The sequence below is a fragment of the Hippichthys cyanospilos genome, chromosome 2, assembly GCF_059441005.1.
Source record: "Hippichthys cyanospilos isolate Australia breed blue-spotted pipefish chromosome 2, RoL_Hcya_1.0, whole genome shotgun sequence".
NCBI lineage: Eukaryota > Metazoa > Chordata > Actinopteri > Syngnathiformes > Syngnathidae > Hippichthys > Hippichthys cyanospilos.
The window spans coordinates 22,465,642-22,579,487 of record NC_142370.1 but is presented as its reverse complement, the minus strand read 5'-3'; the positions used below and the strand labels follow the sequence as shown (position 1 = coordinate 22,579,487).

The 113,846-nt window shown below is 39.6% G+C and overlaps 2 protein-coding genes across 3 annotated transcripts; both read left to right on the top strand.

The window, feature by feature from the left end:
- The first annotated feature begins 3,451 nt into the window (after positions 1 to 3,451).
- Positions 3,452 to 46,245, top strand: LOC148427862 (rho GTPase-activating protein 6-like). Its single transcript, XM_088408816.1, has 14 exons — positions 3,452 to 4,054; positions 35,193 to 35,352; positions 36,608 to 36,679; positions 38,340 to 38,488; positions 39,185 to 39,313; positions 39,399 to 39,594; positions 39,693 to 39,748; positions 40,468 to 40,618; positions 40,708 to 40,856; positions 40,985 to 41,164; positions 41,775 to 41,866; positions 41,936 to 42,156; positions 42,254 to 42,337; positions 43,687 to 46,245. The coding sequence occupies exons 1-14, from the start codon at positions 3,581 to 3,583 to the stop codon at positions 44,190 to 44,192; spliced, it is 2,619 nt and encodes an 872-aa protein (XP_088264942.1). The 5' UTR covers positions 3,452 to 3,580; the 3' UTR covers positions 44,193 to 46,245.
- Positions 46,246 to 56,460: 10,215 nt separating this feature from the next.
- Positions 56,461 to 83,698, top strand: LOC148427861 (E3 ubiquitin-protein ligase MID1-like). Of its 2 annotated transcripts, none has more exons than XM_088407375.1 (10): positions 56,461 to 56,589; positions 68,941 to 69,734; positions 75,175 to 75,270; positions 78,316 to 78,423; positions 79,724 to 79,872; positions 80,178 to 80,305; positions 80,468 to 80,611; positions 80,961 to 81,122; positions 81,340 to 81,547; positions 82,279 to 83,698. In XM_088407375.1, the coding sequence occupies exons 2-10, from the start codon at positions 69,009 to 69,011 to the stop codon at positions 82,625 to 82,627; spliced, it is 2,070 nt and encodes a 689-aa protein (XP_088263501.1). In that variant the 5' UTR covers positions 56,461 to 56,589; positions 68,941 to 69,008; the 3' UTR covers positions 82,628 to 83,698. The 2 variants fall into 2 exon arrangements, with proteins under 2 accessions (XP_088263501.1, XP_088263500.1); XM_088407374.1 differs by lacking the exon at positions 56,461 to 56,589 and adding an exon at positions 62,676 to 62,915.
- Positions 83,699 to 113,846: the final 30,148 nt, after the last annotated feature.

Sequence of the window (113,846 nt, the reverse complement as noted above, 5' to 3'; positions counted from 1 at the left end):
ATACAAAGGAAAAATGACATTTACCTTAGGGGCGACGTGATTTGAGCTGGTGGTGGGTGGAGGCGGAGGGAAGCAGAGACGAACCTGCAGAATTTTTTTTTTTTTCTTAAACAAGAACTTTTCTGAAACGAGAACATATCACCGGCGATTTCCTTCTCTTTAATCCATAATAGAAGAAACCTCTCCATTTTGTTGTTGACCGAGGTCCGTCCCCTGGCAAGAAAAGTCTTGCCCTTAGAAGATTGCCGAGCGGTTACGGCCATACTCCCTAGCAAGTTTAACTATGCGTACGCCTCCTTCGTATTTTTTAACCTCTCCTGCTTCGTTTCTATTGTCATCATCCTCTTACTCCTTCCTTTACCGCCACTTGCAATTTTAGAAACCATGTCTAACAGATAAAGTTTGCAAAGTCTTCACAACACACCGACCAGCTGTGCCATCAAGCTAGATGAAGGCGTTCAGCCAATAGCATATCAGCATGTGACTGTGACTGAGACCGTGACTGTGACCTTAATCGATCAATAGCATATCGGCATCTCCGTGACTGAGACCGTGACTGTGACCTTAATCGACCAATAGCATATCGGCATCTCCGTGACTGAGACCGTGACTGAGACCATGACTGTGACCTTATTAGACCAATAGCATATCGACGTTTCCGTGACATGCGAGAATAGATATTTTTGTTGAAGCAGCAATGCGAAAAAAATAGTGCGGACACACTGACCGGCATGTCGGATTGTTCGTAAGACGAAAGGTTTGTGCGTAAGAGGGGGACTAAAACGCCGCGGTCCATGTGCGTAAGTTGAAAAATACGTAAAACAGGGAGTTCGTAAACCGGGGGCCCACTGTATTTTTAATTGTAATGTACTATTCTGTTCATAGCAGTTGTAGCCAGACTAATGTGAAAAGTTTATTGTACATATAGTCACTTGGGGTCTTTCCTTCCTTTTAGATGAGCAATTAGCATGCTTAAAGACTCCTTGTTTGCATTTGAAGGTGTGAATTGTAGTCTGTGAAATGTAGAATAGTACGTTTATTTGTCACAATGGAGGATAGGCTCCACATCACGCAGCTCGTTGCTGCTGCTGCACATAGTCTTGACAGACTTGACAGATATACAACATGTAACATGTATCAATTTATCTATTCAGTTCTACTTCTAACTGTGTTTGAGCTGTGAGACGTTTGAATAATACCAACAGCACAAGGATCACATGCAAACTCTACACATGTAATCAGAGCTAATGAGATTTAACCCAGTTTTATTGCATTTATTCAATTGTTATAAACATGAAATTGGCAAAATACAAGAGACACATTCAGGTGTGATGTAGTGCAAGCAATTTCACCTCAATGCACAATATTGTTCAGGTCCCCTCTTTAAACGACGTTTTAACAAATGGAACTAGGCAGCAAGCCGCAAGAGTGCTCTTTCAGGTTCCAAAAGTAGGCCCATAAAAAATGACATTGCCTTTGTTTTTAACTTTTGACCCAAATTCAAAATTTTTTAGACTTTTTTTGACCAATGCAACATTTTACTGACCCAAGGGCAGAAAAGCATATCTGTGCAGCCGTAGCGAATCACTCATTGAACTTTAAGTGGTTTCAGACTGCGGCTCTACAATTGTATAACCAAATATGGTGTGTATATAACACTCAGCAGAACTGGCTTGAAGGGCAGCCCCAATTATTTATTTTTTTGACACAGGGCATGCCTGATGGAGTTTTACACTCTTTTGACCATTTTGTATTTAGTGTTTTCTATACAAGGCCCTCATTGAGGACTAGAATATCCTCAAAAGCAGATTAAACACACACATTGGACTCTAAGCATTGTAGTTGGCAAACTATTATATTGTAAGACCAAAAGATTGTCAATATTATTTTAAAGCTTTTTATTATTTCCATGTTTGTTTACAAAAGTCATTCACTCCCCCAAACAATTCTTATGTATTTATTTTGTTTCTTTTTAGATTTCCATACATATTAATTCATTGTACACGATAATATTTTTGTTAAAAATTTCAAGACTTACTGTAAAAGAGGGTCTAAAAATGGCTGGTATTGAATGAGTTAAGTGGTTTTGGCTGTTTTAACACAGTCCTCCCTCTCTTTCGGACAGTTTTTAGACGGGTTAAATCTATTGCAGCTGTTATCAGTTTCACATTCTCGTGTGTGTGCGTGTGTGTGCGTGTCTGCAGGGGGAGTGCAATGCAGCTTCATACACTCCATAGTAAGGTCAACCAGCCTACCCACAGCCCTTGCAGTCTATTTGCTTTTTTCCTATACTTTAACCATCTTGCATTGTCCAAAACACATACACCACATTAACTCATGCTTGACTCACGAAACAAACCCTGACATGCCACCAGTTATACCCTCCCTTCCATGGAGCTAATTATTGGACTCCTCCAGTTGGGAGGGAGGGAGATAGAGGGAGAGAGGGAGAGAGAGAGGGGATGGAGCGAGGGAGAGAGAGGGGAGGGAGAGAGAAGAAAAAAATAGGGCTTGGCAATATAGTCCGAAAAAATAATGTTTGATTTAAAATTTGATTTGTTTTCTCTTATTCTTCAAAGAAATACAGTAATCAAAGAAAACTCAACTCTCTTGAAAAAAAAACATTGCAACTTGTATCACTTGATGAAGTATTCAATGACAATAAGTGTTCTTCTCTAGTCTATATATATATATATATATATATATATATATATATATATATATATATATATATATATATATATATATATATATATATATATATATATATATATATATATATATATATATATATATATATATATATATATATATATATATATATATATATATATATATATATATATATATATATCACTACTGTAATGTATTACTTTTTATGGTGACGAGGTAATGTAGTAGATTGCACACAAAAAAACAGTATTGTACTTGTTACAAATGAGAGTAAAGTAACGCATTACATTGAATGTGTCATGATCTGTCTGTTGTCCCACACCGCCTCAAACCGCCATGTCTCACCGTGACGGCATGCATTTTTAGCCTGAAAGTGGTGTTCCCCCCCGCACCCCTAATTCACCAAAACACCGCGAGATCGGAGTCCGGGGCAAAATGTTGCCCCGAAAAGTCCGGGGCAAAATGTTAACTTGCTGATCTACAACAGCTGTTATCAAAAAACATTAAATTTGTAAAGCATTCTTTGCTTGCTGTGATGTGAACATAACGGATATAATGTACTCGAATTGACATTGACATAATTGGGCTCCTCCTTCTAAATTGTGGGCAGGTCTCGTGTGGCAAAATGGAGCGGGATATTTACATAGCACCACATCTGGCCTCACAACACTCCGGCCCACTGAGCATGTGCCCCGCATTTCCGACGGCCAGTCCAGCAGCTTGGGTTTTCACAACAGCTAGGGCAAGACAACATGAGCTCGCGGTACTTGCACGTTAGTTGGAAACAAATGGGGCATCATCAGGCTCCTGCTCGGTTCACCTCCTGGAACGTTGTTTTTTAACTTCACTGTTGTGGAGATTGAGGAAAACTCATTGAGCACAGTACGTCCCCCTGAAAAAGGGAGCCATGTCTGCGGCGCAGGGACTTTTGAACAGCGTCTTCTCCGGCTCCTCTGCGACATCGAAGGCTATCACCAAACAGAGGCTACGGCAAACCAGAAGTCTGGATTCCGCTATCATTAGACAATGCGGCACCGGACCCGAAAGTGCAAGTGGGGCGCAGTCACTAGGATCAACAGTCCTGGACGCAGGTGCGTCCTCTAAACAGTTTACGCGCACCAAGACTTCGCTCAAAGAGCTTATTGCGCCATCTATCTCCTCTCCCTCCATACCTCTGGACGTGTCCCCGTCAACCAACTATCACTTCGACTACGAGGAAGTAAAGCGTTCCAAACGGAACACGACCGGGGATTTTCTCTCTGTGCGAGTCTCCGGGTTCACGCCGTCCGCCAGTACCGGCGCGCTCTTCTCGCCTCGGCGGTGGCTCCAGAAGAGGACACAGCCGCCGAGCTCGCATGCTGACGTCGCGTGGAAGCCTGCGGTAATTAACTTTCTCCAATAAACTACCAAATCCAATGCTCTGTACAGACCAGGATGATTTTTATATTCATTATGCGAAGGCTATCACAATTCTACTCTAACTGAACTCTGCTAACTTTGCAATCAATCTGGGAGGAGAGTCGCCAGCACTTAAGTAGGCATTTGTGTTGTTTTAAAGTTATGCATTTTAATAAGTTGAATGAGGACTCTGGGCTAAAAAAGCACACATTAAAAAGCCGAGTTCAAAAACTGTAGTCTTATCTCATCTCAGAGCAAAACACACTGCTCAAATTACCTTCACAACTCTTCGCAAATGTTGCTGGAATGCGGTGCTGATGGGCAGAACTAAATCTACGGTATAACTGAGAATATTTGAGAATTGTTTGGATGAGAAAATTGCAAGAGAATGCCAGTATCAATGAATCAGATTTTGATGTGGTCAGTGGTGGGCCCTCAGGGCCAGCAAGGCCTTCTCTGCTGGCCTAACATAATCTCTCTCTCTCTCTCTCTCTCTCGCTCTCTCTCTCTCTCTCTCTCTATATATATATATATATATATATATATATATATATATATATATATATATATATATGGCCCCCCGTGTTACAACGTCCCTGACTTACGTACGTCACAGTTCTACGACATCCCTGCCCGTTTTACTGCATTTTTCCTGCTATATGACAAAAACAACTGTCATGACTCAAGGAGTTGGCTGTATTTGTGTTGTTTTGTCACCCTCTTCAGGCGTTTTTAGGTAATTGCTTATATTTTTTGGTCCTGTCAAACTGCCTACGCTGCAACGCGTCACTCTGACGCTGGTCTGCTATTGGTCTGCATCATGACTCCCTAAAAAACTGGTCTGCTATTGGTCAGCGAAAATGGCGGCATGCTACGGACTAGATTGCGTCTGAGTGCTTCAAATAACCATTCATTATGCATTTTATTACTTAATTCCTAGCCTAGGCTAGGCTACCCTCACTAGGAAATATGGCCATATCAAACTCGTCACATAAAGATAAATAAATCCTTTCTATTTTTTCTATTTATGATGGTTTTTATTTGTATACATGCATATTATATATATATATATATATATATATATATATATATATATATATATATATATATATATATATATATATATATATATATATATATATATATATATATGTATATATGTAGCACTTATTATACTATTCTGACATTTTTTCATAGGAGGAGAGGTAAACGTCAACCAAGTCATTGAAATCTTCTTGAGAAAAAAAAAAGGTTTTTGTGTTGAAATAAGTGTTTTGGAGAATAGCCGTTTTGACGTGTGCAAGAATTTCATTAATTTTTTTCATTGTCAATATGTTTTTGTAATTTTATTTCACTTATATTCAATCAATGGATATCTCATATCGTGTGTAGTAATAAGTTTAAATTGCTGATGCGGGTTTATTGATTTTTAAATGCTCCAAAAAATAACGTGTAGTACATGATTAAGATGATGTAATGCCCAGTAATGCGTTCGTGTGATTTTTCCAGCCGTGGTGTCAGACTAGGTAGGACATCATTAAAGGCCTAAGTGTGAAATGCACGGACCGCCACTGGTTGTAGTTATATTTTAAGAATTACAATAAAGGATCAAAGAAAGCCCTTACAACAGTTTTTTTTTAATCAAATATTTTCATTTGATTATTTTACATACATTCTAAAATTTTACTTGTTACTATCTGTTTGTTATCAGCGCTGTAGAAAATAGTTGTTGAAAAAGACAAGGCAAGTACTGATAAGCAGGTATCGGCTTAAGTATCGGTATCAGACTTGCTTTGGTAGCCAAATATCAGCTGCTTTTTGGGAGCACTTTTATAATCACAGACTAGTACTTACAAATGAGAAAAATGGAGAATTGTCTCTTGGAGGAGCCATTTTGTGTCTCAAAAGCAGTAGTGTTATAGGTACAAGTTATTATGTTTGATTACTTAAAGTGGTATTGGACATGTACACAAAATATTCTGGCATCTGCAACTGGAAACAGCAGTTGACTTGACCAAGGGCACGAGGAGCAGAAGGGTTTGTGGGGGGGGGGGGGGGGGGGGGGGGGGGGGGGTTGGGGTACTCTCACAATGTCATAGAATTAAAACATTCTCTGAGGTGAGCCTCATAATCTCTTTTGATGATTTTGAGGATTAATTAATTCTACCTAAAGGTGCATTCAAGGGCGCAAACATCTTTTTCACCCAGTGATGCACTCATATAGAGGATTGGGATTCAAGTAGGCTGAAATTGAATGAGGCTTAGTAGGAAATCTTTACCTAAACATACTTTGGATACTTATTTTTAGCAGGAGGGCTTTATCGGGTGCATAGTTGGCACAAGTCCACACGCACTAGTGGGAAGGTATGATTGGTTTCCCATTCTTGTTGATTTGATGTTTTTTTCCCTCTTTGTGGCTTTGTAGTGTGTACAAGTGTGTGTGTGTGTTGGGAAGGTCTTCAACAACTTGCTTCTCACGCTTGAGAGGGGGCGCTGGGTCAAAAACCATGCAGCCCTTGAAAAACTCATACTGCTTCCTGTTCCAGGGAAGTTCTCAACAGCTCTGCTCTTGACACTTTTACTGTCCCTCTCTTGATGCCGTTGTGATGGTATCACTTTGTGTTTTCCACTGCCAAATCTCAGTTTTAGTCTATGAGGCCCGTGATTAATTGCAAACCAGCTCAGCTGTAGGGATAGGTGGCTGTCATGAATTCAATGTGGTAAATGAACAGATGGGTGGATGGATGACTGATGAATGTCATCAGAAAAAAGAAAATAAAACAATATAATGGCCCAAGAACTTGAAACATTTGCTGGAAACATAAAAACCCTCTCAAATGTCAACCAAAATGCCAATGGTGTTTTGCAAGTGGGCTCCCCGAGGTTTTCAATGTTTATTGGCAAAACATACAAGGTGAAAAGATGTTGAAATAGTTAATCTGAGTCTCTTATTGTTGTTTTTGGGGCTTAAAAAGGTTGAAAATCAAGTTATTAACACATTGTTCAAGTGCTGGAATGTTTGATCTTGTGTGAATGCAGATGTTTGGGAGAGTTCTTCAGCTTTTGTTAAATAGCTGTAAGGCCAAGTTGGGAGCGTTGGGTGCACATGCTGTTTAAAACATTTGATTTCAATTAAGAACAAATTACGGTGAAAAGACTGCAGGAGTGCATAGCTAGTCTTGAGCTTGAGCGCATACTTGATTTTTTTGTTGTGTTGCTCAACAAGTCCCTACCTAAAATTTAAGTTATGAGGTTGTTTTCCAGGCACATAAATTCACAAGATCAAACAGAGTGAAGATGCCCCGTTCCATGTGGTACCATTCATAGAAATATGAATGAGCACTGTCTGATTTTGTTTGGCTCACAATCTACATTTTTTTTCAGCCACAGTTGTCAACCTGTTTAGATTTACAAGTGCTCCACAAATCCATTAATATAAACGCATGATAAATTGCTGATCTTTTTTTTATGTTTCTAAAATGTTTCAGTGATCACAGGCTGTATTTAACAGACTTCTCTGGTAGAGATATAGAGCAGGTCTACTTTGGCTCTTGTTTGATTCTTGTGTTTATTAAGCTTAATTTGCATCTCGTAACCAGCATGTCTATCCCCTATTAGTAACCAGAAAGTGGGTAGTAATAATTATAGCTGCATTTGTTTTCTTTTCTCTCACTATGTGTCCTTATTTATTTATTTTTGTTAATTTGCTGTCGTTGAGCTTTCAGTTAAGGTTTCTTATGTTTAGATAATACATACAGGTAAATGACGTGATGGACCATTTATTATAAGTGAGTAATATATCAAATTAAATTGACTGCTTGAAATATTGAAATATGTCCATTTCTAGAGTATAGCTTAATAGAAAGCCCACTGGCTAACATTAATGCTGGAGAATTGTGCCATATTGTGTAATTGACTAGCGGTTTCTTGGCGCCTCCTAGACAACAGCATGCCGCTGGCGTGGAATGTGATATCGTTATCTCTTCCTTGACAGTGTGAGTCGGCATTGTTTCATGGAAGATGAAAATACGCTGATTTGTTTTATGTATGTATGTACGGTATGTATGTATGTACATATTTATTTATTTATTTAGTTTTAATTTACAAAATTGATTCTGGGACTTTTAATATTGATTCTGAATTGCAGTAAATCTTGATTCTTTTGTGAATCCGTTTTTGGTACACGTCTCATTATGAACTTTATCCTGCGAGAATGATGTGATTTTAGTTGCTATTTAGTAGCTATGGCTTATTGCCATTCTTATGTATTTATTACCTTGATGTATCAATTCACACATTTGCTGTGGTTCTTTGGTTTGCTCCTGTTTGTTGTTTGCATGTTCTCCCTATGCCAAAGTGTGCCCAAGTCATCCGGTTTCCTCCAAAAACATGCGTGGTCGGCATACGTGTACTCTAAAATCGTCTAGGGGAGTTAGTTACAGTAGAACTCTTCTACAGTGAAATCAAATTTGCAGGCAGAAATTTTTCACAACAGGGAATTTTTCACTAGAGCAAATCTATGTCTTGGACGTAAACATAAAAAACGTGTAGTGCACTCTACAATCTGATTGAAGTTAAAAACAAAACCATCCAACATTTAAAAAAAAAGAAATAAGAAAGAAATTTCCAAATCTACAATAAGCATACATTTTCAAACTTACATCAATTTCTTGCATAATGTCTTTCACTTTGCTCCATCCATCTTTCATCTTTCTTCAAGTGTTGGTTAGGTTTAACGTCTGCACAGCTGCACGCCGAACAGGCTTTGCGCAACGCGTTTCTTCCGGAATTTTTTTACAACCAGAAAACATGGCGGCCGAACTATTGCAAATAGAATTTTGCCAGTAAAAACACCTTTATAATTTGTCTGTCCTGGAATACCGTGACATAAATACCGTGAACAAATCCTGGCGAGCACCCCGTTGGCGAGAGATGAGGAATCTGTTTAGAACATTTGAATCAACTAGGATTCTCTACCTCTGTTATAGAGTAGTGTTGTTTGTATGCTGTAGAACCAATTTACTGCCACCTATGGTATGGGAGAATATCATCTGACTGCGGGGGAAAGCCGCTACGAGTATACAGTGCTGAAAAACATGTGCCGGCGCGTCAAGTATAACCCAAGCTAGACTTTTCCTGCAGGCTTTTTTTCGCACAACACAAATGCAGGAAAAAAGAAAACAAAAACATTTTGCATTATGCAACAGGAGGATTTTTCCTTGTATGAGGACTTAAGAAATCGGAAAAGGCTTTAATGCATGGATTTTTTTTCACAATGGGGGATTTTTTAGCACATGGAGGTTTTGTTGTAGAGAAGTTTTACTGTTGTTAGTTAGTTAGTTAGTCAGTATGAATTTTGTGTCTTTAGTTAGTATGAGTGTCTTTGTGTCCTGTGAGTGGCTGGCAACTAGTTCAGTGTGTACCCAGCCTACTGCCCGAAGACAGCTGGGATAGGCTCTGATATTCCCTCGACCCCCACGAGGATAAATGGTTAGGGAAATGGATAGAGGGATGGATGTCAGTAAAGTGACAGTGTATAAGATGTAGAGCGTTTTTCATTACAGACAGCAGGAGGTGATGCAGGCGCTGCATTTACCATTGCCCATAGCTATAATAAACATGGCCGCCTCCTGAGAAGTCCCACCCCCCATGTAATATAACGGAATGAAAACTAGACCTATGATTATATTTCAAACACTCTGTTGGTCTTTAACAACACATCCATTTGCAAGTTTTTGAAATTTACAATCATTTCATTTATTCCTTTTGAATGAAAAACAGTCTCAATCTTACACACTGTCCCCTCAAGGGTTGATGCATAACAGGATTTAAGTCGTGGGTTCTTAGTGACTTGTTGTTCGAATATGAACTCAAGTCAACCTAACAAGCTGTCATGTCAAGCTTGGAAATGCTTTACAAGCCCATTAAGTTTTCAAATTCCAGTCCAGTTTCCACCTTTCACATTTAGATTCACAGTCTCATTTTTGAAGAATATACAGAACGTTGTGGAAAAGAATGTTGATGGAGAGGATTGCACTCAACCAAGCGTAATTCAAGTCTCAGCCACACTAGATGCTCTATAACCAGACTCGTGTTCACAAGGGTCTAGATGAGCCATTGGAGATTTGTCTGGCAGCATCCCAGCATGGGTGATCTCATGTCTCCTTTGGGATGTTTTCTCAACAATGAGGGGAAAGAGCACTGCTTGGAATACAAGACGGGCGCAAAGTAAACATTAATATCCGCTGACAGAATCTGTCTGTTGTCGATTAAAGCTCCCCTCCAGCAAGTGGGCAGTCGTGTTGGGTTTCATCATTAATGGATCAGGCAGTGATCTAATAGTTTGCTTTTTTTAGAGTTTTGGAGGCCAAAAGTGTACATGCCTTGTCCCTTTGAGCATGTATGTACATTGACCCGATTTTTAAGTGTGGGTGATTATGGGTCAGAGGAATGACTTTGCAAACACATGCAGATTCTGTAATCTTTTTCCGCGTCATGAACACAAAAAGTCTTATCCAACGGAGTGACGTTACGCTTCCAAACACAATACATACAGTCTGTGTAGTTTCCTCCTTGGAACATCAAAGAACATTCCCAGATGAAAAATGAATAGCAAAATATGTCTAAGAATAGTGTAAGGTCACCTACGCAGGATTCAATGCGTGCAGAAATTACTGAGCACTGAAAACTTACTCTGGTACTCTATTATACTCCTGTCCCCTTCGGTATATATGCTTGGATATTCATCATAATGGAATTCCAGGTCAAAGCGTCAAGCAGGAGTGCCATGGCCTACTAACAGAGGGAGCCCTTCAAGACGATACACTGCGGGTCCTAATGCCTTGTATTTCCACCTTTGTGTCTTTGTACGTATTTGTCTAGAGCGGTGTTAGCACGTCTACCTCACAGTTCAGGAACCCTTGTTCAAATCCACTTCGCTCCGGCCTTCCTGTGCATAGTTTGCTTGTTCTCCCCCAGCCCACGCAGGTTCTCTCCGGGCACCTTGGCCCTCCTGCTCCACTCCAAAAACATGCATGGTGGGCGTATTGGACATACTAAATTGTCCTTGGGTGTGATTGGGTGCGTGAATGGTTGTTAGAGTCTGTGTGCCCTGCAATTGGCTGTCAATCACTTCTGGATATCGCTCGCCTAACTGCCCGAAATCAGCTGGGATAGGCGCCAGCAAGCCTGCGGCTAATGTAAGGATAAGCGGCTATAGAAAATGGATTGATTGGTGTATTTGTTCAACTATCAGGCTCATAGTGAAGCAAAGTGAAATAAACCCATGGACATTACCTCCCCCTCTTGTGAATCTGCCAAACAGTGAGAGAAAGCAAAACAGAGTGAGGCAGTCAGCAGCTATAAATAGAAAAAGTCTGTTCTGCAAAGAGTTTGAACCCAGAAGTTCAATAAGTGAGTTTTTTTTTGTTTTTTTTGAGTAGGTTGCACGTGTGTTTATTCAAGTCGGTACATGCTTTGCCGTCACAAGGAAACTGCTCTCAAAATAACATCTGATTGTTAGGCAGCTCGATTTAGCTTTTTCACTTTAGCTCGTTACTTGCACATCATTGCCATCTAGTGGAATCTTCCTTGCAACAAAAAAAAACAGCTCAACTCAAGGTCATCCCAACATATTCGTCAGAAAACGTTGCTTACTTTCCAAATCACGAAATCCTTTTTCTTCCTGTGGCATATTATACAATGCAACAGTATAATTGGCTGGATTTTCAAAAGTTTCTTTGTTATTTTGAGCCTTATATTATTATTTCATCTGACGATGTATAAACAAGCATGAATCAACGATTCACGGTAATATAAAGACGTAGTAAATCTGCAACATTAGATCGATTCACAGTATTGATCATTTATTTGACCGCTTCGAGTTACATTGGCATTTTAAGGACCGCAACTCATTTATTATGAAAGGCATGGCTATAATGAAATGTAACCAGGGAACTATGACCAGTAGAGGACGCCAGACAGCTTTTAAGCAATCTTGCATGAGCTGCGCAAACCGTGCCGGGGTTCATGTCCAAACGTCTGCATCTGGACACAAGTAGAGGCACACGCATTGCAAATGATGAATCATGTTGAAAATATGGCTAGAGTGCTGTGTGTCCAGTTACTGCTGTGTCATACATGAACATGTGCAAGGTCCTTCTTTGTCCCAAGTATTTGACACAAAAACATCTCAGAGCTGTCCTGTTTTTGCCAAATAAATCTGGATAACAACATCGGAATTAAAGAAACAAATGATTTGAATTTAGCTTTTGAAACGGTTTTCCTTAACTTGGACATTTGCTCTGATCTATGCAATTGGCATGAGAAGGTTAGAGGTTTCTTCTGTCACTTGTAAACAGTAAACAATCACAACAATTACATCTTCACCCTTCACTCATTTTAGGTGTTCCTAGTCTGGACTCCGAAATACATAGATAATTGTGAAATCTAATATTATTGAAAGTGATGCTTAATGATTCTGTGATGACTTATCACACGCTCAATAAGGACAATATATTTATTGTAACTGAAGATTTGCATACAAAATTATTAGACCAAATCCTCATAGATCTCCATCGGCAGCTCACCTGTGACCCTAATGAGGACAAGCATTAGAGAAAGTATATAACTATGCCCCCCCCCCAAAAAAAAAAAAAAAAAAATCTCATGTGACGTGAGGGAGGAAAACATCCCTGCACTGTGTAGCATCTGCTACTGTAGGCTGTGAGGGTTGTTCTGTTGCCACAGCAACAACTCAGTGATGTAAACACTGGCTGTAGGAGGAACAAATAATGTGTCCTTCTCCAAAGAACAGTTTACATGATGAAAAGGCTCTGACGCAGTTTTTGCAAATTGTCGGCAATGGAAAAAAAATGAGACCGTATTCGGTGACTGTGGCTTTATCTGCTAAACTGTGTCAAAGATATTTCAAGGTACAAAGCATAGCATCCTCTGTCGTGAGCATCTGCCATACATGACCTGTGTTTTTTAGAGCACAATGTTGTGTACGAAGGAGATTGAAAAGCTAAACAAGGAACACATTTAGATTACACTTCCTAGCAATAAGGACACGAGTATGAGGGAAAAAACTATAACCTGTAGCTCTTGTACATTCCGTTTCTCTATAATTGTGCAACGGAGGTCAGGATCATCTTTCGAAACCAAACTAAAGACCTTGATATTGGAAGGACTCCTTGAAAAAAAATAGTCCGTGTCTCTTTAAGATTACCGTAACCAATGAAAATGAAATGAAAGTGGGTCTCACTGTTTTCTGGATGCACTGTATCATCAGATGGAAAGAAGATCACATACAGACATTCCTTGTACTTGATTAAAATGACCCAACTTGTGCATAGGGAGCCTGGATGTACGATTGTGTATGTGCATGTGTGTTTTTGCTGCATGGTGGGGACCAAATTCCAGGTTTTACTGTCTTTGTGGGGACCTCTTGCACTTATAAGGACCATTTTGGTTGACCCCACAAGTACAGAGGGTCAAGAATTGCACTTTGAGAATAGATTTGAATAGGACTTAGGACAGTAGGAAAAACCCTTGTTTGTGGGTGTGCATGTGTACGTGTGTGTATGATATGAGGCGGTGGGAGTGTCAACTGAGGAGTCAAGCATGGATTCCAGCTGCATTCCAAAGAGGAAATACATCAGATGGATTTGTCAACACTTTCCTTTCTTTCTTTCTTTTTCTCTTCCTTCCTTCCTTCCTTCCTTCCTTCCTTCCTTCCTTCCTTCCTTCCTTCCTTCCTTCCTTTCTTCCTTCCTTCCTTCCTTTGTTCCTTCCTTCCTTCCTACCTTCCTTCCTTCCTTCCTTCCTTCCTTCCTCCCTCCCTCCCTCCCTTCCTTCCTTCCTTCCTTCCTTCCTTCCTTCCTTCCTTCCTTCCTTCCTTCCTTCCTTCCTTCCTTCCTTCCTTCCTTCCTTCCTCCCTTCCTTCCTTCCTTCCTTCTTTCAAACACACCTGTTTTGTCTGCTAGCTGAGGACTATATTTAAATGTGCTTTCAAGCCAGGCACATCTTAGAGCCACTTTAAAAAAACAAAACAAACAAAAAAAAAGTTCAGCTCAGGCTGGGTGATTATGAGTGAAAGTTAGGTGGGTACACAAATGCGCGAAGTGAAGCATGCTTCGTTACACATCGGTGATTTCTGTCACACATGCATATCTGCGTTATATCTGAGTTATGTTCACCCCGGACTATATGGCTTTGTGAGTCACATTATCTGCTGTGAGCATGAAGAGCATTCCTCGAAAGTCAGTGCGTTTACAATGCAGAATAAATATTTGAACTGAAAAAAGGAATTCAGGTTTCACATGCTTAACACATACATGGCCCTTTGTAGACCTAAAGACAAAAACACAATTAACTTTGCTGTAGAGGTTCACAAGACTATACACAACACACTCGCATTACATCATGCAGTGGGCATCTTATTTGGTTGTTCACTCTACATCCCACGGGTGCCTGCAGTGGCTGTTTCTCTAGCTTCAGAGCACTTAACAGGCGAATAAAAGTTTGAATGCAAAGCCTTAGGGAAGTGATGGGCAAAAATGATCTTTCAGAGATGCACAACATTTGAGCGGATATGCAAAATACATGCTCTTAATATATTTACATTTTCGTGATATGATTCCCAATGCATAGAGGAGCAGTAGGTTGAAATAATGTGTTTCCTCACATTTTACATTGATCTAATTTACTTGACATGAGTACACTCATCATCGAGTGCATTTTGACTACATGGTATGGTGCACATTAAACACATTAAACAAACTTATCATGGCATGAAATCCCATGCATGTATTTCGATGACAACAAAACATCAAAAGGAATATTTTTGAATTCTAAAGAAAACCGTATACAATCCCTTCCAAAAGTATTAGAACATCAAAATTTTTTCCTGGTGACTGAAAGCATTTGTATGAACGACACAAGAAAGCATTTCAGCTTTTCTTTCCAAATATACACATCTGGATCTGAGCAAATGGGAAGCTACAAGAAGCTGGAAAATGAATCAGAGCCATTGCACAAACATTGTCTAAAGCCAGTACAGCCATTTTGAATTCCAGAAGAATGGAAAAATCACTGGTGTCCTAAATAACAGGTGGAGAACAGGTAGATGAAGGGAAGCAACAGCAGTCGATGACAGAAACATTATGAGAGCTGTAAAGAAGGCTTCAAAACAACTGTTAGTGACATCAGCAACAAGCCCCAGAGGGCAAGTAGACTTACTTAAAAAAAAAAAAAAGCACATAGGCAATAATAGAGTCTGCAAGCTGCTCATTAGCCAGAAAAATAGGAGGGAAAGGATGGAGTCTGGATACAACAGAGACAATCCTCAAGATGTTGACGTCAAAGCGTCATATTTTTGAGACGCACGAATCTTCATTGTCGAATATTCTATGTTGGTAGCATCAAAATAAAACTAGAATCATGTGTTGTATGAATAACAATAAAAAAAGGACTGGCATAGCCTTCATTATGCGGCGTGATGATCCAAACATAGTGAGTGATCATCTCACTGATCATAAGAAGTGCAAGGCTTTAGAGGCCAAGTCAAACTCCAGCCTTAAAACCTTCAGCTCATACAGTTTTCCTGCAAATGTGGAAACTTAATGTAGCAATCTTCAAAATAAAAAATGATTGAAAAAGGTTGCAGTGAAAGCATCACAAAGAAGAATGCAAAAAGGTATTGTCAATTGGCCGCATCACTGATACCATTTCTGTAATTTAGTTATGTACCTCTTTCAGTGCAGAGCATTATTCGAAAAGGCAACCCGATTTCGAGCATTTAAACTCATCTTTCCACTGCCAACAATAAATATATTGTGTGCTAAGACTAGGTAAACATGGGTGGTACCATATGAAAGATTGGATTACATTGCCCAGAAAAAGAAAGTGAGATTCTACCCTATTCCGTTCCTTAGTAATCACTAGGAATTGGACAATATCTGATTCAGACGGTATGATATCCTTGAGCAAAAATAATACGGTATCACGGGATCGAAATTACAGCTCCAAAACGCGATATATTGTCAATCGGGTTATCAAATCAAATTTATTTGTATAGCCCTCTCAAAGCGCTTCACAGGTGAAAAATAAATCACAGATAGGATCACACAGAACATACAAATACATCCAAATACACAACGGCATTCCAATCAGTTCCAATTAGTTATTTGCCGTTGTGACTTGTTGTGACTGGTATGTTCCCTGATGTCTTAGTTGCTATGCAGTTTCTATGGTTGTTTGTTTTATTATGTCAAATTATATTTATGTTTGAAAGCATTTTTGTGCTAGTTTTCTCAGTCGCACATTGTCAGAGTTGTCAAGCTTTCAAGCTATCATCTCAAACTGTCCATAGTTGTGGTTACCTGTTTATTTCCGTACAGTTTTCAGGTACTTGTTTCACAGGCCCAGTTTCTGAGGTTTGCTGTGGTTAATTTGGATTTTTGCGAATAAGAACTTTGTACTTTACACTTCTGTTTCTGGGTCCAAATTTTCCTCCTCACGTCACACCTTTGTTTTCCTGGCAAATCCTTTTTCTTTATTACCACACTTGTATTACAAAAGGTCAAAATTCTGTAATACCGCTTTGCATTTGTTATCCAGGCATTCACTTACATGACTATCACGTCAAAGTTGGCGGAACAATTAGTAATGTATAAATACACAATATTATGACATACAAGTATTCAAATTGTTGTTTGAGAGCCATAAAAGGAAATTGATTTATCAATGTACTGTATGTCTTTCTATCCAATACTGTATAAGGGAGGGATCATACATATTTCCTCTTAAACACTTGAACGCAATATATGCACACATGCACCCACTCACACACACACACACACACACACACACGCACATTCCCCAATTGTGAGGTCATCCATCGGAGCTTTGTCAATGTCTGTTTCACTGTGAGTGCGTTTATGTGCTCCCACTATTTTTCCCCGCCATTACCCTCTTTATACATTACGGTGGTTAACTCGTGCAGTTTTGCAATTTGAACTATGATTTTGAAGGTAGACATTGAACTACTGTCCCCAATTTAGTTGAACCCTATGGTTTTTTAATAGCTTTTTTATTTACGCTTTGCTGTTGGGGCGTGGAAAATAATAACATTCGTGTTTATAGCAGTCCCATACGAGATCCTCCCATGTACAGTTCTGAAGTTTGTTTCATGACCATCCACGCCATAGTACTCCCTAGGAGGGAGGAAAGTTTGTCCCGTGTGGCACAACACTGGTAAAGGCCTCCACAGTGCGCTTGGAACATTTTTTAGACTTTTTTTAGTCTTTTTTTGAAGTCTCTCTGTTGCCCAGTGCAGCATCTTCATGCAATTCATATGGCATACTTTCCACTCCAATTGTAATATCATGCGCCATCCAGGCGTTCAGCCTTCAGAAGGTCGTCATCCCGCAACATACGGTAGCGTTTTGCAACTCAGTCTGGACCTGTGTATGAAAGAGTTGTCAAAGCGTATGACAAAAAGGGGCTGAATCCGACACCACATATGGGATGCATGTCCAGACTTCACATGCCTCCCTTTCCTTCTTCCCTCACATGCAGCTTCGGAGTCACGTTGGAAACGCCAATTTAGGAGCTCCGCCCACTGAAGTATGAAACAACAGCCTTCTGCCTTGCAAATGAACTTTAGTGACTTAAGGCAAACATGAAAAAAAAACCTGTAAATTTCCTCTTGATCATCCTCAAGAATGTCTGACTTCACTTTGTCTAGACGATGCCTATTTATTAACTTTTTGTTTTTCTGAAGACTAAGGCATCTTGATTACCATTCTTTCAGTTGAGTTTCACAACAATAGAAGCAAAAGTACATCGACATGTGATGCGTTTCTCCCATGGGTAATCACAACTCATCATGAAATAAAGTGATTGGTCAAATGGAGGCCACAAGTGCATGCTAAATCAAGAGCATTCGGGGTTTATCACGTTACCATCTTGTTTGTTCAGGCTGCTTGATTGTTTTACAGTTGCTCTCAGTGTTTTATCTCTTATCTGTAGTGTAAAGAAACCATTCTGCTCCAAACGTCTTGGCATTCTTTAAATGGCTGTGGTACTATCTGATAAGGAGGAATTTGGCATCACTTCTTTATCAAATGCTGAACGGGCGCTTTTCCATTTTGAAGTTCCCCGTAGCCCCAGTGTCCTAAATGCAATGTCTCCATTTGCTCCTCTCATTCTGTTTTTACAAGCTTTAGCAGCCTGCAGGGGCTTTTGACAGATTGCCCAACATCGGTTCCACATCAACAATTGCATGAACTATGCAATGTGCTACCCCCCCTTCGGTCTTCCAGTTGTCTGCTTCTCAGGACTTTTCTAACAGCCTATTTAAAACAAAGCTCTTCTAACTAAACGAAATAATTATTTAACAACAACAAAAACAAAACATAGATGTTCTCTGGATGTATAATATAATAATTTTGTGTTTTTTTTTGTCGTTATTTAAAAAAGTACAATGTTGTAAATCAATATTTAAGTCATCGACATTCAGAAGTATTGATGTAATTATTCGTTAAACAAAATGTTCATCAAATCAGAAAGTTTTGTAATTCTTTTGTACTGTAATTCTCTTGTCCAGGTTGGGATTTTCTGTCAGTTTTATGACATTGATGATGCTTTATAATCTGCTTTATTATCTAATGACTTTCACTTAACACATCTACATTGTCAAAACATTGTCTAAACATGTTATTTTGAATTTCATGACATCTTGATGTGCTTGACCATTTCAATTCAAAGTTTCAAAGCTATTGACTGGGTAACAAGCAGCCAAAGAACTTTTTTTTTGTTTGCCAGATTCCCGCCCCTTCGTCAGTGTCAGAATGCGCTAATCAGTGTGACACAGTGAACGTAAGGTGGCTGCCCTACAAAATAAAAGCAAGTCGCTTAATTTTACAATGCCTGTTACGGTATTCGATCTGCCAATATATTGTAACACACACTCAATTCTTGTGTTTTTAAATTCAATCTGATGATTTTTAGTAACCCTGGCCGAGTTATTATAGGCCTTAGCATTAGTTATAAAATATATGTAATTGATATGTCGAGTAGCCTATATTTAGTCCGCAATTGTATTACAGTATTTGGGCTAGCTCAAAAATGTAAAAGATACATTTTTCTGTATTGTTTTGTGCAGGTGAAACTACTAGAACCACTGCAATAATAACACTAATTATAGTTAAACACATTTTTTTATTTGCGGGGGCATTTCCCTCACAGGTGATAGTAGTGTGCAATACAGTATAGAAATTACAGTACTTAATAGTAAACCATATGGAAAGCTTATGTTGTCCTGTGCAGCAGGTTGATGAGAGGGACGGCGTAAAACGCATTTTGATTGCTTTTAATTTGAAAGAACGAAGCGGAAGTTTTTTTTCAACAACAATAGCTTAAAGCCAGTTTCTGCCTTTTCTGGTTCCCTTCAGCGTGTTATGTTCATCAGCGCACATTGAGCGCGCAGTATGGATCCGTCACGCACCAGCGCAGGATGGCGTCTTGGATTCTGACAGTGATACATACATCGACACGAGTCTATTCGGCGCCATAGAGTAGAGGAGACAAGAAAGTCCAAAAATGCTCCGTGTTGTTGCAGAGAGTAGATAAGCGTAGACTCTTCTTACGCTCGTATCGGACGCACGCTCATTTATTCGGACTTAATACTTGGATGCAAGATCCCGCCTGTTCCTCATACATTTCAGAATTTTTCTCGGTGTATATTTGTCCTGGGTAATGGGAGACGCCGTGTTCCTCGACAGGCAAAATTCCTACCTCGTAAGTCTGACCATGATTTATTCTTATGAGTTTGCCGGACTCGTGGGGTTGTGTTGTGCCAAGAGCTTGCGTGTATGTAGTATGACTTTTTATACATTCTATAGTGACAGATAATGGAAACAAACTTGTGTAAAGTCAAATACAGTGTGTGGCGTTTACATGACTTACACGAGACTGCGCGTCTTTTCTTGCAGTTTCAAACGATACAACTTTGCTCTAAAATGGTCCTCAGGGTTTTGTTTTTGGTTTGTGACAAGGTGAGGGCAAAACAGACAACATATGGGCCAAGGCCAATGAGATCATTTGAAAAGCGCAGAGAAGCGACAGGTTGCTTGCGCAGCTGCTTGGTGTCATTACAACGTGGGAATGAACTCCTGCTACACTCACTACACTACACCACACCACTACGCTGGGGGATGGGGTGGGGGCAGAAGAGGTACAGTTATCCTGGGGTGTGTTATCAAAAAAAAATAAAAATAAAATAAATATATATATATATATATATATATATATATATATATATATATATATATATATATATATATATATATATATATATATATATATATATGTGTACAGTGATCCCGCCTACTTCGCTGATAATGGGGGGTGTCAACCCCCCACGAAGTCTGAAACCCGTGATGTAGGGTATCAGTTTAGATTTCTATGTACGCCGCAATATAGCCGCAGTAACCATAAACAATCCTATTTTTTTTGTATATTTTGCATATTTTATTTCCTTTCTCCTATCATTTAACATTACATTATCCTTGTTAACATTATTGTATATTCATTAAATAACTAATATTACTTTGTTGAGAATTTGTTCTCAGAACTAGTTATCTACACCAAGACTCCGGTGAGAGAGTACGCAAGTCATCACGTTGAACTTCACATTTATTTTGGCTCATGTATGGTGTATCATGTAGTATCTGTTGAATAATAAATCAACAACAATGTTAAAGTCAGTCAACTAACATATAAACACTTGCCGAACTTTAATCTATGAATTTACTGTATTTTTAGCCGACATTAGCGGGTTAGCAACAACTAACAACAACTACTAACTATAAAGTGCAACTTCTACACAAACAAACACATAAACAGAATAAACACTCATCGCTTACTATAGGCAGTAGCGTGCATTATCAACATAAATGATAATAAACTATATATATGCGCTTATGTTGTCATTCACTACGTCACCGTAACAAGCTGAATGACGCACAGAGAACGTAAAACAGGAAACGCGACGCGACCCAACAAACTAAAAGCATGCATTTCAAAATAAGATAAGAAACATCACGAACTCTAACGCTAGTGCAGCACATTAGTATTATTGTCAGCCACTGACATTTACCATTCTAGTGATTCCATTTATGTACTCATCTGATTCAAATTTGGTGCAAAAAGGCCATTAGAATCAGCAAGCCCAGAAGAAAGTGCTTTTGTGTGATAGCAAGATAAAGATTCCTGCATAGTATGGCAGTAAATAAGCTGCAACAGGGACCGATAAATATTTTGGATTGTAGTTTACCGGAGCGAAGTGGTCTGGAAGCCAGAGAATGTGCGTGGGATGATGCGTAGCAGCACCTCATGATTTCCAGTCTGTAACTGTTAATCCCTGGCCGTGATGCGGCAGCCTGTGCATTGCTCAGAAGGGTGTGATCTTTTTAAGGGAACTGGGTGCTGTGTTAGTCCTTTTGGTGAAATTTTTGATTAAGCACATTTGTTTATATCATGGCTGCAGTGGGTACACCATCAAATGTTTTGGTATCGGCGTATCCTACTGAAAGTTCTATCAAAAGATCTTGAATTTGAAGGAAAAAAAAATTATGGTTTTGCTGAGATGACAGGAAAAAAAAGATTAATTAATGGTTGGTTTCTTTTTTTAACATAAATGTAATTTTTACTCTGCAGAACATTATTTTCCTTTTTTTTAGAAACATTAGTAAGATTTTAGATACATCTCTTCATGGATTTTGGCCTTTGAGACAAAGCCTTTGAGACAAAGAGACGCCAGAACTTCAGTAGAATTTTTACCATGATAAACAGCACATTTGAGTAAGGCTTATTTGTCAAAAAGGTTTCAGTGCTCTCAGCTCTCATCATCAATCAGTCATTTTCATTTGTTTTGAGCAGTCTTTGGAAAGTAATGTGATACCTGGTTGCAGTTCCGTAAAGTTTAGTCTACTTTCAACCAACATATTGTTGTATGGTTAGGGTTAATCATCATTTATATTAATATTTTGATTATTTTCTCGATGACTCGACTAATCTGCTTTTATCTTTTATCATGTATACATTTCATCCTTTTATTACAAAATGTGTGTTTCTTTGTTGTTGTTTTTTTTTTTTTTTGAACCAGACTCAACAAAACCAGTTTTTTTAGGATTTGGTTGCTTGTTTCATTTGTAGAAGGTTAGACAATTAGCAAAACTGTTAACTTGTGTTTTTTTTTTTTTTGGATAAAACACAATGATAACATGTCTTATTTTATACAAGACTAAAGAAATTTGAGATTATTTACTGTCAAGATACTGAGACTGAAAGTTTGGACATTTTTTTTTCAATTAATTTACTGCAAAAATAATTATTAATACGGTAATCAATTAGTTGTCATCGCACCATGAGTCAGGTGCATCAAAGTGCCCTTGATCTACCTACATGGCTAAGCCGTTTGTCAAATTCCCAAACTTGCCAAGTCTAGCCAGTGTTACTTTCCTCAGCATTGTGTTGTGGTTGGACAGAAGATTGGGTCAAACTGGGTCTCACAGCGTTGTTTATCATTGTGGAGAAATGGCAAGTGAGCACGGTGTGCTGCAGACGCCCTCGCTAGCTCAAAAGTACACTCCAAAAAATGCAAGCTAATAATCAGCATTAGCGATACTAACTTAGTCACCCAATGGACAATGGCTCCACTGCAAAATGATCCCAGACCTACACAAGCTATCCCCACATCATAGTATTCCCTCCATTGTTTTTGTTTCATAGGGATCGAACCCCACGAAAAGTGAAATTTGAAATCTTAATCAAGTTTTATTGCTTCAATTGTTGACAATATCAGATGAGCATAATGTAAACAACTAAGCTCATCCACGTCAAAAGCGAGAGTGGCCGCTGAGGCATGTGCACGCTCTGGACATCACCACGCAATACTCCATGATGGCATGCACCCTGGCTCATGTCAGAAAAAAAAACCCTTTTTTAATTCTAAAACGTAACAACCGTAAGGGTACTGTAACCTGTTGCACGAATAACGCTTGCACCGGCGCAAAGATCACGCCGGTTTTCACGCACAAGCGCACTTGCACTGTCTATGAATTAACCGAAGACCCCATTGAATCAGAAGCACATGGATAATAATAAACCTGCATGCCTATGAGCTAAACAAATGAAGCCCATGATTTAAGTCAGCATTTGTGCTCATTGTGGCGTGTTGCTAAGTGCGTCCAAAAACGGCATTGACTTGAAAAATGCTATTTGCACTGCTGCAATGCAGAAGGTGTCCACACTGGTTCACCACCAAGCCAACAACCGAGATGCTAAAATGCATATTATAAGCCTTAAGATAAGATAACATCCATTAAATGCAGGAATATTATTATGATTGTATTCCTGCATGAGAATCATACAGATGTAAATATGGATCATATTCAAAGGAACTAATAAATAACTGAAGAACAGAACACGACAATTGTGAAGCATCAGTCACATGAGCCATGTGGTGTCTCCTTGTTACACAATAACAGAAAAGAAAAGCATTAAAGCAGAAGTTAAAAACAATTCTCAGCAGTAATATGTTCCATGTGCCTGTGCCGATCTAAAACAGTATTCTGATTCACATTGAGTTTGTGGATGTCAAGATACTGTATATCATTTTGCATTCTTGACGTTCGCGAGGCCAGCTTGTGAGCACTTGGATGTGAATTTGTGTCAAAAGTTTTGAGATCCATTGTAAATGTCTTTTTAAAGAGATATGTGGGTCAAAAATTATTCAATTATGGGTCAAAAAAGACCAAACCAATATTTTCAATTTGATCATATTTTCCTGTTTTATACATACTAATTCCGTTTGCGAGGTTTTTCGAAGTTGTTTGAAGCTAAACAAAACAGAAAGTTAGGTCAAACCCATACAAATGTTAATTCTGTCCTTTTTTTTGACCAATAATTGGGTTACTTTTTACCCAAGTGTTTTTTGAGTATATTTAGCAATTTTTTGCTGGACAAAAGTTAAGGTTTTGCCTCTAATCATGGTAATTTGATAAATATTGCAAGGGTAAAATGGATACCTTTCAAACCAAATTTTCCTCTCTCTGACAACTGAAAATGACATCACATGTTCTCATAGCTAGTGTATTGACCAGCCACAACATCTGTTGTCTGGGTTAGGTCAAGTGACATTCGCAATCTGATTCAGGATTGATCGTAATCTGAGCCCTGTAGTGTCATTTTCAGTCAAAAGCAAGTAGACAATTGTGTTTTTAGATATTAATTTTAGACTAAAAACATGAATTTGTCAGATTAACTATAGAGAAAATATGAACTTTTTAATGCACGAAAAGGGCAGATAAGTTTAGTACTTTTAATGTATTTTATTGTGCCGCGTTTTCTTTTTTTCCAAGGCTCAAACTTTGCTCCCTTTCAATAGCCTTTATAGGTAGCCGCCAATCTTGGCATTTTATCATGCTATTTAGTTTGCTTTTTTCTGTGGAATGAAGGAAATACTGCAACGCTGAAAGTGGGACATGTTGCGGCAAACACAAATCTAAGAGAAGATTGATCACCGAACTTCATTTATGCATCTTGGACTCCTGTATCATTTTGCATCTGTCTTTAGTCAGCAGCCACAAAAACAAAATGTCTTCTCTTCCTGTAGTATTTAGAAGCCCCCATGTTCTTCCTCATGCAGCCCGTGTTGGTTTTTTTTTTTTTTTTTGGTCACACTTTGACGTCACCCATGTCATTTTGCTGTGGCTTGTCTCCAACTTGATGGCGCTGAACTCGCTTTTCCCCATGCACCAAATAATAGTACGTGCCTGTCGTCTCTCTGCATGCTGATGTGTTTATTTTAGTACGCGGCCGCTCCCAGGGCAAACAGCCCTGGCAACAAAAAAGGGCTCTCCTGTCTTTAGTGAAAGGAGGTCAAATACTTCATTTTCCCTTTGTTGTCAAATTAATAAATATGTGTCTATGTCAGCAGCCAAGCATGTGTCCTCTTAGTCATTTGCGCTGTGTGTGTATTTACACTGATCACAAGTTTTCTGAAACATAGTTTGACCTGGACAGAGGAGCCAGCCAGCAGACATGACGGTAAGATAGCTCGTGCCCTGAATGTCTTTTCCTCGCCTGATAAATGGGACTATTTTCAAAGCAGGAGCAGAAATGAGGACCTATACGGAATATTATGTCAAACTACTTGCGGTATATTTATTGCCTGGTACTTCAAGGCATTACTGCTGTGGCGCAACTGCATAACACTTAAGGGTGGGCGTTTCGGAGTGCCTCTTGGCGTTCCACAGTTGTCACCACTAGCTCGTCATGACAACACCGCCCATCTCCCGTTTTCCTCAGCAGAACCTGTTGCATGGGGGTGCAGTGCTTGCTTTATTATCAACAACCCAAAACAAGTCCAACCTCCTTGGGAGTTGTCTTTTTATGGAGTTAAAGGAAGGCGGCAGGAAGAACGAAATCCAGCAGGGACGCACAGAGGAGAACGTTCTTCAGAGGATTTGCATGTTAAACTCTTACCCCGGTTAGAGAAATATTGTGTGTTCCAGTTTCAGCAGAGGCTGTTGGTCAGGAGAGATAGAAACAGATTACCCACATTTCCTGCAGTCAGACATGCTTTGTTGCTTTATTACCTGTAGGAGCCTCACATTGTTCAACTGATTCCTTTGCCTTTCATACAAAGCGACACATACATGCACGCTTTGTGCAGCCAGAGTAGAAATTGATCGTGGCATTCCGTGGAAGAATCCCAGCTTGGGGTTTAAATGCTATTGCCAAACTGACCTGAGCAGCCCAGCCAAACCCAAATTTGCCTCAGCTGTTAAATGGCAGAGTATTGTCTTTCCACATACGGCACAATTTAAAGAATCAAACTGAGTGCATATGAATTCAAAAGTGTCTTCAGGGGTATGCAAAAAAAAAAAAAAAAACTTCCCACAAATTCCACATTCAATAACTCCCAGGTTTTCTTTGTGTGAGAAATTTCCATCAAGTCTTGCAACGCAAAAAGGGCAGGCGTCACGGATCATCTGCCTAACTGCTTCAATGTGTTTTCGGACCAAAGGTCATGGAGCAGAATGTTCCTCTTTGCTTATGCGCATCTGAAGACCTAACATTGTGGTCTTAATTATGTGAATAGAAATATTGTTTTCATAATTCCGCTGCTGCATGAGAGTCACATTTTGGCTACCCGCTGCATTCTTGCAGCGGAATGCATCTTTTCACTTGCACAGACAGCGTCACTCACCATATTCAACCCTACCAAAATTCTCTGTTCAACTGGAGTATGGCATTTTGCGAACACAATTTAGTCTAAATCTGAGAGAATAAACTGCATTTTAATAGCAGTTAATAACCGTTGAACAGTAACTGTTTAATTTTCAAATCTATCATTTTTGATAATCGGTCATTTCGAGACCTAATTTAGAATGATGGGACTCCTTGGAATTTCTACCTCTTAACTGTATGATATAGTTTCTGTAGCCAAGGTATATATTCTGTTGAATTTAAATAGAACATTTGCAAACATTTGATTTCCCTGAGTGAAAAAAAAAACAATAATTTTTGTCCTTTTACATCCATCAGACCAAATCAATAACTGAATATTATTTTGTTTTGCATTTTCTTTACTACCAATTTTTTAAATCAACACATGGAAATTAAAACTTTCTTTTTTTTTTTTTTTTTATAAAATCAGTCATGGATCAATTGATCAAAAAAAATACACAAATCAGTTGATCATTAAAATAAACATACAGTATTTTCAGCCATACAATGCAGTAATAAACCCATTTCAACCACTCAGTCAAGACAATTCTATTAATGAGGCTCTATTATTGATTTTTCAATCATTTTTCATGAGGTACTGAAATATTATGCGTAGATGAAATGTGTGCAACGTCACATGTTTAGAGAGTATTTTCACATGACCAGAGCTGTTTACTTTGTGGTTGCACTTCGAGAGAAAGATGGCCGCCTTAAAGCTCCCAAACAAAAAGTTCGTAAAGTATGCTAAAACAAACATAAGATTTTTCACGCACATGATCTTTAAGATGATATATGCATTTGCACTTACTCAAATTGGTTTGGTGTGTTTTCACAATGAGTAATTACATTGTTGTGACCGGTCATAAAACACACGTTTTCATCAACTATTTAAATTAAAAAAAATAAAATTTGGATGGTTTCATGTTCAGGAAAAAATTCTTCTTTAATGGGCTAAATAGTAAAAGAGAAAATAAATGTAATATTAGAGATAAAAAAAACAAATGCTTAGTATTCCCAAATTGTGAAGTCAAAGGCAGCATCTGCTATGACGCACATTGCAATACATTATTATATGTATATTCTGAATTTGTCAAAGCGATCCAGATGACAAAAGAGTACTACATTTGACCTGTTTGAGGCTATTTCATTTGAAATGTGCCAGTTTGTGGAATGGTGACAGTGCAAATATATAAACTAGATGGAGTGAGACAAGAAAAATAAGTGACATTTCCTGTTGCATATTTGCATGGCGGGCAAATAGGTGTTGTGTCTGCATGTGTGTGTGTGTGTTTATGTCAATGTGTGTACGTGTGGGTGACCCAAGAGTTCAAGAGGCCATTGCCTAAGACTGGATTAGCTGCTCTCAAGGCTTCCAATGGAATGTAAGGACCCACAGTGCCTGTGCGCACACGAGCATGCACACATTTTTTTTTTTTTTTTGGTCTTCATTCAGACACTCATTATTAACCTAGGAATTTATAACGGTCTATTAACGCTCCTTGCTTTTGAGAGAACACTTATAACAAAAAAAGCAATGTGTTGAGATGTTCTTATGTATTTATTAATAGATTTAACAATATGCTCCCAATTCCGCCTGTTTTAAAGGGTAACTATAGCAATGCTCATTTTCCTTTAGGAAATCAATAAAAGATTAGCACATGTACACACACACACACATACACACACACCCACACACATATCACTGGGCATTCGCGGGTGTGGTGAGGTCTGCAGGAAGTTACACTTGGCTAAAACTTCCTGCACTGTACCACAAAGTTTGTACTATTTATACTTACTCCTCAGTTTCATGTTACACATCCATGTAAAAGTATGGAGGATAACAAAAGGTGGCCCAGAAAACTGTTAGACTCCTTAATTAATGAGTTCTTGTTTGTCATTTGCAACATGCTGGCAAAGGGACCTTTGATTCCTGGGTTCCATGCAAGAATGCGCGAATTGAAGCAATGATCATGAAGCAGCGTGCCCAGTTGAGCCTGAAGATCAATGTCCCATTCATTCTGTTCGAACAGTGATTTGAAATAGTCAGCAAAGTTCCAAAGGAGCTTGTTTTGTGCTCGAGAAAAAGAACAGGTGCGAAAATAAATGTTTGTGGTGATCAGCTTCACGATACGGTATGCTTTTACCATGAAAGGGAAATTGGCTTTGTCGTGTTCATATCCAAAGGTAGTGGCTGCCAGCCCATTAAGTGCGAATGGGATTAAACAATCAAGTAGATTTTGGTTTGAAAGTTGTTTTCTTAAGTGACTGCACATCAGTTAAAACACTTGTATTTTGATAATATGGATAGATTTTAAATGCCATTAATTGATTAAAATGACTGTGATCACACAAAGGGGGATTCAAATTACACACCGCTGTATACATTTGGCGATATTGTGTACCTTTCTACCAAGTGAACTGTTCACCCAGAAAAATCGCTTTTGGTTGATGGCCAGTAACACCTGTGAGTATGCTGAAATGACCCAGAGTTTTTTCACCTGAAATATGACATGACTCTTTCTTCTGACTTGTGGCAAGTCAAGCTTTAGATCATCTCCAAAATGTCTTTGCTTTGAATTAGGCAATATGTTGTGATAACCTTTGTTGGCTTTTCCAAAGTGATTATATGGGTGAAAACGTTTTCTGCATTGACATTGCTTTGCATGATTGGTTGCACTTGCCTTACAGATGCTCTTTCAAAAGATTTAAAATCCATCCTTCCATTTTCTATAGCTGCTTATCCTCATTAGGGTCGCTGGCTTGCTGGTACCTATCCAAGCTGTACTCGGGAAGTAGGTGGGGGGAAAACCCGCTCTCTTTCAATTCTTTCATTGGTTGTTGTCACGCTGGGAGTCAATCACGTGTCTTATAGGAGTGCCCGTGATGTAATTGACTGGTAGCCTCGCCAGCCTTGTCCAAACTATCGACTGTTGACTACAGTCTACAGTCTAGTCTAGCACTAGCGAAGACATCCTTTTCTCGAAGCTGGTATTTTAGGCTGGTTGCGCTTTGATGTTACAGCAGTTCATCAGAGCAATAAGTGCATACAGCACATACATACATGCACATACATATATATACACTGTGTATATATATATATATATATATATATATATATATATATATATATATATATATATATATATATATATATATATATATATATATATGTACACACACACACACACACACACACACACACACACACACAGTACACATCATGGAGCTGAAGCAAAGGCATTTTTCTGATGTTAAGAGATGCTGTCATGCAACCACAGCTCAGTTTTAACACTGTCATTTGGGCGAATGGGCCAGTGTGCTATAATCCCACAACTCTATAACTACAGCACAGGATTAACAAGAAATTGATTTGGGCGGGAGGCGAGAGATGGGGCACCCATGCGGAAAATAGAGTCTTAAAGAGACTTTTCTCTGATCCTGCTGTGCAAAATGGATACGGTGGATGAAGATCAGAGAGGGGAACTGCAGGGGAATGTGATTTACTTTTGTTGGCTCATGTTCCTGCCACTGTAGTGAAATATAAACTAAAAAATCCTTAATAAGATTACTTTAAGCTTTAAATCAGTAGAAAAAAAAACTGCCACTGAACTATTTTGGCTGGAAAGCGCAAAACAAAAATAACAAATGTGAAACACTTTTACACTGCACGAAAAAAAAAAATACTTCATAACACACATTAACAAAATCAGAAACAAACGTACTCAGAAAACAAAACTATTAAACAGATTTACATTAAAAAATAACAAAAGCCAAAACCGTTATATTTCAGAAAACAAACTTACCTTTCAGAAAACAAATCACCATTGATATTTAAATTAAAGTCTGTCATAGTTTACGACTGTTCAGCTGTTAAATGCCTGTTTTCATATGTCACAATCGAAATGCTGATATATCCATACACCCTCCAATGTAAGACAATTGAAGCACTTTAATAAAGCTTTGTGAAATTCCGGGAAGAGTTCATTATTTTGGGGAACGAGGGGCTGGCAGTGTTTCAATCAAAAGACAATGCCCTGAAACCTATGTACAATGGCTCAAAATATCGCAATCTCAGATCAGTGTAAACATTGTATTAGTATATAAATAATAATAAAAAATGAATGAGTACACCTAAACCTGTATCCTTTTTAACTTAACAGTTACTTTAACAGTCAATTTTAACAGTCTGGACTATAGGGCACACTGGTATATAAGCCACAGCAGCAAAATATGAGCAAATAAATTATTTTTGTCACTGATAAGCCACACTGGACTATAAACCGCAGGTAATACCATCAGATCTTCACGCAAAAAGCTGGTATATATTACTTTTTTTTTTGTAATTGTCTGCCAACAGCAACGTCCTCTCTATAACAGACTGAGCATGCCTGCATATTTAGTCCCAACATATTTACAGAAAATGGATATTTGTTAGTTAAATAGCAGTTCAAAATTGAAATCATTACTTCAATAGCATCTTTTTTTTGTCTCCCTTTGTTTCATAGTTTATTTTAGTGAACACAACACATTCTACATAATTCATCTACAATCATAAATACATAAATAAAATCACATATACTTTGTATTGTATATAAAATTTACACGTCACAAATTTACCCGTTTTGTACATTCTCTTATTAAAATTAGACATGTATATTTTTTTAATAATGTACTTTTTTAACTCTTTTTCAGCACAGCCATTGATTCACATACAAAAACAAAACAACACAACAAAAAAACAACAATAACAACAACAACAACAAAAACATAGATAAGACGCACTAGACTATAAGCCGCAGGGCTCAAAACATGAAGAAAAAATTGCGGCTTGTAGTCCGAAAAATAAGGTAATCTTCACACGACAAAAACTAAGTCTTTTCCCTGAGGTCATCCGCTCCCACGGGCATCACCTCGAGTCGTCGGCACAGTACATGCGCAGACACTTTGTTTCGCTGATTAGTGTTAGCCCTACCATTAGTGCCACAGTTCGCAGCTACACCTCATTAATAAATGAGAATAGAGTGGGGCATGCCTACGAATCAATGTCACGCATGCAACCCAAAGTGAAACAGTCCAAGCCCTGAACCACTTTTCAAGCGTCGTGCCACCCTCAATCTGTATGTGGGTGTGAGTTTCACCTTGCGCATTGGGCAGAGGGAATGACCGTTTTTCGGGTTTGAAAAAGAGCTGCTATGTGCTTTTTATGAATCAAACAATAATTTGACTTTGTAATTATTGTCACAGGCCTAATGTTTGGTTCTGTAACATGGATCACCCAACATTCCCTCAAACCGAATGGAGAACAGCCTTAAAACGCTGGAAAAACCTATTAATCTTCTGAATTGGACAGGTACATGTACACACAGGCCTTAAGCGCATGAACATAGGCCTATGATATGCACGCACGAGAAGAGTGCTGGCTGATGAGTTCAGATGGTCAGTAATTGCAAGCAGATGTGAACGTTGAGATGTTTGTCGTGGAGAGGAAAATCTATAAGATGCATAATCTACAAAAGACACATGCACAAAGAAGACAAACAGATTTTTCCTCTTCAACGTTGGGAGACAAACTCTTCTCAGGGGTCATTTCAAGGCAGTGGAAACACAAAATGAAAGCTGATCAAAAGCCTAAATAGAAAGAATTCCTCCAGCGGTCTGTTGGTATCTGTTTTCATAGTAAGGACTCCTCTTTTGGACCCCTTGTACCTGCCTGGAATATCGCAGCACATGTTGTACCTAATTGTGTGTAAGGCTGGCCAGAACGACTGGTATGATTTTACCAGATGTGCATGTGTGTTTTTCCTAAATTTGATCTAAATTTGATTTGTTGTATCTCACAGTGCACAAATAAGCGTTAATCATTATGAACAGCACCTCACTGACACTCTTAAAGTTGTGTTCTTCTCGAAAGAAGCAGAATGATGGCTTTAATCATTCTGTCTTCTTGCCGGAAGAGCTAGTAAGAGGTAATGACTTGTGTGCCAAAGTACGAGCAAGGGCTGGTAATTTACATGCCGCTTGTGTTTGCGTCACACTACCTGTTTTTTTGTGCAGATTTGTTTAATTGCTGATCAAATGAGTTTGACTTATTGCAAGGTACTCTGCGCTGTACGTAAGGCATCAGTTTGCTTGACTGATATATAATTTATATTGTAGATGATGCCAAATGAAATATTTGGCAGAAAAACCTGACAGTTTACCAGTTAATCATCTGATTAAAAATATATAATGCCTTAAATAGCATCCTCTTGTATCAAAAATTGTACTTTTGTGTGTTAATTATGTTTATGAAGATGTATAGGTGTATATTAAGTATTTTTTATTTGGTGTAAATAAGATTATGTTGTGTTTGGGCAGGTGTGGACATCCTTTATATTCTAATATAACATGCATTTACTTTTGGTAATTGCACATTTGTGCATGGATGACATTTATAGAGATGTATAACTGTATACTTTGTATATTTTAATTTGGTGTAAACAAGAACGTGGTTTGTTTGGAAAGGATAATAAGGTTTTACTATAGTTTTACACTGTCAGTGGTTGATGAAACTCGATAAATATACTGTGAACAAAACATCATCTTTGTTGGTCCCCTATTTATATCAATGTAGCATTCCCTCCTCAAAATTACATAAAAGTAAACAGTACATTTCCATAAACGTTTTTGTTCATGAAACACATTTAGTACTGTAGGCAACACACAGTAAAATAACTTTGGAAAAAAAAAACAAGAAATGAAATTAAACAGTGATATATACAATATAAAAAGTCCCAAATATGTGGTTGTGCAATATATTCTGTGCCAAGAATTAAACTGAATGCAAGACTGCTTCACATAACATTTAGGACTGGATGTTTTGATTGAACAGCTACAAAGCACTATTGGAGACACACACACACACACATACTTTCAGCATCACATCCAATGACTTCTTATAGTGGCTAGTAAGTCCTTGCGGTAGATACGTACTGCATTTGGCACAGATGATGGCATTGATGTCTCGCAATGGGGAAAAAAAAAGGAGTGTGTGATGTTTATGATGGGCGAGAAATGGCGTGGCGCTGCCAATAAGTCGTGGTGATGGTGATTTATTTTAGGAAAATGAGAGTCACCTTGCTCACATTGAGAGTCTCTCCATTTGGAAATAATTTATGCAGAGCATCATGGCAACAAGTGCCCACTGCCTGAGTTGCCATAGCGATATTTTTCTCGCTCCCTTGCCCTTAGACCGTCCCTGAATCGCTACGGAAACCAACATATTCTTTCATCCCTTTGTCTAAAACAACAAATTACATGCTGCAGCTCTCCGTATGCAGCATTAGTCAACCCAGTACATGGGGGAGGTCCAGTCACCGCAATGTGTACACGCGCGACGATAACAGCTGTCAGTTAACTTAAATTGCAATGAATATTCATCTTAAAGGGATGTACTGTAGATGATGGCCTTGCTGCTTAGCAACCAAATGTTTTGGTGGCTTACTTTGGGAGGTTGTGTGTTCGATCGCTCGATCATTGTGAGCATTTCAAAGTGATCGTCCTTGAGCATCACTCCTGACGCTACGTCATCAATAGGTAAAATGAGTTGTCGGTGTAAAGCGCTTTGAGTACCGACGCTAGTAAAAGCGCTATATAAGTTGAGGTCACAAGTGCTCTCTCTCAAAAGTGCTGCTGCTGCTGCCGCTGAAAATTGTTTGCCCCACTCATTCACACGAATACCATTTTAAAGACAAAAGGTAAATAAGCAGCTCTTGATGGGATGGATGAACTTAAGCTCAGTGTCGACCCCTGAGAGCTGTGGTATGGTGACACACCAGAGAGAGTGTAGGGGAGGAGACCGGGAAGGTGGTTCTTTGTTGGAATCCCGTAATCGCTGCTGGACTGGCAAAAAAACAAAACAAAACAAAAGTGAATAGCAATGAGCCCTGCGGTGGAGCACATACAGTTTGTACTGGTGAATGGCAAAGTCATGCCATGCGCTAAAGAAAACAGATTCTGCGCTCCTGAACACAGCTGTCAGAAGACATCTCACAATGTACATATACAAAGGGGGCATGAAGTGTTGAATCGCCACACCAATATTCCTTCAGCTACCAGTAGTCAGGGTTGAAGCTTTATTTGTAATCAAAGTTTAATTGAAATGAATTGAACGGAATTGTAATATATTTTGAGAAGCGCTCTGAGACTCAGCAGGTTTTGATGCCACACTCCACACTCTGGTCATGCATTCCTTTATGTCCATGAAAGAAGGAGTGAGGAGTCTGAGAAGAAGCCTCAATTACAACAATATTCTACAGACACTACAGTCATTCAAGTGTACAAGTATGAGTTGATATTACAAATGCACTGAAATGAAAATTATTAGCAGACACCATAAATTAAAAACCCAAAGAAGACAACTGAATCACCCAAACAAGTTATAATGCATTGAAAGCATTAAAAGGCAAAGAAAAGGGCTAGCCATTCATAACGTCTCTTGAACATCCTGGATATTTCGCCAGGAATATTTATATGTTGTGAGAAACATTTGCCTCTTAGAAAAAACAACAAAAGTAAGGAAAACAACATGAATATTTCCTGATATTTTTCTTTTCTTTCATCACATGTTTGGAATGACAAAATAGCGATCACTTTTTTAAAAACTTCATCTCTGATTAACGCAACACGTAAATGATTTGTTTTCTCACGACTCTATGCAGGAACCAAGATGGCAATGTAATTCATTCACTGCAGGCCCAGTAAAAAATGATCTTGGACGTCTATAGCCATCAAAACCAGTGAAAGAGTTAATGTACTAATAATGCTTTGCCTTCCCGTAGGGTGATTTCACCTGGAACAGCCTGTCCGGCCAGACTGTGCGTCTGACCCCAGTCGCCATCCAAAGCTTGTCTGAACTGGAGAGGGCCCGGCTCCAAGAAGTGGCCTATGCCCGTTTGCACCAAGACTATGATGTTGGGTGCCAGATTACTGTGCCGAAAGGTGAGGTCATTTCTACTATTTCCTCACCTGTATTGTCACATGACTTTTATAACATCCAGAGGATTGCACTGCTTCAACACTGACCGTGGTACTAAAGAAAACCTGCATTTGTTGAATTTGCGCCTGTACACTTGGTGCGAAGCAACTCAGCTAATGTCTTCTTGTCTGTGTTGCTCACAAATTCTACAGCAATGCACGGTGGCTCATTAAAAGGAGAATTGTGTTGGTGTATGTCAAACACTCTCAATTCTATCAAATGAAACCATGTTTTTGTTAAGAACACATTAGCATAACATAGAAAACTGCATAATGCAACATCAAGGGCATGACAAGACAAAAAAAAGCATGCCAAGGTTTACCAAACATTATTATTGAACCCGACGTTCATCAGATTTCCGTTCAGCTTTGCAAGCCATCTGTGTATAAATTCCCCCCAATCAATCCATTTCCTATCTCTACCCCCCCCCCCCCCCACACACACACACACACACACACACACTCTGTGCTGCCCCATACATCTGCTTGCTTTCTCTTTGTTCACATACCATTTCCCTCTCTTTCAACTTGTTTGGTAAACTGGGTGCTCGTCTTTCTCAAGTGTCATAAAAAACATGGTGAAACTCAAAGAGCAGTGGTAATGTTGACGATTCGGAGATTCGTCAATGGCGCTTGGAAGCTTACGGAAACTGAAACCCTACTATGACGCAAGCAGCTGCTGCTATGCTGGGATGTTTAGTGGGAGGTGGATACATTTCCCGGAGTGACTCATATGATACAGGAGAACATCTGGAGTTCAAACCGAGGCTGCGTAATCAGAATGTAGAACGGCCCAAGTGACCCAGCATGAAGAGTTTTACAGAGGCTTACACTAGAATTCCAAGGATTGAAATAAGTGCATTCCACAACTTTCAGTGTTTCCGGTTATTGAATTATCCAGTTTGGGGGCCATGCATCATGTTTACAGTGAACACTATCAAGGTTTTTTTTTTTTTTCCTTCTTTGTTGAGACTGGAAGATAACACTCCTTGCCATAAAATCCAACAAAAATATTCTAAACATAACTCCAAGGGTTAACCACAATATGAAACCAATTCAACCCTAATCCGGCAAGCAGAAAAAAAAATCAAACAAGTTGCTCAAACTAATTAATCCAGGTTCAGCCTCAGCATTTCCAATGTTTCTTTTGAAAACTTGCATTTGAATCACTGATGGCAAAAACATTTCCGCTTTTGTGAAACCTTTTTTTTCTGTACAGATGGCCAGAAGAGGAAAAAGTCCCTGCGGAGGAAGCTGGATTCGTTGTCCAAAGAGAAGAGCAAAGACAAAGGTATGCTAAGGTCTTAAATATTTTGTGACATGTTTCTTAATTTTTTCTCAATGTTGCCAAAACTCAGATTCTACCTTCCTCTGGCGAGACGATTCTTTGTCAGGTGAATAGAGAGGCTGTAAAAAAAAACTTAAGTATCTGTTTACAGTTTGTATTTATGTTAAGTGGATGGACTGCATGCTGAGCACAACATATCTGCCTTCTGAAAATACAGGTCTTGAAAGAGGCACAGCAGTGATTGGAGATGATGTGAAACAGGCTTTTCCTATCAAACTGGCATGGCTTTTTTTTTTGAGTAAACACCTTCTTATTGAAATTCACATGCTAATATGCGCTCATCTGATGTTGTTGACTCATCTTTGCAGGAATGTGTCAGATTAGTTGTCATTGCACAATCAAAAGTCTGTCTTTAATTCGGGAAAAGCAACACCTTTATTCATGACAACAACCTTGTGAACATTTTTGTCTTCTACTACCAGTACCAAAAGGGATTTAAAAAAAACTTTCACTTCACGACCATTTTTCAAGTTTGGGTGTTTTCAGCTTTTGTGTGAATTGCTGCTTTTGTCAATTTTTATTTACATTTGATTATACACATGGCTTTTACCACTTCTAATTCAAATTCTAATCACTAGGTTTAGCGTAGAGGTCAAGGGTATAGTGTGTCTAAGCAGCTAGCTCAACCAATTTCGACTCTTTGCTAGCTGTGGTTTTAACCCTTGTGCAGCATTTTGACCATTTTCGGTTATTTTCTTCCACATCGTTCTTGCCGTATTTTAGCCAAGGGAAGGTCCTCTTCTGGTCACCTAATAACTAAGTGGCTGTGCCATGTTGAAATTTGACATGCCACCCAGCCTCCCCACTGTCTTCTTTCAGTGCTTTCCATTTGATGTGAAATGCCTTTGATGTAAAGACTGGACAAAATATGCACAAGGCATTAGGGTTAAGGTTGACTATAAGATGTCAACTATTGTAACTTGCCACTTGCAAATCCCTAACCTCTGGGAAAAGCTTTAGCTCACACTTGACCCTCAGTGGAAGACGGACGTCATTAACCCGTGTGCAGGCATACACACAAACACACACACACACACATTGTATGAGTAGATTCTGTGATGGCTGTTCATCATCATCATGTTCGTCATGCAGCACAGATGGCACTTTTGTGCATACGTGCAGACCTGCATGCGCCTTGTGTTTACCAGATGTGCATGTTGCTTTGAGATTATGTAATCTCATTGTGGTCTCTTGTGGTCATGCTGAGCCACAAACCCTCCAGTTGTGGTTACGGGATGCTGTTAGCCTCTGCTGTCTTCCCTCCTTCATACGCATTATGCAAATAAAACAAGAGAAGCAACATGTACTTGTTGGGATCTTCAAGCAAAGCATGATTTAAGACAAGGGGCAACTGTTGTTTTTATCAAAGGTACTACATTGTAATATAAGAAAAAAGTCTATCTTTTATGGTTTACACATTACAGTCTGTGGTAATATTGTTAAAAAAAGACAAAAAACAAGCGACACACCAAAAAACAAACACTTAACATGACCGTCAATGGCAGTGATTGAGTGAATGTTTTATCCATAAGACCCCTCTTAAGATTTACTTTTTGCTGTGTGATCTAGACTGTAATCTCTCAGTTTTCTATTTGTCTCCCAGAGGGTGTTCCACAGGCCTTCAGTATACCCCTCTCACAAGTTATAGCAAACGACAGGACGCATAGGCAACGCCAAGACGGCTATCGTCAAGATCCGCCACAACGAGAGGAGCACAAAGATTCGTCTGACCTTGTCTCCTCCATTCTCCAGGTGAGTATGCATTAGGACTGCACGATTATGATTATTGCCAAAATAATAATCACGATTATTGTGGTCAATATTGAATTCAGCAGCATATAAACAAGGCTTGATACTTACAAATATTAGAAATAAACTAACTAAATGAATAATAAAAACAAATTCACAGCTAACTCTTTTGCTCAGTGCAAACCAATGAAAAAAATAAGCCTACTTAGAACCAAGCACATTTGACCAAATTTTACTCAAATAGCAGTCAAAATGTCATTTTCCATCGTTTCAAACCAAATGTATTCCTTTTTTTTTTCTCAATCAAATTTTTCAAAATGGGTCTCAATTAACAGCTAGCACTGTATATATAAGGAATCTGGTCAGAAACTCAACACGATGTCACACTGGTAAATAATATATTAGCGTGAGAAAAGCAGAGGCTTTTGTCATGCTAACATACGGGAAATATTGCCTCCTGGTGGTAGGATGACAAAGTGCTTGATTTGATATGTTTTTAGCCGGCTTTTTAAATGTTAACGTCTCAGAGGATCAGCTTAATTAATCGTGGCAGCCAATATCGTGATCGCAATTAAAATTCGATTGATTGCGCAGCCCTGATATGCATGTATGCACCTCATGATAAAATCCCCAAACTATGAGCACTCAATACATATATCAGTACAGTAATAGCAAGTAAAATTCTTGCATTACTTCCAGTTTGCGACTAAGCGATCAACTAATAAGGAGCTCTCAAGCAGTAACTCCTCATTGAGCTCCACGTCGGAGACAGCAAATGAGTCTACGTCGCCCAACACGCCCGAGGCCGCACCACGAGTGCGCAGACGGGTGAGTTGGTCGCCCGTCGTGGAAGAGGATGAGCGTGTTTTATGGTTGTACACTTCTCAAATGGAAATGCGTGTTTCGGCTCTAGGGTGCCATGTCAGTGGATTCGATCACAGATCTGGACGACAACCAGTCTCGTCTTCTTGAGGCGCTGCAGCTCTCCCTGCCTGCCGATACAGCGAGTAAAAAAGAGAAGCACAGGGACAAGCGGCTGAGTCTCAACCCAATATACCGCCAGGTGCCCCGAGTAGTCGACAGCTGCTGCCAACACATTGAGAAATATGGTATGCACGTAATGCTTGTGAAATAGACATCATTGGCCTCATATCTGCAGTTTTGCTATAGTTACGATGGGCCTTCTTTTTTCTTTCTCCACACCCAGGATTGCAGACAGTGGGGATTTTCAGGGTGGGAAGTTCAAAGAAAAGAGTTCGACAGGTTGGTTCTCAGTTCAGTTCAAATCAAATCAATCAAATGTATATGTAAGGCCTTGAATCGCCACAGTTTCAAAGGGCTTCTCAGGTGAAAAAGAAATCACAGATAGGCTCACGCAGAACATGATAAATACACAGCGGCATTCCCCTAAAACAGAGCTCCCAGAAGAGCTGCATCAACGGTTTTCTGATTTTCAAGGGCAAACCGGTTTTATCCCAAAGTGTTATATTTCATTTCCACTCATAGATTAGACACAAGGAAATTTGTTGTGACCAAGTAAAATAATACTACTCGGTGCACCGTAACGTTTGCTTGCACAATGCAGTATGAGAGGTGAATAAAAGTAATTGTCTCTTCCAATAAGTGGACCCAGACGGTCTTTGGATAAAGGCTGGGCTTTGTTCCACCCATCGGATGCCCGCATCTCTCCGGTTCTATAGAGAGCGGGCCGGTGGTCCAGACGCTCGACTTCTATTCCACGATCGAAACCTCTCTTTAATTGAAAAGGAAACCGGTGTATCAAATTTATGATGCAGGGAAAAAAAAAAAAAACTGTTTCCCTCGTGCACCTTATAACCCAGTGTTCCCTAATTTAACCAGCCAAAAATGTTTACTACACATTGGTAGCGCCTCGCATCCACAGAAATGTATGATGCTCAATCACAAAAATCTGCATTCCATTAGATACTTGTTTTTACTGGAACTTTTTTTCCCCACCTTAGTTGCGAGAGGAGTTTGACCGAGGCGTTGATGTCCATTTAGATGAGGAGCACAGCGTTCACGATGTGGCAGCTTTGTTAAAGGAGTTCCTCAGGGACATGCCTGACCCACTTCTTACCAAGGAGCTCTATACTGCCTTCATTAACACGACATGTACGCTTGCTTCCTGGCCAGCGGACACAATTCTCTATGGGGATACCTCAACTTGTCTGTTGATGCCATCCGACTTGCCACTTTTGCAGTGTTGGATCCAGAGGAGCAGCAAAGTGTCATGCAGCTTCTGGTGTACCTGCTCCCGCCATCCAACAGTGATACACTTTACCGCCTCTTGGAGTTCCTGTCCACCGTGGCCGACCACGCCCATGACAGGCAAGACAAAGACAGACAGGAGGTAAATTCATCCCTCATGGACACAATTAGCTGCGGGTCACTGGACCTCAGGGCCTGATTTATTACGGTGTCTCGCGGGTGTCAATCATTCATCCCAACCCATTTTGAAAGTGCTTTTTTCCGATTCAGATCGTGGGGAACAAGATGACTTCTTTAAACCTCGCCACCATCTTTGGCCCCAACCTGCTCCACAAGCTCAAATCTTCGGACAAGGAGTTCACCGTCCAAAGCTCAGCCCGGGCTGAGGAGAGCACAGCAGTCATCGCCACGCTCCAGAAAATGATCGCCAGTTATCAGACCCTCTTCATGGTCGGTTGGCTCTCATCGCCGCTTCCCTCAGATGATGCACTTTCACATTATTGTGTAGACAGAAATGGAACTTTTCTTGTCAGTAAGTACAGTGAGGCAGATTTATGACCAAAGCGTCACAAAGTGCTCACCCGGACACTTAAGCGCCTTCTCTCCAGAACAAAAAGGAACATTCGGGCATGAAATCTTTCAGGTGGAGTCAGGAGAGGTTAGGATCTTACAAAGATTAGCATCTTCTTCCGTTGCTTTGTTCCTGTCTCTTCTCAGCATTCTCCAACAGTGCAGACGGGCAGCTCAGGTCATATTAGGTCCGAAACTGTAAACCTTAATGTTTTGTAATCTGCCACTCCCCTGAGGCTTAAATTCCTTCAGTAAGCCAATTAATCACATCAGCCCTCTTTGGGTCTGCTAAGTGTATGATTTTTATGTTTATTTGAAATGGGGGTGGGAGGATGACGTTTGCAATTTCTTTTGTAATTCAGCTTGAGTCAGAGTTTATTCAAGATCTGGCAAAAATTCAGAAAAATCAGATATTGAGTTTCTGTAATGTTGCTTTGAACAGGGAGCTTCCAAACCTTCATTTAAAGAAGCCAAATTGCATTTTGTTTAGGTGCCACCTGACCTGCAAAACGAAGTTTTGATGAGTCTACTGGAGACAGACCCCGATGTCGTGGACTACCTCCTGCGACGAAAAGCGTCACAGTGAGTTCGATACACAGTCGTTTTCTCCTCTTCAACTCGTCTCTCAGCCCGATTTGATTTTCATTGCAGGAGTAGTGGTCTACCGCAGTCCGAGGAGCCCTTCACCCTGAGCGAACGCCACTCTTCCAGCGACTCCAACAAGCCGTCCAGCGGGGAGGTGTCCCCGTACGACAACAACTCCCCAGTCCTGAGCGAACGAAGAGGGGAGGCGGGGAAGCCCGGCGCCATGCTGATGGGGCAAGTGGCGGCCTGGGCAGGGGAGTCGGGAGCAGTTGGCAGAGTGGGACCAGGTGAGCTGTTGATCTTGGCCCAAACGACTCACTTTATTTTTACACTATGGGTACTGCATGCAATCATTTGACCTCATTTTCCTTTTGCCTACTTTAGACTGTATATCAGACGAACACATTAACATTTGGGGTACCTGGCACACGACACTCAAGCCAGCACTGAAGGACCAAACTTATACAGGTGAGCTACCACTTGACAAGTCACGCCCTGTTTGCAGATCAAATACGAGTCGGCGGCAGATTGCACAACTGTTAACTTAAAACATTGCAATTTTTGGTAGTCCACATATACAGTGACTGCACTGTGGCAACAACGGCGCACACCCCAGCCCACCGCATGCATTTCCCCGCCATGCCACGCTACACCACACCACAGAGTCCCTGAAAGTTCAAACTGCACTTGTGTGAGGAAAAGTTCTCTTATATTCCGAAAACGAACCAAGCTGCATTCATGGAAAGTTTTCCATGGATAGTACATGCTTCATTTACATTGGATAAATATATACAGCATTCATTTTAACTCTTAAGTGAATCCATAGAGTCGTGACTTAAACACTAATACATATTTGTACACGTTACAATGCCAAATACTGTTACAGGAGGAAAGTGTTTGCTTTTGTTGTCTTGATAGCAATGGCACAGGGAATCAGTCACTTTTGGCTTCAGCCATTCAATCTGCAAAGAAGAAAATCCTGTCAATATGGAGTGCTTTTTTTCTCTCTAAATTCCGATGTAGATCACGTTCTTTTTCCTATTTGGTGCTTTCTGAGCTGTGGTAGTTGACGAGCACACGGCGGCAGAGCAGATCTTTCAAGTCTTGTGTGGAGTTGGCGAACCACGGCAGAACGGCGATGCCACGGCGCAGCGCTGCGCGGCGCATACACAGGATGTGGGACCGCTCTCATTCATTAACATGGCCGCGTCGGGCTGCGCAGACGTTGTATGTGGAATCCGCGAATAACTCCATGAACCTCATTGATATCGGTCAAACGGGAATCCTAATGAGGTGTGCTTCACATCAATTCATGTCAACAACTTTTTCTTTCTTATGGGAATGAGCAACGAAAAAGGCTTGAGCAGTTCTGGCTTGACCATTAAGCCAGGAATATCAAAAGTACATGAAATACGGTCATCAGATAGCAGCATTATGTCTCTTGAGTGAAACCACCATCTATCAATGAAAAGAGAAAGAAAATGTCAAATCGTTAGAAAATTAAAAATAGAAGTTATGGCCTAATGCATGGTGTGCACAATAGTTTGTAGAGTTAGTCAAATGTGGAATATTGAATATTTATATATCCGCTAAGCACATTTTCACTGACATTGTTGGTACTTTATAGAAAAAAAGACTGTTTGAAGCATACTGAAAGCTTAAAGGTCGCATTTTTTTTCAATTATTATTCTGTGTTTGGTCCAAATTCGACCATTTCTTAATGGCTGACATTTAAAGAGTGATGTTATGTATATACTGTATTATATACACAGCCACCTTAATTTATTCCATTAATACTGTGACTTTTCCTTCCGCAGGCTCCCATGGAAACATGTCTGAGGCAAGTTCTCGCAGCTCACAAGAAGGACTCGATGGACTCCATGGCGATAGCGGCCACCATCCAGTGGCACCGCAGACTGGAACAGTGCCTGGCATCACAGAGTACAGACCCCACATGCCGCTGACCCGCGTGTGCACTAGCCCTCTCCCGCAGCCCGCCATCAATCAAAAGGTCCTCGAGCAACCTCATGGAGCCTCCACATCATCGGGATTGAAAGGCTGGGTGAAGTCCAACGAGTGTGGCCGGTTCCCTCCCCCTTATAACGCTCATCACCGCCTGGCCGCTTGTCCAAGTTCCCCTCAGCTTGCAGCAGTGCAGCAGCACCCCCTGCAGCACAAGAAGCCGAGTGCCGAACAGAAAAACTCAGACGGGCCCCTGGTGCCGCACAGCCCGGAGTGGCAGGACTGGCAGAGAGATCGCTGGCAAATATGGCAGCTGCTATCGTCAGACAGTGCAGACACACTTCCGGAGACACTTGTGTGAGAGCGTCATGTCCAGCTTCATGTCAGATTTCATTCCTGCTTGGCGAACCGCTCCTGTGATGAATCTACCGGCATGTTCACACAGTGGCGTTTTTATTGTTTACATGTTAAGCTGCTGCCTTCTATAGACTTTAAAACATGTATGAGCCACCAATCAGCACGTACTATTTAGATGTTGTGCCTGCCCCTCATTTCGGTTTGAAGCGTTTCAAAACACCCCACCGAAAATACCTCAAAACTCATTATTACATTTCAAAGCGTTGCCATCAGGCTTTGGTTTTGTTTTGTTTTTTTCTTGTTGTTAAAAAATAGGAATCGTGTGCTTTCAGTTAATGTAAAGGCAAATCTTATCTAGACCACTTAAACCCTCTGTCAATTTCCACACGATTTCATCTGGTCATTGATCTCAGAAAAAGCATGAAAAAAATTGGAGGCTAAAAATTACTATAGATTGTCGAAACAGGTAGAGGTTCAAAACAGCATTTACAGCGTTTATGTATTCCTTAATGCTTACAAATGGGAATCATTTGATTACACTAGGGACCCGTGTGACCATCGACAGCGAGGAGTTACAAGGTCATCAAACATTTGATTTGCAGTGTGTCTGTCCTTCAAGCCATTTACATAAATCTTAGTCCTTGTAAGACTGTTCTGTTGTCCTCAGTGTTGAATGCAGCAATTGCAATATTAACACACTCTGCTTTAAGTTTGCTTCCTGTTGCCCTGAGATGTGCCAAAGCTTTTTTTTTTTTTTTTTTTTTCATTACGGCGAGAAGAGAGCATATAGAAAGACCCCAAAATGTTCACATTACATTTCAGGAAATATCCACGTTAGTTTCTCTCTTCTGTAACTAAACTACATCTAGAAATAAGTATCATTTTGAAAAGGCCAAATGTGAAGTATTTTTAGAAGCTAGCCAAACAGTGTAATTAAGGGTACGATCCTGCAAATTGAAAGGTGAAGTCAATTCTAAGGATTTTATTTACAATGAGGTTCTATGCAACCCTGTGAATTAACCTATGACCTGATTTAATTCACCTTGTCTCCTATTTTGGTCATGTTATCTGAACTTCAAGCAATTTCTATTCATGCAATTTTCCGTTTACAACAAGTAGCAAAATGGGCGCCCCTCTGAGGTGGGTAAAAGTGGCCTTTGCTGCTTAATTCAGGTTTCATATTTCCATATTAATTATAATGCTGTGTTTTTGATCCTTAGAGGGTACATAGAACATTGTTGTAAATATCTTTTTTTTCTATCTGACCTCCCCTTTAACTATATTGTGGCTCTGTTGATGGGTATAAATGATTATCCAACTAAGTTGTCTTAATTTTAAAATACTATACTGTGTACCTAGTCTTTTAATGGTTGAACAGCTTTCCATTCCATTTTCATCAAGAACCATTTTGCTGCTTTTGTCACCTGATTGTGCGCATAGGGCAATTTGCGACTTGTGGTGAGTAACCTTAATTGGCCATAGTTAAATGACCAATACTTGCAAGTCTGGACACGTGGAACAAAATGTTTCAGCTTGAATGACATCATAGATTTATATCAGCAACAGCACTTTTGAATGATCCCCCAAACCAAAAATGCGAAGTCCTCTGCCTTGATCACATGGGTTTTTGCTGGTAAATATTTTACAAATTGTAATTTTTAGAAGGGTGAATAAATTCAGGCAGTTGTGTCTTTCATTGGTGAGCACTGCTGCTCTCAAAGCAATGCCTTTTCTATGGATATTGAAGGGAGTAAATAAATCGTAATTAATAGCCAAGGGTCTGTTTCTTTTTTTTTTTTAATTAAGCAAATGTGCATTGCTTTCCAGAATGTGTACTATGATATTATGCAGTTGATGTTTCTATTCAATTTTTTTCAAATGTAATTAAAGATGCGGTGTTTTCTCACTCGTGTATTATATTGTCCAATGATAGATTTATCGACATCAGTGGGGGTTCTCGGTCCAGTTTGATATGTAATGTGATCTTCGTTTTTTCCTTTTTTTTATACCACCTGACTTATATGTATGTTTTATTGCAATAAATATGGTAATGTTAACATGTGTTAGTGAGGTAATTCATTTGGAAAGAACACAAAAGCACTGCTGATGAAGAGTTTTTCCAATATGTAACTATGGCACAATGTATTAACCAAATTATTTCCAAAAGCGATCCTTTCCAAAAAGAATAAGGCCTAATCTCTAGTTGCACTGTCGGCGAGGATTTGATTTAGAAGCATGTTCTCAGAGTAACAGAGCAAATGAGATGTCTCTGTTAAAAAAAAAAAAAAAAAAAAGAGGCAAATTGCTGTAAACTTTTACCCAATTTTAAGGTAAATATATGTCTAGTTTGGTAAAAGATGCTTTTACCAATGATTAGTCTCAAACTCATGCAAATGACATTGAACATATGAAAAACCATTGATAGTTTATTTCAAGTTAAATGAGGAGTTAGTCAATTCGAGTTTGTTAGTTCTGTTTCTTTCAAAAACATGAACCTATGTGGGACAAACAGTTAAATATTTGAGTGAGTAGAATTTTTGTCGAAGAAATAAATTCACAAATCACACTCCTTGCACTTCACGTTTATGTGCTATTAAGCGGGTTTGTGCTATCTTTGAATGATATCTTTCCTTGTATGAAAGCCAATATGGAGTTATATTCTGTCCATAGTTAAAATATTTGCCATCGCATTTTTGTCACGGTTTTGTCACACGTCTCATCATATCATCCCCTAATAGCTAACGGGAAAAAAAGAAAATGGCACCTCCATCATCCAAGTAGGCTAGCCTACTTAGATGATAAAAATGAGTGCAATTATCATTTAGACTCTAAATGATAATTGCATTCATTTTTATATATTAGGAATCCTAATATTTAATATAATTAATGGAATTACGATATGCTGTACCTAGGCAATCTATAACATTTCTTAAGGACGGCAAGCCTTTATTTTTACCACAAGAGGTCACCCAATGGCCAATTTTGTTGCCATGGGTTAAGCGATGAACTGATGAATAATATTGCACCGACTAAGTAATGTTGGTGATGCAGGTGTGTAAATATAGCGGTCTTCGGAATATACCATGAATTATTCCGTTAATTACTGTACATATAGTAGACTTGACAATAGAGGACAATACCAGAACAACATCAATCAATCCCTATCCGGTGTAGCACAAAATTCCACACGTTTCCCGGATACGTGGTGCACTGCGGATACACTAAAATCAATGCGTTGTTATCAGTGAAATTTTACCCAAGTACGCAAGGTAATTCGAGAGCCCTTTCCCAACTCTTACACAAGGATCAGGTTAAAATGAAGCGAAGGGAAACTGTTCACTTCCACACCTGGAGAAAGTTAGGTGATGGTGCATGTCAGGAAACAAAAATGAGCACATTCCTGTTGATCTAATTCATGGCATAAACGAAAGGCTCTTGTGTGAGTGCGCACATTTGGATTGCACACACAGAAACACATGGTTACACTCATCACGGAAGGAATGTGCAGGCACACGGACTTCATTAGCTGCTCGACTCTTTACTGTTGTTTCACGAAGGCTCCCGTGAGTACCCTGAACTTTGGGCCGTTGGGGAATGGAACACACGTCCCCTTACGCTCATGCAATGTCATTGACACAGATGGTGCACAAGAGAATCCACAGAACTCAATCATTTCCATTGTTGAAGTCGGACTTTGGAATTCTGCTTCATACTGTAAGACATTTTGGATAATTTTACTATTCTTCTAACTTTGGTGGAACAGTTTGGCTTTAATTTTTTTGATGATGTGAGTGAGCGACAGACCTACTGACGGAGTGGTGGGCCAACGGTTACAATTTTCGGCTTGAAAAAAAACATTAAAACGATTTGCATAAAAATTAGCTGAAATATTTCGGGAACATTTGAAATATTTTGTGATTAATAGTTAATATTTTATGATGAATAGTTCTCTTGTACTTGTTTTATTTCGGACAGTATTAAAAAAAGAATAATAAATCCAACTTTGTTGTTTTAAGTTATATAAAGGTTTACCATAATTTTATTGGTCCAGTCCACTTGGGAACATATTTTCCTTCAGATTTTCCTACTGCCAGTATGCTTAAACGAGTTTGACACCCCTGCTCTGGATGGTGCAATGGTTCTCAAAAGGTCTACCTTCTGGAGGATAAACAGTTTCCCTATCATCAAGTTGTTCTACTAAGGAGCCAAATTGCATAGTGGACTTGTTTGTCCTTACACAGCTTCTGGGATTATTTTTTTTAACCCCCCTTCTGAAGTACAAAATGATCTATGTTATATCAGTGGCTGTGAAGAAGAAGAAGATATGAAGAAGGATGTCACCATTCTATTTTCATAAATCCTACTGTCATATTTGTTAATATCTGCTCTTGGTTTTATTCACCCCTTGTAAATGCAGTTTGAATCTTGGACTTACTTTGTCCTTTTTAATGCGCAATTTTTGGAAATCCAAACATTTCTCTTGGAACCCATAGTTTTTAAGTATTGTGAGTCCCGGGGACCAAACAGTATGAAGAGGTATGACCACTGCAGTGTTGATGAGTTGAGAGGAAACACACACCCACGCACATGCGTGCACATGCGCGCACACACGCACACACACACACACACACACACATATAGCGTCAGTAAAACAAGCAAACATTGGCCATGTTCCAATATTGATTTCTCACCCTTAACACCCCCAAAGTGTTATTTTCCTTCAGTGATGCATTTCTGAGCATTGCTAGCCAATACTGCGCTCATTAGCCCCGCTCAAACAGATAAACAGACTTGAAGAAAACATGTGGCAGCAGAAGAATTCATACCTCCTACACTGCTCCCGTACTGCTGGCGCAAGAGTGAATAAATACTGACCTTTACCACGTCTTTTTGTTTCTTCTGGTTCCGGATTTAAGGGGAGAGAGTTTGCACTGAGTCAGCCTAGTAAACAACAACGTTTCATTTGTTAGTTACAACGTTTTACTGTAGAAATCGTCAAAAGTAGTGAAAATGTGTGTTTGGGAGCACACGGCCAACGAACATCTCGTAATTAATTCCCCCACAGGTGTAACGATTGTTATAAATACTGGGTTCCCACGGGGACTGATTTGATAGGAGGAACCTGTGTTAGTAAGAGCGTAATGATGCTGTTTTGCATTTTAAACTCAGTAAAATGCTTGCTTTTGGCCCGTTATTCACTCGGTTGAATCTTTCTCCATCATCTGTGAGCCTCATGAGGATAAGCGGTGAAGATAATGGATGGATGGATGGTTGTTTCGTGTCCTCCCAGCATTGAACAACGTCATGAAGGGGTGAGGCGGCCACATGGTAAGCGACGCAGCGTCTGCAAACAAGATGTTTTACTTCCTGGTAAGAAATATTTGTACTACTCATAAAACTCATATTTAATAAGAAATTAAACCACCATTGTGACAAATGTAATTTATATCCACATATTTAACTGGAAAAATGACGTGATCTAGGCCTTGTGATAACATCTTCAAATTTGTTTCGGAGTTGAGGTCTAATCACCATTTTTGCCTAATTTTATCTATTGAATATGACAAAGTTCCTCAGATTTTAAGTTGTTCAACTCTCAGATGATGTCTTTACCTCCTTTTGGAATTTACTTTCCATTGTTCTTTAAACAACTCCTGATAATTTGAGGTCAATATAATTTCCTTAGTTCCTGACTGCGACCCATCTTTGTGAGTTGCACGCAGCAAAACTTTAAAGGTGTTTTTCTCAAAACTAGAGATTTCAACCTTATAACACTGAAAATGCTGGAACCATCAATTTTTGAGCTACAGTACATGTATTCTATGTGCATATTGTTTTAAAAAAGAATTAAGGGTAGAATAAGAATATATGAACGTTTCAATTTTCATTTCAGAGGGTGATTTTCTGTTATGTTCTGACATTGTCAGGTGGACCCAAGATGCAGGGACAGACAGGTGGGACGTGCTTGAAAAATACTTATTTAATGAAATGATTAAATAAACAACAAAAACAAGATAGAAGTCTACAAAAGTACAACCCCCACCAAAAACCACCCAATAATATACTCCATACAAAAAACTAGAACTTAAGCAAACAAGAAGGACCCACAAGAAAAACAAGGAATGGAATGACTACTCGACACAGTGATACTTGGACATGTAGACATTGACCCAACAAGAACTGAAAGGAAACAACAAACTAAATACACTCAAAACTAACGAGGCCACAAAAAAAACACTTGGATAGGCAACATTTGGCAGAGGGAGCTGATTGGTCAATACAAGGGAGCATGTTAACACAGACAGGTGGACACAATCACACTGATGGGACCCTGACACAAGGGGAACAGAAACATGAACAGAAGACCAAACAACTCAGAATGTGCGAAGACAAACTAAAGCTCCACAAAAACCCAGAACTAAAAGGAACACAACACCCAGACACTTACCCCGACACAAACAGAACCTCACAGAACAGCACATTGTCTCTTCTAAATTTCAAGTTCCTTTTACAGCTCCCCACAAGGGGTGTCTGTTGGTGTCAGCCACTGTCGTGAGTGACAATTCCTCGGAATAAAGCCTGGTATCGACACGACACTGATACTTACTATCAATACTCATCCATCCCTAATTATCATACAATTACTTTACATGGACGTATGTCTGAGACAAACCAAATTTGTTAAATTGTGCTTTAATATGATAGAGTATGATTTCCCTGTAACGCCCCATAAAATATTACTGTAAACTGTAAACTCATTTTCACCCCTGAGAAAAAATATGGCGAAGACAAGTCCAAACAAATATTCCCCTTTCACAATGACTAATATGCCATTACAGGGGAAAGCCAAACCACTTTTGAGGTAAACATCTTCTGGAAAATTGGAGCTCAAGACGATGCCAGATGACAGCCATAGGCGGCCGGAAAGATGGCGGAAGAAGTGACTAAGAAGATGTACGCGTGCGTGTGTGTGTGTGTGTGTGTGTGTGTGTGTGTGTTTCCGTATGTGTGCCTGTGCGTTCATGTGCCTGTAAGTGTTTATCCAACTGAGTGCACAAAGTTATCTACATATCACGCAAAACTCCAAACATAAGCCCTTTAAAGCTTTTGAGAGGATTTTTGGCAACTTTGTACTTTTTGGGGACAGGTTTGACTAAAGTGGCCTTTGCATGACCTGCCAGATTCACTTCAAGCAGTTCTCTCTTGGATTTAACCATTTTGTAAAACACTATCTGTGACAACTTTGAGCTCCAAACTTTACAGGGACACTCTACTAAGTCACTAGTGTGGCTAAAACCACAACAATTTCCATGTACAGTGATACTTCTACTTACAAAATAAATTGGTTCCGGAAGTAATTTCATAACTTGAATCTTTTATATGTTTTTTCTGCATGTAAATAGCCTAATCTGTTCCAAGCCCGCCAAAATGCTCTTAAACCCTTTAAATGGATATCATAAAATTTTGAAAATGCATAAAAAATGGTAACAAATACATACTGGAATTACATTAGTGCACAATAATCAAAATATATTACGTAATGAATAATAATAACAATGAAAAAATTCTCCTAAACCCTTCAAATTAAACGTATTAACTGTACCAGTTGACAAGATGAATGCAGTTCACTTGGTTGCCTTGAGATGGTGCTGGTGAGCTGGTGATGAGTGCAAAGAGAGAGAGACCTTTTTAGGATGTTTAATTTGTACATTTTTATTTTAAATTTTCAATGGTCCAAGAATCATTTACAAGTCTATTTATTTTTTTGGTTTATTTTGAGAATGTTAGTTTACTTACGTTTAGTTTGGGGCCATGCGAAAACTGGAAGACCAAAGTAAACATCAATGCAAAATACTATCTCAAAATGTTTGTGGGCAAGCCGGCATTTGAATAAATTATAAAAATGCATCACAAAGTGAAACAAATATGTTAGACATCACAGGTTGTGATAACATTTTACATCACGTTGGTCAGTGTCTCGTGCCTCATAATATATGCCAACAATGTCACCTTTCGTATCTTGAATTTCCTCTCATTACCCGAGACAATATTTTTCTACCGAGGTAAAATAAGCTGAATTTTTTTGTAACAAGAGGCGCTCATAAGTCGGGGTACCACTGTACTTCTATATCCCAATACAACTTTCTAGGTGTTGGTGTTTCAGCTCAAACGAGCTACAGAATAACAGTTTTGCATTCTGCTGAGCGCTTCGGGATCTTGTGATGAAATGCCTGACTGACTCATTTTAATGTCTCTCGGAGAGTGAGAGGCCGCATTGTCCGGAGCCTAAAGTCAAGATAAAGACTTCTGGGAGGATGACAGAGCAAATTCAAAAATTATGTTTTAGATGATTCATTTGCTCTTTTATGCACAGTTGGGACACATGTTTTGGCGCAGACTTGAACTTTTTCACACATACAATGTGCAGCCTGTGTGCAGGTCAACGTCATGTACATTCTGACTATGGATGCAAACATGTTACACTGCCATGCAATCCTTTCTACCCACTGCCGTTTTGCTCTGCAATTTTGAGTTGCATGGGCGCCTTCAAAATGCAGACCTTTATGCACATGAGTCTACAGTATAGGTAGAGTATATGGACAGATATGCACATAGTTAGTATGCAGGTAAACATGCGCGATAGAAATCACTGATGCGTAACCTCGCATGCTTCACTGCGCGGCATTTACCTACGCTACGTAACTTTCACTCATGACTACAACCAAGCTTGATCAGAACATTTTTTTTACTTGAGAAGTGGCTCCAAGATATGCCGTGGTTTGAAGCAAGAATCAAAGAATTTATCACATCCCAGGCCCTCATGCTTTACTGTTGGCGTCAAGTTCTTTTTATCAAATTCTGTGCCCTTTGTCTCCCAGAAGTAACTTGCTGCACAGCTTCCAAAAAGTTCCATTTTTGTTTCATCTGTTGTTTCATTTTTGTTTAGACTGTTTTCGAAAAGCTGGACTGTGATTGAACTGATGTTCGAACCTGATTGAAATAACAATTCTTGATCACGTAATCACTGAACCTTTTTTATACTTCCCCATTAAAGGTAATCGGTGGTTGATGTATATCGTCAGAATTTATTTATTTTTTTCCGGCTGAGCCCCTCTGGAGCCCAGTTACAACTGGCCCATGAATTGGAAGCTCATGAGATGCTTGAAGGTCACTAAACGTTCACTCCTTATTTAACTTATGTCTAGCAAAATTATTGGCAAGCAGTGCAAATGACAGCACTGCGTCCGTTTGAAAATTTAAAGAATGGCCTACTGCACTCTTGAAGCCCTCTGGCTCTACTGCAGTAATTATATTCAGTTCCAGGTCATCTCTCACGCTTGTGCTTTACAGCTGCTTCTCACAAATGTGTACTCATCACATATATATCATTAATCATCTCACGCGTTACAACAGTAGAGGGAGTTGGACAGAAAAAGCTGACATGTATGAGTTTACCATCCTGACATGTCTGCCCTTCCCTCCATGTGTACACCAAAGCCTGGGAGCGTAGCCTGCCCTTATGAATGCTTGCAAAAGTGGCAGATGCGCATAGTGTACTACAGAGTGCAATCCACTTGGCTTACCAGCATCAGGGGATGGAAAGTGGGAAGACACGAAAAGTAACCTGGGGATTCAAACATCATGTTCTACCCTTTCCGAAGCAACTGGACTGTCAGTGTCGATATTGCCTAATATTGCGCGACTAGATTAGGCTCGCCAACAGACTGGAAATCCATGAATAGCGTCGTACTAACAGGGGCAAAATAGGTCAACCGTGCTTCTGTTATGTGGGCTGGAGGCGATGCAGTCACTTGAATATCTGGCAAAACGGCTGCTGTGATATCATTCCAACAGTTCTGCTTACATTACGACATTCAGCATGTTGTATTCACATTTTATAGATGAATTGAAACAAGTATCTCTTATGCTAAATCCAAAAAAAAAAAAAAAAAAACTCTACGTCATATGTGTCAAAATCAAGTCCTCGAGGGCTGGTGTCCTGCATGTTTTCCTGTTTTCTCTCCTCAACACACCTGATTCAAATGATTAGTTCCTTAGTAAGCTCTGCAGGAGGAGATGATCATAATCATTTGAATCAGGTGTGTTTGAGAGAGAGAGGGTTGGAAAACTACCAGGCCACGAGCTCAACACCTGCGCCCTATATCGTAATTATTACCTTGAGTACCTTTTCCATAAGGTTCCAAACCTTGCACTGACTCTCAGGTGTGGAGCAGGACTGAGTACCAGAAGCAACGAGGACAAGGTTGTGGAAAAGTATTGAATTTTAATGCACAAAATCCATCGTAACCATAAGAATACAATTCAAATTACTACACTCGAAAACTAGACTTGAAATCCAGGCAAAAACCAGACTTGGGAGGAGACTCAGCCACTCGAGTCGGAAAGAAACTTGACGAAAGACGGTTTGACATGGCAGCTTGAGAGTTTAACATTCGGACAATATGTCACTGAGAACCTAATTCGTAAATACTACAGTGTCAAACAGTGATCATATGGCATAATATGGCAAACTAAAAGAACCATAGCATACAACACATATTCAGGAACCGACTTGACAAAGTTGCGAAATACATAAAATGACAAAGTTGACAAAGCCCATAGCAAGAGCAAAGCAAGTAATGTCACAATTCTGACTTTACAAATTATCGACTGTACACATTTAAAACTACTGTGTTTGCCTGCTGTGTAGATGAGCTAAATACGTAGGTCAAAGACTTAGATTTGAGTCAATATTTCCCCTCTGCTACCAAATTGACCTTCTGCCTGTAGAGACCCATAAGGGAAGATATATATATATATATATATATATATATATATATATATATATATATAGATATATATATATATATATATATATATATATATATATATATATATATATATATATATATATATATATATATATATATATATATATATATACTTTCTTTGGAAGTTATAAAATACCTTTACTAGTTCTAGACCTAAAGATGCAAAATGCACCCGCCCCCCCCCAAAAAACCAAACAAACAAACAAACAACCTAACAACCAAAAAAAAGTGCCACCAGGTAGCCCTCAAAGATCATATGAGTAGACTGCAGGCCTGTTTGGCAAATAGCTTACAAGAGATAGCACATTGGTGATTTTCTATGAATTTTACATGTATTACATTTACATTACACTTGATTTACATATTTACAACAGCTGTTCCTTAATTATTGTGAAAAATCATTAACATGATCAGTGTCTTCACATAAACTGGCAGCCCTTAGTATTACTCAGTACCAAAGAAGTAGCTCTCAGTTTCAAAAATGTTGGTGACCCCTGTACTATGGTATCTGTATGAAATGGCACGAGCAAAGGTCTTAGGAAATTCATGTTGATGATGAAAGGGAGCAGAATTGAGGCACAACTCTCAAAATGAAGAATAACTCGCTCACGAATGCTTTAAAAAAAAAAAAACAGATTTTTTTTTTAATCAGATTTTGAATCGGACTGCACTAGCATGTATGCATTTTTTAAAGGAGCTAAAATATTATTTCATGAATGTATTTTTTTTTTTACATTTTTAAGCATACTTGAATCCGGTAAATCTGGTATAAAATGCGCTCCATCAACACCGCACCATTCCTCGAATATCTCTAGAACACCTTGACACACAGTACGACCTGTATGCTTTTAGCACTCCCTGTAATTCATTGTGCAGTAAATATTTGGATAAAAGCAATGTGAATGTCCATTTAACAATCCGTCAACTTTTTTTATAATTATACCATCTCCTGTGCAGGGTCGCAGGGAAATGGAACTTATACCAGGTGACTTCACACACAAATTGGCCTTACATGCTGCACTGGTCACCAGTCCATGTTGACATGTGTGTACTGTGCATAACACATTACACACAGTACACATCATCTTTCCATCTTTGAATCAGGACAGAACAAATCTATTGATTGCTCACTGGGCTATGGTAACCAATTCTGAAGATACAACTGTTTCTATAGGCTATAGTGAAAAAGTTAAATGTTCATAACAAGTCAAGGTCAGTTGCGCAATCCAGAACACATGCAAAGAAACTGCACGTTTGGCATGAAAGAATCTCAGAGTTCCCCAAATGTTAGACAAAACACTCGGGGGGCTGGTTGCACCCGCCCGCTTCACGCTTGCCCGAGCCTGAACGCATGACAAGCAAAACCCCTAGGCTTGAAGGGGAGGCGGGAGTGAGTGACGGCATCGCTGTGAACGGCAGATGAACAAGAACAGAACTCAACGTTTGGATTTGTGCAAAAGCTGGATACCTCAGATGCTTCTTTAAGCTTCAACACTATTGCTTCTCAAGGCGAAAGGACTGCGTGTCTTGCTTTCGTTTGTGTTGGTGGACCCTGTGAGGCTCTTGAACGTAAGTGCCCTTTGTTGTCAAAGTCACTTTCATTGTCAGCATTTCTTTTGAGACAATAGGGTGAGGCTCACATACACAATGCACTCTCATTCATGGGTAATATGGAGAGGGCTTTGTTGCAACTTATAATTTGAGCATCACGTTCCAAAGCATGTGCATGCCACAGTGACAGCATTTTGTTTGCTTGTGCATCAAGTGTGATAGACTTTTTTTTAAAGCAATCCAAATTCTCAAAGGCTGCCACCGTTTTTTTTGTTTGTTTTTTTTTTCATAATGGATGCTTCAATTACCCGCATGGCCTCATTTCCAACTTTTATTCTACATGAGCCCACATCTTATAGAGGATTCCAAATTGGGAACGTTTAACATCACGTCCATCCATGACTCTCTTTATTTGAATAAAATTGAGTATATTGGAATTGGCTAAATTTGGCCAAGAAATCAAGAATGTGGTCCATTTCATCCAAGACAGATCTGTAAGAACGGGCAACACATCTGATGTTTATTAAACCTGACATAAACATTGAATAATACAAGAAGTGAATGTACACTGCTATCAATAATGCAAACTTTGCCAAGCTGTATGTGTATGGAGGACATGTTGCTCAGTGTTTGCACTTATGCACTTATTGCACTTATTGCCTAAGCCTGGTGCGCCACTGGTAGCCAATAGTTTTACTTTCACTGGCCAACGAGACATTGAGGTACAGCAATGATAACTAAGATGTTTGTTCCATTTCACACAGCACTTGTGATTGTTAATGTAACGAAATCATTTTACCATTCAAACAATATTTTTGCACTGAAACTCTGTTCATTAAATTCTCATCCTATCTTAAGTTCAAATAAAGTTACGATTTAACCTCCAGTAAAATGCATCAAATAGACCTCCTGAAATGTTTCTCGGGTAGATGCACAATATAAACGACTATTTAAAACTCCTGTGAACTTTTATTTGTAAATTGCTAATTTCGTCTTTGCTCGGAAACACAGGTCTTGCCATATTTGGAGGCCCGCAGGTTTTTTTTAAGCTTTAGGGGCTTTGGCAGCAGTGACTGCCGGTGGCGCCAGTCTTTTTCATACCTTGCCAAAGTCCTCCCCAAAGACGACCGCTCTTGGCTGGAAATTCAAGAGCTTGGCATTCACATTGCGGTCTTTTAAGAAAAGAACTCGGGCTCCTTGCCACCTCAAATCAATCATGGAATAAAATGGAAGGATAGGGTGAATTTGAATTAAAACACAAGCTTTATCTAGGTGATATCTACCATGTATCTCCCCTCTGGGCACTGAACTACATGAATAAGTGCATCGGTTCTATGAGTGACCAGACATGGCACTAATCACCAAGACAAAGGCTGGGGGAAGGAAAGCACTTAGCTCGAAGATAATCTTTGCACTAATCAAGTACCCTTTTCAGTTTCTTTATTGCTGCAGACAATTTGTTGAGACTAGGTGCCAATGCAACACACTGCAAGGCAACACTCATGATAGATTATCTGTGACACAAATGGCATGAATTCCTCTCCAATGAGTCTTCATTAATTCTTTCTTTCTTTTGCATTAACCTATTAAAAAAGCTGTTATGCACTGGCCTAGTGTGCACCCCATCACAACGGCGCTTAAGAGGATAATGATATGGCTCCAATTATTTGTGAGTCTTTTCCAATGCACACATGCAGAACTACAGACTACATCAAACTACTTGGTGAAAATGAAAGTGGGAATTATTAGACTTGGAAAAGATGAAAAATAAAATTGTTGACCAGATCAACATTTTGCCTTGGAGGATCGTGTCTTCTGCAAAGTATGATTTGTTAAATAATTGGAGTGAAATTTCATTGTACAGTATTGTCTTGGGTTATGTTAAAAAGACAGACACAGCCTTCCTTCAAAGGTCACCCTTTCCCGATCCTGGGCAATATTTCAGACGGCAGCACAAACGGAAGCTAAATCAACATAATTGTTCCCCTGTTACTCAGAAAGGCCTTAGCAGTTTAGCAAGGAATTGATTTCCCCCGCAGCTCGGCTTATGTAGGCTTTCTCCTATTAATTGGCTCTGTGATTAGTCAACGCTTGGAGTTTGGGATTTGAGCCCAAGTGGATCGATGTGCAGATTTCACCCCACAACCCCCACGCAGGAAGGCAAGAGCTGAGATTCCAAGAGGTTCTCAGTCAAACACCGGGCAAATAGTATGGTGACAGAAAACCGTTCACACTTGCTTCTACACCTTTAGTGAGTGGAAACTGAACCCATGTTGCCTGCAAATTGACCGGTACATCATCATAGACTCCACATGAGAAAATTGTCACATAAAAAAAACACACATGCACATCTTTTTTCTGTACTTACAAACACAAGATTATTTTCTCTACATTTGCATTTAATCACAGACACGAATCAATTTTAGCAACACATTTGGAATGTCGACGTGAAAATATATTGGGCTCTGTTTTTGTGCTGATGGGCAAGTCTGTCCGCAGGCTACGCAAATGAGCTGGGACTGGGGTCAGACAGAGATTTGGTGGTTTTGTGGACCGACACAGCTTGGAACAGTTAGCCAGAGGCTGTCAGCACCATTTGAACATCAACACAGTCGACTCCCATTGTGCAAGTCAAGCGGCTCCCACTATATCTCCTGACTTGCATGGAAAAGTCCAGACAGTCATTTGGGCAAAAGGTGGGAGGACACCAAAGTTCACTAGGGAGGTGTCTGATTTGCTCAGCCGGAACGTCGATGCGTGACATCAATGCAGTGGAGTCTGCACTCACAAATAGACTTGTATCCGTCTGCCGGCCCCCCACAGATAAATTAAATCAATAAATAAAACCCCAGGACTCCACAACCTCACTCCAACACACACACTAACTCAGCTTGTGAAAAAAAAAAAAAAAATTAAATAACTTCTGCAGAGCGCAGTCCACTCTTTGTTGCCAAAATGTGAAATGCATTGAAGGAGTGGCATTTCTGTTGCCCGGAACACCTAGAAAGGCGCAACGTGGTTTGCCACCTTTTCACACCGAGCGGTAGGCTACAAAAATAAGCTCCGTTTTTGGTGTATAAGCTGGTCATTCCACAAGAGACCTCAATGTCTGAGATGGTCTAATGAATTGCTGTGGCTGCAAAGTATAACACCTCAAGCAGTTGGCCAGATAACCAATAGTGCCTTTCAGACTGCAGGAACCAATTCAAGAAACTCCAGGTGTACCCTAGGCGTTTGTGTATTCCATCCTGCTTACTGGTGCCTATCCCAAATGGCTTCAGGCAGTAGGTGGGGGTCACCCTGAATTGGTTGCCAGCCAATGGCAGGTCACACAGAGACGAACAACCATTCACACACCAAATCATACCTAAGTATTTAGTATGTCCGGGTCTTCCTAAGTGCCACCAAAACAGTAGGGTTTTTGTGTATCTGCATAGAACCATTGAGCAGGGCATGTGCTCACAAATGTTGATTGGTTGGTTGAACCTAGGGGTGTGTTGTTTTATGTAAGCGTTCGCTTTCCTCACCATCAGCAGCCATCATTAAGTGTTTCAACAATCACTTTCGCTACTGTGGTCAGTTTGATAAATTGAAATAACGGAAGGAGGGAAAAATAACTGGTCGGATGATGAGGAACAGGCTCTCTTGAATATTTACGAGGGCAAGGACGACGGATGCCAATTTATTTCAGCTACATGAAATGCTAAGGTGAGCTGGACATCGCCTCGCAAACGTGACGAGTAGTTGACAGTATGTCCACCTTCAGCGAGGGCTACCAAAATTATACAAAAAAAATACACAAACCGGTTCTTTATTTGTCAACCGGGGTAAGTATAGACGACAAGCTTTCACATCATAAAACATTTGCTGAAGTGAGGTGACTGATAGCCAACAAAGTATATCAACCTATGTGTACTTCTTTCTTTTATCATCCTGCTTGTTCGTCCGTTCATTTTTTCTCCTTGCTGGACAGGAGTACTAGTGTAGTCCCCCCCACCCCCACCCCCTCTGCCGACGTATGTCATCAGACTGATTTGAATGAACTACCTCACCCATTGGGTTTCAATGCAAACTCATGAACCGCACTCAAGTTCTTAGAACAGAAAAACATGGTACCAGGAATTATGTGCCATTGCCAGGGAGGTTTGGTTTATTTAACCTATGCTTCACTCCTCCATTGCTAGTTTGATGGATGGATGGATGGATGGATGGATGGATGGATGGATGGATGGATGGATAGATAGATAGATAGATAGATAGATAGATAGATAGATAGATAGATAGATAGATAGATAGATAGATAGATAGATAGATAGATAGATAGATAGATAGATAGATAGATAGATAGATAGATGGCTAGAAGCCTATTGCAGTTGACTTAGGGAAGGACACGGCATTAAGACAGTACAGGTTAGAATACAATATTGGGCACATATAGACCACCAAGCACAATAGACAATTTAGAGTTTTCAAATAACCAAGCATGAAATTCATGTCTAGTCCCTCTCCAATATGAGGCAGAAATTCCAGTCCATCCATGGCCCAGTGGGACCGTCACTTATTCAATTCATAATTAATCACCGTATTACACTGTAGTCAATGTACCACCGCTGAAACGGCTCTCTCTTCATAAAATGTGCATATACTTTGATTAATTTCACTGCTTTCCCTTTCCAACTTCAGTTTATGCTCCTCTCTGATTCATCTAATGGTCAAAGCAAGTACTTAGCTTTTATATCAGGAATCCCTCCATTTTTATGTTACCCTCTCTGTCATGGGGAAAGTTGAGCTCATATTTTGTTCTTTCCAGGCGGGCCCTGGCACATTACCATTGCATTGCAATACCTTCACTGCCCTGCTCAAGCAAGAGCAGGCGCGGTCGAAGAGCCTGACATACTCCTATAATTTATTCATATCCCCACTTTGCACGCCAGGGGGAATAAAACACATTTCAAAGCTGGGTCACTCATCTAAACTGGCTGCATTTGACAGTTATGTTGTGGAACTCACACAGCCCAACCTCAACCGTTTGAGGCACCAAACAACCCGCCCTTCCTATGCGTATCTTCCAGTGCAATAGTTTTCCCGCCTTTCCTTTTAAGTGTCAATCGTGCACAACAAGAAGAATAAAGCCTGTCAATCTCGGCTCTCAGGCCATCAGCCCATCATGGTTCATCTTTGTTAAGGTCTCATAGTGAGACTTTGCTACATTCCACTCATTCCTGGTTGCTTATGAGCAAGACTTCATGCAATTGAGAGCAGATACCTGTTTTCCACTTGTAAAGAGCACAGCACAGTTTCAAAACAGTGATGTTAATAAAATTAAATGATAAACTTCAAAACTGACAAGACTGGCATGATGTGATACAAGAACACCCACAACTGTAGTAAATCAAGTTGTGAATTCACATTAGTGTACAGTATACAAAATCTGGCTGTCATCTAGCGTTCTTGCGGTGTGTTTTGTCTGGAAGTAATCACAGCTCCCCAAGTTTAGGATAGACTTTAAAGTTACTAAAAATGGTGTTTGACTGTTGCTCTTCAGCTCCGTTTTTTCAGCAAAGCACAACCTCATTGTTTCTTTGAGTCAAGTGAATGCTTAACATTTGAATTGCGTTTTGCAGTTTCAGGGGTATTAGTGTGGATGATTAAAGGGCTGACTTGCAACTTGGAGATTAATCTAAGCCTCTTTCCTTTTGGGATATGTGAATAAGGCCTTGTTTTTTTTTTTTGTTTTTTTTTTCATCCCCTAAAACAACTGCACATGCTACATTACAACGAGTGACCTCTTTTTCAGGATATGTCAAACTCTCCAGCATTGGAGTTTAAGTGCTTGGACAGACATTAGAAGAGAGGCGCATGCACATATGAGGTTGCAGAAATGATGTAGTAGTCGGGCATTTACGAGACATATTTGCTTCTGACACATCCGACAGGAACTAGTAAAGCTCTCCCAGCCTCCGCCCTGAGTGGTCAAGTGATTGGCCCATAACGAGGCAGCGCAGCCCACTGGCAGATTTGAATAGGGAAGCTGAGTGGGAGGAGGAGGGTGGAGGCGTTCTCTCTCTCTCCTGCTCCCTTTCTCTCTCTCTCACTCCAGTGTCAGGATGCACTGGCTTGCACAGGCAGGATAGGAAGCATGTCATGAGAGGTGATGACACAGCCACGGCTTCGTGGCCACAGCCTTGCCGACTCCTGTTTTGGCTACTGGCGACTTTTGTTTGTTTTTCTTTGCCCCATCCGTGTCCACCGGAGGAGAGAGAGCTAAAGATAGCAGACATTAAGTTCTTCTGATAGCTTTTTTCACTTTGCCTGCAGATGATGGGAATTTAACCATGTGGAAGGTAAGAAGGCATTTTTTTAAATGTATTTTTTGATTATTTTTGCTGTCTCTCTGGGACTTTGCTCCGCTGTGAGTTTACTCCAGACTGTGTCTTTTGCGGAATTCTGAACATATAGACTAAAATATTGTAACACCTGACAGGAAGTAGAAAGCCGGCGGGAATAAGGTTTTGCTCCCCTAGCTTTCACTCTTTCGGAAACACTTTTGAATAACTTTGAAATAGTTTTCTTTGTACGCTCATATGAATGAGCATTTGTAAGGTCAAAGGTCACACGCGTTGAGTCTTTGCCACTTCAACCCAATGGTGCTTTACGACGGTGAGGTCAGGTCTCAAGTTTTCACACATTACATTCGTTAAAGTAAGCTTCAATGGATCAAGCATTTTGTCCTGGGGAACATTAGTGCTGGGAAAAAAATAAGACCTTGCCATAAAGCACGCAGCTATCCAAAATGTCTCGGTTTTAGTTATGAAGTTTACGGAGGCAATAATGAGTGATGAAATGGGAAGCACAGCTCGGAGCAGCGTGTGCCAGCAGTACTGGAATGATAATGACAGAGCTGCAGCTCTTTAGGTCCAGCCAATGAACACTGCGGGGCCATCTGTGTCATGGACTAAGAAGCAGAAGTTGCTATTTTCACAACAGCAACAGCAAAATAGAACTCTTTATTTTTATATTAAGTTATAAGTGAATGATTTTAGATAGAGCTTGAGGAAATCGGTTTTGTGTCTCTGACCCATTTTTACCAATCAACTAAGTTTTTCATAATGCATGGCGTTGACATCTAATGAATCAAGACAGCGCCTTGATGGATGCTTCGAGGGAAGTCTGAGAATACTGATTTAACACCTTATCTTTTCTTACATTCAAAATGGAAACAGCAGAAAAGAGAAGGTGGACAGGAGCATGGAAAGCAACTCTTGCGTGTTCGCACATGTTTCGTGTGTACTGAGGCATGTGTGTGACAGCTGGACCCCCCTCCCCTCTACTCCCTTCCTCAGGCTCAACCTGCTCAGGTCATGGGGCAACAAGGAAATCAACGGTGTGATACGGACCATGAGATGATGTGAGATGTAATGTGCCTCATACGAGGGAGGGCTTGGGAGTTTTGTGCAATATTTGTCTGTGACCAATATAGCGACATGTTGTTGTTTCTGTTTCCTGTTTCCCACGCATGACATGTTTCGGTGCCATTGTCAAGAGTGTCAAAGCATCCCAGCTGTCAAGACTGGCCCAGAGGCTGCCCTGTAAAACACTCTAGATAAATATAGGCCAAGATAGTATTGTGATGCCGTTTCCTGGACAATTGCGTTCTTATGTTTATATTGTTTTGTTTTGCATTTTTAAAATGATACTTTATTTAGAAGAGAAAATATGAATTTTCCTGTATTGTTATTAACTGTAACGGTGTGTGATTCAATCGAAAAAAAGAGAAAGGCTAAAAAAGAGGGGGGGAATCTTTGCTGATTAATTGAAAATGATTCCTGTTTTAATATATAGATGTGCAAAGAATCACACTGCTTCCATCTGCTGTCCAAGACAGAATAACAAAAGGGGGCAGTGTCATCTTTGTTTTGTTGTTGTTGTTGTTGTTATTTTTAATTTGATTAAGTTTGACAGTTAAGGAACATGCCCTTTTCCCCACAGAACAGCATGGAGACAATTGTGACTGTTTGTAGCTAGCTATGAATTGTATAAAGTGCATATTTATCATTCAAGAGGGAGAACAAGATATAATTGTCATTTCACAGAAAATTGCAATACCAAAATGCGTGAAAATCTGTTGCACAAATGAAAATATGAACAGATTAATATTTCTCAGTACGTTTATGACAAACAAGATATGAAAATAGCGTTTTTCAAGTGAGCAGCTAAATGAGAGTATGGGCAAAGCATGAAACGTTTGCCAGATTGTTAATTTATGTAACTGTCAGCATATCAGGAGCATGATCAATCAAAATTGCAACATACAATTTAGTGCAGAATAGACACAATTTTCATTCACTTACATGTATGTGAGTAATATGTAATATGTGCATTCATTTGCAGTTGGGAAACATTGTTTTGTGTACATTCTGAAGTTTTATGTTGTGTTGAATATGGACCAGTTGATTTATGTTCTGTATGAATATTTGTTCCTGGTTAACGCATTTAATTCATATGCTAGAGCGAGAGAGAGAGAGGGGAGGAGGGGGAGAGAAAGAGAGAGCGAGAGACAGAGAGAGACAGAGAGAGAGGGAACAAGAGAAGTGCATTAGAGCAAGGAGAGTTGTGGTGTGAGGAGGGAGAAGAAGAATAAAAATACCTATCTGGCTGCTTTTCTTGTTGTCAATCTTTGTAGCAGGAAGGCAGCAGAAATATTCATCACAAATTCAGCGTGATTGTGACCCGCAATAGCCATAGGAAAAGCACCTTTTAAGGCTCACACGGTCACCCTAGGACAGTCATACTTCAATCATTAGCAACGGTGAAATGTTGCGTTCAAAGAGTTTGTAAAACGTGACAAGGTTGCGTTGCTTACAATCTTAGTGTCCCTTTGCTTGCTTTATTCAAGGCTCTTTTTAAAGCGGGATGAGATAGCGCACCTTACCTGTCTGTCCGCAACATGTAGATAAACACCTCAATTTATACTACAATGTAGGGTGTAAATCTTTGTTTGTGTATCCCGCCGCTCAAGTTTGTCTTCCAGAACTGTGTGCGGCCATCATGATGTAGTGCACCTCCAACACAGTACCGAAGCCGAGAGCGAGCGGCTCAAGTTCTTTTTATCCATAATATTGATTTTGGACGTTTTAAATAGATTCTTAATCACAGTAAATGAGAATCCCTGTTCTTATGGGAATCCATTTTTGGCACACCCCTAGAAAAAGCATCAAATACAGTATTGATGCTTGCTGCACTCACTCTTGGCAGCTTGCATAATCATGATCATTAGTGATTGTTGTCAACGTTCTTTACGAAAACCCTTGCGAACATTTCACAAACCAGTTCATTTGTCTGCCACTGTGCCATCCAATAACTTTAGAGGTTACAAAGTAGAGTAAATGTCCTGAGGTATCAACATCCATTTATTTCACTGTTTTATGCTGTTCCATAGCCTCAACCGAACTGAAGTAGATCGCATGACATTGCACAAACTAAAAACAAAACAAACAAAAAATGATGCAAACAAAGCCTAAAAGCTAACCTATAACAACATATGCATCTATGTAACGGGTTATATATAGTATATTATTAATTTTACCAAAAGTACTTATGTTATTATTGGGATAAAGAATATGCTTTATTATTTATACCTGTGCATTTAGGAAGTGAGAGCATGTGCGCCAGTTGATGTTTTGGACCCACCGTCCGTCAAAGGACTAAGCTAATATTGCTAATACTGATAACAATATGGATTTTACTTACATGTAGTGCTGATCGGTATTGACAGCTTACCGGTAGTGTTTGGCCATGTCTGGCCAAACTTAAATTGATTTGAATATGATGGTTTCCTAATAATAAATAATTTGTTCTTTTCAGTAACAATATTCAGTATTGACGGACAGTGATGATCAGGAATTGATTCACTGAACACTCAACATAATGTTATGAACAGAATTTCAGCAGTACTATATATAGTCCTATTGTTTGTGCAGGTATCTGATTTAAAGTGGTTGGAAAGTCTTTGTCACGCCCAATCAACTTTTTTGTGGTTGAGGTCTAATGCGAGACGTGGATAACTCACAAACAATGCATCTCCCCATCAGCATCCCTTGCTGTTTCCCATCAACATCATCAACACTAAAACGTGTTCACGTTTCCTTCCCTTATTCCTCTTTATGCCACATCTAATTTTGCAAACATAGTCACATCTAATTTGGATCATTTAAGCAAGACACACACAGAAATACAAATGTGTCACCCTCTATCTTATACTGCACTTGTATACCGCCAAATCCTGTAGCCAAGCACATCCACAAAATGCAACACTGTGATTGGTCACAGTCCATCGTGGGTGGCATCGGATTATGGATCAATTTGGTGTCTGCAATCACACAAAGGCGATGCATGTGTGTGTATATGTGTGTTTTATTAATGTGTGTATCTGTGCACGAGCATCTGCTCACATGTGTGTTTGTGTGTGTGCATATGTGTGTGCGGTTAAAAATCGGACAGTGTCCTGCACTGTTTTACTGAGAGGAATAGGAAGTAGCAAATGAAGGAGAAAGAAAGTAGGATAAGATTTTAGACATCACTTAGCAATGAACCCTGGCACTTTGGCCCAGATTAGGGAGCATGCCTGCACTGCAGAATTTATCACATGCTGCTTCCCACTTTCATGAACATGGAAGAGTACAGCAAAATAGAAGGCTTGGCGTCTCTAATGTGCCCGTAACTTTGTGCTAAAAAAAGACCTAAAGCTGCTTTTGTGGATGGTATTCTGACTTCTTGTATGTCTCATCATGTGCTGATTGAAGTCAATTGGCTAGACACCTTTGGCATTTCTTGCCCAGCTTTTGGGGCTGGTCAAGGACCCCTAAATTAAATCCCTGTACCCTGTAGTTAGTGTTTGTCCTTTTAAGACCTTTTGGGCACCACCAATTTCGATATTTGTGACTTTTTTCACAGCAGTCGTTTTATCCATTAAAACAGCAAGTGATACTGCCATTATCAATGGCATTTGTTATTCTTCTGTTTAATATAGGTTGTTGCAACATTGTTTAATTTGTTATTCAAGAATTTTTTGAGGGGCCACATTATTTCAACGTTCTGAGTTCTTGACAACGCAAATATATAAATGTACTGTATGTGATGAGAAAACGAGCAGTGTAAGGGGGCGGTAATAAAACGTGGTTTAGATTTTACAGAGCATAATTCAAAGAGTCACTGCCACAATACAGCATGTCTCAATGTAACAGAGTATTACTAAAATAATATCGGTGATGAGTACTTCCGATTCAGGCCTTGCTGGTTCCTTTCTACTCTGGTGGTTTACAGCGCATACAGGTTTCCTGTTTGAAAATGCTGAAAAAACGTGAGTGGTAAATAGTGTACGACGCAAAATGTGTATTGTACAGTATCACTGAGTAACGCCACCATGCACTGTATATAGAGTACTATGTGCATGCCAGTAAGATCCTCCAGTAAAAAATAAGATGTTAAGTAGTTCAAAACAATCTCTGGCAAAGGGTGGAATCCTAGTATCTCCATAATCATCTCTTCTCAAGAAAATTTTTGGGGAACAAAATGATGAGGTTTTGGGCCAACACCAAGGAATGAAAATTAATATGTTTTGTACAAAGACGTACATTAGTGGGAACGTAATCATGCATTTTGGAAGGCAGTCATCACTGAAGTTTATTTTAATACTAAACATAGCCAGTTTATGCCCCAAATAAGGTTTTTGGGCATTGCACTGTAATGTTACAATATAGAAGACAACTGATTGCAGCTTTATCTTGGGCCTGAAAGCTGCTGTCTGCCCTCTGGGCCTGTGTTATGCAGCATTCCGAGTGACACATACGCATGCACACTGGGGTCTGATTATGTGCACCAGGTCAGCGGGGATGACCTACTTCTCGGTCGTGCCGCAGCAGCTCACCAAATGGTGGTTGCCCCGCCCTCCCTAAAGTTTGTGCTATTCAGAAATCACAGTTTTCTGACAAATTCAGTAAAATTCGTTTCAATTCCCACAACACCCCGATGACCATTCAACGACGCACTGTGTGGGTTGTCCACTCAAAAAAATCATGTTGCGAATGAAGGGATTCGACTTTTATTTGGATAGCTTTCCTTTCTGCATTAAAAATACATACATATTTTTTCATTTAAGCGCCAAGTCTGTGAATACAGGCATGCCTTTGAGAAAGAAGCGTTGGCAGTAAATCAAGCTTGATTCTGCTGCCCTCAAGAGGCCACCAGGCACCGATGCATGCTTGACCAGTCAAAGTTTCCTTTACTTATTTATGAAGCACCCCGCGCTCCCCCCAAAAGTGTCATATTTATTTGCTTATTTATTTATACTGATTTCTCTCCCGCCCACAGGTATTTGAGCGGCCCCCCTGGATTTTGATGACATTGCACCACACCCCGCTTGGTTTCCCCTGAGCAGGATGGACACTCTAGAGTCAGAGTTGACCTGCCCAATCTGCTTGGAGCTCTTTGAGGACCCACTGTTGCTCCCCTGCGCCCATAGCCTATGTTTTGGGTGCGCTCACCGCATCCTCGTCTCGCACTGCGCCACCAACGAATCGGTTCAAAGTATCAACGCCTTTCAGTGTCCCACGTGCAGACATGTCATTTCCCTGAGCCCTGATCGTGGACTTGAAGGACTCAAGAGAAACGTGACCTTGCAGAACATAATAGACCGAGTTCAGCAGGCCTCATCTTCCGCTGGGCTCCCGCTGCCACTGGCCCTTCCTGCCCCCCAAAGCGGCCCCAACTCGCCCGGAGACGAAGACAACAAGCGGCTGGCCCTGGTCCCCGTCAGCGTCGCCATGTCAAGCCCTGGCACCCCTCCGGAACCGGTCCAGTGCCAGTTCTGTGAGCAGGATCCGCCACAGGAGGCCGTCAAGACGTGTGTGACTTGCGAAGTGTCGTACTGCGAGGAGTGCCTCAGGGCTACGCACCCCAACAAGAAGCCGTTCACTGGCCATCGGCTCATTGAGCCCATGCCTGGCTCTCACCTGCGAGGGCTCCAGTGCTTGGAGCACGAGGAAGAAAGGGTCAACATGTACTGTGTAATTGATGACCAGCTCATCTGCTCCCTCTGCAAACTGGTGGGAAGGCACAGAGACCACCAGGTGGCAGCTCTAAGTGAGCGCTTTGAAAAACTTAGGGTGAGTGTTCCCATTTTTTCAATATCTAATATGATATTTATTTTCATTTTTGAATGAGATGTGGAATCGTTTACATCAGCTCTCCCTCCTTCATTGAACCATGGTGCAGTACCAATCAGAGGTTTGGAGACGCGCTCGAGTTCCGTGGTTCTCAAATTGGGGTATGGGTACCCCTGGGGGTACTCGAGATTTTGAATAAAACAAACAAACTGTCACATTCTGTGTCCCTAATGTCTTTTCCTGCTGCTACTTCACACATCGCGTGCTCTTTTGGTTAATAAACCTTTTTATACATTCAAAGCTGCCTTCAGTGTGTCCCTGGGTTCCCATCCTGTTTCTCCTGACACAAACATGCAAAAAAAAAAATAAAAAATAAAAAAATAAAAACAATTAGTTAATCAGGAAAATATTAGTTAAAGTTCACAAATGTGTATATATATATATATATATATATATATATATATATATATATATATATATATATATATATATATATATATATAGAACTTGTCACCTGCCAGCTCTCGTTACCTGCCAAGTTAATGTTTTATTTTATTTTTTTATTTTTTGGTGAACAGATTTCTACTTTGATTCCAAAAGAAGACACTTTAAGTTGAATATTTTTTCTGTAGACAAATATTTATATTTAATGATTTATTTTTGTGAAGAGATCTCTACTGTAACCCCAAAAGATGATGCTTTATGTTTAATATTTTTCTGTGGACAAATATGTATTCAGAATGACTTCTTTTTGCAAACAGGTCTGATACTTGCAGCCCTACTGCACAATTAATCGAATTTTAACCGTGATCATGATATTGGCTGCCACGATTAACCAAGCTAATCCTCTGGGATATTAACATTACAAAAGCCTGCAACCTGTTAAAAAGAATTGGAATAAATTCGGTTTGAAATAACTGAAAATTACATTTTGGCTGCTAATTGATTAAAATTCGCTTAAAAGTAAAAAACATATTCTTGGTTCTAGGTAGGCTTCATTTTTTTCATCTGTTTTCACTCAGCAAGTAAATTAGCCGTGCTGCCCTGTGTGCCAAGTTCATTATGAGTTTATTATAGATTATTATATTGTTTATTATTATTATTATTTATAAGTACCAATCCTTGAAGCCTTGTTCATATAATGCTTGTGTAAAAAAGGCTATAAATAGACATGTTTGACCAAAAATGATGAATAATCGTAATAATCGTAATCACAATTTCAATATTTACCAAAATGATGGTGATTATTATTTTAGCCATAACCATGCAGTCCTAGGTCTGACACTTTATGTTGAATATTTTTTGTGGTTAAATATTGATTAAATATTAAGTTTATGACTTATTTTTCTGATGGGGGTGTTTAGGCTTAATCAAAAAGTTTAATCATTAAGACATGTTTTAAGTATTTTTTTTCAACCCAAAAATCCTTTGCACTTGTAAAGGGGTATGTAGCTGAAACATTTAACATTTTAACATTTAAACATTTCCCAAATTGTTGATTAATACTTTTTATTATTTCTTAATTCCTGATTGTCAATAACATTATGAGAGTTAGTGATGGAATTATTTATTAGGCAAAAAAAAAGTATTCTCCAGAAATTATTTAAAGTATTCACCATTTGCCAGATAAACAGCTTTGCACATCTTGATACTCTCATGTGATGTGATGTGGATGATGCTTTATGACCTGGAATAACCTTCACTTCACACTTTCGCATTGTTAAGAATTAATAGCTCGGATATCCTGACCTCTTAATGGGTTTTTAGACCATTTGAATTTGCAGGTTTTCAAACATCTGACTGGTACTGTCCATATGTCGCATTAAAAAATTAGAAAATCTCACATCATGTTATAAAACTATTATCACGGTCACAAAACCTGCATGCACAGGTTATTGCCATAGAGTAGACGCAGATTTATTCGTTTTACCTGTCACGATAGGTAACTGTCAATGATACATATAAAGAATACAAACTGATACATTGAAGTAAAAAACCAAGTTACTGATACTGAAGAACTTCACACGGCACGCATATTAAACAATTACGGCGCACTAACAGCAGAATCATTCGTATACCTGACTGTGTCCAGTTGAAGACTGATATTTTTTTGAGTAACAACACTATTTTGGAGCCCATTTAGGAATGACACATTTGGAAACAGCACCATTATTGTGTCTGCCAAAATACTGAAAGCGGTTGTCGGAGAAAACACGCCGAGTGTTTAGTTTGGACAATACATCATAACCAAAGATAAGAGCTGTAGCAGCACTGTTATTGAATTTGCGCTGGATGAGATAGTGACCGTCATATATTTATCCAGTAAAGTGCACACTTAACTACAACCTGCAGAATGCCACATTTTCGACTCCAGCATACCTGAAGGGTATCTAGTCTGGATAATAGCTTGGAAGATTAAGTATACGTTGGTGCATATACAATAGTCTTTATTTACAAACCGACCTTGCCAGATACTTGCTTGATATATAAATCAGAGTGTTTTCCATCATTTTTGAAGGCCAGTGTTAACGAGGATGCTTTTGACAATGTTATCTGTAGGTAACATTTTTCGAAGAGCCAAATGCAAACGACTTTCCAATAGATTTTTCTTGTGTACATAGTCCCTTGTTTTAAATAAGCACTAAATACCCTTGTTAATGCTCAAGTGTTTCGAAATACTGTAAATTATGAAACAATATATGCGGCTTTGCCACCTGTAGTTATCAGATCAGAGGGCACCTTTTCTGGAAATACACAATGGGCTATAAAATAGTCAAAAGAGCAAACGTGCGATTTGTCATGGCATAGCTTCAAAACATTTCACATAAACAATCAGATTTTTGTTTCCTAAGGGCATTTCCGTGAGATATTTGGGGCCCGCCCTAATGAGTTATATTCCATTTGCCAACATTTCTATGAGAGGCTTGAAATGTCGTATTGAAATAAATTTCTCTTATTTTCATGAATAGCCAAATGAGTTTAGAGCAGTAATTTAACCCCTCCCAGAATAAGTCATTTTCACAAATGAATGAGCAGGTGAGATTCCATATTAGCTCTGGAATTATTAGGCAATCGGCATCATCACAAAGACGTGCTGGTGTGAACAGTCATGCATATTGGGCCATTATGAGCGTGCGTTCGGAAACTCTTAATTTACGGAGAGCCATGTCTGTTTTCAATTGGGGTGCAGGTTAATGAGCGCCAATCACCTCCCTTTTATATTGGCTTAACTGAGCATGGCATACTGTACAATTATATATAATGTGTTGCTGTCATTTTTGGAGATTGCATGCGTGGTTTTGGAAAGGAGAGAATTGGGATTCCAAGAGCTCATTCAAAATCCAGCTTGCACAGTAACAAAGCTAAGTTTTCACTGACATTGTCTGAGATATTCATTTCACAGCACACGCCGCTGGTTGGGTTTAACAGTGGTATGTATTATAAGCAACAGAGATTATTTGGAGGTCAAAATACCATCCGCTCATTCAATCACCAAACTATAGCAAAGCGTTGCTCCAAAAGGTTGAACCTTGAAAATGTATCACCTGACCATATAGATTTATATTTACAGCAAAACTGAATGGGAAAGTCTAGACACTACACATTAATTTATGCTCAACTCGATGAGACACATCCTAAAGGCCTGTCACATGTCAGCAAACTTATATAATTAAAACTCAAAGATGTCCTTTAATTCAGATCTTTTCCCCTTCTTTTTGGACTCTGAAAAATTACCCCTAAAAAAAGTGACCTATTTCCTGGCTCTTACTTTTTGATGCGATGTGCTGTGAATTTGAGATGTTGTAACATTTTTTCGTTGTTACTCTTCACACGCGTGCATGCACACTCACTCACACACACACACACACACGCACGCACACACGCGCACACGCACACACACACACACACACGCGCACACACACACACACACAGGCACACACACGCACACACGCACGCGCACACACAAAGAAAGAATACTAGATAACTAGAATAGTTTCCTTTTCTGTGAAGGTCTGATAAGAGCCATAGGGGTTATTGTCAGAATAACCATCCATTTTCTGAGATAAAATTACCCACAGGCACTAGGAGGAAAAAAAAATAGATTTCAGTCCCGGATGGTGGGTGAGAAAGAAAAAGCTTCAAGATGAAAAATAAAACAAAAAAGAAAAAGAAAACAAGAGTTGGTGTGTGACTACATTGGTTCCAGGTGTCAAGCATTGTTGCGTTTTGCAAACCCGTTTGCTTTCATCGGCTGCCCTTTAGTATTGCCCACATCATATGGCCAGCTGACATTGTTATCTTAGAAGTATCATTCATGTGATTTAGCATTTTTTTTTAATGCACTTGTGCATTAACATGTGCAAAGCTGAAAAGTAACCAGGTATGAGTATAACCTCCATTTCCCTCCATGTCCATCAACACTCAGGCACATGCAATAGACACAGTGATAAGGCAATATGTAAGTATGTCATAAGCTTCCAGGAAGAGATTTGTGCTGCCTTTGCTTTTGTGTGCCAGCATCGTATTAAGGCCATCCTTTAAGCTCCCTGTGGCACAATGATCACCCAAACACAAACAATAGAAACCCTGGATTAAAATTATCTACGTACTTAAAATAGGGGAAAACACCAGGAATGTTGTATCATTAAAAAAAAAAAAGACAGTTTATGCATGCACTTAACTGCATTGGGGTAGCGTGCCTCCACATGTTGCAATTTCAGAAAGGCACCACAGTAACATTCATGTTGGATCAATTCAAGGAGAGAAAACGAGTTGTGCATGGGACAGACACAGCATCACATCAGCTTAAGCTTAGCATGCTCGATTTGGCAATTGGGCGAAGCTCTTGGAAGTAAAGGAGATTGCTTGTACCTATGCTGACCACAAGAAGGGAGATGGTCTCAAAAAAAGAAAGAAGTAGTAGAGAGGAGGACAGCGCTGATGTGCTGTCACCTGTTTGCCGGTTTGTTAGCCGCAAGCGCCGCATGCTCTCATAGGATGGCAAAAAAAGCTTTTGATGCCTAATTTGCCGCTTGGCCGGGTTCGCGCATGACTTTACGCTCAGCGGAGTGGCTGTCCCACTCACGTCTTCGACTTGCGCAGGACTGTGACTAAGGCTTGCACGGGACAAGATGAGGAGGCAGTGCCGGGATGAGGGTTACCACCATTGTGCAGAGGTATGGGAATATAGAGGGATATTACAACAACATTTTATACAAACTCGCTTAGGAAGAGAAAATATCACTCCATCATTTAATGGTATCTTCTTTTTGTTTTGTGAAGAACAAGCGCCTGAGGTTTTCTCAAACTTACTTGGTCGGTGGAAACCCAAAAGGGGATCTGCTTTCATTTGAGGCTTTGCTGTTTTTGTAGAAGGGATTTCTGCTCATTCGTGTTAACTCGATGTTTTCTTTTGTTTTGTTTTGTTTTCTCTCATCAGCAAGCCTTGGATTCTAACTTGAGTAATCTGATCAAGAGGAACGGCGAGCTGGAGTCACTAATGGGGAAACTGATTCAGACTTGTCAACATGTGGAGGTGAGCGATGTGAGACTTAACATCGTCAGTGATGCACAATATACAGTTCGATTCACTTGGGATGATTTATTGAAATGTTGGAAGACAGTCACGTGTCTTCTTATTGTGCATGACATTAAATGAGGATCTCTTGGGTTCGCAACCTTTTACTTTACTCGGACCAAGAATATCAATGATACTATAGAAATTGATGATGCATTATAGCTTCATTGCACTGAATGTAAAATCAGATGTATTTTTAAAATGTCATCCCTAAATCGTTCAGAACACATAGGATGTACATATGGATGGTTTCTGGGGGTGCTCAATTCATTTCTTGGTATTTGGACAAACACAAATGTAAAGTTAAGTCATTGTTTATTGTGTATCTTATTATGACGGTGCAATCATTTTTTTTCAATGTTCATTTTTTTTCAATGTTCAGGCATCGGGTGAGTTGTTCATTCTTCACATGCATACAAAACTAAGGGTGGTGTAGTCAGTAGTTTTTGTAGGCGGCTTCATTTCAAGGCTGAACTGACATCAGACGCACAAGAGATCAAGCTTTTATAAAAAGCTATGCCTGTGGGTTAAAACTGCAGCAGCACCTCTTTGGAGTTAATGGAGAGCGGCATCTTTGCATGAAACGGCTTTAAAAAAAGGGTCTTGCCCTTCATCAAGATGCTCTAATGCCACGCAGTGTGTTGTTTGTGAAGACAGCGTTCTGAAGCGAGTTTTGATGATGCAGGAATTTGAAATATGCCTCCCCCAAAAATGAAAAACAGCCATGAATAAATGATGCGCAAAACAAGGGGTGAAAAGCACTTGTCCCACTTCCAAGCGCCCCTGTGCATTATGGTTCACACACTCCAGCCTCCTAAAATAGCTTGAGGAGAGTCCACGTGAATTGTGTTGTGCTTTGATGTGAGTAGGAAACGATATGCCGAGTTACACAAGAAATTCACTGCACTGACAGTCCCTCCAGCAGCTTTGTTCGTATTTCTTATTGGCTTTATTACTCAGCTCAGTTCATCTGCATTGGAAAATAGCTGAACGCTCTCCAGCCTTTTTCACTGTTTAAATGAATCAGCGGCCCATGTTATTCTGTCATACGGTCCAGTAGGCTTTGCCAACGGTCGTTAAATACTCCACTTCTGTGCGTTGCTCTGCTTATCAACTCCATTTCTATGGGACTATTTCCGTTCAAATGTATAGCAGTTTTAAGAACGCGTTTCAAAATTGCAAAGCTCGACACTGCCATGGCAACAATCCCAATCAAGGATCAGACGGATGAGCAATCATCTGTAATCATCCCACAATCCTAAACCTCATCAAAATGACAGTTCAAGTAGGACAGGCTATATTCACATGTAGGCCTACCTGTTATATAACGGTAACCATTACTCTAACAATAAATGAGCAAGACATTAGCAAGCTATTGTGCTACAAAAGCACGCATACTTTGGTTGAAGTGACGCATCACGTAGCAACAGCCTTGCTCTATGACGTTGCTTCGAAATGACATTCGAAGGTGATTTTCCGGCTTAGTTTTTTGTCAATGCCGAAACTTGTGCTATCAAAGCAGAAAATGCATTCTTGATTGTTGTTTGTTTGTTTTTGTGAATTCCACAAACACGCAATGAGGCAACACTTTGCTTGGCTGCTGGACCGACGTTGAATCAATTTCTTGTTTATGCCTATGGTTATGATGGTAAAAGCTCTCAGTTGCCGGAAATGCATTGCATGGTACAATATATTTAATGAATGAATTATTGTAAAATCTCGTCAGATACATGTGTTTGTTGAATCTCTATTTATGTTGATTTATGTTGCACTCAGTTCTAAAAACAGTCGGGTTGAAAAAGATACAATTATGGGTTTAAAAAGAACCGACCCAATATTTGGGTCAATTTCATCCAACTTTCTGTTTTATTTTGCTGAAAAATGAATAAATGGGTTGCTGTTTTGTACAGGTCTATCTAAAAAATTGAATTGTTTTGTAAAAAACACAACCCAGAAAGTTGGGTCAAATTGATCCAAATATTGTTAGTCCTTTTTTGACCCTAAATTGGGTTATTTTTGACCCAACTGTTTTTAGAGTGTATGTTTTTATTTTGTTTCAACTACGGTTTTCTGTTTTCTGTAATAATCAGTGCCTTTCTTTCATTGTAAATGTATGATGTTCTCTGTGAGTTTTTGTATTTTATTTTTTTTAATTTTTCACCTGAAGGCCTCTGGGACCCTGTGCCGATGAAGGGATACAAATCAATATGACTTGACTTGACATCCAGGTCATGTCCTTCTAAGCATTAGTATAACCCCAGAGACATTGTATTTAATGGAATGATAGGATTGATAGGAATACAATTCATTAAGAATACGCAACTTCAGCCAACTATCCATGGCATTCAGCTCCTGAATGTAAAACAGTCACAAGAGGGTGTGCCATGGTATCGGTGAGCCATCTTGAGTACCCAAAACTCTCAGCTCAATACTTTACCCGATCTTGGTACTGACCCATCCATATACTGCACTGCTTCACATAGCCAACTGGATTAGTTTTAGCTTGTTAAAAAAAATCAAAGATGAAGAATGTCAAAGTAGCCCTCATATCTTTTTTTTTCCCCCTTATATGGCTCCCCAGACCAAAAGTCTGGACCCCCCTGGTCTTTGTAGAATTTATTTACGGTGAAACTTAATCAAGAAAATATTCAGTTTTTAGTCTTAACATCATAGTTCTGATGACACTGCTACTTTTTGAGATTATAACTGAGCAGAGATCCACAGCCTCATTAAAATTGAAAACAGAGTTAACAGACTTAACATTTTTGGTTCATCTTGAGATTTCAAGTACACACGGTATTTTTTTTTTGGAAGGGGGGGGTCGGTGCAATAACTCAGTTTTGAGAGCTATCAAAACATTTTTTATTGTGCTCGTACTTTGCAGATGTGTAAACATGTTACTTATTTTAGGGTAAACAAGGCACAAAACGATTTCCACGGTCTACTCAGCGAGGTCAAATAACTACAGTACTTGGAAGTGTCTCATTGTGACTTCCCTGGCAGGTGAATGCATCCCGCCAGGAGGGCAAGCTCTTGGATGAGTGTGACACTCTGATCGACATCATCCAGCAGAGGAGACAGATAATTGGCAACAAGATTAAGGAGGGAAAGGTAAGGAGATTTGACTGTGGATAAGTATTGGTTGTTGACGCTTGTGGCTCTTAGGCCTGGTTTTACGTTTTCTCATCCCTTGACCTATTTATTTGCGGCAAGGCATCCAAACAGAATGGCTGCCTCAAAATAGGTCCTTCTGCAACCTTGTATCGAGCACTGTAAACCTTTCATTTTGAAACTAATAAGACTTTCATGATATACCGAATCATTTTGACATGTAGGATAGCAATAAAGAAACAACCTTTTTCCATCAACACTTTTGTATTTGATGAATCACCAGGCACGATCAATCAGATTTAAAAAGGTCTGCAGTGTTTAAAGGACTTGGCACAGTATCAGATTTGAGCAGCGATTTCAATGTTTATACCAAACTGCTGACCTCAATTCTTTGCGACCTCAATCTGTCTCTTCGAATCTCTGTTTGGGGCAGAGAGTGTTATTAGTAGTTATTTAAAGGACATATTTTTATACCAGACATTCACCGACCAGTCTAGAAGGGAGAATATTGTTTCATCTTTCACAGTCAAGCACGTCAAGAGAGATGACTTGAACAAACTGAATAATTGTACAGAACAGCACATTGTCTCTCATGAAGCACTGCCACGTTGTTTATGATTGTAGGGTACGTGTACAAAATTCATCGGCTCATTTGAAACGAGGCGTATGTTCTGTAGAGTACTGCATGTAGAGAATACATAAACGTTCCTAGTGACGATATGCTTTCTTCTTGCATATTGACTATATGACCACTTCCAGCATCTGATCATACCATGTGGAAAGTATGACACATTGCTATAAAACATCTGCCTTTATATAGGTAATTCCGCCCGGTTATGTGTGATAGCATCAAAAAAGGTCTGGTTTAACAACATGCTAAGCATTGTGGTCGGAATCTCTACTGGTGCACTGCATCATAGAGAGCTGTTTGAAAATAATGGCCAAACAACAGGGTCAGAATAATAGAAACATCTGCCGCCATGTATAAATGATAAAAATATAGTAAATATCAGTCTGCCATACCTTAGAATAAGGTTGTTGCTAAATATTCCACGCAGGTAACAAACTGTTCCTCACAGTAACTCCTCACAGTTAGAACAAAATGTTAGAAAATAACAAAGAGATACAACGATTGCGACTGATTACACTGATATCAGGAGAGCGAAAATGGTCAGATATAATTAGAGTTCAGGTGCTTTTAAAAATCAATATACTGTACAATAATGTGCTCTGCTGCCACCTGTAATGTCTATCTCTTACCCAGCATTTTTTTGTTTTGTTTTTTTTCATTTACACCCAGGCGCAAAGGCTGCGCAAGCTGGCCCAGCAAATCTCCAACTGCCAGCAGTGTATTGAGAGATCATCTATTCTAATCACACAAGCAGACCAGACACTGAAAGAGAGCGACCATGCTCGCTTTCTGCAGACTGCTAAGAGCATCAATGAGAGGTCGGGCCACCACGCGCATCGGTCCGCTCCCGTTGAACACTAAAAACTTAGAAGAGTACAAAGAGATACAATAAAGGGTCCATTTGAAAACTTTGATTCCCCACACAGGGATTACATTTACAATTAAATCAAATCTTACCCCGCATGTCGACTTAAGCTTCACGTAAGCCGCTCAATTGATTTTTGGCAAGCAAACGCCCATTGCGAACATGTAGCACCCTCAGCTTGTTTTTCCTGAATGGTAAATGCACATTATTTATTAATAGAGTTGATTTACATCCAGTATTTGGTTCGTGTCGTTTTAGGGTTTCCATGGCAACCGCATCAACCCAAGTGCTCATTCCTGAGATACACCTGACAGACACGTTTGACAATTTTGCCCTGGACTTCACCCGAGAGAAGAAACTGCTGGAAAATCTCGATTATCTCACTGGTAAACAGTAAACTTGATTTATTCACTTGAAGAAGCTCAAATCCAATTTGCGGTACGGTTTAATGAGCCTTAAATCTTCAATCCATAAGGTCGCTATTAACTGTAGGCATTATGGATCATCGCCAAGTCCAACAAAGAAATTTTTCTTTCTCGCCTCTACAGCACCGTCTGCTCCGTGTATTAGGGAAGAGCTGTGCACAGCGTCCTACGACACTATCTCAGTACACTGGACATCTGACGACGAATTCACAGTCGTGTCGTACGAGCTCCAATATGCCATCTTCACAGGACAATCTAACATTGCTAGTAAGTTCTGTGTGTGGAAATGGAAAAAAAAAAACCCGCCTTAGCAGCAAACGCCACTTCAAATGCACTGTTGGGCAAGTTACTTCAAAACTGTAATTCATGATTTATTACTCATTACTTTGCGCTCATTTGTAACAAGTGCAACATTGCTATTTTTCTGTGCGTAATATTATATTACCGCGTTACAGCAAAAAGTCATTCATCACAGTAATTACACTACTTTTGTAATGCATTACTCCCAACACTGTCCATTTTCATTCATAGACTTGAACCAAAACAATGGGCCTTATTCAAATGTGTCAAATGTGTCACTTCACGTGGCTTAATTTTTTCAAATCTTTCCTCTGAGGTCTGTGCAATTCATTGGAGAGCTGGATGATCGTACCAAACATTAAACAGAACCACTACACAGTGCACGGTCTGCAGAGTGGCACCAAGTATATCTTTGTTGTTAAGGCAATAAATCAAGCGGGGAGTCGAAGCAGTGAACCGGGGACTCTGAAAACTAACAGTAAGTTGCCGACTAACACGGGCTCACCTTTAATGAAACCTGATATGTGATCCATTCCGATCATTATTTTCATTTTCTCCAATTAGCTATTGATGAATTAATTTCTTTTCTCCTTTGCGAAACTGAAATTGAATTAACTGAGAATAAATTTGCGCGAGGGATCTTGCCTGCTACAAACCCCGATTGGATTCATCATTCTACCCCTTCTCCCTGGCAGGCCAGCCCTTCAAGCTGGACCCCAAATCTGCTCACAAGAAACTGAAAGTGTCACACGACAACTTGACAGTTGAACGCGATGAGAGCACATCTAAAAAAGGTCACAGCCAGGAACGCTTCTCCAGCCAGAACAGCTACGGCGTGGTGGGGAACGTTTACATTGATAGCGGCCGGCATTACTGGGAGGCCATGATTGGGGGAAGCACATGGTGAGGGTTTTCTTTTTTAGCTATGTGTGTACAAAATTGTGGGACTGCTTTTTGGAAACCTTGCAAACATGTTTGAACAGTTTTGTTTGCTAAGTGCAAAAAAAAAAAAAGTATTATTACTGCCGTTCCAATGACATGGAGTATTGACCAGTGCATACATTATCAAAACAAATGCTTTTTTTTTTTTTTTAAGCATTTAGCCTATATTATAGCCATAGGTGTCAAAAATAGTGGTTGTTTCCTAGTATTTTTGTATGGGTTTATGATAATATCCATGTGGTATTTTTCCTGTGATTTTTACTTATTTATTCATTAAAGATAATGGCATAACGTAGGCCACATAGAAATAAAATGTAGCTTTTTCTACTTACCCATGGCATTATGGGAAAACATCTGTTTCTAACATTAAGCCCACAAATATTTTCCAACAGATTTGCTATTGTGTTCAAGCTTTTTCAAATACTGTACGTTCAAATGACTTTGTCAGTCAAAAATGTTTGTCACATTGATGGGTCGGTCCACAATTCCTTTCATTTGCATGATAATTGTTTTTTCTGTAGTCATGGAGGACACTGACCCATTACTTAGTCAAGTCAAACTCATGACAAACACACTTGCAATGAAAAGATAGCTCCACCCAGGAAGAAAATTAGTCACATCGCCAGGAACCAAGTTCTTTTCTTTTGTTTTTTTTTCTTGGTCACAGCCTAACAACCCTCGCCTCTTCTCAGGTACGCCGTGGGTATAGCATACAAGTCAACGCCTAAGCACGAGTGGATTGGCAAGAACTCCTCCTCATGGGTGCTCTGCCGCTGCAACAACTCCTGGGTGGTTCGCCACAACAGTAAAGAGCTGACCATTGAACCTTCGCCACATCTGCGCCGAGTTGGCATCCTCTTGGACTACGACGCTGGCCACCTGACCTTCTACGACGCCGTGGGCTCGCAGCATCTGCACACCTTCCACGTCTCCTTCGTTCAACCCGTGTGCCCCGTTTTCAACGTGTGGAACAAGTGTCTGACAATCCTCTCAGGTCTTCCCATCCCCGACCACCTAGAAGGGTTAGAGCCTCAAGAGTAAACACCAGCGCACATACGCAGACAACACTTGACCTTTCCTATTACTTCCCCAAAAGTTAGTATGTCAGCATTGATATCGTACTGTCTGTTGTAGGAATTCTAACCTGGGTGGAGGGTCAGCTAGAAACATTCAATAAAGATTACTCAGGCACACAAGTTTACAGATGTCGCACACCAGGGAAAATGACATTATTTTGTTTGTACTTGCTGTCAATTGCTACATGGCATCTAAGAAATGAAGCATTACCACTACATGACAGAAAAAAAAGTAGATGATGCTATCCCTTCAGATGTCGTCAAAGTAAAATCTCTCAAGGCAGGAAAAGGTTTTGGAAAAAGATGGGATTCTGTAAAACAACAGCCACAAAAATCAATCAATGTTTTACTCTTTTATTTGGTGCTTTGGACATGGACTTGGGGGTATTGTATTAGGAAAAAAAATATATTTATATTGCCAGCAGGGATAATTCCTGTCGGTATGGTGAAATGGGCTTTTTATCCTTGAAGTTTTTGAAAACCAAGCTGCTGTTAAAGAGTTATTTTCAAAATACTGCACACAACTTTATAGTCCTATTTTCACACAACATTGCAAACTGTGTTTGCTGGCACCAAAAGAAAAGATCGAAAGCATTCCTTTTAATCAACAATGACCATCAGATTCAACGCCAAATGTATCTGCAATTGCTGTCCTTCTTTGCAACTGTGTTTGCAACCATCTTAGGAAAAAATAAAATCCTTTCAATATCAAATAAAATCATGCTTTACATCTCGGGAAAATAGATTTTAAACATGACAGAGAATAGAGCCACTTGAGATTTGAAAAAAATCTTAATTTTTTTTTGCAGTGACCAACTGTAGCATCTCATTGTGAATTTTAATATTTGGTTATCTCTGACAGTGCTATTTTGTTGTGAAACCCGGTCCATCCAAACGTGTGAATTCTGTTTCCATATGATGTTATTTGCACCAGTGCTCTGACGTTTTTCTGCCTGCATGAACATTGGTGGAAAATGAGTGTGGTCTCACTTGTATCTTCAAAATGGTCAAAAATAAAGAATATTTTGCACATGGAGCATGACTACTTAATTTTGCTCAGTGAAGTTTGATCTTGGCTGCCAAGATTTGCCAAAACCAAAACCAACTCCTGCCATAAAGAGTGAGAGCATAAATATATGCGTGTAATGACTGTATTACCAATCAAAATCCTGCATTTTCTTTTTGCATTTAAATTTTAGGTCAACCCTCCAAATAAATCCGTTCATCAGATATTAGTTCTTTCAGATGACTCTTTGTCTGGTCACATTTTTAATTAATATAGACAAAAAACATATTTTTATTTTTTTTGGTGAATTGCTTTCCATAAGTTTAGGACCACAAATTCTGTCTAATAAAGCACATTTACTGAATGTGTCACTCAATGTGTTTTACAATGATTAAAACATGCATTCGAAGTCATTTAACCCCTGGGAGTCAATGTTTCTAGAGACCTGGTATAAATTCTTGTTCCTATTTGCAAGACTTTAGAAAAGAACACATGGTGCCATTTTGCACTTTTATATGTTTTGACAAGCTATGGAATTGTTTTGCCTCTTAGGGGTTGTTTTTACCACATTATCTTTGATTGATCAAGATTAAAATCCCAAATTGGATCAAAGTGATACTTGGGTTGAAAGGAAAATAATAAAAGTTGTTATAAACTCCCGTTGTGCTCGACCTTTGGTCACATGCAGAGCGCACGATGACACATAGCTGCGGTGCACTACATTAGCATTTTCAAATGGACATGATGCAGCTCACAGCATTATGCAGCAGTCCTTTTTGGCTTCAAGGGGACCTTGAGTGCAAGTTTGTGTGGGGCATGAGGCTGTGGGCCACTGGATTCCTCACTTCATGTGGATATTGGCACTTGAACCACTGACCTTAGTCAAAGACTACCTTTTTGTTCTTCAGAGACACACGTCAACTCACGCACTGGTTTGTTCAACCAAATGGCCAGCAGATGTCACTGTTAAATCTCAATACACGAGATCCCACTCAAGCGAAGAAACAAAGTGAGTTCTAAAAACAGGCTTTATTCACACACACCTACCTCTCCTACACACGCACACACACACACACGCACGCACGCATGCTCACAAGGTTTGCGTGTGTGCTGGAGCCTAACTCGGCTGTCTCTGGACATTCGGCGGAGTACCACTTTAGCTGGTTGACAGTCCATTGTAGGGCACACAAAGACAAGCAAATATTCACACTCACAAATACATCTAAGAAGTTGGAAAAGAAAGGTGGAAATAAAATAAAACACATGATATCCTGTAGGTGGTAGTTTGCAGTCCTATGAACCCAAGTTGTATCAGGTAGGCATTCAATTTCTTAATGACTTTATGTTACATGAGTTCTTCTGAAATAGTACGGGGGTTGCGATGCAATCGTTAGGAGGGCCTGTCGAGAAATGGCCAGGCGTAGGACACACTTGACCGCTTGTCAGCAAATTGCAGAGCACAAGAGGATAAACGACCATTCATGCATCCAATCACATCTAAGCTGGCAATAACTTTTTTCTAAATCCAGTTGATTATTAATGTGATTTAGAAAAATCAGCACTATGTTTTAGACCTTTTTCTTCATGTTGAAATATTTTATATATAGATTAGATATAAATTTAAAATAATAATGAATGATAATTTATGAATGCAGTGTATCAGTAAAATATTTTGTTGATGAAACCGTGCTATTCTGATAAATATGGACACGGAAAAGCATGAATATTATTAACCCTGCAAACGTCGAGACCGAAAAGAAACAAAAAGCTCTCTCCAACGGAGAATTAGCATCTGACCGTGAAGAAAAGGCCAGCCGCTGCTATCAGAAGATCAGCATTGAGGGCTCTTTGAGCTTTTCCCCCTTCAACAAAAATTGCCTGTTTACCGAGAAGGAATGAGCACACACACACACACGCACACCCCCACACATATACACACACACCTGCATTCCTAAGTGAGACCACATCCCCCAAAAGTGTAAAAAAACTGGGTGTGGCGGAGGAGAAACTTTATCACTTGTACTGCGACAACCGACTGCACAAGTGGTCTTGTAAAACCTTGGCTCCTTTGTCTCTATTAAATCAAATGTTTCAACTAAGTCATGGTAAGTGCGACGTTTCAACAAAAACGAACGTGCTAGGAACTAGTTTGACGAAGGAAATTTACCAAGGTTCCTTTAATAATTATGATAATAATCATAATAGTCATAATGATAAATCATATTTGTTTTTTGCACAGTCCGTTTGAGAAAATGTTTTTAAATAAATTATGGAAACGAAAACCATTTATAAAAATGCACTCTTTCATAGTCTTTGTTCTAACACACTCCAATAGTGTTTGTTTGGGGGATTGAATTGCTAAAGAGGCACTTTTTGTGTTAATGGGAAAACAAAAGGTTTTCAATTCTGTAAGCACTGAGGGAAAGTCTAATGTGCAACATCTATCTGAAGAGAATCAATGCATATTGCCGGGAGGCTTCTCAAGGCAACAGCAGGGTTGTCGACTTTGTTAACCTGCAATTAGCCTTCGCACGGTTGTGCTAATTGCGGGTTAGCTGCAGGTATGCCATTGTTGTCTTCATCTTTCCCTTCAATAGGTTTTCTTAGAGGAAACACTATTTTCTAATTTTCATCAACACAGTGGTGGTTAGGTTTAAAGAGTTCTTTTTTTTCAGTTCAGTCTAATCAGTATGACACAGTGCACTGGCCCTGTCACAGAAATTTGGCGAAAAAAACTCATCCTTGTTTTTTTTCCTGGTACATGGCTTGATTTTTGTTTGATTTTACAAAGGCTGCTCATTTAGCTCACTAAAGCAGGATTTGTGTGCTTTCTACACAGTTGCACTCAACCTTTGAGATTTAACGATTTTAAGTATTGATCACAGTCAGGCTGTGATTAAGACCAACAAAAGTAACAGCATCAAAATACATTTTGATTTGGATAGCTGCTATTTGAGCACCAAAAAAATGAAAGCACAGAGATTATTTTGTCATGTTTTAAAGCAGTGGCGGTGTCTTCTGTCTTGTGAGATGTACATTTTTGGCCCACTTGTTTTTAAATTGGAACACACAGGAATAATCTTGGATGCTGAATAAGATCTTGAAGAATTCTAAATGATACGCCTGGATAACACCATAAATTGGTCAGATTTGATCTTAGCCGTGTCCACCTTTTTGTGCCAGATGTCATTTAAAATTTAAAGGTTTTTTGTTTTGAAAGTAGATATCTATAGCTCGACAGTTGATCATCTTTCAGGACTGTAGTTTTGGACCGGCGAGTCATTGTTCAAGATCACCTGCAGTCAAAACAAACAAACAAAAAAACAGTCAAAATGAATATCGTGCATATCACTGATTTATAATATTCAAAACCATCATTTTTATCATTGATAGCTGCTAAATCCTAAAGAATAGCATTGATTGGGATGGACACAACAGGAAATAGAATTGTGATTGAAATCCTTGATGAAGCAATGTCACACGGACACAACGGAGCTACAGCTTTCACAGCTGATGAAACGTTCCTATTGTGATTCATAGCATGTGTCAGACAATGACAGTTACTGCCAACAGCAATTTTCAGTCTCACCAGTTTTAGAGTACAGTGCAGAGGTCATACTGTAGATGTTTTTTTAATTTTTTTTCTTGTGCAATAACAGCACATCTTAAAAAAACAACGTGGGGTAAAAACGGATGATGGAACTCTTAGGGACAGCTATTGACTTGGCTGTAAAATACTGAATGTCCTCTTGCAAGTACATTGTCGATAAGTGATTGGCCTTAAAATAAATGCCCCTGAACTGCCAAGTGAGATAGGGAAACAAATGACAAATGTTAAATTTTACCGAAGGTCGTCCCACAGTTTAAATGGTGTTTTATAAACCATCGCTCATTCCGCAGTTCGCAGCTCATTGGAGCTGTTATCACCCAGTGTCAAAAGAAGGTACAGTACTAAAATACTAAATACGAATGCTCTTTGCAGTTTCAGTAAATTGATTAACGAAATTAAATATGCAATATTACTTTTCTCTGATGTTTTGATGGATGGCCTGAAATCTTCTGATATACTATTTAATACTTGACGCACACAATGCATTAGGGATTGACAGCAATATACGATTACAGGATAACAATGAATATTTCCTGATTGTGCTCTTTTGTACCATTAGGTTTAACTGCAATTGTATGGATTTCAAAATAAATCACCTTTATTGGGTTATAGGCACACTGGTGGATTTCACAAAGCAATAATGTGTTCCAAACTTTACGGTGAAATCGATGCAGTCGCGACCAGTCTACGGGAAACAAGCATCAAATTACAATTACAAATGCAAGCTTACAAATGTGTGCCCTCCAGAGACAATTGTTCAAACGAGGTTATAGGATCAAAAAGGTCCAGGTTTGAGAATCCGCTAATTCGTATTACTTTTATGACAGTTTTATTAAGCAACATTGGGTTCCTTATCACCCTTGTCCAGATTGACCAATTTTAAGATGATCAAATCTAGATTGGCAGTGCTCTAAAAGGGACATCACAGCACACTGTTGTCTATCGGCATTTCAAACAATAACAAGGAGAAGAGCCAATGTTTAAGTGTTTCTCTCATTTAAAAAAAAAAAAAACAAATTGAAACGAATCGCAAAAATAACACAGACATCCACCTCTATTTATCATTTCTCTTTTTCATGAAGAATCACCACAGCAACAAGAAACAAAATGATACATAACAGTACCAATCAAGTTTCGAAACACCATCAAATTCAAAGTGAAGACATTCACACTATTGACTATGGCTAAAACACACCAGTGAATTGGAAGTCATTTCAGCTCCGACAGCATCTTCCACATCATAAAGCTCATTATGTTAAAAAATACCAAATAAAATACCAGAACGTGCAAATCCGGTATCTGGACAAAATATTTCTATTTGAAGACTATATCTGATAAAAGGAAAATATTCTGTTTTTAATGAGCATTATTGGTGCTTTCCAAATGATTTGGTCAATGATTTAAGTACTGCATTGATCTACAATCCAGGAATTTTTAAAATAATGAAAGGAAATAAACCTAGATATCGATATAGAGTAAAAAAAAAAAAAAACACACACACATATGCATACACTGTCAATGGATAAGAGGTTTTTTTTTAAAAAATCTGATTTACTTGTGATTTACAATTGTGACACGTCTTCATGAGTAATGTGTATCCACTAATGATGACAAATCAAGTGCAAAATACAAATACAAGTATCTACACAAAGATAGAAATTCTACTGATGAATCTTAGAGTTTTGCTTCATTTTCTTCCTGAATCCCACCTTGAAATCCTACCCTCTTGGGCTCCGGATAAAATCAGGTTACCAAGTTATCTGGATCCAACTGAATATTTTCCCCACCAAAACAAAATGAATCTTTGATGCAGATTAAATCCAGGATTAGATTACGTGATCCTAACCAACTTCAGAACCCTTCTTACCTTCTTGAACAACCCGTTTGTACGATTCGAGCCAGTCCAAAATCCAGCTAAATCACCTCTCAACTGTCCCCTGCAAACAGCGGCAGCTCTGCATTTTTAGAAAGTATCACCTCGATCTGCTCTTTGACCAGATCTTTGTGGGTGAAGGCCCAGCAGTCTGTACCTGCAGTTTCCATAGTTTGACCAGTAGAGAGCAATATGCACATTTTTGTAAGGCCTTTGCAAACAATGGATGTTACTTAGCTAGCCAGCTCTCATCAGCATTTGATGGCGCGAAAAGGTCCACATTTATACATGCGAGTGCACATCTTCCAGCAGCCAGCTATTCCCTCTCCTTTGCTAACCGAGAGCTGGAAGCTGTTACGTGACATTCAAGCAACAATGGCAACAAAAGACAATGCAAAACAAGATGCTTGGGAGGGATTCCCTGTCTCCGGCGTGCAACGGCTTTCCGAGCTTCCTCCACCCACTTCCTTGCTCCGACAGAAGAGGCAGCCCAAGGTGGGGATTTTTGCCGTTGCACTGATCCTACTTCAAGCTCTCTTTGTACAATAATCATCCCACATTTTCAGTACTTAAATCCCAGTTTCCTTTTTATTTTTTTTTTTAAACTGGAGCTGAAGCCTGTTTTACGTTAAGCTGCATTCTGGCATGGAGCACCAACTGCTTGAAGGAACCCTCCATTTTTTTATTTTTTTTTATTGTAGTCATGCAATCACCATATTCACTGAATATACCTTGACGCGCAATGTTCTTACTGCCGTTGTTTGATTCCATGAACACTGTATATGCATTTATGTTTGAAATGTTTAAAATACATTTCCAAAAGACTGCCATACCAGATTTAAGGAATTTATAGAATAACCCATCACCCTTTCAACTGTGCAAACTGTATGTTAAGCACATGTGAAGAAATTGACAATAAACTTGACTTTGACTTTGAAATCACAATACAGGAAAACCTTGCTTATTTGCGGCGACAGCATCATTCTGAGGTGAAGTGTTTGGCTCTGACTTTAATTAGATTTGCAATCTAAAAGCGTTAAACCAAAGTCCATGTTTTACATTTTTTTTCCTTTGATTTTGGCTATGTTGGCTGACTTCAAACAAAGTTCACCATTTCCCGCTGCTTCAAGAGTGCACTTTTTTCTTCTCTTCCCTTTGTGGATGTAACCGTCAGTATGCTGGGCATACACCGTAGGAATTTCACAGTCTCAGACTTAAAACTATTGAAGTGCAGAGCTGTCAGGGTGGAGTAACTATTTTTTACTGGCACGCTTGTGAACGTACTTGCAAATACAGTATGGTATATTTGCTTAGGAGCATATTTTATGTTCAAAAGTATGGCAAACATAGTTACACATACATTCAAACGCTGTCCATCTCATTGCAAATATGATTTGTGGAAATTAGACTTGAAAGTTTTACAGTACAAATGTAAATAACAATGTCAAAAAAGTGTGAATTTTATTGTTAATTTGCTGCAATAATAAACATTTTTAATAGTTTCATTCTGAGTTATTTGATTAGAAATGTACCGCGGTAGGGAGAAGGGAGTTTTTAGAATGCTTAAATAGGCTGCTTAAAAAAAAGGTGTAAGGTACTTGAATGAGTTTTTGTATTTTTTTTTTGTATGTAGTGTCTGGTTTTAACTGGACCATTGAGTCTGTAATAAAGTCTATAAGGCGGGAATTCCACATTTACAACACTGACAAGTTTAATTCAAATCCACGTAAAGTGACAACAAATGGGATCTTACCCTCTCAAACGGAGCCGTACCATATTAGATCAAATTGCAACTGTCAATCCAAATCGAATTGCTTCAATTTCAAAATGAACCATCCCTAAATCGTTTGTCACCCTACATATTGAAAAATTGGAGTGATGCTCCTCGATAGCATCAGACCAAAAACCTAATTCACATTTTGTTGAATTCAGTTTTTCAAAAATCCGTACCACTCGCCACTCCGCACGTGTGCGCGTTATTTTTACAAATATTTGACCAATCTGAAGTGTTGAAAATGGCTTGGGCTTTTTTTTTTTTTTTTTGATGCAATGCCGAAGGTTGAACAATCTTGTTGTTTTGGGGATCTCCTGAATAGTGGTGATTTTTGTGATACAAGAATGCTGACCAATGACACCAATACTATAGGATTGAATATTTATCAAAACCTTAAATCTAAAAGATATCATACATTTGATATGCATCATGACTCTTCTATTCTGGTAGCTGTTGTGACAGTTTATTCTCATTTGATGTATTTGTTCTTGTCTTGAACAAATGAGACTAACAAGCAAGCAGCTTTGTAAAGGCTGTAATTTGAAACCTCCGCTCACAAACCTAAATCTATTTGAAGATTAATAACTTTAAGAGGCATGATGTAAGATCACGGTGCCTGTGCCAAGGTTTTCTTCCTCAGCAAATAATGCCAAAATAGTTTGTATTTAATCAAAATATTGGGGGCAAAAGCCAACGGTGTAGCCTTTTGATTATAATGCGCTTTTTCATGTTAGGAATCTCAAACAAATGACAGTGGAATGACCAATGGTAGAAATGCTCCACAATCAGTGTTATGATGTAGAAATAAGACGATTTTGAAGGAACTAAGGGAGCGTTATCTATCATAATAAACAATCGTAGAACCACTATGCATCAATTAGAGCGGGGGCATCAAAGTCTAGTGCTGGGGACATTTTACGGCCCGATGGATGATACTTTGCAGGACCCCTACTTGACATCAATATTTGTTAGCTTTTCATTCAAATGTATGATGTATGATGTATATGTATGATTTTCTTTTAAAGAATTAAATTTAGTAATTGAATAGATTCATTTTATTGAATTGGAATGCATTATGGGAGGCACCCTCTTGGCTGTCCTCTGAAAGAGCCCACATCATGTTAAAGAGGAAGTCAACCCAAACGTTTTCTTTACAATAATTTGATTCATGTAGCCCCAGTAGTCTAAAGCAGGAGTTCTCAAACTTTTTGGAGTGAGGGACCCCTTTTTAGAAAGCAATTTTGCAAGGCCCCAACAAAACGAAGAAAATAATAATTTAAGACAAATATAAGTGCCTTTTTTATTCAGCAACATGTTCAATTTGACAAGTATGTTACTTTTGAGCTGTACTGAAGTTTACAAAATGAATTGCAAATTGCATCCCTCCCGATAACAAAACGAGTCAATTTACCCCCAAAAGGTTGCTGCCATAACAGTGGGCCCCCGGTTTACAAGATTAATCCGTTCCGCGGTTGGGATCATAACGCGAATTCGCCGTATGGCGGGCAATCCAAACCTACGTTAATTACCTATTGCGTTAAAACCCCAGGTTAAAACATCAAAATTGTATATACACATTAAAAATTGGTATCACAATAGTATAGTGAGTGCTACTTATATAGAACATATACGTATACAATTAAATAACCGCTGATAGGTTATTGCAGATACGCTGATCTTAAACAATAGACTTCTTCGTATTTCTTGATTATCTCCAGCTTCGTTTCCATATCAATCATCTTCTTACTTCTCTCTTCAACATCACTAGCAACTTTGGGACCCATGGCTAACCCATTCAACTTTGAACTAAGCACCAAAATGCACTATAAATAAGTGATTGTCATTACTAACAGGAGAGCAGAGCTTTAATGATCCACTATTTTGGAACAAGTGACGCCGACCAATAGCAGATCAGCACCTCCGTACCTCCGGGACGCCAACCAAAAGCAGACCAGCATTTAGTGAGTGACTTAAGCAGTGAGGCGTCCATAGACATATGAGCGTGGAGTGACTCGCAGTCACGCACACACACTGACCGCCATGTTTGAGGTATCGTAAGGCAAAAAACATGACATAAAAAGGCGACGAAAAAAGCATCGCAGTCCACGTCGTAAGATGAAAAAAACTTCAGGCAAGGATGTCATAAACTGGGATTCCACTGCATTTAGTCAAAAATTGTGTTATAAAATAAAATACCACTTTAGCGTTGCTGGCCTCATCGCCTTGTTAGCAAGCAATTGTAAACAAAAACACATTTTGGCAAATTCAAAAATTATGTTTTCAAAATTATATGAATTAGTTTCTTTATTGAAAAGTAATAAATACTTTCACAAATTGAGATAAAAAAAAAACCAAAACAAAACAAAGAGCCCACGGACCCCACTTTGAGAACCACTGGTCTAAAGTAGGAGTCACCGAGGATCACATCAGTAGCCTGCAGACCTGTTCTGCAAATCGTTTACAAGTGATAGGACTGTGTGGATTTTACTAACGATTATACATATTTGACATAAACATTACATATTACACTTGATTCTCTCGGTTTCAAAAAGGTTGGTGACACCTGGTATAAATAATTTTAATTCATGTGTTTGCTGGAATATGATGTGGCAGAATACAGAGATTTTTATCCTTGTCTAGCGACAGCCATTTTGCCTCTTACTGTTAATTAAAAATGACTGTTTCCTCATAGCTCAGTTAACAACCAATCGTAGGTCGACCTGCGGACATCACATGAGCTACCTCAGCAAACAGGTGAGCCGTGACGACCGCCGCCAGAAATGGGGGGACTGCTGGATTCTGTTTATTAATTATTTTTCCACAAACACAATATTAATCAGGGCAGCACAGTGGTATAGTGGATAGCACATCCGTCTCCCGATTCCAATTCCAGCTCGCTCCATCCTCCCTGTGTGGAGTTTGCATGTTCTCCCCGAGCCCGCGTGGGTTCTTCACGGGCACTCCGGCTTCCTCCCACACTCCAAAAACATGCTTGGTAGGTACACCGGACACTCTGGTCCAGGGCGGCTCAGTAGAAGAGTGGTTAGCACATCAGCCTCACAGTTCAGCGACCCCAGTTCGAATCCATTCCGCTCCGGCCTTCTTGTGTGGACTTTTGTGTTCTCTCCGGCCTCTTCCCAGATTCCAAAAACATGCATGGCAGAGGAATTGGACACTCTATATTGTCCTTGGATGTGATTTGGGTGTGTGAATGGTTGTTTGTCTCTGTGTGCCCTGCAATTCATTGGCAACCAGCTCAGGATGTCCCTCGCCTACTGCCCATAGACAGCTTGAATAGGTACTAGCACGCCTGCAACTCTAATGAGGATATGTGTCTACAGAAAATGGATGGATGGATACACAGTATTGTCCTGAGGTGAGCTAGACATGATCAGTTTACTAAGAAATGTGTATATTACTGTTTATTGATGTCGTTTGAGAGGCAATTTTCGACATTTTCTTTTTATAATAGAGATGGCGTCAGCACAATAGCGGCGGAGATTCTTAAGCCCCGGCCATTAGATGAGACAGGCATGCCCCACCTGTCAAGCAGTACTAATGTTGCTTCAACTCTGTCCATTGTAAAAAAATAGCACCTTGTTGTATTTCCTAATCTTATCTTTTGCCCAGTTTCATTCCCATCAGGTGCGTTTTATTCAATGGCGTACATCACTGCCAAGCCTGGGTCAAGTACTGTTTCAATATATTACATCGTAGAAGCTGGTCCCTTGTGTCTTACGTCTGCTTTTCCTCAATACACCTCCTTACCTTTTTTTTTTAGCACTCATGCTGAAGACAATGCGCTACTCTCGGAGAAAATGGGCTCTGCCCGAGAATTCTTTGGATTTGTCGCATAATTGATCCCTGAGAGAAGAGCAATGGGTTGAGCATGAGGTGAGGAAAAAAGGGTTTAGCAGGGAACTGGGGGTTAACAATGAGGAAAAACAGTGGGGTGAAGCTTAATCTGTGAGTATTTTACAAAGATTAGGTAAAAACTTGCCTGGCATACCTTTCTTTCTTGTTTGGACAAATGTGTCCTTCCAGCCAATTCAGGCATTCAGGTTGAATTGATACTATTACTATTGATGCTTTGCAGGATATTGATTTGTTGCAGAAGAGAGTAAAATAAGAGAAAGGTTTCCATTTAGGTTATCAAAAACATGTCCACTAATTCACTTTGGTCTTCAGTAAGTGAAAAGCAAGCAAGCGGGGTTAGATTGGGACATTGAATTGGGCATACATGTACTGATGGTTTAATATGGTCTCCAATCTAATGTAATGCCTTTCACTACCATTGCCTAGTATGTTAATGAAGGAACAAACAGAGCATATCGGTAAGATATATTTGCTTAGACTCGTTGGCCCGATATCTAATAAAATTCCTGGTTTTGGAACACAGAAGGAAGCCGGAGCAGCAAAAAAAAACAAATTGTTAAGTCACGCTAGCCATTTGTTCTCGGTGCTGCGGAAGGACAGATGTTGTGAGGAATGGTTCCATTGCCTCAAAAAAGCGCAATGGAAAATGTGACCGCGCAGAACGAAACCGGGCTGTTCAAGGGTCAAACCTGTACAAAGGGAAAGAGGTTATTATTACCTTAGATAAGTTGAGGGTTCGTGAAGGATGATTGCCTGCACTTGACTCAACTCGAAGGAGGTGTGGATGTCTGACTGCATGTGCTTATGTGTCAATGCATTATTATGGAAATTTTTTTCTAGTGGTTTTAGCGCTATTGTTTCCTTCATTAAAACTCTGTCTCTTAACCCCCCTTTCCCCCAAGTATTATCTAAAAATGGGCCTCCACAGGGCTCCGCCGCTTGTGCCCTAAGCAACAATTCAGACAGGCAGTATTTCCATGACTAAACTGAACCTAGCATGTCAGCGTATCCTCCCTGCCTCAAAACATTTGATGGATAAAAACGTGCTTTCCCGCTGCGATGATTCCACGGCCTACCTCACTCACCATGTTACATCTGAGAGGATGGCGATGCGTCCACATTTCAATGTTGTTGTGCAAAAGTGTTAAATAATTGACACTGTTCTTACTAATGGAAAAGCTTATCTAATGTATGCATATTGTATATTTGTTGCTTTCTTCATCGACAATAGACATACTGTAGTGTCACACAAACACAAGAATAACCTCTCCATTCAACAACACACTGACAGACCTTTAATTGTTGTTGTGGAGGAGCAAAAGGATTACCAGTTGCATGAGTTAGCCACTGTTCATTAATGGATTTGCATGTACATTTACAGGGGCATATACTCATCTAAAGCATTTTCCTTTTGTAGCAAAATAATGTTGTTAAAACCTCACCAGCCTTAGAAAAAAACAAGTACCGGTAAATATAATCGTTGAACTCTAAGGAGTCCTATATAAATGTGTCCATATCGTTGACAGCATGTCATGTTGAATTTGATACATGTCAAAGCCATAGACAGTTCTCAAGAGTTATTCAATCGACATACACACTTATCCATCAACTTTGTTAACGTGGCTTGAAGGCCTCGTAGAAACATTTCTGGCTATGCCCTCTGTGTCTCACACTTCATAGGAAAACGATTTGTTTGCATTCTATACATGCATCTTTCAAATTCAATCAAAAAAAAAGATTTCAGTGCATATTTCTGTGCCTACTTAGAAGTGGCCGGCATCGCGTAGCAATATCTACTGGAGCTCATGGCAGGTGACAAGTCACCATTCATTTTTAATCATCCGCGGGATTTGTAATGCCAGCAAGGTGTCAACACGAGATAAACACCTTGCCGGCAAGATAATTACAAATTCAACAAACTTTCCCAGGAGGGTACGAAAAACAATGCAGGAAATAAATAAATCCCATTTTTGCACTTTGCACATCCTTTGAGAAAATGGTGGCTAGTTCCCAAAGTGACTTTTAACTCACCTGCCTTAAAAAGACAGGATCGTTTCCCTTTTATTTCCAAAACAAGCTTTGAACCCCACTTTTGGGTCAACTTGGGCCGACAACCTCCCGCTGAAGCACCCGCTGCTACACTGCCACGGACATGCGCAGTAGCTGGGTGACAGCTCAGATCTCTTGATGGGCTAAGGCCTGTTCTCAGCTTGCCCACTCTCAAGGTTCATTTTTAAGAGGGGAAAGCAGAATGGCAAGATGAGTGCAAAAGGTGAGCAGTCAGAAGGGACCCAGCCTGTCTAGAGCTGTCAAAAACAACCGCTTTGCAAAACCTTGTTTTATTTTACCATGCCTTTTTTTTTCTTAATGTTCTACCGTCTGCCACTGCGATTTTGTCCATAATTAATGCTGGTGAATTAAGTTGAGGGTACACCTGGAGAACTTTTTCAACCTTGGAAGACACAAAGGGAGAGATGTAATATTGAAATGTTCAAAGATTTAAAGACATACCTTTCAGATTCACTTGATACGTAAAAGCTAGTCTTATCACAACCTTCATTGATTGATTGATTTATTTTTTTACTGGATTTTCCTCACACTGTTTTTTCTCTGTTTAAGGCACTTGAGGCCAATCAGGACACGGGTCGATCTAAAAACGACTGCATTTTGACACTTGGCCATTACATTAACAGAAAAACATATTGCAAAAAAAAATACCACACCGTGTTTACTCTGCGGCTACAGTAAAACATTTTTTTAAAAGATACTGAGGGGCTTATTTACAAGATCATAGCTCATTGATGTTGAATGACAGTAATAGTGTCTTGCTCAGAAAAAAAATTGAATTACAAAAGGTTTACAAGACGTCTTGGACTAAAGCCTCTAAATACCTTTCTAGAAGTTTTAGCAGTGTGCTTTTTTTGTCACTATTAGAGTTGAGTGGGGTTGCCAAGCAAGCCCTCAATGAGTATATAAATATGAAGCTGTTCAAAGCCATATAGCCTTTTAAGTTACAGACGTTAGCCTGTGTTGATGGAGGATCCTGCTGTGGTGTTAATGTTGTATAACCTTGAAGGATGGCCCAAAAAAAGGCTACTTTTCATCACCGAGCCTATCACAATGTACCATTGATTTAATGCAGAGCAGATTGCCCCTGCTATAGTACACTGTAGGTTTGCTTCATGTAACATGAGGTAACTGAGACAGGAGTTTAAAGGAAATACATTTCATGAAAAATTCCATATATGCTAAACTAAGCAATTTGTGCTTTGAAATGTTTGTGGCGTCATATTCATAAAGACTTGAGGCTGCAATCGTTTCCATCTGTGGATCAACAAAGTATTAATCAAAGATCGTGAATACATATGTAAATGTGCTTTTATTCCTCATGAAAAAAAAATATATATATAAAATATGTGTGTGTGTCTGGGGATTATTATGCTATGCTGTGAGGCTGACTCGACGATAGCATTTCCAAGCTCTGATTCATTATTTCATTAGGAATTGTCAAACTAGTTAAATATACTAATCCAACAGACTCATAGAGGACACATATTCAAAGAGTGATATTCATAAGAGGAGCCTCATGTGGACATTTCAGACATCACAGAAGTGGAAACTTTACTTCACGCTCATTTGCCTTCTCTCATTTGTACAAACCTTTCCGACCAGCCCACATGAATAATACATTCACTCCATTAAACTGCAAAACTAACACAGTGAGCATTTTACTGGATTAAGTGCATTCTCTTGCTTCATAGCTCTTTTACAAAGTCCTTTCTGGCTGTTGGGGGGGTTGGAATTTGTATAAAGTTGAGGGTAGTTGACTGACATTTCATTTGGGGATTGCTGTAAATGGACTAATCCTAAACTCACACCATCAGAGTTCTGAGCACATTATGACAAAGTATTGTGCGTAAAGGTGTGGACCGTGGCGTGGTGCTGTTGGAGAAATGGAGAGAAATATACTTGATCTGAGAAAGCTGGGCGATGATATTGATATATTGCAATATGAAGCACCGTATGCTTATCGCAATACCACGTTCATTTTCTAATATATTGCGTATCAGTTTTGACACACCTTACTTTGTAATATTTCATATTTCGTTAACAAACTCTTTCTTCTTGGGTTTCACCATCTTTTTTTTCTCACCAATGCAAGCGACATCACAGATCTGTTCCGCTTATGGTTTAGGATAAAAAGTGGCCGATCGAGATTATGTCGATTTGTAAAGTTGCACGCAATAAGACAGCAAAATCATCCAACGTTCCGGCCTTCAATACGAAAGACTGACAACTGCATCGTCGATAAAGTTGCTGTGTGTCATCACTGTGAGCAAACTGCACGTTCAAGCGGTGGAACGACCAATTTACAAAACAATTCACATGCAGCGTCACCAGCCACAACAAGCATGTCCTAAGTAGGATCCAGCAAGACAGACCAACATATGGAAATTAAAAGAAGACCTATTGGCAGCAGCAGTTCCATAATGTCTATATTGATTTACGATCACATTTCATGCTATAATGAACATGCGCATCTCAAATCATGATATTTACTGATATTTTTTAATTATTTTCAGTTTTAATTATTCTATTCGCAAGGAACGTATTAACACATTCAAGAGGATGCTTGAAATAAAAAAAATGTAGACATGCTGCTTTTTTTTTTAAGAATGTTTAATGTGTGCTCATAGATAAGATGCCAATGTGGCTACTAAAACAGAATAATAGGATGTCTCCATTCTATTAAAATGTGTTTTGTTTTTCAGACGTTAAAATGAAAGAATTTTTTTTTTTACAAATATTTCCCAGTAAATTGAGATATGTATCACAATACACCTATGCTGTATCTGTATATTTCGCGATACACTTTCAAACCTCAATACCCAACACTATAATATAATATCTATAACACAGATATTTCGAAATGGCATGGCAACTCGTAAAGTGCATCAACCATAGTATGCTGACCTCTTCGACAGTTTTTCTCGAGGAAAAGCTACAACTGAATCTAATTACTGGCCAACCAATATCATTTGAGTGACAAGGGTAACAACATTTAATCATGGCTTCACTACAGTACCGCGTTTCAGTATGAAAACACCTTTTCAAGGGCAATTTGTTGCCTGAAGAAATCAATGTGTATTATTTCAAATAGAACTCTGGGGGAAATTCCTTAGCAGTCGATATCTGCAGGTGTCACCAAGTCAACCAGTTGAAGTCTTAATAGATTTGGCCACTTCAGAGGTATGTGGAAAGCTGTAAGCACAATAGTTGCTATTAGGTACTGGCAAAAAAACTGGCACAAATGTGGCCATTCTAGTTTGCGGCATCACTTGTATGCATTCAATGCATTCATACAGGCAAGGGCACATTATTCCAAGATGGGAATTCCAAGATGGAATGGGACCAAATGCACCAGAAACATACACTATTAGATGATAGTGTTATCATGTATGAGGAGACAGTGAATATACTGTATAAAAAGGAATTTCCTAAACATGACGCAAATCATAGCAAGCGACATTCTTCACAGCCTTTATCCATATATTCGCTCCAGTTTCTTTGTAAAAAAAAAAAAAAAAAAAAAAAAAAGTTATTCGTAACCTTGTATCAACTTTTATCATTGCACTCCATCACTCCATTTCTCAGTCACACACACTCCCAAATGATGCCCCCACAGCGGCAGCTACCACAAGGACGACAGCTCGACCTGAGTTGAATGACAAACAGCGATAGCTAACTTGATCGGCCCGAAAGTCTGATGAATGCAACTATGCGGATATCTCTTCATTGTAATCTAAATCTTCACTTACTGTCCATTTTGATGCATATTTGCTTGTCATATAACAGTGAATGCATACAACTGATGCTGCAAACTAGAATGGCCACATTTGTGCCAGTTTTTTCTAGGTTCAGAATTCAGAGGCATCTCAGCAGAGCTTCACTGCTTTTCTTCACTATTTGTTTGTTCAGAGGTCAGGATCCAGGTTCTGGATTTTGGGTAGATTTCTAAGTTAATAATGACCATACTTTGACCAAATTATCTCACCGAGAGGCCTGCTTTGCATACGCGGCACATTGCCCACGTACATGAATTAAAGCAGCCATCTTGCGTTTAACCTTCAAACCTAACAAGGGGTTCACCAGACCCATCCAGCGGTGCATACTGAAAGAGAACTACCATACTATGGACACACATTCAGCAATGGAACTGAATTATAGGCAACTATGGAATCTCGATTCTAACAAAATGTAGGTACTTTTTGTCGTTTTTCCCAAGACATAATTGTAAGTGCTCAATACAAACTACAAATCTTTTCAGAGATAACAGCAGCAACACACTTTTAATCAATAATAGCAGTGCTACCCATGACCAATGTTTTGCCAATATCTGCTGAAAAGCAATGTCACCACCTCAAAGGATGCAGTGACTCACACAGAGAGTGCTTGAAATCATAGAACTTTCTATTAACATAGCGCTCTCTTTGAATGTGTTTTCTCACCTAATGCCAAAATGTAGTTTTCAATGTTATCTTCTGCAGTTCATACCGGAAAATGTGACATGAGATTAACTATATTTTAGAAAATTTTGCCAAAGGTTTCTTAAAAATTCTGAATCTCGAGAAAAGTATTGATTTCATAACAATAATTTCGTTTAACATTGAGGCAGTAGAGGGACGCATTTTTTTTCAGATGTTGCATCTTTTTAAACCTTTAAGTGCTAAAGTAGCAAAATTGCCCTTACCATTTTCAAACTGCAATATTTTTTGAATAATACATATGATACCAAACCAGACTATTTTACAGAACAAAATCAAAAACTCTGGCCCATAATGGGTTAAAAAATCTGTCAGGGTAAATGCCCAATTTTCATTTTTTCCCTGTGCTCGTGCTATGCTCCGATTATTCCCCTCAAACATATGTTCAGGTACAATATGTATTTATGTGACCCTGAACCAATTTTCAGTTTCTGTCGTATTCTTCACAGGTGAAGAGGTGAACTGGAATGGACTGCGGCTCAGCAATGACCATAATGACGAAAAGCACCACTGAAGATAAATAGATGGATGAACAGAGAACTGATACAAACCTGGGGATGGAAAAAGGGAAAGGACTGCACCTGTGCCTGTATCTCCTACCTAAATGAATAGATGCTGTGTTAAGCATAATGTACAAACAATATAGCAGAGCGAAAACGCCTGCAAAACCTGCATCTACCTCACTGCGTACCAGAATGGCCACGGCTCGTCAGCACTTTTGTAGAGGCCTGTTCATGCACAAACACAATAAAGCCACCACTGGGTATCTCAGGTGACTAGCAAAGCTCTAATCCGCTTTCCATCTAAGCACATTTTTAACCAGAGGTAGGGAGAACTGGGAGACATAAGTTCTCCACCACTGCAGGAGTGTTTACACAACATCAACATAATGCACGTGGATGGATATTATTGTCCACCCAGGTATAATGAAAGGAAAAATGAATATGACAGTGGCTGCCAAAAATGTATAGATTCCCAACCCTTTTAAAAAAATGCGTCTGCTTTTCTTTTAGTGTGTGTGCGTGTACGTGTGTGTGTGTGTGTGTGTGTGTGAGGAGGGGTTGCAAAAAAAGAGAAAACAAAACAATAAGTTAATTGGGGGAAAGCCGAGACAGAAAGACACACTCTTGCTGAGAACACAGGCCTCATTTAGGTTGGTGCAGGATTAGCTGAGTCGCACAAACCTTGGAATTAAAATGTAAATGAGGACAAGGATTGCAGCAGCAGGCGTGCAACAAGACAAGAAAGAAGCAGCATGGGTAGTAATGGCTGCAAACTGCCGCTTTGCTACCGTCGTTGATACATCTTGTGGATACGACACTTATGGCGGTATCGATTCTCTATTGTATCAAAATATATCACATTTTGAGTATCGACTATGCTAGCAAAGTACACATACTAATTCAATTCCATTCAATTCTGTGATATCTGCATACAGTATTACATTTGGGAATTGACAATGCTCGTAAAGTATCAATATTAATTTAATTGTATGGAATGGATTTTATGCACGTAAATTCTAATGGGTATTGACCATGCTTGTAAAGTATCAATATTCATTAAGTCTTCCATTTATTACTTTCTGAATAATCGTTTGATTTTTGTTCTCTTTAAATTAAATCATTATTTTTTTAGAGATCGTGCCTGTCGTGACCCCCTGCTCGCATTCATTTGAGTCCAGATCAATACAGTCGATGGACACCAATCAACAATGCCTGAGATCTACACCTATGGAGTGGAAAACTAATTGCCAGCAAAACCGCCATTTAAAACATTGACTAACAACCGATGTGTATTGGAGAATCCCGTTTCGTACTATTTTCTGAGCTCGGAACATCCGGAGAATTTTCACTGAAAGGCACGTGTCAAATAAACCGACAGTCAAGACTTTTGCCAAGGTAACGTCAAAATACAAACGTGCGCACGCTCAAATACGTACACTTTCCCCAGCAAGGGGTCACCATACCCAATTAAATGCACAACCATCGGCACACGCACGCATGGCAGTCTGATAGGGCAATCAGTGTGCGATGACAGTATCGGATCCTGGTGTGATTGAGGTGACAGCAACAGAGACAAGATGGGGCTTTTCGGCAGCTGTGACTGACAGCCAGAAAGACGGCCAGAAAGACAGCATAGTTCACGCATCTTTCTGTCCGTCGCTTTGTCTCACCCTCCCTCTTGCGAGTACACAAACTATTTCAACCTCCTTTGTATGCTTTTGTAACTTCTTTGCCACTTTTTTTGCTTCTAAACTCAGATCTGTCTGCCATTTTGATCGAAGGCTGGATTTAATTTTGCCTTTCATCCATGTCACACGCCGCACTGAGAGAAAACACTGGGAAATCCATAAATAGGGTTTAGAGAACATCCACCCAATTTACTTTGGCAGTGGGGGAGGTTGGTCTGTGCACGTGAGCTTGACGGCTGCTGCAAATGAGGCAAAGTCACAGGTATTGACTCACGCCATCAGCTTCAGATCGTTCTCTCTGATAAAGTGAAGCTGCTGTACACAGGTGGTATTGCTGCTACAAATGCATTCAGCTACCATCACCTGCTCTTTAGTGTTTATTGCGGTTGGAGGAAGAAAAATGGTGACTTAATATTTTCAAGGTTACACACTCATGAACATACATGCATACAGTATTAAATGGCAATGCATGGCCTAACTGTACAAGTTCATTCAAATTTGTCAGATCACCCTTCTTTCTTTGTATTGTGAGTCAACTGATTTAAGTTAAAGTTACCAATGAAGTTCCTGCTACTAAAAAGGTATAGAAGATATATGTATATTTTGATAGTCACAATAGCTACGGTGAAGAACGGGGATGAAACATTCACGGTCTTAAAACCACAAAAAATGAAGACGCAAAACAACAGTGCTCATTATGTGACACTGACCTTTGAAAGTGTTCAGCACTAAAACATAAAATATGTACTTTTTTAATGCTTTTGTACAAATGCACATGCCCTAGAAATACACTTACTATTCTCAGCTTTTACCGCTCTGTTTGCTTCCTTCCTGTCTTGTAGAAACATAGACTGTGAGATGAGGGTCATCTTTTCTGACAGCAAGGGCAGCCGAGCCCTCTCAGGTTGTCATCCTCCACCGCTTTTAACAACGCATCACTTTGACTGACCCCGCTGCCTCATGCGTGCTCTGGCCCTGCGCACCGATTCCGACATGCGTGTTGTTAAACTGCTGATCACCTGCCAACACTGAGCTTTGCACCCTGTGATTTTCCAGCATATTTTTTGTATTCTCTGCGTCTCAGTAGATAATTGGGTGGAGTCATGATCTATGAATACATGCCGGGTTTCCAGTTTGACTTAAGTGCATTGGCTGGTTGTGTGTCTGATGTTGCCGGGCGCTTTGCTGAGCCACAGATTTGGTGAGCATGTGAGAACTAGCGAGAGATAAAACACGCCAATAGGCGTTTGATTCCTTGGCTGCTTAAACAAGGAAAGCACACGGGAAGCAAAAGAATAGCTCGACCACTAGGGTGGCAAAACAGAGAGACTCCGGAGGTGAAATATAGAGAACATACTGAATAGTGGATAAAATCCCTTTATCCGCTTTAGCCTTTTTCAAAATTCGACTAATCCATGACTTACTAGCTGCTGCTGTGGAGTAATTTACGTTAAAATCGATATCTATCGACTCACCATTACATGTATTCCCCTGCTCTCAGAGTCCTCCTCTCCTCCCATTTCTAATTTGTGATGATTGGCTTACTATTCAGCGGGGAATTACTGGGAGCCTCAGAATTTCCTCCTTTCCCCAATTTGTATGGATCAGAACTACCCATGCGTCATCCAAGGAAAAGGATGACTGACAGCGCATTAGATCTTGATTTATTCGCTGGTTGATTCAGGAGGAGAAAGAAAGAAAGGAGAGGTCTAAAGAATAAAGTTGTTTGTAAAAGCTTACATCATTTTGTTGATGCTGAGACTTCATCTTGCTCAACTTTTCTCTCTCTTAGTGTTATTAAAAATTCAGGCCGCAAGACTAAAAAAACAAAACAAGAAACTTAAAATGACGGTAAATTAGAATGTCTTATAAAGTATCAGTTGCCCGAGCAACTATAATATCTGAAGTCTGTGATAGTCTCCAAGAGTACCTGGTGACTATGGTATTCTATTTAATATCGTAACCAAGATTGAATATATGAGCCACATTATCTGAGGTCATCTATGTAATGATAATGATGACGTGCACTGCCAGTGCTGTCCAGTGCAAGTATATAGCCAAGCAAATATGCTCGCTTGAAAGTTTAGAATGCTGCTGGTATTGAACTCTATGGTACATCTCTCTAATCACCGCGCCTTAGGGACTGTTATAGCATAGGGAAAATGAAATAAGGTCAAGGTTGCATACAATGATGCTCGAGGAATCTCAGAATGCTCAAATGCCCTCGGTGGGCGAGCGCACGTTTTATGCTTGTCACTTCCAGCGTTCCCACTTTTCATGCACTGTAAAACATTGTATTTACAAATACGGGCGGAGGTAAAGCATCTAACAACAGAATTATAACATCGTTGAATGATCCTATTTTGACTGATCTTAGGTGTGACTCAAAGTTTTGGATATATTGGCTACAAGAGTTGAATGTTTGATGATTTGGGTGTTGCACTGTTTTGTCCCTATATCCTTTGAGTGTTGTCTGTTTTAGTAAACTTTATGATTGGTGTTTTGTTTTTCTTGGACTTAAACTCCATCGATTAAGATAACAATTGTCAATATTAGTCTACTGAGATTGGCAATTAGCATCCAGTTCAGGTTGTACCAACTGCCCAAAGACAACCGGGATAGGCTCTAGCATGCCCGTGACGCTTGTGAGGACAAGACTTATTAGTCTACTGTATCGGTTCTACACAGATGGTGATGTTGTAAATGGGTTACTTTCTAATGCAATCGCTTCAAGGGTTGAAATAAGCGCTTTCTCATCATCGCTTAGCTGGGTAAATTTTAGACTTTGAGCGACATTTAAACACCTTGACTCACTAAACTGAGATTTAAAGGCATTCCGATAGTCTGAAATAATTTTTCAATGACAGTTCTTTTGTGCTCAAGAGTGCAAGGTTTTGTTAGACTTAATCCTTGATCCGTACATAATAATGGCCGTGGTTCAAGTCCGCACGTGGATCGTAGATTGTTTGTTGAAAAAAAAAGTGTGTCTTCTCATTGAGGCTGCATGTTCAATTCACATCGCACATTCACTTGGAAGAGTTGTCATGTCAAGTGGAAAAGGAAAGAAACCGACCTCGAACATCTATGGGAAGATTTCAGCAACCAGGCGTGAAAAGAGTCTCTGAATATTGCGGGTACTTAAAACTTAAATCTATGCTAGAATTTATTTTTAATGTCACATTCATACGTTTACTGTCATTTTATGCGCAGCAAAATGCCAAGGAAGCCGCACTTAATATCCTAACATGCTACCGATTCGCTATGCGGGCTAAATCCACACACCGAAGTTATAAGAAAGATGTCATTGCAATCGCCATATCAGGCTTTTTATCTTAAAGCTTTTTTTTTTTCAGATTGGTGGCTGTAATCAAATGATCTTGACTTGTCCTCACGACTCCTTTATCCTATATCATTGTCATCACGTTATCAATCAATCAATCAATCAAATTTTATTTATATAGCCCTAAATCACCGAAGTCTCAAAGGGCTTCACAGAATGAAAAGAGGTCATACAGAGACATCTTTTCAATGTAAGGTACACAACAGCATCCCCTGTCAAAGCTCCCAGAAGGGGAAGGAAAAACTCAAAAACCCCAATTTGGGGAAAATCAGAAACCTCCAGAAGGGACCACAGGTGGGAGGAGCCCCCTTCCAGGCCCACAGGTTGAAGTGGATGCTGCATGTACCGAACACAGAAACAATATAAATTACAGAAAACATATTGTGCTATATAGTGCAGTGATGTCTTGACAGCAGGCAAAGCCATTGGGCAGGAACCATCCCGCATTCCAGCCAGGTGGACCGCAGACGGCTAGACTCCTAACCCGTGATGGTCGACCAGCGCAGGACCCAATGGAGGCGGTCAAGTCAACCCTCACCATCTAGCTAGCCCCCTCTCCCGGCCGGAAGAGGGGGGCAGGAAAAAAGAAGAAAAAGAAGAAGGCTGCAGACAGGCTAATTTAACTAAATGCTTTTGAGTATAGATGTGTTTTTAGTCGGGATTTAAAGATTTCTACCGAGGTGGCTGCGCGAACTTCCATAGGTAGGGCATTCCATAGTACTGGCGCGCGAATGGAAAATGCCCTTGATCCCGCAGACTTCTTTTTAGCCCGTGGGGTCGATAGCAAACCGGCATTTTGTGATCGAAGTTGTCGGGACGGAACATAAGGTGATACTAAGTCGACGAGATAGGAAGGAGCTAAACCGTGTAAAATTTTATAAGTAATTAACAACACCTTAAAATCACATCTCACGTGTATTAGAAGCCAATGCAGGTCAGCTAGAATCGGAGTAATATGATCAAACTTTCTCGTCCTTGTCAATAGTCTCGCCGCTGCATTCTGTACACACTGCAGGCTTTTAATGTGAGACATGGGAAGGCCAGAAAACAAAATGTTGCAATAGTCTAGGCGCGACGTAACAAATGCATGAATTAATGTTTCTGCATCGCTAAGAGAAAGAATAGGGCGAATTTTAGCTAGATTGCGGAGGTGAAAAAACGCCGTTCTTGTCATGTTATTAATATGTGTTCGAAAGGAGAGAGTTGAGTCAAATATCACGCCGAGATTTTTTGCAGAACTACTTTGGGAAATAATACAGTTTTCTAGGTTCAGCGTGGTATTCTTAAGCAGGTGCTGATGATGAGCAGGGCCAATAAATAACATCTCAGTTTTATTAGGGTTGAGAAGCAGAAAATTGGAAGACATCCATTGTTTAATCTCGGCAAGGCAAGCTACCCATAGCTACCCAACATCAACACATCACCATCAAATAATTCCATTCAATCGCTGATTAAGGATGCTAAGAAATTGATTGTCAATTACACTGCCATTGTAAGGTTCAGCACAATCGTCTGCGGTCTGCTAACATGAAAATCCTGACACATTGCACATGCAAAGCAGTTGAATATTTTAAAATCAAACCAATAAAAAGGCCATTGATGAGAAAACATTAATAATTTTACAAACATCAATAATGTTATTACTACTACTACTACAACTACTACTACTACTACTACTACTACTACTAATAATAATAATTATTATTATTTATGTCATATTATTGTCAATTAAAAAAAACTTTCTCTGAAAATAGCCTGTAAATTATTATATTTGTACTATTAGAAAAATGATTTTCAAATTAAGTCAATGATTCACTAAACGTTTCTGAAAAAAAACAAACTAGTAACTAGTAACTAGGAACTAGTAACTAGGAACTAGTTTGAAAACAACTTAAGGTATCCATCAAACCGAGTGTAACACACTGGTCATGCAGACCGGTTTGCAAATGTAATAAAATTAGCAAAACAAATTTCCCTCAAGGGGTGACCTTGCTATGAGTGTGTCAAGCGCTTTCTCTCTGCAGCATGCTGCGGAAATGGTTAACATGTCTACTTCACAGTTCTTTTGCTTCAGATTTGGGTCATAAGTGCTCAGGCTTCTTCTGGCATTCCCTTATACAGTAGGACAGAATATACTAGACAGAAATGTAAAAATGATATAGTGTATTGACGTTATTTTAAAAAAGTATCAGAACATTCCAAAAGTAATTAACTGTATTTAAGTTGCATTATTTTGGATAATTTTGGATCTTGGATAACACTACTAACTACATGTTTCAAGAGGTCATCTATTAATTGCTTAAAGTACACTTCTAATGTAATCCTGGCACCGTTATATGTGTGTTTTTTACTAGAGAAATTTGACTTGCCGTGTCCTTAAGGAACGTCTGTCTCTAACTATTCTGCGGAATTATAAATATCCTTGTCTGCGATCTATCACGTACAAAGCACTTTTCTGCAGATTGTGAAGCTTAACTGGTCTGACATAATGCCATGCCATGTGACATGATAGTAGTTGGCAAGTTTTTTCTCCAGAATGCTGAACGACAACAGATCGTTAACTCCATGAGCACGCCCACGCGCTATTCTCCTTCCCGAGCAAAGTCTGCTTCAACAAGAAAACTACAAGGGTCCTCATCTCTCAGGTTGATAATGACACGGTGAAAGCTGTGTGTTGTTATTGCCCAGCTTGTTATTTCAACACGATTTCTGCGTCGCTCTGCAAACAGAACTCTTTTTGAGGCACAATTGTGAAAAAGCAAACAGACAGAATCCTAGACAAGAAGAACCCTACGCATTTTTTCGTCTGCCCGGCTAATTCAGAAGCAATGTGTGGAGCTGGTACAGCAGTGCAATGAAATGAATTTATTGTCGTCACATGAAATAAATGTCAAAAGCACATCGTTGCTGCTGTGTGCATTAATTTCATGTCATAATTTTTTAACAACAACAGCATTAAAAAAAAAAATAATTAGGAGATGCTGGCATCCATCCATTCATCCGTTATATTTTAAATAGTTGAGACGGAAACACGGGTCCATGCACAGCTTCGATCTGCTTTTAATGCCACTTTTTTTCTTAACCTTCAAGTGGAGCTGTTACAGTTGAATCACTGCAAATGTTCTCTATGTCCATTTTTACATCGAAGAGACAAAATGAGGCTGAAAAATGCAAACAAACGGGGTAAGTAAAAGTGAAAATAGAAGCCCATCACAGAGGTCCCAACCTACAACATTAGTATAAGCATGATACATGTGGCTGTTTGGTTAACAACTGCATGAAGATGACCTTCCTCTCAGTGTGAAACGCTGGAGATGTTCTCACCTACATTTAAAATACATCTTGACACCTGACCTGCAAATCAAATCTACCAAAGGTATAAAACCTATCAGGCGACTTCAATTTGTTTGGTGGTAGCAGGAAAATATTAGGGGGTTCCATGTATCACAGGTGGGAGCAGAGGTTGTTCTCCCACCCATCCATTATCATTTTTTTCTCCCCTTTCCTGAAAAAATGTTTCACACAAAAAGATCCTTTTTTTTCAGGAGAATCAACCTCAGAATGAGAGAACTTGAGGGGCTCCATTGTTGACTGCAACAGTCTCTGACAGCCTTGTCACCATGTTGCTCCAATCATGGCGACGAACCATATCACTGGTGACATATCATTCGGGCTTCAACTGGATGGCGAGGTAAACAATAGAGATCTCAACACTGCTGTTATCAGAATCAAAGGAGACACACAACTTGTGGCCCGGGTTTGACGCTGTTTATGTTGACAGGCAGGGAAATTAGCGTTGACAAAACCTAGATCTTATTCTTATTCTTTCGGCTTTTTCCTTCAGAGGTCGCCACAACGAATCAACTGCTTCCATCTAAGCCTGTCTCCTGCATCCTCTTCTCTCACACTGACTACCTCCATGTCCTTTTTCACCACAGCTATTAACCTCATTTTTGGTCCTCTAGGCCCCCTGCCTGGCAATTCAAAACTCTGAATTTTTCTACCTATATATTCACGATTTCTCCTCTGGACATGTCCGAACCATATAAGTCTGGCCTCTCTGACTTTACCTCTCAAAACTCTCAAATCACTCTGCCTCCTGTCTTTTCCTCAATGGTACTACCATCTCACCACAGTCTTGTACACCTTTCTTTTCATTTTAGCTGAAACTCTTGTATCACACATCACACCTGACACTTTTCTCCACCCATTCCAGCCTACCTGCACAAACTTATTCACCTCTTCTGACACCCATTGCTCTGGACTGTTGACTCTAAATACTTATAATCTTTCAACTTCTTGATCTCTTCTCCCTGTATCTACACTCTTCCACTTGGATCCCTCTAATTCATCCACACATAACCTACATTGCTATATCTTCCAGGGCTAACCTTCACCACTCTAGCTTCTCCTCCAACATTCTCAAAGCAAATACAGTATCTGTACTGCTCTTCTTTGTCATGAAATTACACTGAAAAAAAAAAAAAACTCGATACAACATTCATTTGTATTCATTCAATTTCCAAACCACTTCTCCTCAACTGGGTCATGGTTGTGCTGCGGCCTGTACCGAATGTCCCTGGGCACTATGGGGGCTACTCCCTGAACAGGTCACCAGCCAATGGCAGGGCACATAGATGAGCAAACGTTCAGACTCACAGCCACACTTTTATAGAGTGTTTTATTAATCTACCATGTGTTGTGACTGCTGGTGCTTGTGCCCTATGGAATTCAGTCTGTTCGGGGAAGTGACTGAAATAAGAATTTCATTGTGTGGTATGACTATGCATAACACAATAAAACTGTCACGTTCTGTCTGGGGTTTTCGGGTTTTTGGATTTAGTTCAAGTAGTTTTTGGTTCTTTTCGCCTGATTCATTCGTGTTTTTCCTGCGTCTGCCTTTTTCTCAGTCTCGTTAGTTTTATCTCGTCCACCTGTTGCCCCCCGCTCCTCACGTGTTAGCCAATCCGGTTCCCCTGCCTCCTGTCCCCGTCCAGCTGTAATGTGTTTTCTGTAATTAGTTTTCATGTATTTAAACCACCGTCCCTCTGTTGCCTTTGTTGGATTATTGTACCTCTCGTCAATTCGTGTTCCCTGTGCCTCTGTACTCGCCCTCCATTCTTCATCGTCGTCCCAACCAAGTCTCGTGAGTTATATTCCGTTCCTCATTTATTTTGCTACTTTTTCAAGTTTGTGTTTACTGCTTTTCCTGCCTTGTTTTATTATTAAAAGAGCCTTTTGTTTGGACAAACCCTCTCCATTCTCCTGCGTTTTTGAGTCCCTTTCCCTCCACCGCCTCACGTCGCCATGCCACGACGTGACAAAAACTTGAATCTTGAATAGAAAATGGACATGGCCTAATGCCTCACTGTATTTTAACTTTAGTTGTGCCTCATCAAGGTACAGTTGTGCCTCATCAGGTGACCTGACTGCATTTAAATTATTCAGCCCTTGTGGACTTATTTTCTTTTTCCATTTTTGAAGGGCCTAGGTGATCAAATCAATTTTCATTACGGCAAAGAAGTCACGAGTATAAATCTAAAGCCATCTTTTTTGTGCATCTTAATTATGAATGAAATTAAAATTATACTATTAGTTATTATGTAGTATTACCAAAAATAAAAAGGCACTGTGAACATTATACACCGTACAGTCGTCGTCGTTCAATACTTGATGTACATGTTATTATTCGTGCAAGAATCCGTTGCTCTGTCCTGCTGCGAGGCAAGCACATCTTCAGTTTCACACTTGCACCCCACGACAACAAGGCACCATCTGCAGGTGTGACCTAAAAATAAAAAAAAAAAAAATCATTTATAAGGCACACCGGATTACCAGGCGCATACTGTAGAGTAAAAACTACAGTAGTGGCTGGGGTCGCATTATGTATCCACTAGATGAAGCTGCACTAAAAAGAATATATTAAAAAGAATCAGCTAAGTCATCAAACTTCTTCATAGAACATTAACTTTATCAATACAATTCTCAATTCCCAAAATGAACAAACAGCTGTTTTATTTTCGTATTATCAGAAGAATGGGGAAGCTTACCTCTTGATTACATGAAAAGACTGTTCAGAAAAATGCCAAAATCAATCAAGAGTTTAAAAGAATATAATTATTGGTAAATATTAAACTTAAAGAGTTTAAAAAAATTGCAACCAAACCTAAAAATATATTGTTGATTTAAAAATGGTGCTATTTTATGCGTTGTTGAGTTTACAAACTCACACATTAGTTTATGCATTCAGCATTCGGTGTCTGCTTTATTTTGGAGGCGCAGTCAGGAAGTCGCTGTGTGTTAAAGCTAGCACGTGCTCATCCAGATGACTCCCTCATTCAGTACTCTTTTGAAAGCAATTACAGTAAGTCTGTGTTTTATGTGTTTTGGACAGCATTGTTGCTACATGCTTTTGACACCTGTTAGTTTTGACCACTTTAGTCATGGCCAATTCTTATTTAGTTTCTTTTAGTTTGATTCATGAAGCTCCCTCCTCTACTACTACCACAACTTCATAGCTTGTGAGACATCGCGTTTGGCTTGCTGTTGACCAGTGCTTTCTTGAAGGCTTTTAGGTTGCCTTATAGTGCAGAACATACGGTATACAGTGGCCCCCCGTGTTACAGCGTTCCCGGCTTACGTTTTTTTCATGTTGCGATGTGGAATACAGAGTTTTTTTGTCCCCTCTTTATGGCATTTTCCCGGTTTTGCTACAAAAACAACTCTCATGACTCTAGGTGGTTTGCAACGTGTCACTACAATGCTGGTCTGCTATTGGTCAGCCTCGCTTGTTTCAAAATGGCGGAACGGTAAAGCTTTGTTCTATCGTGAGTGGTTAAAAAAACGTGTTTATAGTGCATTTTACAGCTTAATTCAAAGTTGAAAGGGTTAGCCATGGGTCACAAGATTGCTAGTGATGTTAAAGAAAATGATTTATATGGAGACAAAGCTGGAGATAATCAAATACGA

Excerpts from the sequence above, each read along its gene's own strand:
- LOC148427862 (XM_088408816.1), top strand. The coding sequence starts at position 3,581 with ATGTCTGCGGCGCAGGGACTTTTGAACAGCGTCTTCTCCGGCTCCTCT. Across the intron at positions 41,867-41,935 it reads CTGCGACGAAAAGCGTCACA|GAGTAGTGGTCTACCGCAGT; the intron begins GTGAGTTCGATA and ends TTTTCATTGCAG. Across the intron at positions 42,157-42,253 it reads AGTTGGCAGAGTGGGACCAG|ACTGTATATCAGACGAACAC; the intron begins GTGAGCTGTTGA and ends TGCCTACTTTAG.
- LOC148427861 (XM_088407375.1), top strand. The coding sequence starts at position 69,009 with ATGGACACTCTAGAGTCAGAGTTGACCTGCCCAATCTGCTTGGAGCTC. Across the intron at positions 79,873-80,177 it reads GCTAAGAGCATCAATGAGAG|GGTTTCCATGGCAACCGCAT; the intron begins GTCGGGCCACCA and ends GTGTCGTTTTAG. Across the intron at positions 81,548-82,278 it reads ATGATTGGGGGAAGCACATG|GTACGCCGTGGGTATAGCAT; the intron begins GTGAGGGTTTTC and ends GCCTCTTCTCAG.